A 143,004-nucleotide genomic window follows, 5' to 3' on the forward strand; every position below is an offset into this window, starting at 1 on the left:
AAGTTATCGTGGTAATGTAATAGTGGGGAGTTATCTATCCCAAGCACATTATTAGTAGTAGTATACACAGTTCTTTTTTCTCCTCAACAATAAAAGATTAAAAGTTGTAGTGGACACTTAATAAGCATATGTCTATTGCAAGGGAAAAACTTTAATTAAACTGGTTTTTTGCTTAAGAAAGTATATATTTTGTCACCCTAAAAAATCTTGATTTGATATTGATTGCTATTTGCAATAAAGTCTCTACTTTTCTCAATTGGTCGAAATCTGACCTGGAAATCACGCCATAACTTCGAATTTGAGGGCAGGTCATATGCACTAAAGCAAGACATTATATGTATACTTTAATTTTGTACCCTGACCACATATAAACGTGGTCAAATTAGCACTTTTAATGGCCAACCAAGCAAAATTACTTATCAATTATTGTACAACACTATTACTCCATAGTCCGTACTTACTTAGCTTGGCTGATTCTCTTCATAAACCAAAAGGTAGCATCATCACTTTCCAAAAACATACATCCTTTACACCTCATTCGCTAATACTGTAATCCATGGCCCTCCTCCCCTCTCATCGTTGATTACTCTCTCAATCTCAAAATAATCAGTAATAGTATATAAGATTCATAAATCGATCATATCCTATATATATTAAGTATAAAAAAGTATACATTTGTTGTTGTTCATAATTTTCTTATTTGTTAGTTATAAAATACGGTCAAAATTTATAAGATTTGACGTTAAAAATTCAAATGTAACTATTAATTTAAATTGGACAAAACATATGATTATGAACATTTTATAGCAAATTAAAATAGAGAGGCGTATGATTATGAACATTTTATACTAGTTTTTTTTTTTTAGTTTGGTTACACTTATAGAATTAGCTAGATTTAAGCTTTATGCAATAAACTTATTTTTGCAATTAACATGTTGTCTTAGATTCTTAAGCTAATAATTAGAAATTCATGAGGTCGTGGGTACGATTCTTGCAAACTACAAACGCGCTTCGAAACAACATTATTCATAAGTGTAACCAAAGTAAAGGTGGCCATATTATTATCATCAAACTTTACACCTAAAAAACCATACTAAAGCTTTCCATACAACAAACAAAACCCATTATAACTAGCTAACTAGCTTTTTCCACCACTTTACTTTATTCATTCTCTCCCAAAAACTTCACTAGTCAACACTCATACTCTTACACAATGGCATACTCATCTCCCCTCCTTTCAGAGGACCTCTTTGAAGGGCTAAACACACTCAATTCCTGCCTTCCATACTTGAGCCTTTGTGCCTCCTCCCTTGACAATTTGTACGAGTTCATGACTACCTCGACGGGCATGCCTCGAATGGCTGAGATCCGGCCTGCTAGTGGGCTGCTCATGGCGTTGTCGTTGGTCAAGAGTGCAACCCATTCTAGTCCGTCTCGTCCTGCTCTCTTTAGGACTACAAAGTTCTGTGGGACTACGACGAGTTGGCCTTCTTGAACCATGTCGTCGAAGACTAGCTCCCCTTCGTGGTTCGCGATTTGGACTCGGCCACTTCCCTTTGTGAAGTAGACTATGCTGTGTGCGTTTATCTTCCAGTTCGGTGTCATTATAGCATTCTGCATTAGGGTAAAAACACATACATCACTCAATTATATATACTTCCTAGGTTAAAAAAAATGTAACATGTAATATACAATATTAAGATAAATTTGGTGGACAAAATTATTGTAAATAAAAATTTCTATTTTACATTCGGGTGTAAACTGTAAAATTACACCCTCTCATATTCCCCTCTTCATATAGTGGAGCTATCGAGAGAAATGTGAGAGGGTGTATCAGATACAAGAATGTTATCAATGGAACGATCATAAACTAGTAACGTACCTTGTAGAGGTTAACTTTCTCAGCACTAAGGCGGAGGTAGTTAAGGATGGGGAGTTTGTTGCCGTTGATGTTGGTCAAGCGGCCGCCCTGAGGGTTAAACACGTCAGCCCTTTCGGGGTTGTCGATGTTGACACTAAGCCTAGCACTGCAAAGAGTTTGTTCAATGCCATTGTGAGGACGACTACGTTCGCTTTGTCGTCCTCCACGGTGGTGTCTCTCTGATCTTTGCTCTTCCTGGTCCCATTCAGGGATCAACATCTCGAGCTCACCGCCTTCGACACGGATGATTGCACCTCTGTCGTCGTTCTCACCTTGGATCTTGCTGATTGTGTCACTTTCTACTTCGAAGGCATCGGCTAGGAGCTGTTTGTCGAAGCCGCTTAGGATGTTCTGGCCAAATTCCTCCTGGCTTCCTCTTGTGTGATGGCGAGATGACTCGTGCTGGCGGCGAGACTCGTGGTGTCGTCCTGATTGGTCTCCTCCTCTTCCCTGTGGGTTCCCGGCTATGAAGAAGCTCTGCTCATCATTCAAATAATTAGTAATGTGTAAATAGTCATGCATGCAACTAGCTACAATTAAAAAATATATAAATATTCTCATATATTTTAAAAGAATTTATATACACTTGGATGCACGATAATTTTTTTTTTTTTAAAAAAGACCCTAGATAAATGTATTGTGCATTATGTTAGTACTAGACAATTAAAATAAATTAATAAATAATTAAAATTGTGTAAAGATTGGAGTAAAAAATTAAAAATCATATTGTTATTCTAGTGTAATTTTGTTATAAAGGGAACTCACCCTCAAATTGTCATCGAGTTGGTTTTGGAAGTTGTTAGTGTCAAACAATGTGACAATGGTGAGACGGTCCTCTCCATCGTTGTAGATCCATTTCGACACACCGGCTGGTAGACCGATGACGTGACCCTTGTGGAACCGTCTAACCTTCTGGTGTTGGTCTCTCATTTCCTCGGACCCTCGTTCGGACCTCCTAGACTCCTCCGAGAAAGATTCGGAGAAGCCTGATTCGTAGGTGTCAGCGCAACCTAGGCCGCTCACACCCAATAATCCTCTACCTGAATAATACGTTCATAACCATTAATGTCTTTAATTACATATCAGTAAAAAATACTACCTCCGTTAATTGTTATCTGTAATTTTAGAATATTTTATATCTACCAAATAATACCCCAAAGTTGCAGATAATAATTAACGAAGGTAGATCATTAATATATTTAATTACAGTATATATTAGTAAAAAATATATAGTCGTATAAGTCAAGTACCTCGAATAACGTAGGAGATGGAAGGTGCATTGGTGTAATGAGGCAAGAGAAGACCCTTAGGCTCAATCTCACGGCGAATCACGGTGACACCAGCACACTGGAACTCCTGGTTCTCCTTAGGGTCCCATACCTCAGTAATACCGGCCTCGGCTTGGATTCGGATAGACGGCTCATTAGCGCTAAGCTGGTTGATTTGGCAATCATTAAGAGCCTGCTGGCCGCGCTGCAACCGGGCGTGTTGGGGGGACGACTGGCCGGAAGGCAAGAAGGGGGACTGCCCTAGTTGGAACCCTAATTGAGCCAAGGAAGTAGGGGAGAGTATGAGTAGGGTTAGAGCAAGAGGAAGAAGGAATACTCTAGACATTGTGAAAAGAGTGAAGTGTATTAGCTTAGCTAGTTAAGTAGTGAATGAAAGTGTGAGTGTGTATGTTGTTGGTATTTATAGTTGAGGTTTGAATGAACATGGTTTGACACGTTGAACAAGTGTTGCATGAAAATGAGGATGTTTGATGTTTGAGTGTGAACACGTAATTGTTGTGGTTTAGGGTATGTGGCGAGTATGGTGCATGCAACAATGTTAACATTTGGCTTCAATTAATCCTAGGACTTGTATTACGTGCAAGTTTGAATGTTATTTATGGTATGCTTTTTGTTTTTTATGCTCGTTGTATCTATGTTTTGAGTTTGGTTATTAAGGTATATATTCATATTAATTGATTGTTAATCAGCTTGATCATTAGCCAATTCAATAAAGTGAGATGTTGGCCAAAAGAATTAAATATATTAATTGGTGTAGACTGTATCTATATCTCATAAAAAAAAAAAAAAAACTTGGATGATATATATTTTGCAATTTGTTGACCTTCTACTAATGATGTTTTTTTTTTTTTTTTGCATTCCACCCGATTCACCTTTTGGGCTAATTCAGATTCGGGGATTATGTGGTTCACCGGGTTGACCTCCTGAGGGATCGAAAACGGGTCTTCTGTACCAAGTGTATAGTAGTCTCAATCACCACTACACCAACAATCAATTGGTAGCTTCTACTAAGGTTATGAATTATAAATAAATGTAATAAAACTTATAGGAAGTTATCATTGCTAATTATGGATTTATGGTTCTCTAATTCACTAAACATAAAAATAATTAAGCAGAGATTATATGCTTTAGATGAACGGGACCATTTTTTTTCTTTTTTATTTTTTTTCTTTTTTTTATTTTTTTACAACAGGACGAGATCATGTTGTAAAAGCTAGTTGTATGTATGTATGATGAGTGATAATATATGCGAAAATTTGCCGCGGTGTAATTTGGAGTCTAGCAAACACTAGTGACAAATGATTACTATTTAAAAATGGTAGAAATATGGTGAATGTCGACACAATTTGGCGGATGAAACAAGGCCTCAGCTCTACAATGAAATATACTACTACTTGTTGCCACATTTGTATACTCTGTAGCCATGTCATGTACTCTATTTGATAATTTTTTGGCAAATGGCAATGCATATATCCTACGATACTACTTGTTCATTCTTAATTAATAATCAATAATCGATCAATTAGTCTAGACTCTAGAGATGGATAATTATAAATTAAACTAAGAGGGACTTTCGAATTGTCTTTTAGGTTGCCCTCTTAGCCTCATTGTAATAGCTTAATTAGTTGATGTTTATCATGAATGCATTGATGCAAGCTAAGATGACTACTAATCAACAAAATAGAGGTGAAACTCAAGATTGAGGATAAAAATGACACTAAGGGGCCTGTTTAGTTCAGTTCAGTTCAGTTCAGCTCAGCTCAGTTCAGTTCAGTTCAGCTCAGCTCAATTCAGTTCAGTTCAGTTCAGCTCAGCTGAGTTCAGTCAATGAGAACATGCCCTAAGTTTTAGCATTTAAAACACTAGGCCAACATTATTATCAGAGTGGTAAGTTTGTTTTAGTTGACTACTTTTTTAAAAAAAAATGTTGTAAATGACTACCACTTGCCGGAATCTCGCCGTTGACTCACTTTTCCGGCGTTGACTAGACCACTTGGCGGCTTTATCTCGTTTTTGACCACCCCCACCTCCTCCCTTTTCCAGTTTTCGACCACCCCCTACCCGTCACCTCCCAATTTGCCTAGTTTCCAGTATTCATATCCCAAACAAACCAGCCCATTACAATCTAATATATATATATAGGGGAAGGCTCTTATGAGAATTTAGGTCTTATATGAGAAACTCACTTATATGAGAATACATCTTAGCCGTAGATTAGATTCAATCTAACCGCCCAAAACATTCTACAGTAATGGCAAAATTGTAATTTTGTTTGCTGATATACCCCCTTCTCTTTTTTCACTTTCACTGATTTTTTTCTCTCTCTAAAATTTAGGTTTTTCTCTCTCTAAATTCCATCCACTCTCTAAATCCTAGTTCATGCATGCTACTTCGTGAATCAGAATATGGATTCGAATCAAATTCTACCAACATCTCCAATTGTTACTTATGAAAGAATGTAATAAGTTTATGTTTATGAATTTTGATTATATTTTTTCAAATTTTTCTCCTCTTTTTTTTTTTTGTTAATTTTCGTTAATTTTTTTGTAGATCAATCGATTCACAATGTATGGATAAATCTCCAATACAAGCCATTTGTCCATCAAATCAGTAAGTAGCGATTTTATTAGGGTTTAATTATTTGATTTTGGTTTATGTTTTAATTATCATGTTTGAACACAAAAATTAGGGCTCAGTTTTGCTCGATTTGGGAGGGTTTGGCTCGAATTTCTTAAGCATATACAGCATTAGTTAACTTCCATTGGTTTTGGTGTCAAATTTGTTGCGATTTTTGTCGAGCCTTCTCGTGAATTTTGTGAATTTTGATTGTTGCATGTGCTGTATTTTTAATTGCAATTTTTGTTGTGTTCTTTCATGATTTACTGTCCAGGTTATAAAATTCGATTTGAGTTACTAGGAATTCGATTGGAATTATTGTATCTCTTGTTAATTTATTTCTTATTTGCTTTAATCTATTGCACACTAAGCGTTCGATGAAATGTCTGACTAGTTTAATGGAATGAATGTTATGCTATGTTGCTAGCTTAGGTGTGATAATCAACATTACAATTAATTTTAATAATTGTGATTAGCTTAATTATTTGTTGCTAGTTTTGCAGGTGGCAGCAGCAGCTGCAGCCTTGCCAGGAGCAGCCTCGGCTGGCAGCAGCAGCTGCAGCCTTGCCATGAGCAGCCTCGGCTGGCAGCAGCAGCCACCTGCAGCAGCAGCTTCAATGTGAATTTAAAGTGCTATGTAATCTTCAAGCAAATCAGATAAAAACATTAAAAATGATATATTGAGAATATATGAGATAATTTATATGAAACTGGCCTGGAAGAGTAGTATTAGGAGGATACAGGAGTTGAAAAATAAATTCTAGCATGTTTTAAGCTTCTAACTTACTCTTTTTTTTTTTTTGTGAATAGTGATGGTGATGAAGCACTTGTCAAAAAGAAAAAAAGTGATGGTGATGAAGCTGTAAAAAATGATGTGCAGTGGCCTAGAAGTCCAATTGTGGAGTCATCCTTACTGGAAGCTATAAACAACGATCTCATTCAAAGGTTTGTAATCATCAATGGATATTGATTAATTTTTTATGCATGTTAGATATGTTCTAAAATTTTACTCATATGTTCTAAAACTTTACTTGTATGTTCTAAATTTAATTCTAATTTTAACTCTTATTTTACTCACAATTTTATGTTTTCCTCTTGAATTTTGTTCAGTATTGCAGTATGTATACATTACAGTTCAATTGTTAATTTTTGCTAAAAGTTTATGTCTATATTTTTTACTCATGTTCTAAATTTTTGTACAAATGTTCTAAATTATTACACATATGTTCTGTTCTAATTATTCCCTTGGGTTCTAACCTTTATATATGTTTTATGTCATGACTTGCAGTGATAATCTTGTTGGTGTTGATGGTGCTACAACCTCTAATCAGTTTTCTACAACATCTTTTGGAAATGCAAACAAGAGTACCAATGTAGATAATAAAGAAGGTGATCAAATTAAGGGGAAACTTAAAGTTAGAGCTAAAGATGTTCCAAAAAACAAAGCAATGAAGAAAGAACCAAAGAAGGAAGGCAGAGGGAAAAAAAGGAAAAGAAAGGTTGATGAGAGTGATTCTGATGATGATATTGAAGTTGTTCATGCAGATCAAATGGAATGTAGAGCATTAAGTCAACGAATTACTCCCAAGAATTTTATGAACACCGTGCTTAAAGATTTGCCAAAATCTCATAAGGCGGCTATTAGAAAAATTAGCTTTGGAGGTTTCTTAGATTTGGATTTAGATGCACATAAATCTGTATTTTGCTCTAAGCTTGTGTCGAGTTTTGACTGTGATAGGGTGTCTTTAGTTCTTGAGAGGAACCAAGAGATTGAAATTACACCTGTAGACATACATTTGGTTTATGGATTGCCGATGGGAGGAGAAATTATTAAAGAGCAGCAGCAAGAGGAGGATGAAGAATGGGTTGATTTTATTAGACAATGGAAATTTTATTTTGGGTTAAGTTGTGGAAGTCCATCAAACTCTGTGATTATTAATCGAATTGAAGAGTTAAAGAAGCAACCTGTGTGTGATGAATTCATTTGGCATTTTGTAGTTTCTGTTGTCAATTGTTGTATGAGATCCACTGCCAACCCATCATTAAATTACAGGTTCTTGTATAGTTGCATGGATACAAAGAAGATCGAATGTTTGGATTGGTGTGAATATGTTTATAGGAGTTTAAAGTCGTCTGTATCGGAATGGCAAGGTGGTTCAGCTTTCTTCACCGGTCCATTGCCTTTCTTGATGGTAATTTCTTTTTTTTTTTTAATATATGGTACATTTTTATATTAATTTGTCTTTTTCTAAATTTGTCCTTGTTTAACGCATTTTTTTTTGTATATTTGTATTAGATATGCTATTTTGATCGTTTGCAAAGATCTAAAATAAGCAATCCAAGGCAATTCCCACTCCTTTCTGTTTGGAAGAAATATTTGATTAAGGAACGGATGAAATTGGAAATGAAAAGAGGATTTGGAAAGGGACATGTACTTGATAGAATGGAAGTTGATAGGCATGATAACAATGTATCACAAGTGGCTGGAGATCCCGAACTTGGTGGAAGTGATGTTAGTGGTTCTAATGAAATGCTGGTATGCATATTTTTTGGAACATGTTTTAAACTAAAGTCTTATTATTGTTAGTTATATGTTCTAAATATATACCCACATGTTCTAAATATATACCCACATGTTCTAAATATTTAGTCATATGTTCTAAATATATAAAGTGGATGTTCTAAACTTAAATCAGATGTTTTACATGGTTATTCAATTGTTCTAAATTTATATAATTTTTGTTTGTTAGGAATTCCTTCAAAAATTCGGAACATTGGCTAAGAAGCTTGCTGAGAATTTAAGTGAGATGCATGCCATGTTGGATAAGGCGAATGAAATATTCGCTAAAGAAGAAGCATCTGATATGAACACTTTTATTCAGAATATTTGGAATAAGTATTCCATGAGAAGGGAAGAAAAACAAAAGGACAGCCCCTCCATTCTAAGTCAAGACAAGCATTTGTTTGACGAACCAGCTTTCATTAAGGAGTTAGATGATGTTATGAAAAGATCATGGGAAAAGTTCAAAGGGAAGAAAAAGACACCTTTAGAGATGACTCCTCCGAGTTTTGATTTGTTTTCTCATTCTCAAACACCTACTCCTCCTCCTCCTCAAACTCATGAGCCTTCTTCCCCTCTTCGTCCTCCTCCTCAAACTCATGAGCCTTCTTCCCCTCTTCCTCCTCGTCCTCCTCCTCCTCCTCCTCAATTTCAAGAACCTTCTCCTCCTCTTCCTCATCCTCAAACTCAAGGACCTTCTCCTCGTTTATCTCCTCCTCCTCCTTCTCAAACTCAAGGGATTCCTCCTCCTTCTCCTCCTCCTCAAACTCAAGGGTTTTCCACTTCAATTTTAGGAGGAGCATGCTCGGGTGCTAAAGTCCAACAATATGTTCATGGAGAGAAGAACAATATTCAAGCAAATGAAGAGAAGAACAAGAACAATGATGAGAAAGAAGATGATAAGATGGAGGGGTAATGTAGTTATGTTTATTAGGGACACTATTAATTATTGATGAATTAATATTTTATTTTTTAAGAACACTAATTATTAGTTTGTTTGTTTTGGGACACTAATTATATATATACATTTATAATTTTAGAATTTGTGGTATATTTTTTTGAAATATTTTGTTCATTAAATATTTGTATTCGTTCACCTATATATTTACAGGAAAGGAAATGTAGGAAAAAGGGAGAAAAGATGTCCCGAAAACCTTCCAAACTGTATTCGTTCGCCTTTTATGGTTCAGTATGACAACATATTCAAAAAGGTTGATGGACACAAGAAGAGAATGGCAGAGTATGCATTTGCCAATGGATTACCTAAGTAAGCTCTAAATTTACTTAGTAATTTTAAAATAATTAGTCATGTATTCTGATTTATTAATCATATGTTCTAAATTAGTATTCATATGTTCTAAATTAGTATTCATATGTTCTAACTTAGTATTCATATGTTCTAAATTAGTATTCATATGTTCTAAATAAGTATTCATATGTTCTAAATTAGTGTTCATATGTTCTAAATTAGTATTCATATGTTCTAAATTAGTATTCACATGATCTAAATTAGTGTTCACATGTTCTAAATTAGTATTCATATGTTCTAAATTAGTATTCATATGTTCTAACTTAGTGTTCATATGTTCTAAATTAGTATTCATATGTTCTAAATTAGTATTCATATGTTCTAACTTAGTATTTATATATTATAAGGTTTAATCTCATATTATAACATTTAATGCTATTTGTTTTTATGTTTGTAGTGAGATTTTATATGATGATGGTCAAACTACAATCTGTAGAGATGAGATGTCAAGCCTTGCAGCGAACAATCATGTGTTTAATAACATTGTTGATGCTTGGTCATTCATATTGAACATTGAAAACAGAAGACGAACCCCAGGGTCAACAAACAGATTGTTTTTTTCAACGCAAGCTTATGTATGATTCTTAATATTGAACTTGGCTTCTTTCATTTTATAAATTGAGATTTCATAACTTATGTTTACATGATTTCAGGAAATTTTGTGTACGAATTATCACTTTTCTCCAACTGTGAAAATTCAAGATAGATATCATACTTTATTTGAAAGGTTGGAAAAAGAGATGAAGCACTCTAAAGTACAAAACTTTGATAGAGTTCACTTGGTAAGACATTAAGAAATCCAAAAGAATTTGAATATAGATTTTTTTCTTTATAAGCTTTCTTCTTTTTTTCTTATTTCGATTTCATGATCTATTATTATATGCAGGTATTTTTTCTAGTTGTATCTTCATCACATTATTACCTGCTTTGTGTGAATTTTCTCAGCAAGACTCTCGACGTCATTGACAACAGATATTTGGAATATAAAAATTCTTTTTGGCACAAATACAAAAACAAACCAAAGAATTTGGTAATATCTATGTGTCTCATTTACTTGTGCTTAGAATTAGATTTTCTAAACATTTATTTCAATGTTCTAAAGTTTAGCTCAGATGTACTAAAATTATACTCATATGTTCTAAATCAGATGTTTTTAAAAAATTTCATGTTCCAAATAGTACTTATACATTCTTAATATTTTCTAATACTTATTTTAATGTTTAATTTTAGTTGAGGGCTTTTGCCATGTTCTTGTCAACCAAGAGATCAAAATGCGATCAAGAGGTTTCTAGTTTCAAAACTAGGACGTTAAAAATGAGTTGGAGGACAAATGATAAAAATGATGATTGCGGCGTGTTTTTGCTTAAACACATGGAAACCTATCATGGTGAGAAAGATACCAATTGGGAATGCGGAATAAAATTGAATGATGTAAGTTTGTTTTATAATATTACTCATGTTCATATGTTCTAAATTTTTATACATATGTTCTAAAATTTCATACATATGTTCCAAATTGTGTAAATCTTAATTTTTTTTTATTTTTTATAATGATGTAAAAAGTGAGATAGCGGATACCAAAGTCTAATGATTTTATCTTATTATATTGCAGATCAATCAAATGAAGAAATTGAGGGTGGATTTTTGTGCTAAGATATTATCACACAAGGAAAATGAGTTACATCATGAGATAACTTCAAGATCACGGAAATGGGCTAAAGAAAATAGTTTCTAATATAATTTTAGAAATAGCATGTAGAATTTTGTATAGTACTTTAAATTGTAAGCCTTCACTCGCAAACTATTTTTCTAAAAGGTTGTATTCGAATATATAAGCTTGACTTGTCTTTCTTGTGATCAAAATACTAATTATAACTCATATGTTCTAAATTTTTAATGATATGTTCTAAACATTTAGTCATATGCTCTAAATACTAATTATAATTCATATGTTCTAAATTTTTATTCATATGTTCTAAATTTTTAGTCATATGTTCTAAAGTTTTAATCATATGCTCTAAATACTATTGTCAAAATATTACTCATGTATTTAAGAACTAAGAATTTAAGTGATTAATTTTAATCGCATTGGAACCATACACCACACATGATTACTAATTATAACTCATATATTCTAAAATTTTAGTCATATGTTCTAAATTTTAATACATATGTTCTAAATTTTAATACATATGTTCTAAATTAAACTCATAAGTTCTAAACTGTAATCATTTCTATAATAGAAAAAAGTGTTATTCAATACACAAATTCAAAAAAAATGTTCCAAAATTATTAAGTATCATCTAACTTTTTTTGGACAATTTCGAATATCGTGGTGACTCAATTCCCCACAACCTTTGCATAACCTCTTTTAATTTCTGATTTTGTTCTACCGCCTTTTCTTTGTCCCCCTTTAGTCTTTTCCCACTTCCAGATCTTGTTTCAACATTTGAAGTCTCTATAGATCTTGTTTCATTATTTGAAGTCTCTACAGATCTCGTTTCAATATTTGACAAATGAACTCCTGTACCTTTGTTCTTAGAAATTTTTGGAGGTTTGATAGATATTTCACTTGGAACACTAGCTCCAATTAATAATTCTATGTCTTTTTCTTTGTTAGTAGCATTCCTTTCACCATTACTTCTTGCATTTCTTTTAGCTTCCAAATCCAACCTCAATCCTCGAAGATTAATCACAAGGTCTTTAATATCTTCATCGTCACCCTCTGCCAAACTAACACAATTATGTATCTCTTACCACAACTCATTCAACAACTTTTTCTTGTCGATTATATTGGCACATTGTTCCAACAGATTTCCTCCCAGGTCAAATATTGGTCTTTTCGTTGCCATAGTAGTCCATCTGTTTAGAATATATTGCTCAAGAATAATTTCAAACTGTTTTGCTTTCCAAACCCAAACCATGTGCCTGCATGGAATGCCTTGCCTATAAAACAACTTGCAAGAACATGTTGTCTCTTGGTTAGTCGGATTAAACACAACATCAAATGTTCTACTCCGACCCCCTTCACTTACTTTTGCAATTTCTAATCCATTTTCTCTCTTAAACTCTTCACACCCACAAGCAAAACAAGCCATTTCTACCTCATATTGGAAATCATAAAAAACAGAAATAGTGTATATGGTTGAGGCATACTTTTCTATCCCTAGTGGTGTCTTGCTTGCACTCTGGGTATTTGTGTTTTGAATCATTGTCGTTTTGACCTTGAGCGTGTCTCTGGGCATCAATTGCAGCTTCATATCTCATATAAAACTCAACAAGTGAAACGTGAGGATTGATAAAGGAGCAAAAAAAGTTATTTTCACTTTCTGATCTTGACGTGGTACGCATTATTCCTCCCAGGAACACATCTTTGAAATATGCCGGAATCCACTTATCCCTTATCTCGTACATATAACACAACCACTCATTACCTTCCAATTCAAACTCAACCATCACCTTATTCCACCTTTCTTCAAACTCAGCTGGCTCAATTTCAAGATGCCAAACACAGGCACATATTTTTTTCAGGAATCCTGTTTCCTCCTTTGTGATCGCTCGCCCTACTTTATCTGGCAACTTTTTCATTATATGCCACATACAGAACCGATGTTCAGATTTTTGAAACACTCTACTAACAGCAATTTTCATAGCTGGATCTTGATCTGTGATAAGACAATTAGGTTCATTATTGTCCATTGCCTTAAGAAATGTTTTGAAAAGCCACTCAAATGATTCAATATCTTCCTTTGCTATGAAACCAGCCGCAAAAGTGATACAACTCTTGTGATGATCAACCCCTGTAAATGGAGTAAATACCATGTTGTACCTGTTTATAACATGAAGATCAAATTTCATTACATACAAAATATAGCACTACCGTTTTAGAACATGTGAATAAAAATTTAGAACATATGAATAAAAATTTAGAACTTGTGATTAAATATTTAGAACACATGATTAAATCAGAACAAAAGAAATTATTTAGAGCATAGATTTAAGACTAAAGTTTATAACACATAAAGGTTATAATTTAGAGCATAAAGGTTATGAGTTTATAACACATAAGTTAGAGCATTAGACTTAAACTTTATAACATAAAAAGCAAATTTTAGAACATGTGAATAAAAATTTAGAACGTATGATTAAAATTTTAGAACACAAGATTATTATTTTACTTAATTGTAATTGGAACATAAGAATTACTATTAAAACATTTGAATGAAAAGTTAGTTGCTAAATCTTATGAGCATATAAAACATAATTTAGAACATTAGACTTAAAATTTAGAACAGTAGAAGCAATTTTTAGAACATTCAAAACATAATTCAGAAAATAAGACACATGAATTATATGAATCACCTGTTAGTTTGGTAAGTGGTGTCAAAAGATATCATATCGCCGAAGAGAGTATAATTTTTTTTTCAAATAGGGTCCGCCCAAAGAGCTCTAGAAAGACAAGAATCATCATCAACTTCAAAAAAAAAAAAAAAAAAAAGCACTCCACATCAACTTTTTCTTTGTGAAATTGTCTACAAACATTTGAGCATCGGAACCTTGAGTGAATGTTTTTAAATCTCTGTGAAAATTTTTAAAATCTTGCTTGGAAGCTCCAACATTATCATAACCTCCAAGTATTTCCTTCATCATTCGAAAAGTTTTTACAGGGCCAATATTCACCTATTATAGGCACAAAAAAGTTTTAGAACATATTAAGAAACTTTTGGAACATGTGAATAATATTTTAGAACATATGAGTAAAATTTTAGAACGCACTGTAAAAATTTATGAAAGAGTTACCTTAGAGTTATCAACAATCATTTTTTTGTGCAAAATGTTCATCTTTCTTCCTTCTTTTTGAAATAGATTACAACTTGGTGTGTAGAGGGGATGAGTATGTCCTTCGTGGAACTGTGTCACTATATACTTTTCATCTTCACAATGTTTTAGAACCATAAAAGCTTTGCACCCAACACGAGTGACTAATCTTTTTCTTGTTATTGAAATCTTGCCTTCCTTGCTTTGTCCTTCTTTATCATTTAGAATACTCTCAACAATAGGCCTTTTCTTCTCCTTGAAACCCTGTTTGTTGCATAAGACATATTGGAATGCCAATTTTTTCTTTGTATGCCTTTTACTGGTAGACTTCCTAGTGTTAAAACCAGCAGCAAGTGCATATGATTTATAAAATTCAACACCCTCATCAACACTATTAAATTTCATTCCTATTGCAGGTTTTAACTCATTGCGGCACATAGGAAACCATTCTTTTGTTCCTCCGGGAGTTAATATAGGTACTACTGTAGGAGTAGTTGGCACACTTGCATTGGCATTAGAAACATTATCAAGTTGTTCGTTGTTGTTTATTATTTCTGCACAAAAGTAATTTTAACAAGTTAAAAAAAATTTAGAACAAATGAATAAAATTTTAGAACATATGATTTAATATTTAGAACACATGATTAAATCAGAACATAAGACATTATTTAGAGCATAGATTTAAGACTAAAGTTTAATTAATTATTTACAGCATAATTTGGAACATTAGACTAAAACTTTAGAACACATGATCAAATATTTAGAACACATGATTTTAGACATCCCATTAGAAAAATCAAAACATGTTCCAAAATTTTACTCATTTGTTCTAAATTATTTATCAAATGATCCAAATTATTTATCAAATTTCACTCATCAACATTCTCATTTATTACTTTCCGTTGCTTTCCTACCAACATGTTCTAATTTTATACACACATGTTCTAAAAAAAAAAACCTGCTTCATTATTTGCTTGTTCATCCATAATTGTCAACCTAATATAATGAACCTGCAAAAATACTAAGAATTAAAATCGAAAATCGAACAAAATCGCAGCAAACATAATCGAAAATCGAACAAAATCGCAGCAAACAAAATCATAAGAATTAAAATTGCAGCAAACATAATCAAACAAAATCATATAGTAAATCGAACAAAATCGCTGCAAACATAATCAAACAAAATCGCAGCAAAAAATTGAAGCAAAAAATCGAAAAATCGCATAAGAACACTAAAATTTTCCAGAACACTAAAATCGAAAATTAGAACATCAAATTTTTAAATTTTAACGAAAATACTAAATTAAGATCACTCATTACTAAAATCATAACAAAAATCCAACATTCAAACCATGAAATTCGAAAATTACTTACAAAAATTAAGGAAAAAACTAACAGAACTTTTGTTGATTATTTACCCGAATAATCTATGAAGCTTGTTGATTCTTGCTATTGCTGAAATCTGACAAAAATCGAACGGAATTGTGTTCGAAATCCTTGAATCTCATTGAAATTGAAGCTCGTAGTTTCTTCACTCTGTTTTTCTGATTAACAAGTATATTGATGAAAAGTTTGGTTTTATTAGAGCCGTTGAGATCGTTTGATCCTAAGGCTTAGATTTGTTCTCATATATTAGGAATATTCTCACATAAGAACCTATTCTCACCGGATCCCTCCCCTATATATATATATATATATATATATATATATATATATATATATATATATATATATATATATATATATATATATATATATATATATATCATATAATAACTAATATATAAAGCTAAACTTTTAGCCAGGTTACGAGACAGCGACACTTGGCGTTCCAACTTTCCGCCAAGTGTCGCACCATGTTGGATAGATTAAAATAGACTTCATAAGATAAAAAAATTTAGTTTAGAATTCTATTTGGATAGAATTTTAGGATAAAATTGTTAGTTTATAGTTTTATTTTCGATAAAATACTAATATTAAATTGAATTATAATTTTATTCTAAAATTGTTAGTTTATAGTTTTATTTTCGATAAAATATCAATATTAAATTGAATTATAATTTTATTCAAAATATTATTATTAGTTTTTATTACGTACCTACTACATAATGTAAATAAAAATTATCTTAAATTCAATAAATACCCGGACATCGCACGGGGCACCAAACTAGTATATATAAAAACTTATCTTTTGATATTATGAATTTTATCTAAATATATAACAAAATTTTAGCACATACATAAAAATATATATTTTTTTAAAAATTCAAATAAACGTGCGTCGCACGGGCTTCATCTAGTCATTTTATATGTAAACGATTTTGCTCAACTCATGTCCACTTATTTTAATAGCTAGGAAAGATAAGCTCATGAAACCTATCTATTATTATATATACTAAAATAACAACCGCTAATGTCATCATTGATTACGTGTCACTTAGGATAATATTATACAAGTATTTTTTTTCTTTTTAAGTTACCCTATTTAACATAGCTTTGAAAATATATTCCATTTGAATTTTTAAATTTTAAATTTCGGGTTTTCTACCCATATTATGCTACTCCGTATTATGCTACCCATAATTTAATTGAAATTTCTTAATTAAATATGAAAATTATGCACTTTCGAGAATTGTATATTCATATTTGATTAGAAATTAGTTAGGAAAAATGAGGCAGTTATTTTCTTTCAATACGTGTTAAAAGTCTATAATTCAATTCTTATTTTATAAACGTGCATCGCAGTTAATATAATATGTCATTAATCCAGTGCCAAAAAATACTCTACAATACTAAATATTTTTTTTTTTAAAAAAAAAAAAACAAAACAAAAATTCTGAAAAAAAATCCAATTTATTATTAAATTATAATGCTCAAACAAACAACAATTTTTTTATGAAAGAAAACAAATTAAACAACACTTTTAAAACAAGTAGTAACTTAATGCTTGTGTTGTTTAGGACAGAAATCAAGTGAAGAGTATAACAAGAGGGCATAATAAAATATATATCAACAAATTGAAATCGACATTGAGCAGCAGCATATTAGGAAGACACAGATGATAATGATATATAAATATCCAATCCGCTTTGATTTTGAAATCAAAGGCAGGTTGCAAGCCGCGTTTTCATTGCTTAGTGATACGCTAAAATTTGAGGTAGCCATCACCAAAATAACCACCACATATACGAACTTCAATACTTCAAACTTCGTGGGGAGAAAAGCCTTGAGTCCCATGGTTTTCGAGTTTACACGGAATAATGATTTGAGATCGATCGAACATGAACAAATTTACGAGTAATTAATTTTATATAAACTTGCTTTAATTAGATGTCAAACATCAACCATGGCTTTAGGAGGGTTTATATTTATAATAATAATTATATAAGCTAGCTATCGATCTAACACATATCCTACATCAACAAGGTTTAGGTTTTAGAATAATTGCCTTATATACAATTCTAAACATCACTACTTCCTATAATATCGTATAATGTGAAACTAACACTCCGTAGATACAAAATCAAATTCTATCTTATAGGAAAATAATATATTATTATTGTATTTGTAAGGAGTTAAGCACACAATTAGGTACTCAATTGTTAAAAATTTCACCTTTTAGGTACTCAATTATTTTTACTTTGCTTTTGGGTACTGAGTTAAGATTTCAGGCCAAAAAAATTAAATCAGCCAAAGAATTCAGTACCTTGGGTTAAAGAATTTAGTACCCTTGGTTAAGTATGTGGGCCCCACCCGATTAAAAAATTAATATTTATATAAAAAAAAATTGTATTAAATTTGACTAAGAAACTAGCCATTGGTTTCTCTATTTAAAGAGGCATGAACCTGGCTGAAAATTCATCAAAAACAGCAAGAAAATTCATCAATAATAATTCATCAAAATTCATTCATCAAAAACAGCAAGAAAATTCATCAAAATTCATCAAAAACAGCAGCTTAACCAGCAACAAAACATGTTCATTGAGCATGTTATTAGGCATAAATTCTGCAAGGTTTTGCCAGATTTTGTAGAAAAAAAATAAAAATAAAAAAACCAGAAACAGAAGGGATGCTGCTGGTACTTCAATTCTGCCACAAAATCAGCCATTGTTGCTTCTTCTGTCCAGCCACAAAATCAGCCATTGTTGCTTAACAAATTCATCCAAAACCATTTGTCAAAAAAAAAAAAAAAAAAAAAAATCGAAAACCCAAATTTAACACAAAAACCACAACCAATTGACATCATCAATTTGTTCAAAAAAAACCCCAAAATTCGAAAAACCTAGGTCGCAACAAACATCAACAAATGGGCAAAAAATCCAAAATTTATATCAAATTAACAACATAAACGATGAGAAATTGAGCTTACCTCAAAAAAATGGCGGCTTTTGGTGTCGTTTTCCCCATATTCGAGCACAAAGGTTGCTCGTTGTTCTTCGACGTTCGCAGCAAAGTTTTCAAAAATGGGAAAGAATAAAGGAGCAAAAAGGGGAATAAAGAAAAAGAAAGGGGAAAAAAATGGGTTGACCCGCGAATTTTTTAATCAGGTGGGGCCCACATACTTAACCAGGGTACTAAATTCTTTCTCCCAAGGTACTGAATTCTTTGGCTGATTTAATTTTTTTGGCCTCATTTCTTAACTCAGTACCCAAAAACAAAGTAAAAATAATTGAGTACCTAAAAGGTGAAATTTTTAACAATTGAGTACCTAATTGTGTGCTTAACTCATTTGTAAGTGATATGTTTTCCATATATCCTATATATACAAGGATTAATACGTATTTGGGATTAAGCCCTTTATAAGAAGTACACTAATCATTGACCCCCTAAAAAGTGTCCACGTAAATTAGATGCCACATTAAGCCTAAACTTGTTTAATTAGCAAGGCAACTAACCCTATTTGTAAATTGAAGAAAGTTATTATCGAGTTATTTACTTATTTAGGTTCTGTTTGGCAAAAGTAACAGTAGCTTTTAGCAGTCGAGTGGCAGGTAGCAAGTAGTGGTCAATTAGAAGTGGGTAGATGTTAGCTGTCAAAATTACGGTTGATAGTATGATTGTTTGGCAAAAGCAGCGGGTGCAATACTAAAATATATAGTTAATAAAGTATATAAATATTGTTTAAAAAGTAATAAAAAGTTTGTCAAACGCTACCCACTACTTCTAAACGCTACTTTTTTAACGTTTGAGAAAAGCTACCTAAACGCTACCTCTATCGCTAACCACTACAAGAATCACTACCTTGTCAAACACTCTCAGATTTTTTCTAATAGTCTTTTGACTGATCATCAAAACGCTAACCGCTACCTCAAACACTACCAAGTACCACCTAACAGGCTAACAGGGCCTTAGGGATCGGAGCTATCCTTCTTTAGGTGTCGGCTCAAGTCTGAGTTATATATCTCGCAAGCGACTGACCGATAGCTTGGTTGCACATATGGTTGGGGCAAGGCCGCAAGTGAGCGAACAATAGCACAAATAATATTTTAGCACAAATAATATTTCATATAAAAAATTATTAGATTGTCTTTGATTTTTATATTTTATTACTTAGTAATTTATGATGAAAGATATGTTTTTATGATCTAATTTATAAGTATGCACGGGAAAATAAATAATAGATTCAATTTATTTCATTCTAATAATTTTTTAAATTTCGTGCATCGCACAGGTCGTCTAATCGAGTAACAGTTAATAAAAGTCATTAAAGTTTAATTTACAATCAAAATAAGTTTTTGTTTTTATTTTTTTATTTATATAGGTTATCCAATTACTTTTGCTGAATCAAAATAGGTAATCAATTTTTTTTTGAAGACAGTTTATCAAATTATTTTTGCTGAATTTAAATTACTTTTACTGAACATAAATTAATTTTACTGAACTAAAATTATTTTTTCTGAACTAAAATTATTATATTTTTTTACTGATTTTCTATTGTAATTCTTCTTTAAGAAAACTGAATTTTATTGAATTGAACTTATTTTTACTGAACTGAAATTATTTTTGATGAACTGAAATTAATTTTACTGAATTGAACTTATTTTTACTGAACTGAAATTATTTTTACTTAATATTACTTTTTTAGGGTGAAGTGAACAGGACCTAACTATATCTTTTTAGCTTCAAAATACAAATTCGAGGCATAATAAAGGCCAATTTAATCATATGCATGCATGTACACACACAAAAAAAAAAAAAAAAAAAAAAAAAACAAAAAAAAAAACAGAGCTATTTTAATTAATCTCATATAACAAACCAAAACAGAGATAAAAACATAGGTAAGTAAAGTTTCTTTCTCTTATTCAACTAATTACATTCTAAAAACAACTTCGAAACCCACTTAAATTATACACACAAAATTACAAAGTCATAACACAAACTTCCCTAGAATGACCTAGTCCTAGGACTAAACATACTTAACTCTTCCCTTCCATACTTGAGCCTCCTCACTTCCTCCCTGGACATATCATAAGAACTCATGAGCACCTCATCCGGCATGCCTCGGATGGCCGATAGCTTTCCGGCCAAAGGACTAATCATTGCGTTGTCATTGGTCTTAAACGACACCCATTCTAGCCCTTCTTGTTCTGCCTTCTTTACCACCACAAAGTTCTGTGGGACTACCAAGAGCTGCCCTTCTTGGACTCGGTCATCAAATACTAACCGCCCGTTTTCTCGGGCTACTTGGATCCGACCCGTACCCCTTGTTATGTAGATTATGCTGTGGGCGTTTATGTTCCAGTGGGGTGTCATCAGTGCATTCTACACACAATAATATGAAAAAGTTAAATTTCCTTTCAATAAATAATTGTTCATATAACTATACAAGCAGTATTATGATAATTTCAAAAAGTTGTTTAAATTACTTTTTTTTTTCCTACGTACACATTTAATCATAAATGGGTATCATTAATTTTGTACATATTTTAAATAATTTACAAGTTTTTGATATTATAAAAATACACATTAAAAACCATAAATACGTATGTATAAATATACACATTAAAAACCATAAAGAACTTACATGGTTTTTTTTTTTTCTTTTAATTTTTTATTTATTTTTAATATTAACTTAACACGTGTTAAATTCTATTTTTCAAATAAGATAAGAGCAACAAAAAGAAACAGAGCGAGTACAATTTATACAGACAGACGTTTTACCTTGTAGAGCACTCCCCTCTCAACACTGAGTTGTAGATATTGCAAGAGGGGAAGTTTACGGCCATTAATGGTGTGAACACGACCACCATGCTTGGTAAAAACATCAGCAAGCGAAGGTTGATCGATGTTTTGTTTAAAGCTTAAGGAGCATAAGGTTTGTTCCAACCCATTTAGTCTCCTTGTTCTCTCCATTTCTGTGTCATCCCATTCAGGGCTTAATATCTCGAGATCACGTTCGACTCGAATAATGCTGCCTCTCTCATCGTTCTCGGCCTTCATGCTTCTTATTGTCTCGGTGTCTACATTGTAAGCATCAGCCAACAGATCATCGTCGAAGCCATTGAAAATGTTCTTCCCTGTAACTTCTTTAGGGCCTCGCTCTTGACCTCCTTGGGGATTTCCAGCTAGGTAGAAACTCTGTATGTATGAAAGGGAGATGTAAATTTGAAATAATTCAAAGTTTTGTTCAATAATAATATACATTTTCACGTACTATGTTCACATTTTAATTATAGTAGATACTCACTCTGTCCGAAATTAATAGTCACATATACTATTTTAGGATGACAAAATAAGTCGTGACAGTTTAGAAAAAATAGTGGTAGCCTATGGTTTATGAAATTATGAGACTTATCTTAAGACGTACCCTAAAATTGAGATCAAGCTGATTATTAGGGTTGCTAAGGTCAAGTAAGGTGACACTAACAATAGGGGCATCCCCATCATTGTAAGTCCACTGAACAACACCGGCAGGTGATCCAATCACGTCACCTTCTTGAACTCGGAAAACCCTCTGGTGTTGATCTCGTTGTCCTTCTCGAGACGTAGCCAAACCACTGCCTAGTGGTGACTCGAAGGTCTCAGGGCACCCTGGGACTATCACTCCTTGTATACCCCTCCCTGCACCAAGATAAAGTATCAAAAAAAAAAATGTTATAATTATCACATAATGTATAATTGCTTAAAACATATAACTATGCTAATTTTGGTACAACCCTGTAGTGTATTATGATGCGTTAGGAATTTCCCTCGTGAAGAGAGTTCCTAACGTTTTCCTTATCTTTCTTGTCTTAAAAAAACATAAAAAAATTGTATAAGTACTTTATATAACAAGACCTTAAATGTGTACTCTATCTGTCCCACTTTACTTACAACATTTTGACTGGACACGCTTGCTTATGTACGACTGTTGATATTTTTTATTAAATATTTATATAAGTTAAAAAAATTTTATATTAAGAAACTATAATTAAAATAGACTAAACAACATTTTACATGATTACATTGACTTTTATATAAATAGTTAAAAAAATAGTCAAAGGAGGATGTGTGAATAGTGCAAAAAGTCAAACTGTTGCGAGTAATTTAGGACAGAAGGAGTATTAAATAGTACACTACCTTGTGTTACGTGGGTGACATAAGGAGCATTGGTGTAGGAAGGCAAAAGAAGGCCTTTAGGCTCAATAACATAACGGACAGCCGCAACCCCAGCACAACGGAACTGCTCACTGTTAGATTCCCAAACCTCGATCACCCCGGCCTCAGCCCTGAGACGGCGAGTTGGCTCAGCCGCTTGCAGCTGCTGGATGTCGCAATCATGTTGCCATTGCTGTCCCCTTGGTTGTTGCGGCCGCCTTTGCAGAAATGGTAGCTGAGCAAAGGAGGGAGTAATAAGGAAAACAAGAAGGCATAGAGGTACTAAAAAGAGAAGTGCATTGTTATTATTAGTGGTGGTAAAAGCCATTGTAGATTAAAGGCAATTAATGAATTAGAGAAAATATTAAGGGGATCGGAATATATATAAGGATAGTTTCAATGACACGTTAATGGTGAGCATGTTGGTAGTCTTCCATATTCTATGCATGTATGCCAAGCGCTTATGTCCAACACTTGGATGGTGTGATGCATGAGTTTTCGATCTTGTAGTTTCATGGCTCTGTATATGAGGTGTTTAAGTGGAGAAGCAATGTTTGATTTGCTCTTCCTATGTTATATGGAGTGGTTGTAGCAATGTGTAAGTTGAATCAAAAAATATTTAAATTATAATAAGGTGTAGATCATTATACAAAAAGGTTATTCAAACACTACAAAAATAAAAGCTTTTTAGCAACTAAGTTTGGCAACAGATTTTTAGAACGTTGCTAAATAGCAATAAATCTAAATTTTTTCATTGCCTAATTAAAAGCGACATTTTATGCTTTAGTTTTTTAATAAACAATGGCTACATGTTTTTTGATTTGTTGCTTTTTAAAACAAATTGTCTCACTAGTTGTTACTAGATGACATCATATTTTTCTCTTATTGCCAAATAGTAACAAACTATGACAACAAATATTTTATTTGTATTGATTTAGAAACAAACAAAGGCAATAGATTTTTGAATTGTTTCCATTAGAAACAAATATTCTAAATTATTGTTGCTAATTGATAACGTATTATTTTATTTGTTGCCATTGGAAACGAGTTGTGATACATATTGTTATTAATTTATATGTAGGCCACTTTTTGATATAATGTATAAAATTATTTGTTGCTATAATGACATCAAATAGAGACGGATTTCAATTTCGTCTCTAATTTAGAGACGGATTTTTGATTTTGTCCCTAATATTTCGTCTCTAATATTTCGTTAACTTATTATAAATTATATGCATAGAAGTAAACAAATAGTACTTGGTATAGTTGGTAAGAGATTCACCATGTGACTTTGAGGTCACAAGTTCAACTTCTACCAAATGCGATTCTTGAGACTGGGGATTCAAAGAGCCTTACATGCAAAGTCGAGCCGAGTTGACCTAACCTAAGTGAGATTTCAGATTGGTAAAGGCCGAGATCGGGTTGAACCGAATTGCTAATAGGGATTGAGTTTTTGTCTCGTAGTGTTGATAGCAACCAATATTTATGATTTGTTGCTATTTTTATGAACCAATTTTAATAATTTGTTGCTATTTTTAGGAACCAATATTAATAATTTGTTGTTATTTTTAGGAACCAATATTAATAATTTGTTGCTAATTTTAGCAACGACCAATGGTAATGTGTTGCCAAAGTTGGCAACGAATGCACCAAAAACAGCAACAATCATGGAAATTATATTTAAATTGATGAAATATTGCAACAAAATTGCTTTGCAACTTGTATCCAAAATCCCATGGCAACAAGCCTTTTAGCAACAACAAATTTTTGTTTCCAACTCGTTGCTAAATAGAGTTGGCAACGGATTTTTGGTGAATAGCAACAAATTTTGGTTGATGCTATATTATTTTTTTTTATTTTTTTTTTTTTTTGTAGTGAAACTAAACTTATGTAAATTTACTCTATCTTTTATATTAAAGAATTGTAATAAATCGTGGGGCTTGAACTTGTGTCCACAATGTCACGAGCTAAATGAGTTCCCCACATCGTTTTCTCCAAATATGCTAAGGTGGTAACAAGTCGTCTAATTTTATCTGGTCCATGATTTTTGAGTCCTAATTTTTGTGTTTTCATCTTTTAAAATGGGTTAATTTCAATTAAATTGAGAAATATTCCTAATTACAATAACACTATCAAATAAATACTTTTTTTTTTGGTAGGTAAAGAAAAAATAAAACACTAAACCAAAATCTCACTTAAGTCAACATAATTGTAAATAGGAAACTAGAATTAGTCCACAAATTGTGAGGAACAGTCCTTACTATTACCATGTCAACAATATTTAACAAATTGTTAGCTTAATTTACAGGTATCAAACAAAGTTTAAATTAGATACAATTTTAGTAATACTTGATTGAAAAATTATTCAATTTGATTTCAAGCTATTTTCGTATGGTTTTTTCCAAAAATAAAAATAAAAATAATAATAATCGAAATCCAAGGCTGTGACACAACTAATTTTAGGATTGATACAAGACAATATGCGCAAATCGTTAATTTGAAACCCCTCTAAAATCTCTAACTGAATTACCAAACCCTCTTAGGGTGTGTTCGGCAAAATGTAGCTGTGAAGGTAGCTGTTAGTTGTGGTACTATCTATTAGCTGTATAGGTAACTATTAATTAAGTGTCAATATGGTGAACGTCTAGTGGTGGTTTGAAATTAATTTGTGAAAGTCTAGTGGTGGTTTAAAATTTCTAGGCGTTTTTGCCTTAGGGCCTATTCACATTTATTGAATTGAGCTGAACTGAACTGAATTGATTGGAGCTGATCTGAACTGATTGAAGCTGAACTGAACTGAACCAGGCTGAATATAGCTGAAATGAATTGAATTGATTGGAGCTGAGCTGAACTGATTGAAGCTGAACTGAACTGAACCAGACTGAATAGAGCTGAAATGAATATTTTATGAGAGAAGGAAATTAGGAGCTGAACTGAACTGAATTTAACTGACTAAACTGAACTGAACTAAAATTAAGCTGAAGTAAACATACCCTTAGTTTTACAAAAAAAGGGCATTTCAACCCATAGCGAAAAATTGAAAAAAACCATGCCCCCAGTGACGCCATCAATGAGTATGACAACGACCTTCCCTTTATCCCTCCTCAGCATTTTCGCCCACAAATCAGGTAGATCTATGAGGTGGTGGTGGAAAATTTTTATGACCAAGGAACCTCCATGAGGGGTAATAATGGCTGCCCAAAGAAGATAGTAATAGTAATAAGCGATTGGATAATTATTTTATTTTTCTAATCTAGTTAGTGTGTCAATATATTCAAGAATGATCAACATGAATGATATAACTTCACTTTTGGTGGTGGTGGTTTAGAGAGAGTTAAATTATATATAAGGGTAAATTCGTAAAATAAATTTTTATTTTGTGGGCGTTAATTGGAGATTCGAGGGCGATATTCTATTTAATTAGGTAAGTAGTGATTTAACTCGTTGAAAGTCAAACCACTAAAACACGGCCTTAAGAGACACTAAAGACAAATCCTTAATTCCTCCTTACTTTGCCTTCATTGTATTAGCCTTTTTTTTTAAAAAAATGAAACAGTATAAAAGTGCCACATAGAGCTTGTCCGTCCAGAAACATCCAGATAACTTATGGCGTCGGTTACTCTAACCACCGCCACAACCACCACCATCTCCGCCGCTTTCGTCGGAAACAATGGCAATTCTAATCGCTTCAACTTCACGCGCCGCCCCTTTTTGCCGCATTTTAGTAGGCGGAGAAGCACAGCAGCGAATTTCGCCATTGAAGCTAAGCTCGGAGAAACCCAGAAAACCTCTTTGAAATTCAATAAACTTGGCGACTCTGATCTTCTCATTAGCGAAATTACCCTCGGCACTGTATATTCTTCTTCTCTCTCTTACTTTCAATTATATTTATGCAATTTTGTATTTTACTTATATACTTAACATTATCATTATTCATAATTTGATAGAATTTTTTCTAAGTTCTTTTTATGATTATGGAAATTAACTTACGGGAATGATTAGGTTTACGTGGTTCAACTAACGATGTGTTAGCTAGGGCCGCTAGGCAAATGAGAGGGAGAATTATTGTTGTTTAAGAGTCCAAATTATAGAATTAGGCTAATTTAAGAATTAAAGAGTTTTAGTGGTTGAATTACCCCTTTTATATTTGATTGAATTTCTTGGTTATTTTGAGTGGTAAAGGAAATTAACAAATGGGAACTATAGGTTTACGTGGTTCACTAACGATGTGTTGGCTAGAATCGCTAGGCAAATCAGAGGGAGAATTATTGTTGTTGAAGAGTCCAAATCATAGAATTAGGCTAATTTAAGAATTAAAGAGTTTTATGGTTGAATTACCCCTTTTATGTTTGATTGAATTTCTAGGTTATTTTGAATGGTAAAGGAAATTAACAAATGGGAACTCTTAGGTTTACGTGGCTCACTAATGATGTGTTGTCTAGGGTTGATAGGTAAAGAAGAGGGAGTTTTGTTGTTGTTGAAGAGTCTAAATCATAGAATTAGGCTAATTTAAGAATAAGATAGTGTTACTTGTTGAATTACCCCTTTACATAAATGCATTGTGATACATGTTGAATGAACTTATTTCGAAGTATTTGTGGAGACTTGAGAGTAACAATGTAATTTTTAGAAACTTCATCTGGGTCATTCTGTCATACAGTGACACCCACTAAAAGTAGCTAAAATAAATGCAAGAAATTAAGCTTAATTCTCTCCATTTTTTGCAAGATAACAATAAAACCCAGAATATACAATGAGATATTTGATTAAATTTCACAAGAAACAAAGCTATGAATCAAAACCCAGTAATATAGTGAACAATTATGTTGAAGATCACTAAAGTGTTTCATGTTCTTTTTACTTGTTGACCATTCTTGTGAATGGGCTGCATTCAATGCTTATTATTTGCATAAACATTCTTTTCCGTATTTTTTCTAAAAATTTAAAAGTTCATCTTACTACTGTTTCCAGATGACATTTGGACAACAAAATACAGAGAAAGAAGCTCACGATATTCTTAGTTATGCATTTGATCAGGGCATCAACATTTTAGACACTGCAGAAGCTGTAAGCATTCCATCCCTTGCTGTACCTACCTTATTTTCTGTATCTACCTTGATTCACAAGCAAGCAGTGCCTTTCACTAGCATTTGTAGTCTTGATATTTGACTTCGTCTATTGTATTTTAGCATGTAATGCCTTTTTTAATGCTCATCCTGCTTTTAGACGCTATTAAGGGCGATATGAAGGTTTTGAGATTTTTATCATGTTAAAGTCTCACAAACCTGTGACATTCCTCTTCTGTATATGTGCAACCTATGTTATTGTTTAGCCTTTTGAATTATTGGCAATTGTTGTGCAGTATCCAATCCCAATGAAGAAGGAAACACAGGGAAGAACTGATCTTTATATCGGTAGCTGGTTGAAGTCTCAGCCCCGTGATAAGGTATGCATACAGTTACATAACTGACTGGACTTTGGAGAGAGATGGTCTTAAATGTTCAAAAATCTGTCAAATTCCTCTTTAGGATTCAATCACTAAATAATCTTTAGCTACATTCTTCTTTTAAGTTGCCTTTGGGATTAAGGCTTTGATTGATTTATTGGTTTGACTTTTGGGTTGTTTATGTTGGACTGCTGAATCACCTAGCTTTGATTCATCTGTTTCTTCAGGTCATTATAGCAACAAAAGTATGTGGTTATTCAGAGCGCTCCGGTTATATCCGTGACAATGCAGAAGTATTGCGTGTTGATGCTGCTAATATAAAGGAAAGTGTGGAGAAAAGTCTTAAGCGGCTGAACACTGACTATATTGATTTATTACAAATTCATTGGTGAGAAAATACTCAGTGCACTTTTATTTTTCAAGAACAAGTAAAATCAATATTTCTGTTTTCCCCTGCCTTTTGCCTCTTGTTGCTTAGAAAGTGAAGCAGTTTTTTTTTTTCCTTTTTGTCAGGCCAGATCGCTATGTTGCTTTGTTTGGTGAATTTACTTACGATTACAACAAATGGAGGGAAGGTGTGCCATTTGAGGAGCAACTTAAGGCCTTGCAGGAAGTTATTGATGAAGGAAAGGTATAGACAGCTTATAGGAAGCATGTAAGGGTCATTGCATCTTGCAGAAATTATCATTTTCAATGAGGTCTGCCCTAACCGGGCCTAGAAATTTTAAAAAGAAAAGGGTAAACAAAAGGAATTGTTATAAATAAATTGCACATACGTATGCTATCAAGAGGTTTACATTCTTACAATACGTGTATCATGTTTCTTTCTTATAGAGCAAATAACAACCATTTTAATCCAATCAGTTACATGGGTTCTTTGGTTAGGTTCAAACGCGTAGAAACTACAAAATTCAGCTTTGAAGAAGTTTTATGTTGGCTACATAGTATATCCTCCTTTGACTAGGTTGAGTGTTGGATAACTGCTTGAATACATGAAATATTGGAGTGACAAGATGTTGTAGCTTGTAAAAACCGAGGACCATGTTTGCAGAACTGGCTAATGGTCACAAGTTATCCAACTATGCAATCCACCATTTCTTGAGTTCTAATTTTTAAAAGTAGTAATATTATGAGAGGATTTGTACTTTTAATTTTTTGTAACAAATTTTAAGAAAGAAGGTTTTCTATTTATTTGTTTATTGTTACGAGGAAGGCAGAATATCAATGTTAAGTTGAATTATTATATTTAAGAGAATAATACTCCCCTTCATGTCAAGAAAATTGTAATTGTTTGGAGTATGGGGAGAAAACTTGGCAGGGCCCATGTTCTACTCGCTCTCTTAGAAACCATATCAATTGAAGCACATAGTACTCTGTTCATAGCTCACCTATCTTCTCAACTGTTTCTTCTCCTGTCTTATTTTAGCTTACTTGCTCCCTTTTGCCTCCTTTTTATAACTTCTAAGATCACCCATTTTAATGTCTCAATTTTTGCTTTAGTTTTGTACAAAGTATTAACATGTTTGCTAAAATTTGTCGTGAAATTTCCTTGCTGGCTTGCATTTTTGTCTTGTATGTTAATTTTATTATTTTTTTTTATTGCTACTTCCTGCCCTTATTGTTGTTCTCTGCATTAACACACTATCATGTACACATGTAGGTAAGATACATTGGTGTCTCGAATGAAAGTTCTTATGGTGTAATGGAGTTTGTCCATGCAGCAAAAGTTGGGGGACTTCCAAAGATCGTGAGTATTCAGAACTGCTACAATCTACTCACTCGATGTCGGTTTGAAGGCAAGTTTACCATTTCCATTTTCGTTTTCTGTAACTTGTTCCTGCTCTTTGGGTTTTACTATATTCTTCATTCTTTTTCTACCCAGATACAGCTATGTTTGGGCATGTATCTAAATACTGACGTGTCAACATCATAAATTTGTACCAGAGAACTCTGTTTCAAACAATGATGTGCAAGACATTTCTGTATTGGCTATTATTTGTTTGCAATTTCATTTGCAAATGTTTCAGGTTAACTTGTTATTTACTTTGTATCTCTCTGTATCACCAGATAAAATACCCATGTTTGCTAACTGTTGTTTAAGAGATATCTGAAGACCATTTTGTGATCATCTCACAGGACCTACCCCCCCCCCCCCCCCCCTCCAAAAAAAAAATAAAATCTTCTCTCATATACCAAGTATGAAGTACTCACATTGTGTGGTTTGTGGCGAACCGAGTGTTGAAGTTTCAGATACGGATTTAGTGTCAGATTTGAATGCTTGCTATAAAATTAAGAGTTATGGGAACATAGTTAAATTCATCCTTAAGCTAACTGAATGCACTTAAAATGCTTGCAGTTGACCTTGTTGAAGTTTGTCATCCAAACAATTATAACATTGGTCTGCTTGCCTATTCTCCTTTGGGTGGCGGAAATCTCACTGGAAAATATTTGGATCCTGATTATGTGGCTTCTAAGAAAGGAAGGCTGAATCTTTTCCCTGGTTATATGGAACGATATATTAGCTCCTATGCAAAGGTATGCAAGCAGTTTTTGTAAAGGAATAAATCTACTCATGTTGTATATTCATCTTATCTTCTTCCTGGTTATACAGTCAGTCAGCTGCTGAAGCACCATTTATAAGATGCTTCCTTGATAATGTTGTGTTTTACTCGTCGTGGTCTATTCATTATGCCGCCATGAAATATTTTGATTTATGTCAAATTGTCAAAAGGCTCCTTGTTGAATGTTCCCAGTGATAATAAGATCACGTGTTGCTATTCCAATTTCAGGAGGTAACTGCCAAGTATGTTGAGCTGGCCAACAAACATGGTCTGTCTCCTGTGCAGCTAGCTCTTGCTTTTGTCAGGGATCGTCCATTTGTGACTAGTTCGATCATTGGTGCAACTTCAGTTGATCAGCTTAAAGAAGACATTGATGCTTTTTTGACGGTTGAGAGGCCATTGTCACAGGAAGTAATGCAAGATATTGAATACATTTTCAAGAGAAACAAGGACCCTGCTATTGACTGATGAACATCCCCATTCAAGGTATGGCGCTGCCCACTATAGAGGGCGGGGAACCCCATGAGCTTGGTGGGATTGTGTGGCAATGTCTTAATCCTCACTCGAATCCCATTCATTGATTGAGCATTTTTACATTCAATTGTATCATATGTTATTCTCTAACGTTGTCATTGGGAAAATAAGATCCAAATTTTGTTGTACAATGAGTATTAGATACCGGTATACCATAATATTTAAAAAGTATTAAAGAAAAAAGAAATTCGTACGTAGTACATCTCAATTTTACAAGTGTGTTGAAATCACGTATTTTCTTTTTGACAGGCTAATACTCCTATTTTTCTCTCCTTTTTCTTTCAAAAAAAAAAAAAAATTCTCTCTTTTTACATAGTCACAATTAGAATAAATAAAGAAGAAAGTATTGATAATTGAATTAAGCAATATAATTACATTAGTAACTTTTATCAAAAAATATTACATTAGTAACCGATAAACATTGACATCCAAGTGGAAAATTAGTGTAATATATGAAAAAAATAATAATAAAATAATTAACATGAAATTAAACCCAGCCTAAATGCAAATACTATCTCCGATTTAAATTATTTATATTTTATTTTTTATTTATTTTATTTTATTTTTTTTATACGAGACTCATAATTTGTGTTAATTCGTTGCAAATAAGGTAAAACCGAGGTAGTATTTACCATTGGATAAAAAAAAGGAAAAAAAATTGCTACATGGAGCTTGTCCAAGAAGACAGGAACGTCCATCCAGATAAGCTATGGCGTCTGGCATTCTGACCACAACAACCACCACCACTTTCCTCAGAAACAATGGCAATTCCACTCGCTTCAAATTCACGCGCCGCCCTTTTTCGCCGCATTTTAGTAGGATTAGTAACTACAATGCAAATTTCGCCATTGAAACTAAGCTTGGAGAAACCCAGAAAACCTCTTTGCAATTCAATCAACTTGGCAACTCTGATCTTCTCATTAGTGAAATCACCCTCGGCACTGTAAACTCTTCTCTCTCTTACTTTCATTTTGATCTATGCAGTGTCATAATAGTTGTCTATAATTAGCAATGTCTAATGCAGTTTGTTTACATAGGTTTACGTGGTTCACTAACAATGTCTTATGTTTGAGGAACCCACAAATGGGGACGGTTTACGTGGTTCACCAACAATGTGTTAGCTAGGGCCGGTTGGGGAAGGAGAGGGTGTTTTATTGTTGTTGAAGAGTCCAAAATACAGAATTAGGCTAATTTGAGATTAAGACTTAAGAGAGGGTGTTGAATGTACTTATTTAAACTAATTGTACAGAGAGTAACACAAATGTGAATTGGAACTTATTGTCTTTTGTTGAATGAAGGAAACGAGTATGACTAACATTCGAAGTATAAGATTGGTGAGTTACTCCACCTATTTCTAATTAGTTTTGAGGAATTTTAAAGGGAGGAATGTTAGGCATTTAGAAATGCATAACAAAGGGTATTCATGTAATTATGCATATGTACAAACGAATAAATATTCTGATATCATTGGATGATCAAATGATACCATTGAATATACAGTGATACTATATGTGCACATAATGGTATTATATATGCATTCAGTTGTACTAAATTTATGCGTAAATAGTACCACTGAGGATTCAATGGTACTATATAAACTTTCAGTGGAACAATCAGCATTTGGTCCCCCATCACGTGATACAATCCGACCAAAAAATAGGTGTGGTCCACCTACATGCCTCTCTCTTCCTATCTCTCTCCTCTTTTCTCTCTCTACCATGTGTTCTTATAATATTTTAATCAATGTTATGCATTAGTAAATGCGTAACTTTCCTCCATTTCTAGTTCCTCATTAGTTTTAGGATGAAACCTTGCCGAGCTTGTATGTTGTTAGACTCTATAATTTATTACTATCTTAACTCATTTGATATATTAAATAATAAGTGCTAATGGAAAATTTGGAAAGACTAAAAACAAAAGTAATTTTTAATGAAGGGGAGTTAGTACAAGACATGCCCAAATCTTAGTTTGGTTTTTGTACATGGCTGCTAACAATGGTATTAGAATTGGAATATAAAATTTGACAATGTTGGTCGTATTAAAATTAACATAAATTTGGTATGAGAGGGTATATCCTAATTCCTAAGTCCTGTACTCCTGTCTCGAAGTTGCTTACATAGTTATATGGTATTTCCTAAGTCCTGTCTGCTAAATACATGAGATGTCTTTAGTGGTATGAGAGGGCGCTGGAGGTGTGCGCAGTAGTCTCTGCAGGGTGAGTGAAGGGGTTTGTCAATCTGTGCTTGGTGAAGGTAGTGGGCTTGTAGGTCATTTGATGGTATAGAGTGGCAGTGGTTTAACTTGATGTCCCATGGTTTATGTGGTGGTTGTGCTGTGTGGGGGTAATTTAGGGGATGTGAGAGTGTCAAGGATTGCTGGTGGTCTGGTGTCAGTATTGATAGCTTAGCTTTGGAGGCAATTTATGCTTTTATAATTTATATATCCTGAAAGCTAGTCAACTCTTCAAACTTAGGTCCTAGCTTTTGTGTTTTTTCTGCTGAAAGCATTATAAAATGATCAAACTTGCCAAAATCTAATCTTAGTTGTTATGGATGGAATTTGGATTGGTTGAAACCCCTTTTATTGGTTTGTGTAAGCATAATGTTTGTACCTAGTTGCCCTTCTATAACTCAAAGGGTTGTCCATAAAAAGTTCTGAGGTATAACTGTTTGATACAATATTTAGTATATGAAGAGCATAATTACCATTGTCAATTATCAACACAAATGAACTTAAGCTGTATAGTGATTTAAAAACAATTCTGCTCCATATCATATCATCACATCATTTATCCATTTTTTTTATAATCTCCGTAATATAAACCTTCCCGTGAATGTTTGTTTTAGAGTCCATAATGTAGGATTTTAAGCATGAATCAGGTATTCAGGTTTAGGGGTTTATCCGTTCATGGGAGGATTTTCTTCATAAACCCCACTCGGGTGGCCTTTAGCCAGTAAAGTTTCTTAGGGGGTCCAGCTCTAATCATCAACTATAAATGTACAGAGTATATATTAGCCTTAAATTGATCCAAGATGAATTATTCTTTTGTATACTCCTTTTGTTTTTGATTTAACTTGGTTAAAGTGCATGTGAACAAATATATTGAATATCACTCAAGTGTTTCATTTTATGTTATCTTACTCTTGATTTGTTATCTATCATTTGGGATTGATGTATTTAGTGTTTCACTTGTTTATGAGCTGCATTCAATGCTTACTATTTTTTGTACACGTTCTTTTCTGTATTGTTTCAATTTTATTTTATTTTTTCTCTAAATGTTAACCATTGTAACTGTTTCTAGCTGACATTTGGAGAACAAAATACAGAGAAAGAAGCTCACGATATACTTAGTTATGCATTTGATCAGGGAATCAACATCTTGGACACTGCAGAAGCTGTAAGCATCCCATGCCTTTCTGTATCGTCCTTGTTTTGTGTCTACTTTAAAATAAATGTACCATACAAATCAAGATGAAAGTTTCATCAGCAAGCAATACCTTTCACTAGCATTTATAGTCTTGATTTATTTGACTTTTTTAATCAGAGGAAGGTCGTCTACTATTGTAATTTAATATAGCGTGTAATGGTTTTTTAAAGCTCAAATCTGCTTTGAGATGCTATTAAGGGTGATATCAAGGTTTTGAGATTATTATTATGTTACAGTCTCACAAACATGTGACAATTTTCTTCTGCATATGTGCAACTTATGTTATTGTTTAGCTTGTTGAATTTTGGCAATTGTTGTACAGTATCCGATCCCAATGAAGAAGGAAACACAAGGTAGAACTGATCTTTATATTGGTAGCTGGTTGAAGTCTCAGCCTCGTGATAAGGTATGCCTACAGTTACATGACTGACTAGAGAAAGATGGTCTTATATGTTCAAAGTTCTGTCAAGTTCATCTTTAGAATCCAATCTCCAAAAATAATCTTCTGTACTTAGTATAATTATTTGGGTTGTTTATTTTGGATTGCTGAATCTCATTCTTTGTTTCATTTGTATCTTCAGATTATTATAGCAACAAAAGTATGTGGTTATTCAGAGCATGTCGGTTATGTCCGTGACAATGCAGAGGTGCGTGTGGATGCTGCTAATATAAAAGAAAGTGTGGAGAAAAGCCTTAAGAGGCTTAACACTGACTATATTGATTTATTACAAATTCATTGGTGAGATAATACTCGGTGCACTTTTTTGTTTTTTTCTCAAGAGCCAAGTAGCATCAATTTTTCTGTTTTCCCTGCTTTGAATTTTAATTTTGCCTCTTGTTACTTAAAAAGTGAAGAAGAGATGCTTATTTGTCAGGCCAGATCGCTATGTTTCGTTGTTTGGTGATTTTTATTATGATTACAACAAATGGAGGGAAGGTGTGCCATTTGATGAGCAACTTAAGGCCTTGCAAGAAGTTATTGATGAAGGAAAGGTACAAACAGCTTATAGGAAGCATAAGAGCGTCATTGCATCTCGCAGACGTTCTAATTTTCATTGAGGTCCTGCCCTAACCCAGCCTATAAATTAAATAGAACATATGGGAAAACATAAGGAATTGTTTTCAAAAATGCATTTATTTATGCTCTCAGAGGTTTAAAATGCACGTATCATGTATTCATGTGAGCTGCTTTCCTCATCTGTAATTTGTAGCTTTAAACATTGAATTGCTTGCTTCTCTCTTATAAATCAATAAACAACCAACTAATTCCAATCTGGTGCAGGATTCTTTCGTCAGATTTAAACATTTAGACTCTAAAAGTTAGCTTTGAAGAAGTTTTATGTTGGCTACATAGTATATCAGGGTGAGTGTTGGATGTGGAATAATGGATAACTGCTTTAATACAATATTTTGGAGTGACTTGGTGTTTTGGCTTGTCTTAAATGAGGATCAAGTTTGTAAAATTGGCTATTGGTCACAACTCACTGGTTATTCAACTTCATTAGCCACCATTTCTTGAGTTCTAATTTCTAAAAGTAGTACTATATATCTCATGAGAAGATTTTACCTTTAAAGTTTTTTTATAATTCCTTATTTTTTATTATTATTATTATATAATAAAGGTTTCCCTTTATTATTTTTGCCTAAGAAGGAGAAATATCATCAATATTAAGTAGTGTATTATATATATGAGAATAATACTCCCTTCATTTCAAGATTAGTTTTTTTATTTTTTTTTTTTTAATTGCTTGTGGCAGAGAAACCATGGCAAGGCCCTGTGGCCTGTGCTACTCCCTCTCTTAGAAACCATATCAACTGAAGCACTTAATCACTTCACGCGGCTCACCTGTCCTTTCAACTGGATCTTCTCCTGTCTTATTTTTGCTTAATTGTTCCCTTTTGCCTCCATTTTATAACTTCCAAGGACCACCCACTTTATTGTCCCTGTTTTGTTGTTTTAGTAGTAGTTTATTAACTTGTGTGCCAAAATTCTGGCGTGAAATTTCCTTGTTGGCATGCATCTTAGTCATGTAAGTTATTATATTGTTTTTTTTTGTTGCTAATTTCTGCTTTATTGTTGTTGTTTTGCTGCATTAACACACTGTCACGTACACATGTAGGTGAGATACATTGGTATCTCAAATGAAAGTTGTTATGGTGTAATGGAGTTTGTCCATGCAGCAAAAGTTGGAGGACTTCCAAAGATCATTAGCATTCAAAACTGCTACAATCTACTCACTCGATGTCGGTTTGAAGGCAAGTTTACCATTTTTATCTTCATTTTCTGTAACTTTTGCCTGCTTTTTGGGTTTTACTTTCAAAGAAAGGCTCATCATTTGTGCATGTTATTTAAGTAAACTCTTGTTATCAAGTTAGAGTAGTGATGTCTAATATGACTTTGCTTTTGCTTCCTTCCAGTCCACACTTGGTAACATGGAATATATATGCCTGTCACATTTTTGAAGTTTTAGCCTTCATGCCTATCAGTAAGCAAGCAACATCATTATTGACCCTTGGGGCTCTTCACTCTTATTTGTTGCTTTGGCCTTTTTATGAAATTTGTGACTCTGAGCATCTACATCTAATACTGTGTTCTTTATGCCTGTTCAACCCTGCTGCAACCATATTTGAGTGCGTAATTGAGTGTCATTTGACATGTTAAACATCATAAATATTAGAGACACGAGACAGTGAGTCGAAAATCATGAAACTATTCCCAAAATATAAGACATTTCTCTGTGGCATTTCACATTAGTTGTCTGCAAATTATGTGAAAAATGTTTCAGGTTAACTTTGTTAAATGTTAACTACTACCTTAGCCTATAACTCTGAATCATCAGATTAAACACTCTTGTTTACTAATTGTTGTTCAAGATTAATCTCAAGACAAATTTTTGAGCATCTCACATAACCTTTTGCCACCCCCCCCCCCCCCCCCCTTTCCCCCGGGTCCCTCTTTAGTATTTGAATATTTTTGAAAATTTCCTCACTTTGTGCGGTTTGTGGCCAACTAAGTATCAAAGTTTCAGATACCAGGCTTCACATCTGAGTCAGAGTATCGAGTTCTGGCCAACTGAGTATTGAAGTACAGATACCGATTTCACATCTGAGTCAGAGTATCAAGAATCAGACTTGAATACTTAATACAAAATAGAGTTACGGTAACATACTTCAGTCCATCCTTAAGCTAACTGAATGCAACCAAAAATGCTTGCAGCTGACCTTGTTGAAGTTTGTCATCCAAACAATTATAACATGGGTCTACTTGCCTACTCTCCTTTGGCTGGTGGAAACCTCACTGGAAAATATTTGGATCCTGATAGTGTTGTTGCGAAGAAAGGAAGGCTGAATCTTTTCCCTGGTTATATGGAAAGATATATTAACCCCTATGCAAAGGTATGTAAGTAGTTTATCTAAACAAACAAATCTTTATATGATGTACATTCATCTTATTTCTTGTTCGTCATACAGTCAGGTAGTCACTGAAACACTCTTAATAAGATTCTTCCTTGATTATGTTTCTTTTATTTATGGTAGTCTATGATATTTGCTTCCATAATATATGGTCAAAAGGATCCTTGCTTGTCCCAGCGATAATAATATTGTATGTTGCATCTCTAATTTCAGGTGGTAACTGCCAAGTATGTTGAGCTGGCCAAAAAACACGGTCTGTCTCCTGTGCAGCTAGCTCTTGGCTTTGTCAGAGATCATCCATTAGTGACAAGTTCGATCATTGGTGCAACTTCAGTGGATCAGCTTAGAGAAGACATTGATGCCTTTCTGACAGTTGAGCGGCCATTGTCTTGGGAAGTAATGCAGGATATTGAATACATTTTAAAGAGAAATAAGGACCCTATTGACTGACTGAGGTACGGCGCTGCCCATTATAGAGGGTGGGGGAACCTCATGAGCCTGGTTAATCACTTAATATCGAACCCACAACATTTTTTTGGGTGCACATATCGAACCCACAACATTGGTGTGGCGATGTGTGTTCTTCCTCACCCGAGTCCAATTGATTGTGCATTTTTACATTCGATTGTAACGTATTCCATTCTCAAAAGTATAGGAGAATTAAAAATTCCAAATGTTGTTGTGCATTCTATTTTTTTTTTTTTTTTTTGAAGAAATTTTGTTGTGCATTCTTTTTGGCAGGCATTCTTCCTCCATTTTTAATAAGTATTTTTTAATCAATAAATATTTTCTAAAAATAAAGGTCATTTATAGTTTTTCTTCTTTTTTCTTTTTATAAAAAAAAAAATATGAGCTTTTTTTGAAAAAAAATAAAAAATTAGTAGCTTCATATTGAGTAAATCTCTTTTTCATAATAAAATTTACATTTATATTTTTAATTTTTTGGCAAAAGTAAGAGAAGTGGATTTTTTTTTTTTTTTTTTTTGTACTCTTCTCATTTGACGAATTAAAAAATATAAATTCATAAAAGCACATAAGATAAACACCCAAAAAAAAATATTGATAAAGAAAAAAAAAGAGAGAATTTTCATTTTAAGAAAAGATTTGTTGAGGTTGTGTGGAAGTAAAAAAAATAGCCATGCAAGTGCGCCAAAATCGCTGAAGCTACAAAAATGGGTTCTAAATTCATGTCTTTCATACAATTTCTCTCTCTTCTTTCTCTAATTAATTCATTTTCTTCTTTTCAATTAAAAAAAAATAAAAAATTGTTTCTTTATGAATTTTCTCTAATCCAGATTTCCAAATATCATCATTAATTCTCCATAAAAATTATTGAACTTTGCCCAATTTAATCCTACAATAATCTATTGCATATTTACTTGAATATTGTTAATAATAATTTTAATGAGAGGCCGTTAAAAGGAAAGAAATTAACATCTATCTATGAAGATAAAGAGGGAGAAGGAAGAACAGATGCAGTTAGAGAAGCAAAAGCAGAGTTGCTGTGTTTCCAAAAATTATTTCAGATGGAATGGCAGATCTAGTTAATTATGGCCATTCTGACCGTGATATTGACCAAGTATTTCTCTTTTCTTTTTCTTAACATTTTATTTGTGTTAATGGGCTGACTCGAATTCTGGATATCGAGGTTAAAAGTCGAACAACTAGATGAAAATTCTTAAATACACTCGGGTGCACTTTTTATTTATTTATTTTGTTAAGTTAACCTTCATTACCAATTCTTCAAATGGGATTATATGAAAAAATGTATATATTTAGACTTGCGTCTAAACGCACGCACTTAGATGCATAATAAAGATTGTGTCACCAAACTAAGCCATGTTTATAATGCATGAGTTGTTATATGCATAGTATGATGAATCGATGATTGTATAATGCATGAGTTGTTATATGCATAGTAATCTTTTTAGTTTGTGCATTTTCAATTATGTTGCTTATATATGTATAGGACATTATTATACTTGTATGCCATAAACTATTTGCATAAATGATTAATCTATGTAAAAAAAAAAAAATACGTAGCACAAATTTTGCATCAAGATTAATTTATCGTATTGTAGAATCAAAAGAAGATTAAGTTAGTTGGATGTTAGAGTGAACTAGGTTAATAGTGATAAAAATCGAGCTTTATATAATCTAGCAATTAGAGGAATTATACATAAAGTCAGGATGCATGACAAGAGGAAGGGAAAGGGAATGTGAATTGAAAATTAATCATAATTATAAAATGGCTTGAAACACTTAACGTAATTGAAGTTTAACATATTTCTCGTCTTCAAACTGTGGTTGATAATTTTGCTTAGAACTCGTATAAATCCAGTTATTTGAACATTCAAGACTTTATTCATAATCTAGTTGTAAGTTTTCTATAAGAATTGAGGTGATTAATTCTCATTTAACATATGATCTATTTGTTTCAAACTGTGTAGGCACTAATTACTTTGAAAAAAGGTACTCATTTCATCAAGTACAGCAGGAAGGGAAAGCCCAAGTTTTGCCCATTTAGACTTTCCGCGGTGCCTATTCTTCTTTTTCCCCTAGTTTTTTAGGCTATTTTGATTAGTGACTCGAGTTTGCATTGCGTTTTATTATGTGATTATCTTTCCATTTAATATATTACATTGCATCTAAATTGTCATGTTACAAACTTACTAACTTAGTAAGATTTTCTATGTACAAGAAATAACTCTTAACTCGCAAGAAGAAATGAGTCTAATTTGATTATCATGTGGAGAAGAAATGAGTATGAAGTTATTTGTAGTCTTAAGAACCATCAGAATTATTGTTCTGTGAGTTATGAGTGTTTTTTTTTTTGGTAATGTAGGAGCTAATTATTGATGCAAAATTTGCAGGATGAAACAACTCTGATTTGGTTATCACATGGAGAAGAAAGGAATTTAAAGTTATCTGTAGTCTCAAAAATCATCCAAGGACAAAGAACTGTAAGATAAACCTATCGAATTTATATACATACCAATCATGATTAAACCTACTACGAAATTGAAAGGGCTACTTAACCTTTTTTCTACATTCATTTTTGTACATTATCATTCATCTTATGAAGGTTTAGTTTGAGATATGATCAAATTCCTAAATTTAGTTTCCAAAATCTTTCTTGTAGGCTGTGTTTCGTAGATTCTTGCGCCCTGAAAAGGATTACTTATCATTTTCTCTTATATACAATCACGGTGACAGATCTCTTGACGTGGTTAGTTGCACTTGGATTTGTACTATTTTCTTTATTACTTATACAAATTTTATTTTGACGTTGTTGAGCTATTCTGGTTGTTTTTTCTCATGTTGATCACTACTATTCTATGATAGATTTGTAAAGATAAAGCTGAGGCAGAAGTTTGGCTCGCGGGTCTAAAGGCTTTAATTGGTCAGCAGCGAAATAGACGCACAAGAAGTGAGATATCTGATGTGAGTTTGGCCATTTTTTCATGAAATTTAAGTTTTTAAGTAGATGTAAACATTTTGTAACTATCTTCTTTTCTTTGTTTTCAAATAATGGCATGGAATATTAGTGTAAGATTCTGTGACTTCTCTTATTCCTTGAAATGTCAACTAATTTAAAGCAATATGATTGATTAGCTTGCTCTATTGTTTTCAGTTAAATGAGGGTGAATATTCTCAACATGGTCGTCCTGTTTTAGAAGCTGCTTCAAGTGTACGTAGTAGGCCATCTCTTGATTTGGGTCCTTTGAGTTCAGATGTTGGGTCTGAGCAAGCAAATATGCAACTAAGAGGAGGCACGGGAGAAGGTTTTCGACTTAGTGCAGATGGTTTTCGACTTAGTATCTCTAGCACACCAACTTGTTCAAGTCAAAGTTCAGGGCCAGATGACATTGAGTCATTAGGAGATGTTTATGTATGGGGTGAACTATGGTCAGATGGAGGTTTAACAGATGGATCCGGAAACCCAAATTCGACAAAGGTTGATGTCTTAACTCCAAAACCCTTGGAATCCAATGTAGTTCTTGATGTTCAACAAATTGCTTGTGGAGTTTCACATGTTGCTCTAGTGACTAAACAAGGTGAGGTATTCACCTGGGGTGAAGAATCCGGAGGAAGACTTGGTCATGGAATCGAAAGAGATTTCACTCGACCTCATCTTGTTGAATTTCTCGCAGTCACTACTGTAGACTTTGTTGCCTGTGGGGAGTACCACTCATGTGCAGTGTCAACATCAGGTGATGTATTTACTTGGGGTGACGGTATTCATCATGCTGGACTTCTAGGCCATGGCACTGATGCTTGCCATTGGATTCCGAAAAGAATTTCTGGTCCTTTAGAAGGTCTTCAGGTCATTTCCATTGCTTGTGGCACTTGGCATTCAGCATTGACTACTTCTAATGGGAAGCTCTTCACGTTTGGCGATGGATCTTTTGGAGTTTTAGGCCATGGAGATCGAGAAAGTGTTTCTTACCCAAAAGAGGTTCAGCTATTAAGCGGGTTAAAAACAGTTAAGGTTGCATGCGGAGTTTGGCATACTGCAGCTATTGTGGAGGTTATGAGTCCTTCAACTTCTGGTAGTAGCATTTCTTCTAGAAAATTGTTCACTTGGGGAGATGGTGACAAATTTCGCTTGGGTCAAGGGAATAAAGATGCATATTTGCTTCCTACGTGTGTGTCCGCACTCATTGATTACAGCTTTAACCAGATAGCATGTGGACATAATTTTACAGTCGCTCTTACAACATCAGGTCATGTCTTCACCATGGGCAGTCCATCACACGGTCAACTTGGAAATCCACAAGCCGATGGGAAATCACCTAGTTTAGTCCAAGACAAATTAATAGGCGAGTATGTAGAAGAAATTTCGTGTGGGGCACATCATGTTGCAGTCCTGACTTCAAGAAGTGAGGTATACACTTGGGGCAAAGGTGCAAACGGAAGACTTGGGCATGGAGATGTAGAAGACCGGAAGTCCCCAACAATGGTGGAGGCACTGAGAGAGAGGCTTGTGAAAAGTGTAGCATGCGGCTCAAATTTGACTGCTGTAATATGCATCCATAAGTGGGTTTCTGGAGCTGATCAATCTGTTTGCTCAGGGTGTCGGCAAGCATTTGGTTTTACTAGAAAAAGGCACAACTGCTATAATTGTGGTCTTGTACATTGTCATGCATGTAGTTCTAAAAAGGCCGTTAGAGCAGCGCTTGCTCCTACACCGAGCAAGCCACATCGTGTTTGTGATGCTTGCTATAGTAAACTTAGGGCTACTGCCTCTGGAAATGCCTCAGTTTTCAACAAAAGGCCTACTTCTGCTCCTCGACGTTCAATGGATGGCACCAAGGAAAGGTCCGAGAGACCTGAATCAAGGTCTTCAAAACTTTTGTTGACCCCCACTACTGAACCGGTGAAATACCTTGAGGTCAAGAGTCAAAGGTATGGAGGAAAATTAGATTCTTTCTCTATGGTTCGAGCCTCACAAGTGCCAACATTTCAGCAGCTTAAAGATGTTGCTTTTCCTAGTTCTTTAAGTGCTCTTCAAAGTGCTTTGAGGCCTTCTACACCAACACCACCTCCAGCACCTTCGGTTCCCAGTAGTCTACCTGCACGACCATCTTCACCATATACAAGGAGACCTAGTCCTCCTCGATCTGGAACTCCTGTAATCTCTAGAGGCATCCTTGATAGTCTTAAGAAGTCAAATGAACTTTTGAGCCAAGAAGTCTCAAAGCTTCAGAACCATGTATTGTTTACTCTACTTATTTTGAGACCTACTAATCTTACATTTTGGTCATGGTTAAGTTACTTAGATATTGTATTGCTTTCATTTGATATCAGATTAAAACTCTTAAGCAAAAGTGTGACTACCAAGACGATGAGATTCAAAAACTACAGAACAATGCTAAAGAAGCTTCCTTGCTCGCTGCTGACCAATCTTCCAAATGCAAATCTGCAAGGAAAGCTGTTGAATCCTTGTCTGTTCAGGTATGTGTTCAAGATCTTCATGTCTTTCATTATATAGGAAAATATATCGACTTGCCTCCTATGCTTTTATCTATTCAGTCTTGGTCCCCTCTGGTCTATTACAAATCTAATATTCAATGAATGATTCTTGGCAATTTCTATGTTCATCTAGTTGAAGGATATTGTTGAGAAGATGCCTAGTGGAGCCAACCAAAGTGTAAACCTCCAGGCAATGCGAACCCAAATATTAGCCTTTCTAAAAACAAATGAAACTGAAGCATCTAATTCTCAAACTACCACACCAGTAGATCTACAAGCGCTGCAGAAAAACCAACAGAGTGAAAATAAAGAATCCACTCCTCAAACTTCCTTGTCGGTAGACCTACAGACACAACAACAGAACCAACAGGTTCAAAATGAAGCATCCACTAACTTGCCAGCTGAAGCACAACGTGAGCAGCAGAGCCAACAAAGTGAAGGCAATCAGGTCGATGATAAAAGTGCAAGTGCAATCCAGAATTCTGATCAAATGTCTTCGTCACTCAAGAATTTGTCTTTAAATCCCAAAATACTAGATGACCTATGTGAAAGTGCAATCCAAGATTCTGATCAAACACCTTCGTCACTCAAGAATTTATCTTTAAACCCCACTATACTGGGAGATCTACCAACATCTGGTGAAAATGCAATGCAGGATTCAAATTTAACACCTTTGTCTACTGATACAACTGAAACTCCTAGGCATACTTTAGAAGATCGCGGTCAATATTCTACTATAATCCAGGATTCCGATCAAGCACCTACATCACTTGATACAACCAAAACCACTAGCCATGAATCTGAAAATGGGGTCCAAGATTCTAGTGTAAACCAAGATTCTGATCAAACATCTCCATCATCTGATACAACTGAAGCAGATACTAGACATGATTCAAAAGATGAGGTCCGAGATCCTATTCAAACACCTTCGTCATCTGATACAACTACTAAGCATGATTCAGAAGATGGGGCTCAAGAGGCTAGTGAACATCCTTTATCTAACGAAGTAGAATCTTCAGCTAATGAAAGGTCTGAAGAAAATGGAGGAGTTCAGGAGCCTAATCAATCACCTTCACCTACTACGGAGTTTACACCTAATCAAGGGAACAAAAGTGCAGCTTCAAAACTATCTAGTACATCAAGGAATGAGGGATCAGGATCAGATGAACGTACAGAGCAAATAGAACGCGGGGTTTATATAACTTATTTAGAACTTTCTAATGGTACTAAAATCTTCAAGCGAGTCAGATTCAGGTAATACCTTTCAAAAGATCAATTCATTAGCTTGTTATACATTTGTATGTACTTATTACACAGTACTGCAGTAGAGCTTGATTCCTTTTATAATTTTCTCATTCACTCTCCTTTAACTTGTCATTTTTTATAGCAAAAAATTGTTTGTAGCAACACAAGCTGAGGATTGGTGGCGAGAAAACAGGGAGAGGGTGTATAAAGAGTTTATTCCTGCACCACCAAATAGTGTAAAACCATCTCGTACTTCATTGCCAACAGCTGCCACTTCAGGGCTACCGCCACCCAATGAAGAAGTTTGCAATGCCAACAATGCAGCCCCTTGAGAAACATAACATGTTCATAAATCTCTTGTTTGATGTCACATAGAAGTCGCGCTCCATACTGGTAGCGTTGTAGAAAATTATGTCATACCTGCATAATTATCTTAGGTAGATGAGAATTGTTTGTGTTTGAAGAAATTTTGGTCGAGAAAAAGTTTACTAGTAGCCAAGCATTCTTTTATTCAATATATGTACCTTAGTTTACAAGTATATTTCCTGTATTCTTCTTATATACTTCGTATATTGGTTAATTTTACAGTTGTACAAATGGTGAGAATATACATGAAGTACATAAAATCATTAAGTAGCAATTTTCATCTTTTGATGAACCACTAGCCCATTCACTTATGAATTTCTTATGAATTACATTTCCCTAAATTTGAATAATTTCTTTATATTTTACAGATTTAGAAATATTGAAAAAGGCTAAAGTTGAATAACTTTGATTATTAATTTTTATTTTTATTTTTTTACGACGAGTAAAATCTTCGGTGTGACGAGATTGTGTATTTTAATATTTCACCATGTTAAGTAAATATTGATGTGATCACATCGACATAGGACCCATTGTGGCTCGAGAAGCACATATATTATTGTGTCGGGATGTCATGTCTTTCAAAGTTTAAATTTACAGGTGAGCACACACGAAATTAGTGGGCCCTCTAACAAACCTCGTCCCATGGTTAACTTTGGCAAATGGTACAATAGAGTAGTGTGTTTCACTATTTTGGGTGTTGGTACAATTTAGAGAGCTGAAAGACCATTTCTAAGCACTCCATAAGCATATACCAGTAAATAAATACCACTATAAGTCTGCAACAAAGAAACCATGATCCCATTCTCATCTCTGTTTCTGTTTCTCTTTCTCTTTATCTACACAAATTTCATTTGCTGAATTCATTGCAAATTTTAGGGTTGTGATTTTAGAAAGAGGCAAAAAAATTTGTGGGGTTTTTTAATACAATGCGGCAACTATGGAGGTTGAAGCTCTGTTGGGATTATCTGGGTCAAAAATGCGATTTTGCTGCCTTGATCACTATGCAGGTCTCTCTTTTCATTTCGAATTCTGAAATTTTTCACATTTTCTGGGTTTGCATAATGTTTTTTCTGGGTATTTTGTATTGGTGTTACACTGTTACATACATAGATTATATACTTTCTGGGTAATTCCCCGATTTTAGATTTCATACTTTTATTGGGTTAATTCCCAGCATTTTTGGCCCTTATTAACTGTTTGATTATAATTTTTTTCAAGTTTTTTTTTTTTGAGCATTAAAGCGTTTTTAGTAATATTGCATTCATAAATTAATGAAGGGTTTCTGATTTTTGATAATTTATTAATCTTCAATTTGGCCCATAAGAATTGGATATAGATAATTGATTACACTTGTTGTTCAGCTTGATAATGGTGGATTGTAAAAATTATGAACATCCCCAAATGCCCAGTTTAGCACCTCATGTCTACAGAAATGTTCAACCCTTGTTTATATGCTCGAACGGTTGAAATGAATTGTTTACAAGAGAAGGAAATTAGGAACTGAATTGAATTGAACTAAATTGAACTGAAATTAAGTTGAACAGAACAGGTCCTTAATATGAATGGTGCAGATTTTATCACATTAATTACCCTGCCACAAACTTTTTGTTGATTGATTACGGATACTTTCATAAGTATACCCCCATTAAAGGGTAAATTAATGATAAGATAAGGCTATAGATGAACACTTATGCTTGTGAATTTTTGATTTAACTGAATGGTTGAATTTTGTACTGCCGAATTTGGTAAATTATATCCCTTTGGTTGGATTACATGTAAATTGACTAAATTCCATGTTTGGCATCCCAGTAAATGTCACTTAATAAACCAATTGAGATTTTCACAGTTTTATTTTTTGATTGAAATAGTGGTTCCTCTTATGTCTTCTGCATCATGATGCAGAAACGTAATGCAGGTCAACTTTTGCGTGGAGATGTCTTAAACACTTATTTAAAGAATGCAGTCGCTGAGAAGATGACTTTTTTCTGTCAGAGCAAGGGTTCAGAGATGGAGCCCACTATTTCTGCTAACGAGACTCTCTTTGTTCGGAAACTCCCTTATCTGAATGCAAGGTAATAGTCTTTGATTGTCTTCAGTGAAATTTCCTTTTCTATTGTTTGATCCTTATGCCATTCTTGGGTGAGAACATTGTTATAGTTTACAGTTTTTTGTGTTTTAGCAAGAGATGTCTTCTGTTATTCAACTTTAGTTTCAGATTACTGTGGCATTCTCAAATTCGACTTGTATAGGTGTCCTGTATAAATTTTATTGTTCCCTATTTTTTTCAAGGTGTTTAAAAGATCTCTTTATTTACTCTTATAGAGTTTCTAAGTACAAATTGCTGTTGAAGCAATTGAATGCAGTCTAAATTGAAATTCCATTTCCAGGGTACGGGGAAATCCACAGAATATACATGTGGGTGATGTAGTTGTTTTAAAGGATCCTTTGAACTCAAATAACTATGTGGTGAGAAGACTGGCTGCTGTCAGCGGATATGAAATGGTCTCCAATAACAAGGACGATGAGCCTTTTGTTTTAAAAGATGGGCAGTGCTGGGTCCTTTCTGACAACAAAAATCTGAAGCCAGAGGTAAACACTAACCTGTGGAAGCATATTTTATCCCTTTGTATTTTGTCACTCCAGTCCTTTACTTTGTGCAAGTACTCTCTTTTTGGTGAGACATAAAACGCCGCTATAGGCAACTGCAAGCACGATGCTAATGATGCATAATTGCATATCCTTTGACATGACCGCATTGTATACATGTTGGAACTATTACTTGTGCTAGCTACTCGCTTGGACTGTGCGCTTTGACCTAAATTCACTAAATCATTGTTTCTGTGGGAAGGAATTATAGGTGAGAGTCCCTGACCACACTGCACCCCACCCCCCCGTGCATATGTGTGTAATGTTTGCTTCTTTATTTGGGTGGGGAGTAGAGAAGATAACACTGGCTTTTGAATAACAAAGTTAGAAGTTCCATTGGGAAGAACAATAGCCATTAACAACGTTTCTCCCATAGTAGTACTTCCTTCATTGGCTCCTATATTCGCTTTCATTTTGCCTTCTTTTTTTTTTTTTTTTTTTTTTTTTTTGCAGGGGTGGGGGGTTGGGGAGATGACATTGGGTATTGAACAACAACATGAGACATCTCCTTTAAGAAATGTAGCGGGCTACTGGATAGCCATTAACAAACTATGTTACTTCCATAGTCTTATTGTAGCATCCACTTCATTGGGTTTTATTCTGTTAATTTTTGTGAGCAGACATGTTTGTCTACTTAGTCCACCAAGTTCAATGCATTGGTTGAACTCTTTGTCCTCCCTCACTCAGATTTGTTTTCTCAATTTAGTAGATTGCTTAAAACGACTTGCAAGTATTCTATGAATAGCGACACATATTTATTTTCCTTTATCAAAAATAACAAAATAAAAATTGAATAGGATTGCGCTGTGCTCGTCAAGGTTTTACTGAAAACCGACAGTTAGATTTTGATCATTCACATCGTTGCCAAACATGCGGTACAGACTTCTCCTTTGATCTGCAAAATTTGAGTTTCATCTTAAAGACTTGAAAATTTGAAATCTATCCAAAAACTAATCCCCTTTTTCGGTTTCTACAAAATTTGCCCTTGAACAGTTTTGATTTATGCTTCATCAAGTCTACATACTGCCCATCTGCATTATTAATTAATAAAGTCTTTGTTTTTGTATAGTACTCCCTCCGTCCCCGAAAGAACGACCCATTTGGGTTGATTTCGCGGGTATTAAGAAAGTTAAATAAAAAGAATTAAAAGTATATTGGAAAGATAAATTTACATGGAGTTTGTAAAAAAGTAGAGAGAAAAAGTAATAAAAGTACATCGAGAAACAAAATTTTATATGGGGAAGCTAATTTTGCACAAATATTATTGCAAATTGGTGGGGATTTTAATGCAAATGGGTCATTCTTTTTGGGACTAAAATTAGGCCAAATGGGTCGTTCTTTCGGGAACAGAGGTCGTATAAGAGTACAAATGAAAGAGAACGATTGAAACTCTGAAGCTCACCTTGTAATCCCTCCTAATTTTTCAATGTCCTTAAGAGGATATTGAGAAATGAGTCCATAATAATATCCTTTCATGATTAAAAAAAAATAAATAAAATAAAAAAATAAAAAATTATAGCATGAGTGTGCCACCGCTGTAATATTAAGCAGCGAACATTGAACATCCATTTCATTACAATTTTTACAAATACCACCAATAAATGCATGAGAAAGCTTACCAGTTTGTCAATACTAATGAAAGTCACCTCAAAATCTTTTTGGCCTTAAAAAATATCTATAATAATCTTCCTTTTGTCAAGAGCCTCCCATTTTTCTCTGAGTCTTGGCTTCAAACTGTCTGTAATTTGGCTTGCAGTCCTGCTAGCTTGAACACACTGATGATGCCATTAGCTGTTATTACAAACTTCAGTATTGACCAATCCTTGCTGTGTTTGTCACTCTTTGTCAACTTTAGTGCTTCTTGGGTTTCTGAGGTCATATCCAAGTTAGCAGTATAGCCGATCTATAACGGAATTACTTTGTGCTGTATTTAGCTCTGCAGCTCTGCTCAGAGAGTTAGTCATATTTTGAAAGCAACTGTTAGTGTCCTGCATGCAAAATGTGTGTCCAGTCTGATTCAACTTTTAACTTACACAAGGGATTATTGGCTTATTTTCGTATCAAATTTTGGGTTGAGGATTTGTTTGGAACATTGTGTCTTTGCAGGAAAGTAATGATAGTCGTACATACGGACCAATCTCCATAAATAACATTGTGGGTAGAGTCATCTACAGGTTTCAAACTGCCAAAGTTCACAATGTTGTGGTGAACAGGTAAGCCTCTCAACTGGCTTAGTTGCTTCCACCCTTCAAAGACAAGCACCAGAAGCTGACTATTTGCTTTCTTTCTCTCTCTCTCCTAAATCTTGCAGTGCGTACAGTTTGCAGAATGACCGTTCAGTCCTCTTCGTAGAACTAGATCCTGCTGAAGTGCAACTCAATAATGATAAAAATAGTAAGGACTCTCAAACATGAGAGTACTAGATACAGAACTACAGGTATTTGCTATTATATGCCCGTCATAATTTCCTTTCACCATTCCCCAACTCTCTTATGCCCTTTTGTTTCTTTAGGTTTGCAGCATAAGGAGTTCATCTGACTTTGACGAGATAGGGATGATACAAAGGCAGCTAGAGTAAACGACTCCGATTTAACTGAATGTTTTAGCAGCGAGATTCAGTTTAGTATTAGTTTTAGCATCTTTAAGCATTGGCTGCTGATCTGGTTGTTTAAATTTCAGCTTTAGCAAAGACACATTGGCTACAATGACATCATAACCAAATGTGCATAGTGGTAGATGCGAAAATTTCATGGCCCGTTATTCAGGTGATTATAGGCTATCTCGAGTGGTTTAATACAGAGTATATGTAATTAGATTTATTAAATAAAGCAATGAGGTGGTTTATCAAAAGTTAGAGATTTCATTTTATTTATATCTAGTTTGATTCAATTGGCAAGTTTGACATTTGATAATGGACTCTCTATACTTGTCTCATTCACCCTCCTTTAACTTGTTCATATTTTGTAGCAAAAAATTGTACTTTATATAGCAACATAGGCTGAGGATTGGTGGCGAGAAAACAGGGAGAGTATTTATCGAGAGTTTATTCCTGCACCACCAAATAGTGTAAAACCATCATCTCGTACTTCATTGCCAACGGCTGCCACTTTAGGTCTACCGTCACCCAATGAAGAAGTTTGCAATGCCAACAATGCAGCCCCTTCAGGAATGTAACATGTTCGTAAATCTCTTGTTTGATGTCATAGAAGTCGGGTAGCGTTGTAGAAAATTATCTTAGGTAGATGAGAATTGGAGTATGTATTTGAAGAAATTTTGGTCCAGAAACACTTTACTACTCCGTAGACCGTAGTAGCCAAGCATTCTTTTATTCTATTTGAACCTTAAGAGTTTACAAGTAGATATCTTGTATTCCTCTCATGTATTTCGTATGTTGGTTATATTTATAGTTGTACAAACGGTGAGAATATTTCAGAAGTAATAAAATCATTAGGTTACAATTTTCATCTTTTATTGATGAACCACTTGCCCGTTCACTTGTGAATTTTTGTTTGAAATTTGTTTCTGTCTTCGTCTACTCATATTTTGTTTTTGTAAGTTTTGGATGAATAAATTATTGAAAGAAAACTGGATGGGCCGAAAGTAAGTGTGCGATAATAAAGTTGTGGTCCACTTGGTATAGAGCAATTTTGCTTTAAGGGACACCCTTTTGTGAAAAGTAGAGCAAATAAATAGGGACAAAGAGAGTATACGTTTGGACAACCTTTACCGCCAATATAAACTTCATAGTATTGCTAATTTTATCGATCAATAGATACTATAGCTATCTATGTACTAGCTAGTTGAGCTACAATTCCCTAATTTTGAAAATTCTACTTCATTTTGTAGAATTAGAAATATTGAAAAAGGTTAAACTAAAAAAGCCTTGATGATCTTTAATTTTTAAAATAGTACAAAATTTGGGTGTGGCAAGTTTGTGCGTCTTAATATCATGAGTACTCGGTATACATTGGTGTCACATGATTCACCTCGACGTAGGACCTATTGTGGTTGTAGAGGTATACACATTACTGGATCGAGATGTCATATTCCATGGCCGGTTATTGAGATGTGCAAACAGTCAAAATAGCACAGCTAAGTTGAACATTTGTACACTCATGAATGAAAACTTTTAATTTTGCCAAAAAATACAATTTTTTTAGACAAATTTACAACATTAACCCAACTTATTAATTAAAAATGTCGAATTCGCCCATTTGCAAAATATGAGGTGTTTCTCAATTTGGGTGTTGGTGTACATTATAGAGCGGAAAGAGCATTTTGTTATGCACTGCTTATAGCTGAAAGAGTACATACCACTTATACCAGTACCGGTGCAAGGTCTGCAACAACAAAACCATGATCTCATTCTCATTTCTCTTTCTCTTTCTCTTTATATACTCTACACAAATTTCATTTCTCAACTGCATATTTAGGGCTATTCATGGAGTGATTTAGAAAGAAAAATAGGCCAAATTTGTGGGTTTTTGGAATAGAATGTGGCCAATAGTATATAGGTTTTGGAGCCTCAAGTTTGGTTTGGAGTATCTGGGTCAAAAATGCCGTTTTGCTGCCTTAATTACAATGCAGGTCTCTCTTCTTTTTTTATTATGAAATTTTGAATTTTTGAACAATTTTGTATTTTCTGGGTTTGCATAATTTTATATTACATGTTTTTTTTTTTTTTTTTTTTTGTTTTTTTTTCTGGGTAGTTTGTCTTGGAGTTACATGTTATATTATTTACTTTTCTGGATTGATTTCCATATTTTATATTGCATACTTTTATTGGGTTAATTCCCAGAATTTGTGGCCTTTTTTTTAACTGTATGATTATAATTTTTGAAATTTTTTTAACATGAACTTATGATTGACAGCATTTTTAGTAATATTGCTACCAGATTAATTAAGGGTTTCTGATTTTAGATAATATAAACTTCAATTTGTCCCGTAAATATTTAGAATATAGATGAGGTTAAAGATAAAAATAGTCATTTTGATGGATTGATTAACTTCTTGTTCAGCTGGATTATGGTGGATGGTAAAACTTATGAACATCCCCAAATACCCAGTTTAGCACCTCATTTCTACAGAAATGTTAATTTTCTAAATAACCCTTGAATTATTATATGCTTGAACAGTTGAAAGGTATTATCAGTGCACGGCGATGCATAATTTGTTTCTTAATACGGTTGGTACAGATTTTATCGTGTTGATTACCCTCCCACGAATTTTCGTTGATTGATTAGAGATACATAAGTATTCACCCATAAATTAATGATGACATATGGCCATAGATGAACACTTTTTTAAAGATGCTTGTGATTTAACTGAATGGTTGAATGTTGTACTGCTGAATTTGGATAATCATATCTCTTTGGTTGGACTACATGTAAATTCCATGTTTGGCATCCCCAGTAAATGTCACTTAATAAACCAATTGAGATTTTCACACTTAATTTGATTGAAGTAGTGATTCTTCTTATGTCTTCTGCATCATGATGCAGAAACGTAATGCAGGTCAACTTTTGCGTGGAGATGTCTTAAACACTTTATTGAAGCATGCAGTCGCTGAGAAGATGAGTTTTTTATGTCAGAGCAAGGGTTCAGAGATGGAGCCTACTTTTTCTGCTAATGAGACTCTCTTTGTTCGGAAACTCCTGTATCCGAATGCAAGGTAATAGCCTTTGATTTTCTTTTCTATTGTTTGATTGTTGTGCCTTTCTTGCTTAGATGAGAACATTGTTATAGTTTACAGTCATACGTGTTTTAGCAAGACCTTTTCTATAAGGCATAGAGACGTCTTTTGATACTGTGACGTTCTCAATTTGGACTTGTATAGGTGTCCTCTATAAATTTTACTATTCCCTCTTTTCTTAAGGTGTTAAAAAGACATCTCTTTCCTTACTCTTATGGAGTTTCTAATTGCAAATTGATGTTGAAGCGGTTGCATGCAGTCTAAATTGAAATTTCATTTTCAGGTTTTGGGGCAATCAAATTTACGTGGGTGATGTTGTTGTTATAAAGGATCCTTTGAATACAAATGATTATGTGGTTAGTAGACTGGCTGCTGTCAGCGGAAATGAAATGATCTCCACTAACAAGGATGATGAGTCTTTTGTTTTAAAAGATGGGCAGTGCTGGGTCCTTTCTGACAACTAAAATCTGAAGCCAGAGGTAAACACTAACCTGTGGAAGCATATTTTATCCCTTTGTAAATTTTTTCACTCCAGTCCTTTACTTTATGCTAGTATTCTCTTATTGGTGAGACATAAAATGCCGCTAGAGGCAAATGCAAGCACGATGCTAATGATGCATAATTGCATATCCTTTGACATGACCACATTGTATGCATGTTGGAACTATTGCTTGTGCTAGCTACTCGTTCGGACTGTGCACTTTGACCTTTTTTCACAAAATCATTGTTTCTGTGGGAAGGAATTATAAGTGAGAGTCCCTGACCGCAATGCCACACCCCCCCCCCCCCCCCAAAAAAAAAGATATATATATATATATATATACATATACATATATATATATATATATATATATACATATATATATATATATATATACATATATATATATATATATATACATATATATATATATATATATATATATATTAACAAGAAGGTTTCTCCCATAGTAGTACTTCCTTCATTGGCTCCTATATTTGCTTTTATTTTTGCCCATTTTTTTGCAGGGGTGGGTGGTTGGGGAGATGACATTGGGTTTTGAACAACAAGATTAGACATCTCTTTTAAAAACAGTAGCGAGCTACTGGATAGCCATTAACAAACTATGTTTACTTCCATAGTTTTATTGTACCATCCACTTCATTGGCTTTTATTCTATGACTTTTTGTGAGCAGACATGTTTGCCTATTTAGTCCATAAAGTTCAATTCATTTGTTGGACTTTTTGTCCTCCCTCACTCAGATTTGTTTTTTCAATTTAGTAGATTTCTTAAAACGACTTCCAATTTTACTTCCAAATAAAAACAACTTGCAAGTATTTTGTCATGAATAGCAACACAAATTTGTTTTCCTTTATAAAAAATAACAATATAAAAATAGAATAAGGATTGCACTGTGCTCATCAAGGCTTCACTGAAGACTGACTGTAGAGATTTTGATCATGCACATAGCTCCCAAACATGCGTTACAGTCCTTACAGACTTCTCCTTCGAGGTCATTCCAAGTTGTAGCAGTTTAGCTGATCTATAACTGAATTACTTTGTGCTGTATATAGCTATGCACAGAAAGTTGGTCATATTTTGACAGCAACTGTTAGTGTCCTACATGCAAAGTGTGTGTCCAGTCTGATTCAACTTTTATACTCACACCAGGGATTATTGGATTATATTCTTATCAAACTTTGGGATGAGGATCGACATTTTTGTTTCGAACATTGTGTCTTTGCAGGAAAGTAATGATAGTCGTACATACGGACCAATCTCCATAACAAACATTGTGGGTAGAGTCATCTACAGGTTTCGAACAGCTGAAAATCACAATGTTGTGGTGAACAGGTAAGCCTCTCAAGTCTGAACTGGCTTAGTTGCTTCCACTTTTCAAAGACAAGCACCAGAATCTGACTATTTACTCCCTCCATGAATCTTGCAGTACAGACAGTTTGCAGGATGATGCTTCAGTCCTCTTCGTAGAGCTAGATCCTGCTGAAGTGCAACTCAATGATGATAAAAATAGTAAGGGCTCTCAAACATGAGAGTGCTAGATACAGAACTACAGGTATTTGCTATTATATTCCCGTCATAATTTCCTTTCACCATTCCCCAACTCTCTTATGCCCTTTTGTTTCTTTAGGTTTGCAGCATAAGGAGTTCATCTGACTTTATCAAGATTGGGATGATACATAGGCAGCTAGAGTAAACGACTCCGATTTAACTGAATGTTTTAGCAGCAAGATTCAGTTTAGTACGAGTATTAGTTATGTGTGGTTTTTGTTTTAGGTGCTGAATTGGCTGTTTAAGTATGAACTCTTTGACAAAGTCACATTTGCTACAATGAAATAATAGCCAAATGTGTATTCTGGTAGATACGAAAATTTTATGGCCCGTTATTCAGGTGATTTGTAGGCTATCTTGCCATTCATTAGGAGAGTGGTTTAATACGGAGTATATGTAATTAGATTCATTAAATTAAAATACGAATCGGAATGGGAAGAAGGGGAAGGAGGCGGTTTATTAAAAGTTTGAGTTTCAATTTGTTTACTATATCTAGTTTGGTATAATTGGCAAGTTTGACATTTGATAATGGACACCCAAGCTCAAGCTTAAACAGCAAATGCTAAAGATTAGGTTCCACTTCACCTTTAAAAAAAAAAAATACTATATGAAGTACGAGTGTATTTCAATCTTTCATGTCCAAAATGAGTTTCTATCAAGTCCAATTGGTTTTGATTATGTCTAATGGAGTCCAACAAATTTCATTAAGTTATACAAAGTAATTAATTAGGTTATAAGTTCCAAACAAGTCTAATACGTTACAAAAAATAATATGGACTATAAACTATAATGATTACTAGTACCACTATAATTATAAGGAGTATTATTATCTTTTACGGCTATTTCACCAAATGTCATTGAGTATTTTAAAAATTCACCAAATGCCATCGGACTTTTCAGAATTCACCAAATGCCACCGAGTTTTTAAAAAATTCACCGAGTGCCATTAATGACTAACGGTAGTAAACTCCGTTAGTCATTAAGGCTAATTATGCCACGTGGCATATTCTAATTGGTTCATTTTATTATTATTTTATTTATCAAAAAAATTATAATTAAAAAAAAAAAAACTGAACCCCAACCACTCTTCCCACCGCACCACCGCCCCTACGCCAGCCCAACCCCTTGCCTCCACCCCCACCGGCGACCAACATCGTCGGCGGCCACCCCTCCCCCAGACCCTATGCCCCCTACCATCTGCATCCACTCCCCTCTAAACACCCATCCTCGACACCCTAATAAAACCCCAAAAATGAAATCTCCAAAATCGAAAACCAAATTTGGTTTTCGATTTTAAGCAAGGTGGTTCAGGGGGTGGAGATGGGAGGGAAAGAGGATGGTTTGGGTTTGTCGGAGCATAAGGGATGGAGTGGAGGGGGTTACGAATTTATGGAAATTGATATTGGGGTTTAAGGTGTCGAAACCCTAGATTTCGATTTTAGGGGATTTTAATTTAGGGTTCCGGCGTGGTGGTTGAAAAGGTGGAGCTCGGAGGGGATGAACTGATTTGGGTTCTCCGGCGTGGGGAGGGGGGCTTTGGATGTCGGAGGTGGTGAGGGGAGGGATTTTCGAGGGAGAAGGAGAGTTTGCGAATCGGCTGGGTGCGTTATCGACGCGGGCTGGCTACGCTGGGTCGCCAGCGGCGCGGTTGTTCAAGGCTGGGTCGCCGACTCGGTTGTTCAGGGCTGGGTCGCCGCCGCGGTGGGGACTGGTTGGAGGTGGGGATATGGTGGTGGCAGTGGTAGACGGTGGTCGGGCTGGTTCATGGTGGGTGGGTGTTTTTTTTTTTTTTTTTATAAGTTTTTTATTAAGTAATTAATTTACTAAATTAATAAGCAACCAATCATAAGTCACCACGTGGCATAATTAGCCTTAATGACTAACGTAGTTGGCTGTCGTTAGTCATTAATGGCACTCGGTGAATTTTTTAAAAACTCGGTGGCATTTGGTGAATTCTGAAAAGTCCGATGGCATTTGGTGAATTTTTAAACTGCTCAGTGGCATTTGGTGAAATAGCCGTATCTTTTAATATATTATTGTACTATTTAATTTTTTTATTATATTAAAAAAAATCAAAATGTTACAGTATAAGTTTGTAATAGTTAATTACTTAATTCTTAGTACTACAAGCCTACAATATTACATACTCCGTACTACGCATAGAGTAGCTAATAGCTATCCGTATTATATTGTTTACGAGCATATAGGGGCCGTTTGGTTGGGGTTAATAATCAAAGGGAAAGGGAATGAACATGTCTCATTCCCTTTGTTGTTGTTTGTTTGTCAATTTTTTCATTCCCATTACCCTTTTTTATTGTTAAGTTAACCCAAAATCAGTCCACATTGATTCCCCACGCCCCCTAGACTTTTCCATTAAGCCACCACTACACCACCATACATACACCAGCAATTAGTTACCCCCACCACCCAACAACCTTGCCGGAACTCCCTATCCTTCGCCGGAATTCACGCAGCTTCCTCACTTTTCGTCGGAATTCGCCGCGGCTTCCCAAATCATCACTGGAATTCGCCGCAGCTACCCCACTCCTCGCCAAGACTCGCAGCAACTCCTCATCCCTCGCCGGAATTCGCCTAGACCCTGAAATCGAACCTCAAGACACTCGCATCTTTGACTTCGCCGGAATTCGTAGCAGCTCCCCTCAACTGAACACACTCGCATCTTCGACTAGACCCAGAAATCGAAGCTCAAGACAAAGCAAGATTGAGTTTTCTCGGCACTTGGTGGCTAGGGGAAGGGACGACCGACGATTTTAGAGGGAGGAGATCGTTTTCTAGGGTTTCGCGTGGGCGGGGGAAAGTTTTGCGTTGAGGCGAGGGGTGGGGGAGGTTCGACGACGGGCGGAAAAGGGTGGGGGAGGATCGACGACGAGCGGAAAAGGGTGGGAGAGGATCGACGACGGGCGGCAAGGGGTGGGGGAGGTCGTGGCTGGCCGGTGGAGTGGCTAAAGAAGTAAGAACTAGGAAGATGGGTTGTTGGGTGGCGGTGGTGATTTTTGTAAACCAAACAACATACCATATGGAAAGGGTTTCATTCCATTCTCCTTCATTCCCTTTGTTTATTCTATTCCGAGTACCCCATGCGAACCAAACGACCCCTAAGTATTCAGTATTAACTCGTAAATAATACGTACCGACACACAATCTATTAACCTAACAACTCCGACCGGTCTACCAAATAAGCAGATATCCATTTGGAAGCCCTCCCTTCCCCAGTCCCTCACCAACGACGGTTTTGTGCCTTGGCTCACCGTGAGAGTGAACTATATAACCAAAAACATTTAGTTAGACCAACATACTCATAAACTCCAACATTTTACTCCAAGATTGTCCAATCATTTCCACATTCTAATTCAAGAAACTCAGAAAATCAAATTGCATTCTTCTTTCTTCTTGGAATTTTGCATCAAAGGTAGGAAAGTTCAAAAGTAAATAAAAAAGAGATGAATTGGAACAAATTCTGGATCCCCTCAACATATCTTTATGGTCGAACCAAGCTTGTTTACACTGCTGCTCTCTCCACTAAGGTTTCTCTCTCTTCCTCTCTCATTTGTTTTGAATGTCAATTTCACAATATTTGTCTTTTATTACTGATTTAATCTTCTGGGTATTTGTTATTTTTTGAGATTAATGCATTCTTAATTCCATTTTTAGTTCTGCAATCACTATATTGTTTCTGGGTTTGGCCCCATTTGCTTGTTTGTGCAATGGATTGACATTTTCATTTCAACAGTTGTATTTTGTTACAGTATTCTCTAAAGAAATGAAGGTTTATGTTATTTAGGGTTTTGCAAGAAATTACGGTGTTTTTGGGTTGAATGTTACTTTTGCAATGTATTGCTTTCCAAGATTGATTAGGGGAAGTTTCTTGTTCACAAGATTAATTATTTGGGTTATTAGGGTGTGTAAATTGGAGTGTATTTGGTCCATTTTATAAGAAATTTGCTTGTTTTTGGTCCAAAATGGGTGTCAAGTCTCCAATGTGTACACCCAGTTTAACAGAGTATCCGAAACTTGAAGTAAAACGAAGAATCGATGTAAAATACGAAGCTGGAAAAAAAGGGTTTTCGCAGTGGTGCATTGATTAGTTTGTAGTTTGTGTAGGGTGGTCATCTACAAATAAAGAATTGGTTGAACATTGCAAACCTCCTGAACTTAGTTTATTACTCAAATTAATTTAAAAGTTACTTCACTTTTGGAAGCTTGGGCATACAAAGTTATTGTCTAAATACTATTTGCTTATTTGAGTTCTCTCTAGCAACTGTCGTAGCAAAAGAGGGCATCTCGTGTATGTATAAAGGGTCAAGAATATGGAATGAAGGTTTGGTATAGTGCTTACCCTTGTTGGCTCGAAGAACATGATGAGTCGAACGCAAGATATTAAATCTCCGGTATACTTAGGAAGAAACCAAAATTGCTGCTAATAGAACATAGCACATTGAATTAAAAATGAAGTTATTCAATGTTCAGCCAGAATGATCTTCCTGGCTGGAGTAGGAGCTCTATTTCTTGACTTTGGCTGACACTGAACTTTTATGTTCATTGCAGTAGAACTTTGCATTTTCTTACTTTTTTGCAGTTTGGTTCTTTGAGTTTGAAATGGTGATAGGATATCAGAAGTTCAGAACCAATTGGTTATTAATAAGGCAGCTTGGTATGAGCAGATAGTTTGTTCAGATGAAATTCGATACCTATAATTAACTGATGTGTGATCATAACCATACTCATAAGGCGTTTATTCTTGGAAATTTTTATCATATGGTGAAGATGAATCCAGTTCGTTGTTGTTTTGTTGTTCCTCTGCTAGTTGTTGAAAATCTAAATTTGTTGGGTGGTAGCTGTTTGGAGAAACCTAGATAAGTCTCTCTCATGGTAATAACCTAGGTTTAGGAGCTTCTATTTCTATAAGAAGTCAACTTGTTTACTTCAGAGAGCATTGTAAAGTAAAGCATGACTCAGTGCTTGTTGTTTATTGTCTTTTAAATGCAAGGTGTTCTGATATTTTCCATTATAATGTAGAAACGCCTTGCTGATGGAATCTCAGATGATGATACCTTGGCTAACTGGTGTAAGGATTTTATCAAGAGGAAAATGACTTATCTGTATAGGAGTGAGGGTCAAGAGATGGCACCAACAATTCCTGGAAGACATGAAACTCTTCTTATACGCAACTTGCCCTGTCCAAATCTTAAGTAATTCTTCTTCAACACTCTTATGTTAATTGCTGCAAGTTCATCTCTGTTTCTTCTGTGATGTGTTTTGTGTTTAGTGTCAATTTTTCAAGCTTACTTTGTATTTGTAGTCGTGAATGAATAGCAAGCCATAGGATAAACCTACATGTATTCAGAGACTGTCTATTCCAACTCCATACACTTCCCTCCCAATTGATTCTAGGCTCAAAACCACAAAGATGACTGTGCATATTCTAAAAGTTTAATATTTAGCATCCAGCCACTGCCGGCTGTGAAGGCTACCATATATCTCCTCCTCTTCCTTACAACTATACTTTCATGTCTAGCTAGAACCCTTAGGAGCTTCATACCCCTTCAAGTCTCAAGCCTCAAGCCTCTTCCTTATTATGTACACAGCGTGTACCATAAGACCTACATGCTATCCTTTTTGTAAGCATCTGGCCCTCCGACCCAATTAAGCAGCCTTATACAAATGGCAGTGTTTCTAACACCCAAGGTCCCGCCAATCTTGGAAACATACCTTAACCAAGCTGTATATACTATTTAGGCTTAATTTTAACAGATCTTTTTAGTTGGACTTGTTTCTACAATTCAATTTGGGTTTGAAGTTTATTGTTTGAAAACTAATTGCTTTGAGATAAGCTTTAATGGCTAATTAACCCTGTCAACTGAATATCAGGTTCAGACTGGAATATAGACAAGTTTCTGTTGGTGATGTGGTCCTCCTGAAGAACCCGTTGGATTCAAATAAGGCTTTAGTAAGAAGGTTGGCTGCTTTAGGAGGACATCAAATGGTGTCCACTGATGAGAAAGACGAGCCTTTTGTCATTAACATTGATCACTGTTGGGTTCTTTCAGACAACAAAGAGTTGAAGGCAAGGGTATGTCTTTCAATTTTAAGACAATTTTTTATTGCTTGGCTAACGTTGGAGCCACCTTAGTATTTGCGCAGTTGGGTGTTTGGTTATATTATACTCAGTAACAGCTTATGTGAGCATGTCTTAAAATTTTGGAAAGAAAAATGCTGTAAAATTCTGTGCTTGCCAATAATCGGCAGTTGCGTGTTGCTTAATTTTCTCTCATTGACAATTTTTTGTGCCAAATTGAAATTGTTTCTAGTTTATGATGCTATTTTCCCTGGTTTTAAGCTGTGTGTTCTCTGAAGGCATATTATTGCCCAAGAAGAAATACATTGTGCTTTTTTCTACCATATTTGATGAATGGTACTATCACTAACCCGCTACTACTATGTCCTGAGTGTATTTTAAGTATGAATTCTTACCTTTGTACATAATTTTATCATATCAAGAACGGATTGGATTAACTATTATTTTCATGCTAGTATCAATGTGCTTCACCCCCCCCCCCCCCCCCCCCTCTTCCCTCTATCTCACACACACTGGTCCAACCATCGAAGCCATAGGCTCAAAAGACTTATAATTGAGATCAGAACACTTTACAAGTTAGGCTTAAATCAAGATAAACACTTGAAAAATCCTACAAATCGTAAAAGCCAAAAGAGATGACTAGTATGAATAGAAACACTGTAAACGTGCCTATAAAATAAAACTAATCATACTGTTGCACCCTAGCAGAGTAGCAGGCAAGCATTATAAATTTTACCTGTAGATGAACTAACTCATGAGCCTCAGGTTTTAATTCACCTTTATCCACTAGTTACTACGGAGTATAAATTTCTCTCACATCTATTCTTTCCCACCCCCTTGCTAGCGTTCAATTCTCATTGATTTTGATGCTTTTGCATAATGAAGTAATATTCTGTTATGAATCAGCATATTTTATAAAATGGAAATGGTGGCTTTGATTGATAAAGTTGATTTTACAGAAAATTAAAGATCGATGTCATCATAATGTATTTGGGAGGGACTTGAGTTATAACTACAAAAGGCTACATTTAAGTCCTCAAATCTTCTCATAATTCCTTTTCTTCCTTCCCTCCTGTATGTATAGATTTCCTGATTCCGCTTTCCAGCTTTACTTATGTTCTGCCTTTTTCCTCAAGCATCATAAGTGATTCATTGTACAATTCCTAATGTACTACCTCTCCCATGTCTTGCTCATTACATGGTTCTACTTTCTATTAATGTGCAATTTGTCTTTGCAGGAAGCCAATGATAGCCGTACCTTTGGTCCCGTTCCAACCATGGACATAGTGGGTAGAGTTATCTACAGGTTCCAGTCAATGGAGGATCATGGACGTGTTGAAAACAGGTGAACTAATTATTATGATAACTTTGTGTTTCCTGTAGTTATAGCATAATTTTATTATTGACAGTAATTTACTTGGTGTTTTATCTTATTTTAGTAACTTGCATTCGGAGGAGGATGCAGCAGTTGTTAAATTTGAACTCGAACTTGATGAGATGCAAAAGTTTTCTGAAGCCTGAATGTTGTGAAGATTTCTGAAGCCCGATTGTATAGAAGATTACAGTCCACTCATTCTTTGCCCAGCTCTGACTATTCTTTAATCTTCCATTCATGGATTGAGTGCTTGTAGAGTCGTGCTCAGTTGAACCTTTGGATTTTTGTTAAACTATAGTTTTTGTACATTCTATAGATCGTAGAGAAGGTATAAATATGTACTACCTTAACATACAGTTACCTCAAAGTTTGTCACAAACTTGCAACCAGTAATCACTATTATGTTAACATACAGGTCTACGGCTAAAGTATCATACTTCGTATAAATTAACAACCTCAATGAAGATCAATATAACCTGCATTGACATTGTTATTGTTAGGGATTGATTTGTAAAAAAATCCAAAGTACGGAGTATTATTTAGATTAACAAATTTGATCTACTTGTTTCATAAGTATTAAAGAGATTTTTACTCCATGTAACATATGTAATAGTTTAAAATTTCATGATGATATTACAAGACAATATTATTAATGTTTAATGTACGGTTTTTTATAACGTGTCACTCAACCTTTCCAGTAAGTTAGGAACTTACTCTAACACCTCATCATGTGATCATGTCCAATTACGAGTACATACTCCATAAGATTGTAACTCTTTTCTAATGAAGTCGTCACGAGGCTAATACTTCATAGTTATCGGCTTAAAAGTTAAGACTACCTTAATATCTATTCCGCATTAGTTTATTACGGAGTAGCACTTATTTTTCTAAGACTAAAATTTGTGGAGTATTGAGCATACATTATTGTACAATAGGAAACTTCCTTTGTAAACATTTTTCTTAACCACCAAGAAATGAAAACACGGTATTTAATGTCATTATTATCAATTCATTATTAAAATATACTGGAAAATCTACTACGAACTACCCAATTTCCATCATTTTCTTCATTTAATATCTCATTTTCATTTATGAACATTTCCTACACGCAAGCGACAAACACATATTCTTGAAATTTCTGAAATTTGGGATAATTATATCACTAAATCCCTAAAAAAATTCTCTTGAATATTGTTGATAAGGGTATTGTTTTTATCCTTCTCTTTTCCACCCAGAAAATTAGATTGTTGGGTTTATCATTATTTAAAAAAAAATTCACTTTCAAAATTGAAAATTGTTTATAATTATAATTTTAAAAAAATGGGGCAGCAACAATCAAAGGATGAATTGTTGTACCAGCAAGTCTCTTATGGCAACATCGATGGCATTAAATCTCTACGCAGTGAAGGTGCTGGACTTGAGGTAATTTCCTAATAATTTAGTTTATAAAGAAAATAATTTGATTTTTTGTATTTCATTTTGTTAATTTTGGGGTGAAATTATGGAAAATTAGGGTTTTAAATTCTGGGTTTGGATTTTGTGTGATTTGGGTTATAGAGTACTTTAAGAAACTAAAGATAAATGATGGGTCTTGAATTTTAAGTTTTGTCAATTGATTTTAGGTTACTAAAAATGTGAATTTATGCAATTCTGTATTTTAAGGAAAGGGGTGTTAGTTTATTTTACTAATGTTAATAATGTTGGTGGTTTATAGAATTAACTTGTTCATTTTGTGTATTGGTTATGAAAGTTATTGGGTATTTCATTATTTCTGAACCATTGTTTAATGTAATGTTGTGGATTGATATTGCCAATACAGCTAAATTGGGGATTATTGGAAATTAATTTGTTTGAACTGATGATTGTGTTGCAGTATTTAGATAGAGAAGGGAAGACTCCATTAGCCCTTGCTTGTTTGAATCCAGCACTCTATAATGTTGCTAAAACTTTAATAGAGTTGGGTGCCAATGTCAATGCATATCGCCCAGGTACCGAAAACTGGCTTTATTGTTGCCATTTTTGTATGCTATGGTTATTCTAAATCCCTGAGCTTGTTTGGAATGATTTTGACCTGTCTCGATAGCATTTGGTTGCTTGTTTTGGTGATTTGTTCGTGTCAAAATTGATTTAAGTTGATCATATTGCTTGTTATTAGCTAAAGTTGTAGTTGATTGCTAAGAGGCTGCCCTTTTTACCTGTGAATGCTTATTTAAACTTTAAGAATGAGATATTTTGCACATTTTGTGTAGATCTTTTGTTAAAAATCATAAATCTAATGTCATCTATGTTTCTACTTCGTTAATCTTGTGTAGGCAGATGATATGTACATTAATGTTATGGTATGGAGTCATGAATGGCTTATTCTTACGTTTCATTCTGTTTTATATAATTATGTATAAGCTAATTGGCCATTGGCTGCCTTTCGATTCTCTGTAATGGTTGAGTATTCTAGATTGTGTATCATTGCCTATGAAGTTGCTTGCTTATTCTAGTTTAACAAACTGCCTGCATATTTAACTGATTTGCTTTTTATTGTGAATGATGCATCCAGGCCGTAATGGAGGAACACCTTTACATCATGCTGCAAAACGGGGCCTGGAAAATACTGTGAAATTGCTTCTTTTGCATGGAGGTATGTTTATTTTTCTATGTGGTATATCATTTCCATGATTTAAGATTGAATGTGAGGGTTGATTTTTTACGGGCACTAATTTAGAAGACTATACTTGAGCTTTTCGTTTGTACCTGTTGAATTTATTCTCTAATGTCTGATCAGAACTAAATGTAGTTTCAAAAAAAAAACTGAACTGAAGTTTCTTACATTTGCACTAGCACAACCTGTTCTTTCCTGTTGAAAGTTGGATTTTTTTTTTTTTCCTGATAGTTTTATGATTTTACTATATTTTTAATTTATTTGCTCTCCCTCTGTTTTTAGCAAATGCTCTTATGGTCAATGATGATTGTCAAACCCCACTAGAAGTTGCTAGGGCAAAAGGCTACAGCAATGTAGTTCGTGCAATTGAGGTATCATTTTTGTAATTCTCTGCTCTGAAGACCTTAGTTTTTGTTAACTATTCATGAAAATAGTGAGAATTACACGGAACTAACTCTTATCTTTCTGTTTTGATACTTGTAGAATCACATCTGCTTATACTCTGGCTGGTTGCGAGAGCTTTATGGACCAGGATTTCTGGAACTACTTGCCCCACAGCTCATTTCTAGAAAAGTGTAAGTGTAAACACCATATAACTAATCATCTTGTTGGGCCGTTATGCCTACTGGAGTTTGTGTATGATTGGGTTGTTGATTAATTGCTGCTTACTTCTTGATGTGTCTTTGGATAGGATGGTTCTGATCTTGCTTTAGTTTTTATGTGATCATGTTAGCAGCTCTTTCTTCTGAATGTTCTGATGATCAATGAATATACGAAATCCTAATCCCTCTTTTAAATTATCTGATTCAGGTGGGTAGTTGTTCTTCCATGTGGTTCCCGTAATCTCAGAAAACCTTTCAAGTTGGAGCTTGCCATTTATACAAATATACAGGTTTCATGCAAACATTTTTTGTTGAGGATCTCCCAAGCTATCTATATTTTCCTATGCCGAGAAAGTTTTGCTTCAACATCTAATTTAACTAGTACTCTTTATTTTTTGGTTAACTAGGATGCTCAACCTCGTACTTCTATTGCTTTATGGAGGGCCAATATGGAGGAACCGGATTTTAACCAGCCTGATCCTGCAGTAACAATATCCGAAGCATCTTCCAGTAATAATTCCATCCCACTTCTCCAGTTGCTCAAAGAAATTAATGTCATTTGCAGTCCTTGATTGGTTTTTGTCTTTGTTGTTAGTTCCAAGGCGTCGAAGAAGGAGAAGTTGTAGGCCTCGACATGTTAGTCGTAAGTCATCTAAGGACCACTTTGAAATTTGAATTGAGCCATAGAATGTCATCTTTAGGCGCGTGCCATATGTTAGCTATTTACTGATAGGTATGACCCTCATATATTTTGGCCTTAAATTGGTAAATTGTGCTAGACTCATCCACAAATCATAAACTTGGTTATGATATCATAAAAAGGTTAAGAAGGATATCCTGTACTAGTGAAAATGAACCTTGGTTTAGGTGAATGAGAACTTATTCGTACATGATGGACAAATAACTTTCACAAAGTTTTATCATTTCTGCTCATTATACGTATAACAAGCATAGCTTCTTGGAGAACTTGGCATATATGCTAGAGTTGCTTGCCATGGACTATAACTTTCTAGTGTTCATCAATATGTCACTTGCTTATCTTTTAGGTTCGTGTTCAATGCTCCTCAACAAGCATGCTATTGCTACACTTCAAAGTCCAATCATTAACTTTAGAGTTCAGACTTATTTCTGTTTTCTGAATGAACTATTTTTAAAATTGTTTGAAATGTGCTCTGAACTTAATTTTTACCTTTACAGAGGAACGCATTAAACTCGCACCACTTAATGAAAGTGACAAGCAACAACTTCAGCAGTTCTGTAGTGCATGCAAGGGGATACCACAGGTATAACCTTTTACAAAGCTGCTATCCTTTCATCTCACGATACAGCTTCTTGTGACATCTGTAGTGCTATTTTATGACTAGTGTATCTGTTTCAAGTGTGTTGTCTCAATCTTTTAACAATGAATAATACTGTTGTGTTCAATGTAATCACTTTTCCAGTCTTCTCCGTTTCCCTTGTGTAAAGTTGTGGACTTTACTGCTTCATATGCTTGAACTCTATTAAAGGAGAACATACCTTGGACCTGATTTCTGGCTCTTGCTCTTGCTCTCAGTTCCTATTCTTAATTAGTAATGCAAGTTGACTTGCTTGTAAACTATTTAAACACCTGGAGAAAGAGCATAGATGTGATGTTGTAGACCTTCTCTCCCGGCCCCCTGTTAAAAGGGGAAAAAGAGAGCTCTTGGTCCAGCATGCTCTCTAGCAACCAAAAGAAAATAAATGTCTTGACTTAGATTCCCAGCCTGTGGTTGATTATTCGTATAAAAAAAATTGTAGAAGTTAAATGCTAACTTTAATATTACTAATGTTATTAGATAATTTATTTGCATCAATAATATTTATATAATACATATGTCAGTAATATTTTTGGGTTTGAATTCTATGGTAATAACATTTTTTACGTAGGAGTCACATGATTGTTTCTGCCAAATATGCACCTATTAAAATTACGACGGAGTAACGTTATTAGAAAATTTATTTGCATCAATAATATTTATTTAATACATCTGTCAATATTATTCTTGGGTTTGAAATTATTTGGTAATGACTTTACATTTTTTACATAGGAGTCACATGATTGTTTCTGCCAAATATGCACCTATTTCATTCACTTTTTGTTGACATGCCATTGAGAAAGAACAGCATTCAGCTTGCCTTAACCTGTTTTTGCTTTTATTAGGTGATGCATGCCAATTTCCCCTTTAATACTCCTACACCAGTTGCTCCAATAACTGCCCCGCCAGCTGCTGCCGAAGCCTCACCAATTGCTGCGGATACCTCACCTGATCCTAAGGAAGATTTGGAATTAGCCATGGCAATAAATGCATCTCTTCAGTCGGCTATGGAAGAGGGTATCCCCCTCGACCATGCCCATGCTTCCAGTGAAGCAAGTTCATCTACCGCTATTCATTCTGTTCCCCTCAATGGTCAAGTTGACCCTACTTCAAACAAAGGAAGTTGCTCGGAACAATTTGTCGAGGAAGGAGGGCCTAGCGGCACTTCTGCTATATCAAGTAGTAACACTCCGACACCAATGCCAATTCCATCAGCCCCAACTCTAACCGATGAGGTTCTGCCTGATGGTCCAATCCATTATCCAACAATTGATCCCAACATGTTTGAAAAGGACTATACTACAGAAGATGGAAGCAAGAGAGCTGGATCTTCTTCATGTGTAATATGCTTCGATGCCCCAGTTGAGGGAGCATGCGTGCCCTGTGGCCACATGGCTGGATGCATGTCGTGTTTGAATGAAATAAAAGCCAAGAAATGGGGTTGTCCTGTATGCCGCACCAATATTGACCAAGTGATTAAGGTGTATGCTGTTTGAGCCATTTCATAATCGCCTTAAAATGATATGTTTTCTGTGGGTGAAATGCTACATGCTGCAGTGATATACATCTGATACTTTTTGGCTTGCAATTTTGTATTATATGATTAAAACCATAACACAGAAGAAAATGTATGCTTTATGTACTATATGTATGAAGGTCAATTCATCAGATGCCGCCATCGCGCCCGCCTTAAAGACAGGGAAAATGTTATTACTATAGAACTATATATGCTTGTAATTTCTTAATCATAAATGTTTGTAAATATGTCCGAGTTCGTATGCAGTACCTGCTTTTTGTACGTGTGATATATCTAAATGCAAATACGGGTATCTCTTTTTGCTTTCTGTTTTTATCTGATTTTGATGTTGAGTTGGAAAAATGGTCCCAAAACTAAGAAGTACAAGTATAACTGAAGTTGGCAAGCTGAAACATTCCTATCAGCTGAGGTTTACATTCTCAACCCTAATTTAACTTCAACTTATACTTTATTGGTTCAAATTCGGACTTGTAGTCAATACGTGTTTGTAGTAGAACTTATTTTCCACATGGCATAATTAATATGATGGGTGTGTTTGAACTTATTTTATCCTCGGTGCCCTTAACATTACAATAATTTGAATATATGTACATTATTTATATACTAACTTCGATCTCATATTTATTTAAAACATCTAATGTCAAGTAATATATGCTAATTTAGTCTCGATCGATATTTTCATAATATCAACCAGTCAAACGTATACATTGTTAAAATGTTTTGATACAAGTTCAAGAATTTACAATTAACCATGTACGGAGTATAGAGAATCCATTTGTTTAAACTTTAAAATATCTTGGCACATTAATGCAAGGGCAACTACATATAGAAAATTAGAAGTCTCCTACAGTAAAAAAAAAAATAAATAAAAAAAAAATTACTAGTATAAAAATAAAAAATATATGTATAAAAAAAATTTTAAAAATCGGGCCCCAATTTAGTCAAAACTTATCAATGAGAATCTGTGGACCAATCTGCATCTTGATGTGGGCTATTACTCAGATTTTGTCTCATCACACGAGATGTGGACTGTGAAGGTTTCTTGCTTCACTCTACGGAGTACCCCTTTAGTCCTTGTACCAAATTCATGCTATCAAATACTTCTCTAACCTTACCTATTTTCTTCCAAATATACTCCCTCGGTTTCTAAATACTTCGTTTTTGTAATCTTTAATTCACTTTACGTTATAGTAGCATTACTTTGACAATGAGTCTTACAAAACTCTATATTGTATTACATTGATAAAAGTAATTTGTTATGTAGTATTTGGCTTTCCTAACTTAAATTTTTGTGGTCTATTTTGAGAATTTGTAGGTAAAGTTGAGTGTGTAGAAAAGCTAAAATGTTAGCATAAGAACACTAACACAGTACAAAGAAAAAGGATGTGGTCATCTAAACACCAAGTGACTGATTTTATGGCTTAAGGGCATCTAAACCCTACATTCTCATTGATTTTCCTCATGTAGTGATGTTTATCTCTTCCATTATTCAAAAAGATAGTGTAGGTTGGTCCTTTTCGGAAGACAAACCTAGTATGTCTGCTTTATATCCGTCCTTTCTCTTTTTTTGAGATGAAATAAAATACTCTCATTTTAAAATGATGGTTACACTTTCTTATTACACTTGATAAAACATGTTACATTTAAAGTTTAAACATATATCACTACATTTTTTTTTCCTTTGAAAATATGCATCACATGATATATGCTATTTACGAAGTATTTTCTATCATTGTTGTATCTCATGATTTTATTCGTTAAACTTTGTAATTCTAACTTTCTCATCATTTTATTTTATTTTTTTGTGTGTGTTTAGAAACCACAAGGGCAGGTGATGACAATCGATACCAAGCAAGATCTCTTGGAATCGAGAGGGAAGCTCTACCCATTTGAACTACTCTCACACATCTAATCACTTTCTTGACTTTGTATAAAACATATTTCTGGGCCTCAACCATCAGTTTAAGCTTTTGGTTGAGTTGGTCCACTAACATGGTATCAGAGCCAGCGTGACATAAAGGTCACGGGTTCGAATCTCATTCACCCCCCACTTTCAGGTGGAATATTAAGCGCTGGGTATGAGGAGGGCCCATGCTGCATCCACACTTCTAGCCCAAACGGGCTCTCGTGTGAGGGGGCGTGATAGAGTATAAAACATATTCCTGGGCCGGAGTTGTATTAGATTTAGAAAAGATAAAAACATCATAGGGGTTCTAGCATACAACGATAACTTCATAGATTGGTCAATAATGTGGCATAAATGACTGTACTGCTCATTCAATTAACTAACGATTTATTCATTATGTTAGAATTTCGTTATTAAAAGAATTCAATTCAATTGAGGAATACTGTGCCTAAACCCTAAAAACAAAATCATGTTAGAGATCAGACTAAAACATATACATCATTCAATATTTATTTTTTTAAAAAAAACCCTAAGAAATATGAATACATAGATCTTCATTATACGAGGGGCTCAAATTAAATTCTTTTATTTTTTTAAATGCACCATTTTTTATTAATGAAAGTTTCAATTTATGGATTAACCCTTAGCGCATAGCTGCTATTGTTTAACAAACATACAGGATGGAAAAATGTACCACTACATGCATTATAGGTGAGAGGTGATAAGTATTTTGAGAGAAAATATTCAACTTATAGGATGGTAAAAAGTATCACTATATGCATAATAGTATACAAAAAGTACTATTAAGACAATTTATACTTTAATGGTACATTATATATGCATAATGGTACATATAATATACCACTATAAAGTCGGCTTTTCTCCAAAAGCTTGTCAAATTTACATTTTTACCCTCCTATATACTTTGTAAATGTATAACAGTTACGCGCTGAGATGCACTCTATTTTATGAATTTTCTTTAAATTTTTCTATCTGTCCCTCTCTACTTCAAAAATTGTGTAGGAGTCTGTAAATCGAAAAGGGCAATCTATAAAAATAAAAAATAAAAAAAAAACTCCATATAGCTAAACTTGGCAGTGGTTCATTGCACTTGGGAGTAGATCTTTCCAAAATTAGTGGGAGTGAGCTAATCGCTCCTTCCCAAACTAAACAGAAACTGATGAATGAAGAATCTCTTGTACGGTTACTGCAGTGAAAAATCTTTGTTGTTAGTTGTAATTAATTCATCAAATTTTATTGGGTTGGAAATTGTAATTAATTTAAGTAGTAGGATCACTACTGTACCAAAAGATGAGGGCAAAACGTGTCCGTACATACGTACCAAAATTATTCTTGGTATTATTATTAATATTCAAATTAAATGAGTGACAACTATTGATAGATCCTCCCAACTAATAATAACAATTAATTAATTAACAAGGTTGGGTTCAATATTAACTCCATAATTGAATGGTGTTAAGCTAAAGTGAAACCGATAATACTATTTGAAAAGACATTTACTAGAATTATGATAGTAATCCTAATACTTTTGTTTTGTTAAAGTCCTAAGATGAAGATACGATATTAAATTAAATTAATTAAAGTACAAGAAAACTTGTTAGATGACTAACACCCAACAAAAAAAAAATTAAATTTGAAAAAAGTATATTATTAAAGTATGTTATTGATTTGGATCAAACAGGTGATGAGTATTAAAATAAAATTATATTTCGTAGTACATTATGTCCTTTCGATTTCATTAGTAGACATAACAATGCACGTTAATTTTAATATCAGTTGTCTACTTAGTATAAAATTATATTGTGTATCAAAAATAAAATTCGGAAACATCTTCATAAATAAAAATTACTTAAGCAATATTTGTTGTTGTTCGTGATTGATTTTTGGATCACGCTCTGGATGTATTGGAAATTTTGAATAACATATCACTATAAGTACATCTTATTATTTATACATGTATTAAGTGTTTCTCAAATAAAAAATATGGATCAAGTGGCGAACAACTTGTTCATCATTATATATTTTGTACGAAGTAGGTTTTTCCAATAATCTCCAAAAATTCTTATTTTTCCTTGAATAGTTCTTTTTTTTTTTTTTTTGAAACATTCCTTGAATAGTTCTTAAAACAAACAAATAAATAAACAGTCTAGTTTAATAATTTTATGCATGAATGATAATCTCTTCTTCCAACTCTTTGTCTCGTATTACTTGTAACAATATGCTTTACAATCACCTGGTCAACGAACGTTTAATCTCTTTCAAACAACACATATGTGATTCACTATTTTACAGTCTTATCGAGTTCAATTCACCTTACCGAATAAGAGAACCTCATATAGTAACGTGTACACGTAATTTATAATTAATGCATACTTTAACTGATAGAGGGTAGCGATTCGTTTACTCGTAAATAACCTACTTCATTCTATGGTTTGTCCACAGTTTTATATAGTTACGTACATATAAACCAAGAAAAGAAAATACAGAGTAAATCACACAGATGTTTCCGTACAAAGTAGAATGTGGAAAAAGAAAGATGCGTGTATTATTGGTGGATTGGAGTGTAATCAACCATAAATATTCTATTAACCTTTTCTTGGTTTAATTTATTACTCAAAGTTTATATTCTAATTCTACTTCTAGTAGCTAACTAGGTTTTAGCTTGCATTTTTAATTATATTTTATTATCTTATGGCAGACATTATCTAGATTAACAAAAAAAAATTATAATTATTGAAATAGTTAATATATTGATTCTTAATTATTATCCATATAAGTTACATTTTATATACCGTTATAGTTGGTTATAATATTGCTACAATCTGATTTCATTTTATTAAATATTATAAAATTTTTATGTTGACTAGATGTGTCACGTGACTAAAAAGTATATAAATGTATGTACAAAATATATTTAAAAATATCTCAACCCAAGATTTAATGTCTCACATACCTACAATTTTTGGATACAATTTTTGGATACATATTTGAAATTATGTGAATATGATATTGAGTAACCTATTCCGAAAAAAATGAGTATTCTCTCCATCCCCGGCTATATATTGTATGAAAGGGTAAAGTTGTGATCTACTGGTCTTACGTTCTTAGTTAAAAATAGAGATTGAGTGATATTACTTTTAAAACGACGTTAAATGTTAAATAAAACGAAGAGAATAGATGATAAGAGTATATAAGAAGCATGTTGGTACATTAGCTTAGCTTGTTTAACGGACGTGTTAATAGGGGCTAGACATGCTTAATTATATTAGGTGTTTGATATTATTCCAAGTTGTCTGATTTGGCTGTCGGGATGATGATGTTGATTTAAGAGCCTTGATTAAGTAAAATGTACAAGTAGTTAATTTAATTTTAGCAATTTGATTGGACCTACATTTTTGGGATTCTAATTTAATTCACGGGAAGATGAAATAGGTGATAAATATTAAATAATGTCTACAACCGTAGTAAAGTAATACAAATATAATATCCAATAATTTAGCCCCAAATCTATCTCAAATGGTCGTACGATTAGTGTATAAATGTGAACTATTTCAACGACCTCGAATTTCAGTTAGGATTATTGATGATGATGTACTGATGTTTACACAAGCATCATGTGGGTTTTAATTTGATTTTTAAATTTTTAAGTTTCAAGATATTATTTTCATAATGTGTTTTCCTTGAAAAATTAAGTTTAATAATAATAAAAATATATATATATATATATATATATATATATATATATATATATATATATATATATATATATATATATACAAGCAATTAATTATTACAATGGCACTTTTATAAAATCTTCCCTAAAATCTACTTGTATACAATTTTTATTTAACATTAAGTTTGATCCTTTATTTTCATAATACTAATGAAACATTCCTATAGAGTTTAGAATTTTCATTTTGAGGAGAAAAAAAATATATGAATCATGTAAATTCTTGTAAAATTATTAAATACATCTCGATGTATAACTTTAAAATATTACTCGCAAGTTTCTATATTGCATAATTGAATACATTGATGCTTATTAAATACAGATTACAGAGTAGTTTAATAGTGTGTATAGTATTTCCCTGGAATAAAGGAGCGCATATATTGTAATTGAATCAACAGTGAGGAATATTAAGTTACAAACAAACCCTACAACTCACACACTACATCACAAAGACCCAACTCACATTTGCACCACAACTCACATTAATAATAATGGCATAGCCTGCACATTATCAATGACCCATGTATAGGCCCCAAGTAATAGACTAATAGCACAATTGGATTAAGAATAATATAATAAGCGATCGGACATTTTTTTGAGGAAATAATTGACATTTTATGAATGTTAACAAGTTAATTTTAAAGGGTACAAAAAGAATCCAAAAGTCTTACAATAACCGGTAATAGAGGGATACTTTACAAAAGAAGATGGGTACGGTGTCAATGAAGAGTAAACAAGGCACTTACCATGAATTAGTACACCACTTATCAACATCATGGTCAAATTCACATTTTTGGCCCTCCAATAAAAAAATTCAAACAAATTACTCAATAATAATAATAATCTAATATATAATTTAAGAGTTTTTTTCTCCAACTTTCATTCACAGCACTCCAAATTCCCATCCCCGCAATTCTAGCCCTCCTATTTTTTTTATTTTTTTTTTTTTATTTTTTGAAAAAAATAACCAATAACCACCATTGTTAGTTTGTTACTCATAACTACCCGTATCACTCAATTAAAATCTAGCCCTCTATTAAAAAAAAAAAAACAACAACATAATAAAGAGTGTTTTTTTCTCCAACTTTCATTCACAGCACTCCAAATTCCCATCCCTGCAATTCTAGCCCTCCTATTTTTTAATTTTTTTTTTTTTTTGAAAAAAATAACCAATAACCACCATTGTTAGTTTGTTACTCATAACTACCCGTATCACTCAATTAAAATCTAGCCCTCTATTAAAAAAAAAATAACAACATAATAAAGAGTGTTTTTTTCTCCAACTTTCATTCACAGCACTCCAAATTCCCATCCCTGCAATTCTAGCCCTCCTATTTTTTAATTTTTTTTTTTAAAAAAAAAAATAACCAATAACCACCATTGTTAGTTTGTTACTCATAACTACCCGTATCACTCAATTAAAATCTAGCCCTCTATTAAAAACAAAAAAAAAAAAAAAAAAAAAAAAAAAAAAAAAAAAAAAAAAAACATAATAACCACCCTTTAATAACTATCACTTCTACTATTTTTTTTTTCTCATAATATATACTATACAACATATACCCCGTGCATGAGCACGGGTAATTAATCTGTCAAAATATAATAGTAATAATAATAAGAAGAAAAGGCAAAAAGATTTACTGGATTAAATTACTCTCATTCATGTTTTTTTTTTTAAAAAAAAATAAATCATTTATGCGTGTAATCAAGGAGAACGAGGATAGCCTTAAGGCTAAGGTGCTTATCAATCCTTGTATTTTTAACAAATGCATCGTTGTCATGGTTAATAAATTTTAATATTGATCATGTGACACGCTCTTGTCTATTTACGAAAAGGGGCAAATCAGGTGAGGGGATAAATATGATGGTTAAAAACTTTTGACTTTGTGAGCCTATACCTAAACAAACTAAGTGACCATCGAGTTAGAGCTAGACTAGAGAGTGGACAATCTAGCCTATTGGCAAAAATAATTGAGCCGAGAGTGAATAGGGGCTAATTATGGTCAAGCAAATTGAGTCGGGCAGCAAGCCAGGTCCAATGTTGAAATTTATATATATGTTTTGGAACTCTTACTTGTCATTACTAATTTGTTTTGGATTTAAGGGTGATTTAAAATAATCGACAATATACGATATCTCATATCTCTATAAGCATAACACAAGTATTAAACTAACCAATGTCATTTTGGGTGTAATTAAAGGAGCAGTGATCATTTAGAATTTAATATTCTTATATATATACGTGTCCATTATAAACATTTCAAAGTACCTCAATCGCTCATCTCTATTCAATTCTTTACACACACACACACATATATGATCATGTTTGGTGATTTTATACTCCCTTTGTTCTCGAAAGTTTGTATGAATTTTCGATCCACAGTTAGACTATTTCATTTTTGTTGATTACATTTTACTAACTTATGCATTTTGTTGTACATTCTCTATACATGTTTTTATTTTAAAACTTGTCAAAACCAAAATTCTCTAGTAAATGAGTGAATTAAAGAAAGAGAACCGTTTTACTCTGTAATATATAATTAAATTTTATAAAAATTATGCATTGAAACAAACTTAATAAAATGAATATAATTGCATAACATAGTGGCAAAAAATGGTTAAAGTTTATAAAGTTTTTCCATGATAATTAAAGTATGCCGTCTAAAAATATAACAAGTCGTGAGAGTAATAATAATAATTTTTTTATAAAGAGTCATAATAATAATAATAAATTTATTGGGAAAATATTGTATGACTAGGATTATGTTTTTATAAGAACCTACTGTACAGTACTTTGTACTGCTTTTAAGGTTTACCTCCAAAAAAATTTACCACCCTTTTTACCAAAAAAAAAGCTACAGTTCTTCTAAGACTCAACCCAAAAATTGCAAAATTATAGAATTATAAATTTTCCAAATTGGGGGTACTTTTGTAAATTTATCATATGAAACGTCAATCAACAAAAAGAACTCATCATGTCTCAACTTTTTTTTTTCTTAAAAAATAAATAAAAATTAAAAAAATCAAAAATAAAAAAGATTTATATACAGCTTTTCTCCATTATCATATCCCAATCACCCAATCCTCAATTTTTTTCTACACTTTCTCTCTCCATTATTTTTTTTTTGCCCTAAATTTCATCTTCTTCTTCCTATTATTTTCACAATATTTTTCCCAAAAGAAAAAAAAACCTATGTAGTTATTAGTAGTATCTGATAGATATTATAGTTTACGATAATATTTGTCGCAGAGCTAGGATATTTTGTATATATTTTTGATATATTTTGTATACTTATCTTACTAGATTCCTAACGAGATTAGGACTAGGATTGTAACCCTATATATTATGATCAATGGTACACACTCGATTGAGGAGTTTTCCCGAAATCTAACATGGTATCACAGCCTACGTTATCGATCTAGCTTCCGCAATTTTTTCTTTTTCATTATTCTTAATTTTTTCTTTGTTTTCATTGCTCTCTGCCTACTACTTTCTCACGCATCCCATAGTTTCTTCTTCCCCTGTTTACTTAATTAACTCACGCCATGAGTAAGGATGGTGATGGTGCCCAGCCCCCACAGCCTCCTACCTCCGAGTTTCATCCTGCACTAGGTGTAAACAACATCAAGAATGCGATCCCGCTAATTCTTGATCGAGAAAAGGTCCAATACTCTAATTGGGTAGAACTCTTTGAGTGTCATGCTCATGCCTTCAATGTTCTAGACCACATTGATCCCAAAACTCCCAAACCAACGGACATCTCTGAAGCTATGTGGAACCGACTTGATTCGGTAGTGAAAAATTGGATTTATGGCACAATTTCTGCAGATTTACTTGATACAATCCTAACCAAGGGAGCAACGGCTCAACAAATTTGGGATAAACTCAAAGCGATTTTTCAGGATAACAAGAACACTAGAGCCGTATATCTTGAAAATCAATTTAACGCTTTGCACCTTTCCAATTTCCCTGACATCTCTTCTTATTGTCGTCAGTTAAAGACTCTCAAAGATCAATTAGCTAACGTCGATCAACCCGTGTCGGAACAAAAATTGGTTATTCGGCTTGTCTCGGGCCTTGTTAACACGGACTTTGACACCGTGGCTACAATGATTCAGCAGACTGAACCCCTTCCTTCGTTCGAGACAGCTAGGTCTCGATTGCTTCTCGAAGAATCCCGGCGATCCAATGAATCCGCTCCAGCTGCACAATCTTTCCTTGCACACCAAGGAGAGTGTTCTTCGGCTCCAAGCCAAGCCACCCAGTCAGGCCAACCACGTGGTGGCGGCGGCGGTGATGGTCGGCAGTCTGGCCGCGGCACGAGCTCCGGCAGAGGAGGTAAGGGCGGCAAGGGTCGTGGTAGGGGGCGTGGCCAAGCTCCAAGCAAATCCAACGCTGCTCAACAACAGCAACCACAATCTCAAGGCCCCCCTTCACAAAATCAGTGGGCCGGCCCACCTGCCCAATTACCTTATGGTTATACTTGGGCTCCTATGTGGTCTCCACAACCTAACTGGGTCAGGCCTCCTTACCCATATCCTCAAGCCCAGATCAGAGGACATCAATATTCACAAGCACCGGCCCAACAGCAAAGTTTCATGGCAACCCAACAGCCCCACGGACAACTCATGACTCCCACAGAGCTCGGGAATGCTTTTTCAACTATGACTTTGGCAAATCCAAATGACGGTTGGTATATGGACTCCGGTGCATCGTCTCACATGACAAACAACTCTGGTATTCTCTTACCCTTGTTTAATTTAAGCACGAATAATCATATTTTAGTTGGTAATGGTCATCGTATTCCAATTTTTGGTTATGGTCACACAACCTTTCCCGATAACAAATTAGCCCTTCGTGATGTTCTCTTTGCCCCACAAATTATTAAGAACCTTATTTCAGTTAGAAAATTTACCTCTGACAATTCGGTTTCTATAGAATTTGACCCTTATGGTTTTTCTGTGAAGGACCTTCGCACGGGGAAAATAATCACGAGATGCAATAGCCACGACGACCTCTATCCAGTCACTACCACTACACCAACATCTTGCCTTGCCACCTCCCTCACAGCCGTTTCTTCATCCACATGGCATGATCGACTAGGACACCTTGGAGCCCCTTCTTTAAATTTTCTTAGGAATAGTAATTTTATTGATTGTAATAAGGAGCAAGTCTCCACCTTTTGCAATTCTTGTCAACTTGGAAAACATACTAGACTTCCTTTTTATTCCTCTAATAGCAAAACTACTTGTGCTTTTGATATTATTCATGCTGATTTGTGGACATCTCCAATTCGTAGTACTTGTGGTCACAAATATTACTTAGTTCTCCTAGATGATTTCACTCATTATGTGTGGACCATTCCTCTTGTTTATAAATCTCAAGCTTTTAAAAAATTCTTAGCCTTTAAACAATATGTGCACACACAGTTTGAAAGACCCGTAAAATCCTTTCAAAGTGACCATGGTCGCGAATTTGACAACGACCCCTTTAAACAATTTTGTATTGATCATGGTATTGTCTTCCGCTTCTCTTGTCCTCACACTTCATCCCAAAACGGGAAAGCCGAGAGAATGATCCGCACTCTAAATAATATCAAGCGCACTATGCTATTTCATGCCTCCTTACCACCTTCATACTGGAATTATGCTCTTGAGACGGCTACTTATATTCTTAATATATTACCCACTAAGGTTCTCAAAAACATAACTCCGGCTCAAGCCTTGTTTGGAGTCATACCTTCCTACACTCACATTCGTGTTTTTGGTTGTCTTTGTTTTCCGAACCTTTCCTCCACTATTCCTAATAAATTAGCTCCTAGGTCCGCTCCTTGCATTTTCTTGGGTTATCCACCAAATCACCGTGGTTATAGGTGTTTAGACCTTCACACTCATAAAATCATTTTTTCTAGACATGTTACTTTTGATGAGTCAACCTTTCCATATCAAAACTTGGAAAAATTTAGTCTAAAATCTTATGATTTTTTGGGTGAAAGTGAGTCGTCTCCTTTACTCACTCATGCCATTTTTCGCCATCTTACACCTACTGCCACCCCAACCCACAATGCAGTCAGCCCAACCCCACAAACTAAAGGCCCATCTAGCTCCACTACAAGCCCAAATAACCCCCTTAGACATACGGCCCAGCAATTAACCCATACCCCTCCCAACTCACCTTTGCAGCGTACTCCTCAACCAAACAGTGGACACACTGACTCACCTACGGCCCCACCCTCACCACCTACTTACACACCGCCGCCTATGCGTGGCATCCCACCCATACAGCCTACACGACCACCACCCCCATCGCCTCCTATAACCCGTAGTCAACGGGGAATATTTAAGCCTAACCCGAAATATTGTAACCTTACCGTTCCTCTTTCGGGCCCACATCCTCACAAATCACCCCTTCCAAAGTCTTATAAGCAAGCTTTAAATGACCAAAATTGGAATGCGGCGATGAATGATGAGTATAGTGCTTTAATTAAAACAGGGACATGGGAGTTGGTGCCTAGGCCTGCGGGGGTGAATGTTGTTAATTGTATGTGGCTATTTAAACATAAATATAAGTCTAATGGTGACCTTGAAAGGCACAAAGCTCGTCTTGTATGTGATGGCAGGTCGCAGGAGATAGGTGTGGATTGTGATGAGACTTTCAGTCCGGTAGTTAAACCGGCCACTATTCGTACTGTTCTCAGTTTAGCTTTGGCTAAAAAGTGGTCGATACATCAACTAGATGTCAAAAATGCCTTTTTACATGGTGATTTGCAGGAAACTGTTTATATGCATCAACCTCCGGGCTTTGTTGATCAGAGGGCTCCTACTCATGTTTGTCGGCTCCGCAGGGCTCTCTATGGTTTGAAACAAGCTCCCAGAGCTTGGTACCAACGCTTTGCAAATTTTCTAGTCAAATTGGGTTTTGTCATTTCCAAGAGTGACAACTCTCTTTTTACTTTCCGGCAGGGTGATGATATGGCATATTTGCTCTTATATGTTGATGATATTATTTTAGCTACCTCATCTGACAGGTTGCGTACTGGAATTATTTCTCAGTTGCAAACTGAGTTCCCTATGACTGACTTGGGTCCTTTGAGTTATTTTTTGGGGATTGCGGTGACCCGCAAACCCTCTTATATGCTACTTTCACAGGCAAAGTATGCACAGGAGATTTTAGAGCGTGCAGGTATGGCCTCTTGTAAGCCTGCAGCTACTCCAGTTGACACTAAGTCCAAACTTAGTGCAGATGCAGGACCGCCTTTTCGGGATCCTACTTTGTATCGCAGTTTAGCAGGTGCTCTTCAGTATCTCACATTTACCAGGCCAGATATTTCTTATGCGGTACAACAGGTGTGTCTATTTATGCATGATCCCCGGGAACCTCATTATGAGGCATTGAAACGCATTCTGCGTTATGTTCAGGGTACCATTGATCACGGCTTACATTTATATCCTACTGTTTCTCATCGATTGATTACTTACACTGACGCTGACTGGGGAGGTTGTCCCGATACCCGGCGTTCTACTTCGGGCTATTGTTGTTTCCTTGGGGACAACCTCGTGTCCTGGTCATCAAAGCGTCAACATACTTTGTCTAAATCGAGTGCAGAAGCAGAATATCGAGGCGTCGCAAATGTTGTCTCTGAGGCGTGTTGGCTCCGTAATTTATTACTTGAGTTACATTGTCCTCTACGGCAGGCTACTATAGTTTATTGTGATAATGTCAGTGCTATCTACCTTTCTGGCAACCCGGTACAACACCAACGCACAAAACATGTGGAGATGGATATTCATTTTGTTCGAGAAAAGGTTGCATTGGGGGAAGTACGGGTTCTACATGTTCCTACTAGATATCAGTTTGCGGACATTTTCACTAAAGGCCTACCACGAGAATTATTTCTGGAATTTAGGTCCAGTCTTAGCGTACGACCTCCTCCCGCTATGACTGCGGGGGTGTGATAGATATTATAGTTTACGATAATATTTGTCGCAGAGCTAGGATATTTTGTATATATTTTTGATATATTTTGTATACTTATCTTACTAGATTCCTAACGAGATTAGGACTAGGATTGTAACCCTATATATTATGATCAATGGTACACACTCGATTGAGGAGTTTTCCCGAAATCTAACAGTATCCATTTATTTACTAAATTAGTTATTTACATAATATTCCCCAAAAAGCTAGAAAAAAAAAGAAAGAAAGAAAAACACAATCATCATATCATTCATATTTGATATTCCTTCTTCCTTTAATTTCAACAAAGGTGTTATTATATCTTGTTTTGTTCAAACAAACATAACAACCAAAAAGAAAAGAAACCTTAAACATATATACTCGAGTCATTGTTTGTGAGCAAGTAAGTAATTGATAAACTACAAATATCAAATAGATAAGTAAACTCAATGGATCTTATCCCACCACCATCGTCGTCGTCGTCGTCATCGTCTTCGGCTACTACAACGGCCAACAACAACAACAGCGGGCAGTTAAGTAGGTACGAGAATCAGAAGAGAAGAGATTGGAACACTTTCGGGCAGTATTTGAGAAACCACCGTCCTCCGTTAACGTTGTCCCGTTGTAGTGGGGCCCACGTTTTGGAGTTTTTAAGGTACTTGGATCAATTTGGAAAGACTAAGGTTCATAATCCGGGCTGCCCGTTTTTCGGACACCCTAATCCACCTGCTCCCTGCCCTTGCCCGCTCCGTCAAGCGTGGGGCTCACTCGATGCTCTCATAGGCCGTCTTAGGGCGGCCTATGAGGAGAACGGTGGCCCGCCTGAGAGTAACCCGTTCGGGGCTCGAGCTGTTAGGCTTTACCTTCGCGAGGTCAGGGACTCCCAGGCTAAGGCTAGGGGCATCAGCTACGAGAAGAAGAAGCGCAAGCGGCCTCCGCCTGCGACCACGTCCTCCCGGCCAATGCCCCAGCCCCCGCTGCCGCCTCTTCAGCACCACCACCTCCATGGTGAGTCCAGTGGCGGCAGCAGCATCGGATTACTAACTGGACTCACCATGGATGCACATCATGGAAATGGGGGTGGTGGTGGTGCTGGGGAAAGAAGTTTCCCATAAAAATAAGTTATCAATCATCATATATCATGGTAAGTTCAATTATTCTAAATTATGTGTACCCTAGTTAATTAATTTTTCTCTTAGTAGTCATTATTATTCCAACTATGGAACTACTCTAGTAGTCTCTACTACAACAAATTTAGGTATAAATGAAAATGGAAGATTTTTAGTACTAATATAGTATGATCTTGTTATATTGTACTATACCTAGTATCTTCTACTACATACTTCATGTCAACAATATGTGATGACAAGTGAAAAAAAAAAAAACATTTATTTTTACAATTTTGAAGTTAAATTGAAATATGATGATTATTTTTTACTATTTAATGATTTAAATTCAATTTTAATTTTGTGGATGTGGTAAGTGAGATCATAGAAAAGGGTATTAATCAAATAAATTTAAAAATGGAGGTGGAGAAGGTAATTGGGTAGTCAAATCAAAACACTATGTGTTAGGAAAAGGGGGAGAAAATGGAAGAGACCCTTTTGTGAAGATTTTCTGTCAGATTTGTCGAGCATTTAAGGGAAGTTTTAAAGGGTTTTGGTTTTTGTTTATTTTTGGTTGCATGCTACAAATTATTTTTATGACATTTTTATAATTTTTATTTTGCCTAATTTGGGAATTAGATCACTTGTGTTGCTCACTATATATGTACAGTCTAATTGTATCCAATAAATGAAACATAACTAGGAATTCGACATGCAATAGTAATTAAGAATATATTGTTAAAAAAAAAAAATCTTGTATAGTTGTACATTTGCACTTTTCTACTTGAAGATAAATGTGAAACTATTTAAGGTTGTTAAATGTGTAGTTTAGTTCCTAGCTAGGAATTAGGGATCCTAGGTAATTATACCGTATTTTTATTGTTTCATGTAATTAATTACATGTATCAATTATATCTATTTAGGGGAACAATTTCGTCCATTCATTAAGTTTACTGTTGGCTACAAATTAAATCAATAGTAACCATTGAAATAGTAATTAAGATCTATAGTTCAATACCTTTGATTGTAATGTACAAGTATAAGTCATCACATTCATATTATATTATAGCCATTATAAAAGGCAATTAAAAAATAGTTGAGTGGAGGATGGTAGTGATTGTGAACTAAAGCCTAATTAGAGGTCATATATACACTACTCTCATGTTTTCATGAAGAATATATGGTCGTATGAAATATTTTTATTGACAAAGTATTTAGAAGAATTTTACTGAAAATTCTTGTTTTGTTTAATTGGAGAATTGAAACACTTAGATGTTAAGAATTTGTTGATAACCTAAATTTTTCTATTTCAGACATCCGGTGTCTTCCTTAGTTACTCGGACTCTTCATTTACTTCTGATACCTCTTAGTTTGTGTAGACACTTGACAACTTATCAATTAGACAATAAACCTTGAATTTATAGCAATGTATGACATCGGTCGATACTGTTTAGCTAAAATTAGTGTCCTTTAATTATGATGCCAATAATTAATTACAATTCCTTAATAAGGATTATAAAGTCTTTGATAATGTACAATCCAAGTTCTTTAGCTTCAAAACTAGCCTTATCAAGTGCATTTTTTTCTTTTTTATAAACAATGACAGGGGAAGTTCATTAGAATTTAGAAATGGAAAATGGAAGAAGGGAGTTAAGCTAAGCTTTTCATTACTTGGACATTCATAATTACAATTTTAAGCAAGGTAATTAAGAGGTGATTAGAATATTGTTGTTAAGTGAGCCGGAAGATTATAACTAGTGATCAATCTTATGTCAAGTATGTTTGTACTATGCTTAGAGTGAATTGCAAAAGATCCTTTGTTTATTGCTGCAAGGCACTCCAACAGGCAGGCAACAACAACCCTTAAATTCCTTTCAAATCAAATCATTCTTTTTCAATTTCTTTGTGCTTGTTTAGTAAATTAGATCTACTTAATTGGTGTTTAATCGTGCTAATTTAGGTGATAATACTCGATCAGGATCCATTTCAGGGAGATGGAGTCTAGCCTATCTTACAAGCTTACATGACATTCATTACAAGGAACTGTTTGAGTCTTTATAACTTTTATGAAGACAACGGAGGAAGTAATTTTGAAGAGATGGTAATATATATAGATATAGATATGTTGTTACTTGTTAGAGATGATGTTTATGGTTCAATTGAAACTTCTATGGTAACACCACAATACAACTATTATTTAGATGCACGCACGCAGGGTTTTTTTGATTAAGATACGAGAATAAAACCAACAACATTATATCTAGGCGAAAATATATAATGTATGTATGGTTGAATTCATGAATTGTCATTACCTATACCCCATAATATAGGAATTCATGTAACAAGTTTAAGTGGACTACACACTTGAGTTTTAATTTGAAATTAACATGAACCACCCTAAGTTTACTTGAAGTATAAAAATTGACATTACTCTATATAGCAAATTAGATTGGCAGACAAAATATTTTGGACATAAAAAGTGATGCTTCGTTTTGTTGTTTGGTTGAGTTATTGTTGGAAACATCTTCTAATTTGATGACTAGACTTCCATATTTTTAAGCCACCTCACATAAATATACATTAGCTTTCGTCAACAAAATCAGATATTGTTGCTAAATTTCTTTTCCTTTTTTGGCAACTGTTTGGTTGAGTCTTATTGCCTATTTCTAGAATGTTATGTTGATCATATATTATATCTTAATTAAAACAATATTTATGGCTGAAAGTGGAAATACGTATTCTATGCGCAAGATGCCAAGCCTAAGATCTATATGCCCTAATAAATTATATTATTAATGTTGTAGATTATATATAATTATAATATTTATATATATAGGTTTATGTAGATGAATAATTATGTGTCTATATGTTTGATGATTGAATGGAGGGCCAACAGATAAGTAGGTCAAATAATTGTATTAATTACTTTGGTTCACAATTTTGTCCTTAGCTCATGTTTTTGGGCTAGCATGTTTACCTAATATATAGTATATTTTTTTTAATTAATTAGGTGTATATAAATATCAAATTTTGTCACATACTTTCAAATGAGGAGATTTTTATCATATATGTATTGTTTTTATATATGTGCATTGGTAAGAGTCCAAGACATTGTTAACATGCATGAAGCATGAATTCAAACAAGTTACTTACGTAGTGATGTACCACCAATCTAAGATTGTGCACCATACATTGTCTAGTGACTTTAATAGCTTGTCACCAATTGAACCTCCTGTTTGGTACCCATGGTCTTGGTACGACCCTCGTTCCTACAAGCTTCCGGTAGGATTTTGTCACAATGTCAAGTTCGTGGTTTTTTTTTAATACGTTGATAAGTGCATCTCTAAGGGTTGTAGGCTTGTAGCAAAATGAGAGTAGACTTGCATCATAGTAAATATATATAAAAAGTACTAAATGTTGAGCTAAATGACCGGATAATGTAGTTTATATGATAATTAAGTGAAAAGTTACCTGTTTAGTTTGAGGGTCTCACCATTGAAAATTAGCCAAAATGAAGGAATTATTAAAGGCTTTAATTTGAAACTCGATCACTAATGATAATGAATTACTTACCTCCGATATAAGAAAAGTTTGTTTTTTCATGATGAGATTTATTTTAGTGATCAAAAGGATCGATTTTGATAATAGCTAAACTATTCTCGATCACCATTTTTAATTCTTTGATCGATGGAAATTCCATTTTGAATCGGGATAAAGGCGGAAACATGAAATTTATGCATTAATAATACATAAATTTGAACCAAATTCATACTAAAAGAAAGTTCTTCCTTCGTTTTGATCCAATAAGTGTATAATGTGTTGTTTTTATGTTGGTCACATATAATTATTAAGTTATTAACAATTTAACCCTAGCTAGGGTACGCTGGATGTAGGCCAAGTGCTCAGCAACAGATTTGGAATTTGGATTAATGAATAATTTAGAGATAGATTATAGTATTAGTTTGGAATTCTGACAAGATAAGTATGGTTTAAATTATTAAGTACTCACATGCTTATTTTGATAACCCAAAAATAGATGATTAAATGATTAACTAAAAGTGAGCAATGAACCTTGACTTTAAATGAAATTAAGTTGCTCCTCAAACTTGCAAACTTGTAAGATTGTTAATATCTCCTCTTCTCCAACATAAGTTGATTCAACACTCAAAGATCATAGGTCATCTTATAAACTAATTACTCTTTTCAAAGTAAATTAAGATTATAACTAGCTTATCATTTGTTTTGAGCTACTTTATTTTGTCCTTTCTTGATAGTTCACTGCACACAATTAATGATGCCAATGGAAGAACTAATAGAGGCTCGTTTAACTTCAACTCTTAATGAGGTCTTGACATAGTGATTAAGATTAATGGTGGCTTGTGTATGCATTTATAATAATGCAATTTGAAGTACGTTACAGATAAAGATATCTATAAATTTCCCTTTAGATTAAAGTATCTATCACATTCAATTCAAATCTACACTATTTTAATAATAATAGGGTTTTAATTGCATTTAATTTAACAACTAGCGAAATTGTCCGAATACATACATGAAAGTACATTCATCATTAGTGACATACTAATTTGTATACTCGTGTATTGAATGAATATCTTGGTCTGAATCATAACACGTCGTTAATATAGTGCAATATTTCTAGAACGGACGGAGTATTTAGCAATATGTTGTGATTATGTGAACTTCAAAGGGCAAACAAATTAATGGCATAAAAGCATGGAGAAAACAAGGGCAACATGCATATTGACAAAGAATAATTTAGGTGGTAGTTGAACTTATGCTACAAGTCATCATGCATGGCACATCACAGGTTCTTATTATTCACAACGTACAGTAGCTATCATAATTCTACTGCTAATAAATGATACAAAACTTTATCATTAAAAAGATAATTTTATGTTCGTGTCTACTGTGTCTATACTGCTCATCATTGTTGCAACTATCAATATTACGTAATTCTTGTAGATTGAGATTCTTATTCGTTCTTTTTTTTTTTTTCTTTTTCGCAATTTTTAATATAGATTGAGTACATAATTTGAACATAAATATCTTTCAAGTTTCAATACTTAATTCCTATTATAATTACTTAATTAGTACTGCTTCTGTCCCTATATTTTTTTGCCTTATTTGACTTTTTACGGTTTATAATACTACGCATCTTATAACGTTTATGATTTCATTTTCTATGCACGTAAAAATTATAAAAATTTAATAAAATATATAATGAGATAAATCCAATAAAATCTCACTTGACTATATATTATCTCTCGTAGATTATTAAAGGAGATTTATGGTCAGTGTTTTCAGAGTTTAACTCAATTATTTGCAATGGGGCAAAAAAGCAGTGACTAAGCGAGGCTGCGAGGGAGTGTTTTAAGGAAAATATTTTTCTATATACAATTCTTAGGAAATGGCCATAAGCTGTTTGTTTTTTTTTTTTTTTTTTTTTGAAATATGTTTGGTTCTCTTCTCTTAAAGGAATATGTAATTTAAAAGAAATTTGGGTGACCAAAGCGGAGGTGGGTTCCCATGCCTTGAATTTAATTCCTCCCCTTTTACTTTTTTTAACATTCTTAGGATTGGGGTGTCAATTCGGATAATCAGATCAAGTCTGATATGGTCGGGTCGGATCAGGTAAATTTTTAAAGTTAAATCATACTAAATTGTTATGTTCACGCGAGTCTAAATCTGAATCGAATATTTTTCGGATCGGGTCGGATCAGGTGTGCTTTTGACACCTCGTTAGGAGTACATATTTCATCCCATTTATGAGCTTAAAAAGTCAGGGGAAATGGTAACTTAAAAATTCACACACCTAAATATTATGGTTGGAAGGATTTAATCTTAAACTTGTGATTTTAAGGTCATAAAGATGAATTTCTCACCAATTATATGGATCTAATATACTACCTCCGGTCCAAATTACTCGCAACTTTGGGGTATTATTTGTGAGATATAAAATATTCCAAAGTTGCAAGTAATTTGGACCGGAGGTAGTACATAAGTTTTTCTTTTTATGCATCAACAAGAATTCACAAATCAAAGTCAATGAACCTTAATATAAAAAAATGGGTATAGGGCAAACAAAGTGGAATTACATTACAATTAGCATCATTTAAAGTTTTTAATCAATCTATAAAAAAAAAAAAAAAAGGTATTATAATTAGAGTTGTTCATCGGTCCCAGACCGGATCGACCCGGATAAGACAGAAGACTGAAAATTAGAATTTTAAGAACCGAAGACCGGACCGATTAAGTTAGGACCGAACCCGGACCGAACCGAAAGAATCGGTCCAAAACCCGAACCGGACCGTTTTGGACCGATTTAAGAATTTTTTTAAAAAGAATATTAATTTTTAATATAGTCAAGGAAAACACAAAAAAAATATTGGAAAAACTATTTTGTAACGGCATTTTTGCGTCTTTTTTTGTATGTTTAGTGCAAAAAAACTTATAAAGTTAAAGTTTTCTAAGCTTATTAAGGATAATTTTAAACGTTATTTAAGGTTTCACACATATTTTTTATAAAAAAATCGGTCCGGTCCAAAACCGGTTTTTATAGGGTTTTGGACCGGACCGGACCGAAGCCCGGAAAAATGAATTTCAAGACCCGAAGACCGGACCGATTAATTCGGTCTGGTTCGGTCCGGGGTGGTCCGGCCCATTTTTCCGGTCCGAACCGATTTATGAACACCCGTAATTATAATTCAAAGTTGGGATTATTCTACTACCTCCGTTAACATTTACTTGCAACTTTGAGGTATTATTTGAGAGTCATAAAATACTCCAAAGTTGCAAGTAAATGTTAACAGAGGTAGTACAAAAATTAATGGAAGTTGGGATTATTTTTCTAATTTATATTTTATATATTAGTGAATTAATCAGTTAAAACTATTATGTGAATAGTGGAAAAAGTCAAACTGTAACACTTATTAAAACAAGGAGGGAGTATATGATGAGGAGAAAAAAAAAAAGCATGTGCAAATAGTATAATGTTGCAACTCTTAGAATTTTGTTAATTTTTTAAAATGATAATTATTGCAATATTTATAAGGAGTATACCACATCAAATAATTTTGTTTGATTTTTACCTTTTATTATTAAGAGTTGGACTCTTTTCACCTAAGCTAGTTGGACTTAGGGGTCGGATTTGGATCGGATTATGCAAAATCCGACTCCGACCCTACAAGATGTCGGATTTTTTATCCGCCTCCGACATCCGACTCCAATCGGACTTAAATTTCCATCCTCCGACTCCTCCCCGATCCGACTTTGACTCCAACTTTAAAAGTAATTTTGACCCAATTATCCATAGCAACCAATATATAATCAACTTTAAAGACCAATAAATTCATAAATTGAATGATAAAAAAAATTTCCTCCATTCTATTAATATTGCAACAATGAACTTTTTGCACTATTCATCACTCTTGTTTGACCATATAATATGAGTTATACGTTAGCAAAATATAGTCAAGTGAGATATTGTTGGATTCGTCTTATTAAATACTTTCACAATATCAAGTTTTTATGATTTTTACTCTTACACAGTAATAGATATTTAGCATATAAAATATGTTTTGGGTTGTGTAATTTCCTCCCTGTTGCGATATTAACAGAACGGAGGAAGTATATAAGTACATGAAAAAGTCGAAGTCGGATCGAATAAATCGGATTCTAAGTAGACTCCAACTCTGACCCTCTTTTGACTCGGAGTCGAATTCGGATAATTATTTCTTGGATTCGATTTGGATTTTATTTTTCGGATCGGATCGAATCGGACTAGGGCGGATTCAAGATAATCCCTGGTTGGACTCTTTTCACCTTATTAAAATAAAAAATTAAAAAGCATGCAAAATTTCAGAGAACAGTCTCAAAGGTCATCTCAATAAACTTGAAGTGAACTAAAGGAGTCGTCATTTTCAGAAACCTTTTACTTGTACAGAAGATTAAGAATTTTATTTATAATCATTCCCAATTAAAATTAATAAACAATTACCATTTTACCATTTTACCCTTGAAGTTTCTCGGCTATAAAGCATAAAAAAGGTGAGGGTACGAGATTTTCCCCCAAAAAAATTCCACCATTGGATTCTGATTTGACATAAAGGACTTTATTGGGCCCACTCACTCACGTGGTCCTTTGTCCTTAATGTCGGCCCAGTGGGCTCCTCTTAGCCTTAGCCTTTGGGCCCACATTCTGTCTTACCAATTTTCCTGCTAATTTTCAACAATTGCCACGTGGCATTACTGTCAATGTATCTATGTCACTTCAAAGTTGAGACTCTTGAGGAGTTGAAAGTGTGTGTGGTGTTTAGATCTCATGATTTTGTATAGTCTTAATCAATGTTTGTCACACTCAATATCTAATTTGCACTAATTATAAAGATCTTTATTAGATTATGCTTATTTAATCAATGAATTAGGCCATCATTTCGCTACCTTTATGATTTTGTTAAACAAAAATATAATTTCTGATATTTAAATCTCAGATATCTATACTAATATATTAAAAGACGTTTATAACAAAGTATATACGTCATGTAAACTTTTTCACTTACACCACGTCAGCTATTCAATCTCTCATTATGTCACATCACCATTCAATCAACCTTAATCAATATGTCACATCACAACTACTCCATATAAAACCATAAGAATAAGGAGATTTGAACATCCAACGTCTTGTAGAAAATGTGGTTATTTAACTATCTAAGTCAATTGATTAAATACGAAAAGCATACAATTTTTACTTATCATTAATTAAAGATGCTAGTGATTAAAATAATACATCGGCAACAATGAATATGATACGAGAAGTGTATATTGATGATGATTTTAAAAAAAATTATGAATTGAGAGTTAGGGTTTAGAAAGATTTAATTTAGAAAAAATAACATATCATTTACACTCAGTATACCATATAAAATAAGATGGCATACCATTTAAGACAAAAAATACTATGTTGACGTGAGAATGGAGGATTGGAAATCGAGACAAAATATAGTCTCGTGGGATGTTGTTCATTTTAAATTTTCAGGGTTAATAAGTTCAGATAAGTTTCTATAAGGGCTAATAAGTTCAGATAAGATATGTTCAGGAAAAATAAGTTTAGATAAGTTGTGATAAGGGTTAATAGAGTTACTCAAGTTTAATTTATAAATTAAAATAAGTTATAATAAGGGTTAGTAAATTCAGATAAGATCAGATAAGTAAATTCAGGTTAATAAAACGCACTGTAAAAATTCAAATGGATAAGAACCAACTTTTACAATGGGCCCAATATTGCCAAATAGTTATTCCTCCAATCTGTAAGGCACGGCACTCACATAAGTTATGTATTGTCATCTCGATTAACATTGGTCCAGTTTCATATTTCAATATTGGGTCACCTGGGTCATTGTGGTGTGTTTGGCCCAACAAAATGCTTTGATCTTACTCTGACATTACTTATTAACTTATTGTATATGCACTTCTGTGTTCTGTGTCGTTGTTTTGGTCCGTTATCATAATTGCTTCGATATTTTCATGTATAACCCACCCATGTTAACGCACAAGACTATGGAGAGTTGTGGTTAAACGTTAAAAAAAAAAATGCAATTAATAGATAGGTCAATTTTATGTAATACTTATCGTATGTTTGGTAGGCGAGAATAAAGATTTGGTTGTTAAGAAGTGAAATTGAGGTTTTGGGATTGAACAATAATGGCCGGAACATAGGGGGACTAACGGGAGCCTTAACACTCCCAAATTGAAGAGTGTGTTTTTGTTCTACTTCATATGAAAACAGAGAGAACAAAAGCTAATTGAATAGTTATATAACTAAATATGTAACATTTTTGTTTTTTTACTCTAATATCTTGTTGAAGAACCAACACTACAAGATGTTAAATTGATGTTTGAGGCCTAAAAACTTTATTGATAGACGGGTCTGGGTCACACCCGCCACGAGTGTCCACTTTATACGATTAAGGAGGTTCTATCTCAAAACCGTATGGCAATTAGGGGAGTAACCCTTTAGCCTAATAAAGTGGACATGACTATCTTCTTTCTTTAATGTGGGATACACATCCCAATACAAACTCTCACTTATACACTCAGTTAATGTGGGACAACACACAACTCATATGTGGGTTTTCTCATGGGCTCAACATTTATAAATATCATATACCTAGTATAATCTTATATTCTTCCTTAATGAACTGTTTAGTGATATTATTTCTCTTAAACAAGTATTGAGATCATATTATTTTAATGGTAAAGAGGACATTTAAAAATGAGGAGGAAGGGTAAGAGATCACACCCAAATATTACAATCGAAAAGTTTTGACTTTCTATTCTTAAGGATATAAGGTGAATTTCCAACCTATTATACCCAGGACCTGTTCTTTCTAACGTAATTTCAGTTTATTTTAAGGAACATTTGCAAATTGCAGCTATTTAAAGTTCGTATTTTGCAAATTGCAGCCATTTAAATTTTATTTTTTTTTTGCAAATTGCAGCCCAAAAGTTCGTATAAATTGTAAATTGCAGCCCAATTCAACTTTTTCATCGTTTTACAAGTTGAAAAATCTTCGATTAAGGTTTTAGGGGCCATTTTAGCCCTTAGGGGCCCGAATTGAGCTCGGAATTAGCAAAAAAAATAACGCAAGTATCTCGTTTTGCGTAACAAAAGTGTATCGATTATTGGGAAACTGTAAATATGAGACACTTACGTTATTTTTTTGCTAATTCCGAGCTCAATTCGGGTCCCTAAGGCCTAAAATGACCCCTAAAACCTTAACCGAAGATTTTTCAACATGTAAACCGATGAAAAAATTGAAGCGGACTGCAATTTACAATTTATACGAACTTTTGGGCTACAATTTGCAAAAAAAAATTTAAATGGGTGCAATTTGAAAAATACAAACTTTAAATGGCTGCAATTTGCAAATTTTCCTTATTTTAATTCCTAATTTCTTTCACTCATAAACAATTTAATTTATTTCAGCTCAATTCAGTAAATTAGAACAGGCCATAAGTTTTATTTGACATTAAGCAATTGATAAGAATATAAATAAATATATATATATATATATATATATATCTAGTAAGCTTTGTTTGGTACACCCTTCGTCCCTAAGTTTTTACCATATTGTGTAGATATGGACCAGATTTTAAAATCAGATTTTAAAATCTTTTCCCTTAAAATAATCAAAATCTATTTAAAAATAATATAGTTATATGAGATATTGTTAGATTCGTCTCATTGTATATTTTTTTTTAATATTTATTATTATAACTTCTGCACGTGTTAAAAATCGCAAAAAAAAAATCAAATGAGACAAAATTTTCGAAATAAAGGAAGTAATACAAATTTTTGTATGTGGCTGGCGTGTGGCCAGCCACAATTTTTATTTTTTATTATTTTTTTAAAAATACCACAACTCTTCTTTCTCCTTTTTTCTTAGCTTCTTCTCCAAGCCAAATCACACATCACTAACAACCATATCTCTACTCCACACTTTTCACCATATCTCTACTCTACCCATTTTCTCTCTCCTCTTTGCTAAATTGCTCTAATTAAAGCCCGAAATTGTAGAAATTGGGTGTCAAATTGTTGTGAAAAATTGTAATTAATTATCCTTAAGATCATGAACAACATTTGAAGTAGTGAAATTGATGAGAACCAAAGAAATTTGAGCTCCTTTTCTTCGTGGAATCTCAAATCGAACATTCTACGTCAAAAATTGTAGGGTGTTACTAGTTTGGTCAGGGGTTACTTGTAGGGTGTTACTGGTTTGGTCAGGGGTTACATGTAGGGTTGGTCAGGGGTTACTTGTTGGGTGTTACTGGTTTTGGTCAGGGGTTAGGTTACTTGTAGGGTGTTACTGATTTGGTCAGGGGTTACTTGTAGGGTGTTACTGGTTTTGGTTGGGGGTTACTTGTAGGGTGTTACTGGTTTTGGTCGGGGGTTACTTGTAGGGTGTTACTGGTTTTGGTCGGGGGTTACTTGTAGGGTGTTACTGGTTTGGTATGGGGCCTACAAGCAACCCCTTTTTTTTTTTTTTTTGAAACCAACCTACAAGCAACCCTTGAATAAGTAACAAGTAACCATTGAATAAATAATTCATACAAGTAACCTTTGAAGTAACTCATATAAGTAACCCTTGAATTAACCCATACAAGTAACCCCTAAAAAAAAAAGTACCCTTCAAAAAAAATATAAGTAACTCCCGAAAAAAAAAAATACAAGTAACCCCTGAAAATACAAGTAACCCTTGAATAAATAATCCATACAATTAACCCCTAAAAAAAATACAAGTAACTCCTGAAAAAAAAAAAAAAAAATACAAGTAACCCCTGAAAATAAAAAATACAAGTAACTCCTGAAAAAAAAAATACAAGTAACTTCTGAAAAAAAAAAATACAAGTAACCCCTGAAAAAAAAATTACAAGTAACTCTTGAAAAAAAATACAAGTAACCCCTGAAAAATACAAGTAACACTAACAAAACCAGTAACCCCGTTATGCGCGCGTCAGAATTCGTTATTTTTACTGACTTGGCAGCAGGCCACATCGTGTGGCCTGCTGCACCAAAAAAGCTCTGTTTGTAAGCAATTGAAACAAATACAACGGAAATATATCCACTTCTCTTACTTTTTCTACAGTTATTTTGATAAAGAATACTCCGTATACAATTGGACATATTTTAATTTTTAAGAATAAAAATAATATAGGGGTCATTTGGTTCATTATAGGGAAATGTTAATTACTTAATTCTCATAAAATTTCGATTTTGTAGGAAATAAATTTCATTGTCAAAATTATGAAAATTCAACAAAATTTGTTTGGTTAAAAATGTAAGTAAATTCCAATGAGAATTTTAACTTACTAAAAAGAGTAAGATAAGTAAATACGAATAATTCATTTTTTTTTTTATGTCAACCAAACAAGAGGTTGATAATAAAACTCGTGAGAATTTTGAATACCCACAAATATTTATGTATTTAGAATCTATTCTCTTCAGCTTAATTTCACTTCAGTTCAGTTCAACTCCTAATGGCATCAGTCCGGTAACCGTGAGCTAATTTTTCGATTCCTCTAGTTACAACTAGTTGGATATTTTGTTCTCTCATAAATAATCCATTTAAACTCTATTTAGTTTAGTTCAGTTTAATTTAGCTCCAATCATTTCAGTTTAGTTTGGTTCACTTCAGCTCAATTCAGTAAATCAGAATAAGCCTTAGGGCATGTTCACATTTACTAAACTGAGCTGAGCTGAAATGAACTGATTGGAGTTGAGAGCCTGTTCTTATTGACTGAACTCAGCTGAACTGAACTGAACTGAGCTGAGCTGAGCTGAACTGAACTGAACTGAAATGAATATTTTATAAGAGAAGGAAATCAGGAGCTGAACTGAACTGAACTGAGCTGAATTGAACTGAATTTCAACGTATGAGAACATGCCCTGAATTTAATTGATTGGAGCTGAAATTAAGATGAAGTGAACATGCCCTTCTGATTTACTGAACTGAGTTGAACTGAACTTATTAAAGCTGAACTGAACTTATTGAAACTAAACAAAGTGAAATTAATTGAAAAATTTATAAGAGTAAGAAATTAAGAACTGAATCGAGCTGAATTAAACTAAAATTATTAAAACTAAATTCAACTAAAAATAAGACTAAGATAATAGACTCTTAGCCAAACAACAATACCAAATCATCACCTCCAAAAAATTGTCGGTTATAGTTAAAAATGAAAAAAGTGTCGGTATTAAATGTCAGCATCAAAAAAGGGAGAGGAGAAAAAGCAACAAGTAGTGCTCGTATTAACCAAGGAAATTCGACCATGACGCGTTATTAATAATGGATCTATACCCAAATTTATAATCTTCGTACAATATTCTAATTTTTTATTACGAGTATAATAATTTAAAGTGGGAAATTAACGGAATTTGGCGACTGAAATCTGACATTAAATATTGCATTATATACCAACAAAAAAATAAAATAAAAAAGTGACATAATAAATAAATAAATACATAATGGTGTTATCTTTAAAAGAGTAGACTCTTAACTCACTATAGAGTGAGATCCACTTGCCCCTTTCGATTTTGACAACTTGTCATGGCCCGCGTCGGCAACCTTTTATACACTCTGTTTCCATAGTTTACTGTATTAATCATCCATTTGACAGGATTATAACAAATACTCGCAAGATTATATTTTTGAAGGTTGAAGAAAAAAATTAAAGTATATTATCTTCTTCTCCTTTGCTTTTTTTACATTGTTTTCCTGATTTACTAATCTTTCATTTCAAACGAGTCTACGTAATTATTATTTTTTTTAATGTATAATTGTAGGTTAATTTAGGTTATGTAAACCGTGTAAAAAATTTCAAAAAAACACTTTAAAAAAAAGTATTTGTATTTTTTTTGTAAAATTCTCAATTGGAAATTACGGTAAGATAGCTTATTTATACAAGAATACAACTCTAAGCCAAGCTAATTGAATTTTCTAGCTCCAATGGTCAAGCTAGTAGCTAGAGAATTATTGAAATTACAAGCAACTCCCTAATTGCAAGCAACTCCCTAATTACAACCATTGGAGTTGCTCTAATCCTCACGTCGCGTATTCAACATTTTTAGTACTTTTTTTTTTTTGCTAAAATGGCATGATAAATACCAATTCAGTTCAGTTCAGTTCAGTTCAATTCAGTTCAGTTCAGTTCGGCTCCTAATTTCCTTCTCTTATAAAATATTCATTTCACTTCAGTTCAGTTCAGCTCAATTCAGTTCAGTTCAGTCAATGAGAACAGACCCTAAATTTGTAATGCTTGTAGTCTATCCATTGCTATTCAATTCATTTATTATATTTTTAGTTTAATATTGACTATTTCGTATAAATATATCAATACACGCAATATTTGAAGAATTAATCTTGCTTGAATTATAATTAAGGGTTGTTCTCTTCAACTTATTTTAGTTCAATTCAGCTCCAATTAGTTCAGTTCAATTTTTAATTTCCTTCTCTCATAAAATATTCAGCTCAGTTTAGCTCCAATCAGATCCATTTAGTAAATTAGAACAAACCCTTATATTTGTAAAACGTATATTCTATATTCACTCACTAGTCGACACACATAACACATCTACGCACATTCATTTATTAATCCATAAATCAAGACAATTATTTTTAACTCACATATAAAGTACTTCGTATAAGCTATTGGAATAGGCGAATTGGCAATATAAACTCCTTGTCGTAAAGTACCATCAAAATATCACACTCCTATACAAGTAATACAACAATCTCAAATTCTCAAAATTTGTAGTTATTCACTTATTCACCAACTTGACGTGCAACAATTAAATGGTTGACACTAAGTAAACAGCAAGTCAGAAATATGATACGATTGATACCCTTTGACGCTGATAAGCTATATAATAAATGAACAAAATTATTTACTCCGCATTTAAGTTTATATAATTATTAATGGAATTTATTTTACTCATATTTAGTTTTTCTGTTTTTAAATACTTGTCACATTTTTTTTTCGCTTGTCGATGCATGATTTTAATCGTTAATACTCCGTATCTTTTACTCAAATATGTAAAAATTATAAACATTTGATATTAAAATAGTACATACTTCCTCTGTTCTGTTAGTATTGCAACAAGGAGGAAATTACGCATCCCAAAACACATTTTATATGCTAAATATCTATAATTGTGTAAGAGTAAAAATTATAAAAAGTTGATATTGTGAAAGTATTATATGAGACGAATCCAACAAGATCCCACTTGACTATATTTTGCTTAACGTATAACTCATATTATATGGTCAAACAAGAGTGATGAATAGTGCAAAAAGTCCATTGTTGCAATGTTAGTAGAACGGAGGAAGTACAAAGCAAGACGAATCTAACAAGATATATTTTTACTTAGGTATAAATCATCAAATCTAGTCAAATTGAGCCATATAAATAATGAAAAAGTCAAACTATTACAACTACGGAATATAAAAAAACTGAGGAAGTAATTATTTAACGACCTTGACCTAATATCCGGTTAACACTCCCCTATCTGAATTGAGATCTAAATTCCATACTTTTCATTTTTTAATTAAATAAAATATTAATAAAAACAAATTAAAATAAATATTAAAATTTCCATTTTTAGATCCTTATTCTCTCACTCTCACACTCTCTGTCACACACACTTCCATACACATTTCCTTCTTCTTTCTCTCTCCTCTTTTCTTTTTGTTTGCCTATTTCTTCAATCAAATCTAGGGTTCTAATCCCCAATTTTTCATCCCTCAATCTCCATTCTTCGATCGATTTTTCAATTCCAGATCCACCGGTAATTCATTTCTCTTTAATATTTTCGTTGCTTTACGATTGATTTTGTTTGTCATTGCTGAAGATCTTAAGATCTGATTTTGATTGATTTATTGCCGGCTTTACGATTTTTGAATGTCGGTTTGATTTGAAAGTGTTGTTTATTTGTGCTAGATCTGGAATTACGAGGTTGATTGATTAGTTTATTGATTAATTTATGTGATTAATTAATTAATTGATATTGAGATGTTGTTATTGAATGATTGGATCTCATGATAATATAAATGTTTTTAATAATGTGTTATTTTAATGCTATTTATTCGATTTTGAGGTGAAATAATGGTGAGGAAATGCATAACAATGCTAAGGAATGTAAGATTCTGTCAATAGGGAAGGTTACTATAATAGGAAAGTCATGCTCTTTCTGTGAATAGTGATGGTATTCTTAATTTTGGTATGTTGGGTGTTTTTATCTTTTTGTGGGATCATGTGAAATATAGATATGTTAGCTAGGCCCACACCTGGATTTTACTCTCAAATTTAGGAGAGCTTAATTACACATGTTTATGGTATTACTAGCTGTGATTTACGAAACAAACCGTAAAAGATTTCAACTTGTATAGGATCCTAATGGTGTGGTTTTGGTGACCTGATGCAGCTCATTTTTGTAGCCAATTTGTTTTGTTAGGAATCATAAGTACTTTTGGAGTATGTGTGGATCAAGCAATTTGTATCCGTCAATTACCTCAAGTGTGTTAGGAAGTATGATCGGTATTGTGTAAATGATGAATTGGAAGCGTTTCTTTGTGAGTGTCGTTATTGGATTATGTTGCATCGTCTGATTAGATTTTAGTACTTCGGTGATTTTATGTGTATGGAGGAAGGTAAACTGATTGCAAAACAGTAGAGAAACTTCATCAGTTTTGCTGATCCATCACGTTAACCCCTAGAAACATTAGATGCATACTCTAAAATGGCAGAGAGGCTATAGTTGATGCAAGCACATATTTAAATGATGAGAATAATGCCACTTTTATCTTCAGTTTCTCTTGTCACACCTTAACTTGTTTCTACTCTTCTACTTTTCTTGTATATGTGAAGGCTGATCATGCTTGTGTTTTGCGTACAGGAAAAATAATAATAGAGGATTCGGTCATGATCGTCTGATTTAAACAGTTAAAGTGGAATAATCTTACCTGAAAAATACTTGGTGGTAAGATGAGAGGGAGATCTGATGAAGTACAAAAGAAGCGCTTGGTCACTGCTTTAGTGGGTGCAGCAGTTGTCCTTTGTTTTCTGTATGTATACCAGGGATCTATTTTTGGTTCACAAAGTAGTGGTGCAACAGCGTTAGAGTATGGAAGCAAATCTTTGAGAAAATTGGGTTGGGGCGGGGATGAAGATGCAGATGATATCTCCTCCAAGTTTTCCCTGGACGATGCAGATGATGGTATTATGGTTAAAAGCTTCCCTGTAAGTGTCTTTACCCCTATCATGTGCTGTCAATATCTAAAAGATAGTTTACATAATTAAATGCTAAATCTATGTTACTCAGACTCTTCATTTCACTCCAATTGACCAATTCCTTTTGCTAGATAGCCTCACTCTGCATAGGATGTTATAACACTTAACCTTTGGATTCTTTAAAGGGCATGTTTTCATAAAATTGTAGTTGTGTACATGTGATGTCTACCACAGTCAAGTCTGAGTAACACAGGTTGAAAAAGAAACCTTTAGAGTTTGTACACTACTTGACTTTGTTTGCTTCTAATCTTTAAGGTCTGTGATGATCGGCATTCGGAATTGATTCCATGTCTAGACAGACATCTGATATACCAATTGAGATTGAAGTTGGACTTATCTTTGATGGAACACTATGAAAGGCATTGCCCTCCTCCAGAAAGGCGCTTCAATTGTTTGATTCCTCCGCCTCATGGGTACAAAGTGAGGATTGCGCTATTATCTTTATTTTGAGATAGTATATTTGTAGCTCTTTCTGGAAACTGTATTTATATAGCTACTCTAACTATGTAGGTCCCGATCAAGTGGCCTAAAAGTAGAGATGAAGTGTGGAAAGCTAATATACCTCACACTCACCTTGCTCATGAGAAGTCTGATCAAAATTGGATGGTTGTTAAAGGTGAAAAAATTGTATTTCCTGGTGGAGGTACTCACTTTCATTATGGTGCTGGAAAGTACATTGCTGCAATGGCCAATGTAAGCCCCTTCATTTGTGAATAGCATTTCTTATTTTTCTTTGGTCTTGTGCATTTATATATGGAGTTGAGGGTGTTCTAAGTTCATCTTAATATTGGAGCATAATCAGTCTTGGTTACTGTTTGTGGATGTATGTGTAATCTTTCATTTTCTTCAATAGCTCTGTAAGGCTTATGTTAGACGAAGTTTGTGAGTTTTTTCAATTATATATGTATGGAGAAAGCTGCTTAATTCATGGATGAATTATAATATTTAAGCCATGGTTTTGGCAACAGCTAAGTTCACCTTATCTGTTAACTTCATGGTTGAATCAGAATATTGGGTTTAATACCCGTGTTCACACATCTAGAATAGGCCTACAGTGTTTACCGAATGACTGAATGGAATTTTTGAGTTTTAAATGTGAATGTGTTCTGTATTGGCAGATGCTCAACTTTTCAAACAATGTCATTAACGATGAAGGCAGGCTGAGGACTGTTCTTGATGTGGGGTGTGGTGTTGCAAGTTTTGGAGGTTATCTTCTCTCATCTGATGTCATAACTATGTCCTTGGCACCAAATGATGTTCACCAGAACCAAATCCAGTTTGCTTTAGAGAGAGGAATTCCTGCCTATCTTGGCGTTTTAGGCACAAAGAGATTACCATATCCTAGCCGGTCGTTTGAACTTGCTCACTGCTCTCGATGTAGAATTGATTGGCTTCAAAGGGACGGTATACTTCTTCTTGAATTAGATAGGGTGCTGAGACCAGGAGGCTATTTTGCTTACTCTTCTCCTGAAGCATATGCTCAGGACGAAGAGGATCTAAGGATATGGAGAGAGATGAGTGCTCTTGTGAAGCGGATGTGTTGGAAAATAGCTGCAAAAAAAAACCAAACTGTCATTTGGGTCAAGCCTTTGAACAATGACTGCTACTTGCAGAGACGTGCTGGTACTCAACCTCCCCTTTGCCGATCAGATGCTGACCCAGATGCTGTTTTAGGTGTGAATATGGAAGCATGTATCACACCATACTCCGATCGTAAGTATTTCTCATGCTCATCTTTCATACCTTGAGTCCTTGACCTTTGAGTAGTGAATGTCCGTGCTTGCTTTCTTTCTGGTGCTGCATTTTTTATTCTTCTGAAGCTACCTCGTGGAAGATGTCTTCATCACTTCAATAATTTTTCTTCCTTAATCTCGGAAGTGAATTTATTCTCCAAAGTACTATTTCTCATTGATAGTGATCGTACTGTCGTATACCCCCTTGTTTGCTAGAATATACAGTATTAAAGCTCACAAAACATCCTACTACATTGTCCTTTATATATGGTGAAGTGACGAATGAAAATGAATATAATTTTAATTTCTTCTCCACTCCTCAAAATTGTCTCTCCATAGCTTTGTCTATCCCATAAGTGTCTCGTTGGTCATTTGTTCAGTCAAGTTGTGTTCTTTTTTACTCTGCCTTATAATACCCTTTTGAATTCCTTGATTATAATTGCTCTTAGCTTGGAATGTCAAAGGCTCAAAGCCACTGCAAAGTGTTTCTTCATTTTATCTTAAGCACTCTGTGTTGGGTCCAGGGTGCAACCACTCTGTATTCCAAATAGCCAAACTAATTGCTCACTAAATTTTAGAGTGTAGCAATCCTTTCAATTTTCATAACATCTTTCAGACTATAGAAGGAACAAGAAAAGACAAAGCATTAGGCATCATTATTTTGTGCAGTAATTTCTTCAATTGCTTTCTCCTACTTTCATCTTGACCCCTGTTTATTTTTACTGCCTCACCCATTTCTATAAGAATGCTGAAACAGTAAAGAAAGAAGAAGACCTGAATGCTGCATAACTATCATTCTTTACTTCAGTTTGTGTATTGACTAGTTTTGAACCTCTTATCTGCTAGAATTTGCTTGAGCTTGGATTGGTTCATTCCCCTCTTACTTTTGGAATATTATTCTGGATATCTGTTTTTATGTTTCAATGGGGGATCTTATTATACTGTCCTGGGGTTTTTTTATGTGAAATAAATTTTCTGAATTTGCTTTGCTGCTTTACTAAGTTGAGTTTTTTTATTGATCTTTTGTAGATGATCACAAGGCTGGTGGAGGTGAGTTGGCACCCTGGCCTGCTAGATTGACTTCTCCTCCTCCCCGGCTTGCAGATTTTGGCTATTCAAATGACATGTTTGAAAAAGATACGGTATGTCAAACATCCTTGTCTCGCCATGCATCATAATTTTGAATCAAGATTCGAAGACAGTAATTGGAACAGATTAAATAACAGTTGTTCATCAACGGGATGTTTCTTTTCTGATACAGGATATGTGGGGTCGTAGAGTTGAGAATTACTGGAACCTTTTAAGTCCCAAGATCCAGTCTGATACTATAAGGAATGTGATGGATATGAAGGCACATTTAGGATCATTTGCTGCTGCTTTGAAGGATAAGGATGTCTGGGTAATGAATGTTGTTCCAGAAGATGGACGAAACACTCTTAAGGTTGTATATGATCGTGGTCTTATTGGGGCAGCTCACAACTGGTAAGCAAGCTTGCTAATTTGCTGTTATCCTTGCTTTTGTATATGATCTACTATCTTATTGGCCTAGCTTTTATCTTGAAACTCTGCTGATATGAGCTGATTATATGATAGAAATTAGCAAATCACTTAGTAAGCTGGAATTAGACCACTTACTTCATTGCAATAGAGTACTCGTAGTACTTTAATTTTGTGAACTCAAGAGTCCTGACACAAAGAATGCTTGTGTGGCCTCTAGTTCCAGTCTTCTAGAGGTTATTTTTGTCGAGTACTGCTAGGTTGTTGGGGGGAGAGAGAGTTGTTAAACACTACCCATATGTTGTGAATTTGTGATCTCTTTTGCGTTAGATTGCTTGAATTGAGTTTGGATTCGGAATATGCTTCTGCTGTTTGACCTCTAGGTATCCTATATTCTTGCACTTTTGCAAAAACTTTACCAGTTTCTTCTGGCTACCCTGGCTGCAAGACAATTTTTGACCATTTTACCTTGCTCCTCTGACCAATTTGACCATTTATATTTCCTTGAGAGGTTATGTAACCAGTGGCACATCCTCTAAAGTAAATTTTTCATTGCTCCAAATTTTGATTTTTTATCTGTACAGAGCGCTAGCTTGTGGAGGAGTGGTCACTTATTTTTCTTTGCCTTTATGTTAGGTGTGAGGCCTTCTCAACATATCCTAGGACTTATGATCTACTCCATGCCTGGAACATCATCTCTGACATCGAGAGGAAAAGCTGTAGCCCTGAGGATCTTCTACTTGAGATGGATCGAATTCTCAGGCCTACTGGTTTTATTATTTTCCGAGACAAACAGTCCGTAGTGGACTATGTAAAGAAATACATGTCAGCTTTGCATTGGGAGGCAGTTGCAACAAGCGATGCAAGTTCAGATTCAGATCAGGATGGGGATGAAGTTGTATTTATTGTTCAAAAGAAGCTTTGGCTCTCAAGTCGAAACTCCAGAGATGAAGAATAAGCAACTCCAAACACAAAGGTTCTGTTCTATGCGCTCCTAAATGTTTCATCCGCCCAGAATTGGAGGCCAATACTTAGCCATCAGTTCAGTTACATCCTGTAGAATTAACTTAAAATTATTTTATTGTATCCTGTAATCGGCCTTTTTGGTTAAGTTTTTTGGTTTACAATTTTTTTTCCCCTCTATTTTAGTTTTGAATGTATTACCACTTAGGTTTTAGTTGATTAGCCCATAGACAAGAAAGCATCTATAGGCTACGAGTATTTCTTATTGGTTTATTCCTCGATATATGTTTTGAGCTTACTTACATATACTTCGGCCATTCATTAGTAATTGTAACAAGACACTATACTGCTGAAGTACACAAGGGGATATAAATTTCATATACTACGTATTTGCTTAATAAGAATTTGTCATTATTGTATTTTTCTTTGTTGCAATGACCCACTTCCCATCATCTATCTCATTTCTTTGATTTCTGTTGCTACGAGGGAGCGAAAATTCTGGTTCTCATTGCATCGACGGCTCTTGCTTCTTTCTGTCGCTACGAGCCTACAAGGGAGCGAAAATCCTGGTTCTCATTGCATTGACGGCTCTTGATTTGTGGAGATGACGAATGAATCTTAACAAACTAAATCTTAACAGAAAAAAACGTTACTATAAATCCAAATTTTGGACCACTTCACAGCCTCTAGGCCAGGGCACATCACAAATTCAGTATGATGAATTGATGATTTAATGAAAATGGCACACAAAGTTTACATGCTCAACCTAACTTTAACGGAATTTGACTAAAGTTTAAGTTTCTTAATCTTGTTTTTCTATGGCACACAATATATGCATGCATAACCTAATTGTAATTGAAGTTGAGGCCAATTGAATTCATTACAAAAGGGTTATGAAATGTAGAGGATATTTGTAAATATAGCTTTGGGTAATTGTGGAGGACATTAAATAAAAAATTTTGTATAGAACATTCTTTTTAAGTTAATGAAGAAAGAGAGTAGACAAACATTTAAAGAAAAAAGATGCAAGATATAGTGATAATTTGAAACTATAGTCATCAAAGATTCGAAAATCCTCTATCTCACTTTTTGTGTACCATATGTATGCTACTTTTATACGAGAATTGATTACAACTATTCCATAACTTATACTCCGTAGTGTTAAGGTATATTTTAACTAGTTATGGATTTTTTTTCAAAATTTGTGCAAACATTAAAATTGCAAACTAAAAATTCTCTTGTACATTCAAAATGTATGTTCATGTGTGGTTGAGATGATGTGTGACGCGTTCATACATGACTTTCATTACAAACTGCTTTGTCATATTTGTCGCATGATATATTTATTTTTTACTTTATGATTATATCAAGAATATTGCATAGTCAAAGTAGACACATGTATACTTGTAGTCTCTCCGTCCTAGGAGTAGTAGTTTATTCAAAATCCTTCATCATCCTATAACTTACTTTCCTAATCTATATCTTCTAATCTTTTCTATGTGGATATGGAGAGGCCTACAAGTTTTGAAAATATACACCAACAATATTACAAACCACATATATGTATTTTTATTATTGTCATATACACAAATCACATAAATGTATATTTATATATTATATATATCACATACACATATACCTTTATTTTAAGGGAATACCTTAAAAATAATTAGTTGGAAGTGGTTACTTGATCATGAATGATTGCAACACATATGTTATCTAGTCTATAAATGTATCCTTAATTCTTAATTAATGTTAAATAAGTCCATGATTGATTGTAACGATAACAATAATTATTGCTAATCATGAATTAAACTAGTTAATAGTGTCAAATCCAACCTAATTAAAAAAAAGGATCTTGCTAACGAGCGCCTCGGGGCGTTAGATAAGGATAAATTATATTGGTTGAAATGACATTAAGTTAGGAATTCATGACAAAATCACGCGTCGTTCGGTGTAATTAATATTAATTTTACTCTAATATTTGCAATTTAATTCTCTTATCTAACGCCCCGGAGGCGTTCATTAGCTTTTGCTTTATGTAATAGCCTTCATATAACCATAGGTTTAAATTCTTTATAATATATAGGAAAATGGGGTCAGCCAAAGCAGTCTCTCATTATGGCTATAATTATTCTCACTTCTCACTATCAATTTGACAGGTAAGCACATGCAATGTCAATAAATCATTAATCACAATCTTAAATGCAAGAGTAAAGTAGACTTTTTTGTTTCTTGTTCTCATTAAAAACCTAAAGTATATAGATTAGCAATATAAAAACAATAGGTTATAAATAAATTAGGTTATTAGGGTCCATTTGATTAATTTGTTGGGCCATGTTTTTATCCTTAATTTAGTTTCTTCAATATATATGGCCATTGGTCGCTGTATCAAACTATCAATCAATTAGTTTTAACGAGAAGTTGTTGATTTTTTCCCATTCATGAAGACATATGGGACCTTAGTGTATATATGTACTGTAATATAATTGTCTTCAACCATGCATATTTTATGACATTTGTTTATTTTATTGATACAATTTGTTTATTTGAAAAGTGTTGATTGCATATGATTTAATTTATACGGATTATTATATTTTGAGATTAGTGAAAAATTCATTTGACTGTTTATTTATTGTTTGTATTTTATTACTCCGTATTCAAAATTAAAAAGTGAGGTAAATTTGCAATAACAATTGTTCTGATTTACTGAACTGAGCTGAGCTGAACTAAACTGAATTGAATTGTTTATGAGAGAAGAAAATTAGAAATTAAACTGAAATTAAGATAAAGAGAACAAGTCCACCCAAATGTCACAAGAAATTATTGGCAGTACACTCATCGGGCAATTTTTTTTGCTAAACCAAGCCCTAATTATTGGTTAAATTAATTTGTGTATTTTAGTAGGAATTCAACTTATTTGACAATTGATACTCATGTTTGCCTTGATTACAGGAAAGGGGACTACTTTCCCACTCTAGGTTACATGCATCAAAGACTAAATATCCACTTTAAAAAGTACATAACCCGTAGTTGACAATTTAGACATGACAAAATAAATCCTTTTATTGATAATCGAATTATTTGACCAAGTTGTTCAACAATTTACAAACTATGGAGTTTTAAATTTCAAATGTAGTTATAATCGGGTACATAATTTATCGGGATCAACCTTTAATGTATTTGAAATATAAATTTAAAATGTTGCCATAAGTGATAGATAGATGTATTCAGCGTGGCATATATACTATGAAACTAATCTAAAAGTGTATAAATGACTTAATATTTGGTTGATTATCCGATTGTATTGTAGCCTAATTGATCTCTAGACTTATATTCAAGTTAATTACTCCGTATATATTTAGGCATTCCACTTGAAAGAAAGACGTCCTAATACAATAATACTTGTATTTTTTTTTTTTCGAGGATGATATACAGTATGTATCTTACTACGTATAAGGCATACATATATACGGAAGTACGGAGTATAAATAAAGAGAGGAAAGTAGTAGGGAGGTGGTGGTGCATTGGTGGATTTGGTGCCTTTTGTAGTGGATGACATCCCCGCCAAATTTCTGCCGAATATTAAGGCGTTAAATGTGCAAAAGTGAATATTTTACCACAAAATTCTTATATATGTTAAATGAGCCATTTTTATTTAACGTAACCTTTAAAGTTTTATTATACACACAACACACTACAGTTTTAAGTGATTGTGTCCTACATCAATTCTTTACACCAGAAGATCAGTAAGGAGTTTGGCCTTTTAGGCTAGCATGCACTTAGGCTTTTGTACGAAACATTTATCTATCAACAATATTTTTAATTTGGTTCTCATCGAAAAAATAAATAAAAATTGTTATGATTATACTCCGTAATAAAGCTTAAATTTGCTATGTTGAGATTTGTTTAATGTGAATATATACTTTATTTTTTGATAAAAAATAATAATTAATGTGCGTTTTTGTGACTGTGTAGTGTGAACAAATAGACAATAATAATAATTATCTTAATTATATTTCGTAAAGTAAAACCGATTGCATTGTGAATCCCTTATAGTCATCATTGGTAAGGACAAATTAAGAAATTGGGTTTTCTACACACACGTAACACGTTGACCCTATGAATCGAGGTTAACACCTAATGGCCTAATAGTCCAAGGCATTCACGTGAAGCATTTTAGTTTAGTATGGTAGTACACCTAATTACATTCCTTGATTCTACCAATTGATATTAATAATTACTAATGACATTCTTTAGACCTGGTCATTATTCTATTTATGTACTCTAAATATAACAGAAGCTCGATTATTGTTATCATTAGATTTTATGCTATTATGTCTTTTATGCATAACTAGGTTAAGTCCCGTGCCATGCACAGTTATAATTAAACTTTACAACAAAAATTATAAAGAATGGTTTTTATTTATTTATTATTTTTATTTTTGAGGGGAATAAAGAATGGTTGTTAATTTAACAATTTATCCAAAAAAAAATATTTGTGACAAAATAACTTGAATTTTAATTTATACCAAATGCGTAAAGGTTATTGTTTTGAATTTTAAAAAAAATAATTTATTAATAGAAATTTAGAAGCTATTAGGTTTTATATAAGAAAACGAAAATCTAAGCTTAGGTTAGTACCGTATATGTCTTCAAAAAAATAGGGGAAAAAAAAAAGTTAGTACCCGTATACGAACTAATATACAGTTGTCCTTATATTTTTGTTGACACACTTTGACCGACATTAAATGAAAATTTAGTTGATTTATATTACTTTAGGATAATTAGTATTCCATAATCAACTTTTTTAAAATGTATTTATAGTGAGTAGTTGCGGTTTTTATTTTAATTTTAATAATCACATTGCATTACGATTAATGTCAAATGATTAATGTTGGAGCTTGGAGGAAAAAATTGATACTCCTTAATATTATAATAATCTTGGACAATGATATATTTAATACCTTATTTTTAATCTATGTTTGTATACTTGTAACTAAAAGATTAATAGTATATAGAATATATGTTAAAAAAAATATTAATTGAGTACGATTGGATTAGATATGTTGTCAAAATAGAAATAAGTATTATTGTAGCTTATAAAATGGAAGTCATTAAAATTTGGTAAAAAAAAAAAGAAAAGTGCAAAAAGGAGGGAAAATTATTAATGACATCGTGACAAATGTCATCTTAGGTTCGCTTTTAGTATAGGTTAATTGATAGGCATATATATATGCATGCATCATACCTATGTAATTTAAATGATAAGTGCATTTAACATATAAACTTCTTTGTCTGGTTATTTTTTTAACCCAATAACCTAAATTAACTTCATCATACAAGCTAGAATAGGTGCTTTAATTTTTTAAATATAGATACATGCTTTAGTTGTTTATTAACTGTTTAATTTATACAAAGGTATACAAGTATAAAGCAAACATATGCTAATTAAATCAAGCTTTACTCATTCTAATGAATTCTGAAAGTTAAATGATACTAATAACTTCTTGTATGAGTAAGGGCCTGTTCATATTTACTGAGCTGAACTGAACTGAACTGAACTGAACTGATTGGAGCTGAACTGAACTGAACTGAACTGAACTAAACTGAAATGAATATTTTATGAGAGAGGGAAATTAAGAGCTGAACTGAACTGAACTGATTGGAGCCGAACTGAACTGATTGGAGTTGAACTGAACTGAACTGAAAATAAGTAAATATGAACATGCCCTAAAAGGAAACATTACGATAAACTTCATTGAATACTTAAAAGTGAAATATTATTGACACACATTTATTCATGACATCAATATATACATTGAAATTATTCAAAGTATGTTTTTTCTTAAATTTGTTGTTATTGTAATTGGTTGCTTCACTTGCTTATGTGATCAATCTTTGTTGATTATGAGGGATGTTGCATCATCCATTATATATTATATATATACATAATTCAATAATTAATTAATAAACAATGTGAAGAAGTTGGGGAAAAGAGTGTTTTCAAAGAAGGGGTGGTGCCTAGGTGGGATATGCTCATTGGATAACTTTCATTCAAAGTCAATACATAGATAATTGTTTTTACTTTTTACAAGAAACTTAATTGGTTAAATAAAAATGTGAGTAGTAGCCATTACTTGCTGCTTTCTTCCTTATGAAGCTCTCCTTTCACTCCAAAAAAAACTGGTCCAAAAGTGAATTATGACATCCTCTTATTATATGCTACCATTATAATAGACTTTTGCTTTCCAATCTCATCAACTTTTCATACTTTCATCTTTTTTTTTTTCCCAAAACGCTCAATTTCTAGTACAGTAAGTAAGAAATGAGTAGTGTATACGATGTTTTATTACTCCGTAATTGAATTATTTCATAGGAGTAATTAAGGACCTATCATTTTCAGCTTAATTTTACTTCAGTTTAGTTTAATGCATTTCAGTTCAGTTTGTAATTTCCTTCTCCCATAAACAATTCATTTCAACTCTATTCAGTTCAGTTTAGTTCAGCTTCAATCAGTTCAGTTCAGTTCAGTTAGGCCCTTACTTGAGCTTATATGAATGTGTATGAAATTATTAGAGAATTGTTATAGACTTGTAGTTGTAAATTGTACTTGCATACCAAACTAAACTAGTTTAATTTTTCTAAAATTATTTTATGATCTAAACTATTTTTATGAAATTTGTGGAAACAAGGTGAGTAAATAAAACGAAACTTATTAACTCTTGCCTCATGTATCTGATGTTTATGTTAGGGTCCGTTATGTTCACCTTATTTCAAGTTTAATAAGTTCAGTTAAATTAATTAAGATACATATAGATAAATTCAATTTAGGAAAAATAAGTTATGATAAGGGTTGCTCAAGTTAAATTACAACTAAAATAAGTTATAATAAGGTCTAATAAGTTCATAGATAAATTCAAGTAAATTAAGATAAGTTCAAATTGGTTAAAAACAGGTGAATGAATAAAATACACCCATTTAGTTCTTTACTATTTTAATTATCTATTACATATTGTGTTAACAATTTTTACTCCAACAAAAAGTCACCACCCAATGACCCAATTTGCTCAAATCAAATCCACTAAGAAAATTCTAAACTTGACACTAATCCACTTAAAAATTCTGAACACGACATCATATGCAATTATTTTACAGTTTAATTTTAATTAATAATTTTTGAACAACCTAAAATCAAACAAAACAAATTAATCAATAATACAAACACAAGCTATTTTCCTAAATTACCCCTTGTTCAAAGTGATTGTCTCAATCATTATGATGTCAGAAACCTACTTAAGATTGAGTCTTTGTCAATTGTCATATTGATTAAACAGAAGTCAACAAAGGTATTAGTGCACCTATTCATCATAAAATTATTTTGCCTATTTACAGTTATTACACTTACTTCTTAGCTGGAAACTTACAAATCCTATAATTATTAAGAGTTTGAAATATTTGATTACTATTAATGGAAACTCAAACCTACTCTTGATTAAGACATAATGCAATTATTAATTAGTTTACCCTCTTTCTTTTCACTCTTAATTACCATGTTATAATTATTAACATTTTTAAGATTATTATTAGAGTAAAACCTACATAACTATTAATAATGTAATTATTTGAAAGACAAGTTTACCTAAATAGTAAATCACATGTACAAATATATAAAACAAAGGTCTTTTCACTAAAGATGGTGTACCACCTTTGTTGCGGCATGTTTGATGCTACTACTTTCTTTCACTTCGACGCCAAGCATAACGGCATAAAGAGGGTATGTACATACATTTGTCATGTGTGTTGCTCTTAATTATAAGCCCTATATACGGGTATTGCCCATCCTATATGCACGTAGCCAAGTATATATATGCATAAATTAGTGTAAGAAATGTGACATTTTTAACAAGGTGGATAAGCTAATTTGAACCTCTGATGCACATGAAATAAGATGTTGCTTACAGAATAATGTAACAAAAAGTTTTTTTTTTTTTAAAAAAGTGGTTTATGTAACATAAGAATTTGTTTTTGCGGTTTTCTTTTTGCTAAGTTTAGCTTATACTAGATGTAAGCCCGTGCGATGCACGGTTCTAGTATATCATTCTATTTAATTAAAATTTTTGTATATTTATGAAGATCATTCATTAGATATATGGATAAAATTCCTAATATCATAAGATAATTTTAATTTTAACACTAAAGTTATCTTTTGTTGTTTTATTTATTTTACGTGACGCTTGAATTTAATATTCCAAACCTTATTCACTAATTTGCTTATGTGACAATATAAATTTTTAATTCAAAAAAAGAAATGACAAAGCTCGTTTTTTATTGATCAAAATAAGCCTTTTGCTTATGCATTTATTTAATATACTCGTTCTATTAAAATGTTAGTCTCATTTATAATCGGTTAACTATTAAAAATTATGGGAAATCAGTCATATAAGATTTAGTTTTATTCGTCTTGATGAGTACATTATTAAAATCGAACTTTTATAATATTTGTTAGGGAGGGATTAAAGATACGTAGAATTTTCCATCAAAAATTTGCATCCATATGTATAAAAAGATATTACTTAGTTTTTTTTTTTAATTTAAATTTTAATTATTCTCTATTCGTAAAATTAAAGTTTTACAATATTTTCTAGAGAGAGATTAAAGATATTTGCGATTAAAAATTTGCATGTAAAAAAAGATAATTATTACTTAGTTTTTTTTTTTTTTATTTTTTTTATTTTTAGAAACGATAATTATTGGTTTTTAAAAGTAATTTAAATTTTAATTATTCAATACCTATGTGTCAAAATTCTTAAATCCTATTCGTCACTTTTTTTTAGGTGGCGAGTAAATTTTTTAATTCTAAAATAAATTATTAATCTAATTTTTCATTGGTCGAAATAATACCTTTTCTCATGTGGCGCCACAAATGCTCCCGAAAAATGCCTACTTTATTTATATATATTAGATTAGATTTATTGGAAAAAAAACTTATCCATTTTGCTAAATATAATTTTTTTTTACTCTACTTTGTTTCTAAATAAATTAGGATAGAGAGGATAATAGAGGAAATGAACTTTACTATACTAAAATGCCATTAATTAGTTTCATTAATCACTTGTAATACAATTATACAAATCATACAATCGGTACAATTTAATAAAGACACCATGAATACACCCATCTTTTTTTTTTTTTTTTTTTTTTTTTTGAAACAACCATGAATTCACCCATCTAATATCATAATGAAATTAGATGACAGATTTATGACGAGGAAGCTGATAAAGATATATTTACTTTACCAGGCTTAGTTTTCCATTTACTATTTTGGGATATTTGGCATAAATAATGTCATATTTTCTAAAATCACCGGAGTTTGTGAAATTGTCTATCGTTCAGTTGAGTGATAAGGAGAGAGTAAGTTTAGCCTCACTACATGTGATCCATAAATGGAATAAATGATCTTAATTAGTTACGCCATAACTAAGAGGGACTAATAATTTAGTAGTTGACTTTACCAAAACCTAAAAGATCACCATTATAATTGTCAATACAACGTCTAATACTCAAGATTAAAACTATAACTCATTTTATTTAAATCCAAGAAATTAATTGCCTAAAATGCATTAAAAACTCAACTCAAATCAAGCTCTCGACCGCAATACTTTAACCAACTCACAAACCAATAAATTCCATCTCTCGTGATTATCAATTCATCGATCCATCCCTCATCGACTAAAAAACTCAACAGACATTCAAAAGGTTGACCAATACAGAATTCCCCGGTTGTAATCACTCCGTATAATCTACATCGACACATCGTAGGGCCTGTTCTCATACGTTGAATTTTCAGTTCATTTCAGTTCAGTTCAGTTCAACTCCTAATTTCCTTCTCTTATAAAATATTCAGTTCACTTCAACTCAGTTCAGTTCAGTTCTGCTGAGTTCAGTCAATGAGAACATACCCGTATTCGGTACTATACTCAATACCAAAACAAGATGTATATTTGTACCAAAAAAAACAGTGGATCTCTGAGCTAAAGATCTTCCAAATTCTCTCTCCAAATTCCAGGAATGTTGAAGTAGCAGTAGTACTAGAAGTAGTAGTAAATCCCATTATTTTTCTTTTTACATAAAAAGCAGAGCTTTTTCTGCCTTTTTTTCTTCAGCAACAAATTATTTTTTCCACCCACATTCACAACCAATCCTCTTTATTTTTATTTATTTTTTTACCTGTTTTTTTCATTTTTATTTTTTAAAATTTATATTAGTTATAATTAATAAATTAAAAGTACACCAAATAAAAAAAAATAAAAAAAAATTAGAGGAGAGAGAAAATGAGGGATCATGCAAACCCACACCCAAACTGGTCGTCGATGTATCTTCTTCTTCACATCTTCACTTGTTCTTCTTCAATTTCTAATTCTGTAAAATTTTCCCCAATTTTTCTGGGTTTTTAGGGTTTCAATTCTTCACTTTTTGTGGCCGCTTTCTTTCTTTATAGGTATTTCATTTAATCTGTGTTATTGTTTATGTATCACTTTTTTTTTGCTTTATTGCACAATTCAATTTCTATCGCCTTAATTTTAGGGTTTTTCCCCTTTTTTGCTTTTGTTGCTGCTGATCTCGATGTAATTCTATGTCTTTTAATTTTTTGATTGTTAGTTATTTTTTAAAAATTATTTTTAGCTGCAACTGTTTGGTAATTCCTCTCTTTTTTAAAAAAAGAATTCCAATTGAATTTTGGTGTATTTTTTGCTGTTTGAGATGATTAAATGTGTAACTTCTGTATGAATTTTAGTGATGAAATGATTTATCAACATTTGTCATCTTTATTTTATTAATTTTGATGCAATAGGGCTTTTGTTGAATTTCCATATTTAGAACTAGTTGAATCTTAAATTGGTAGCAGAAAATAAATAGGATGCTAGATTAAAAAAATTCATGATTTTTAAATTTTTTTTTTCTTTTAATTTTCTGAAATTTGATGGACTAGTTTACTAATGTTCAAATTGCTTTGTTTAGGTTAGTTCAGCAAGTGCTCAGTTGACAAGTGACCTGGAAGGAAGAAGATAGTTATTGGTGATTCTTTGTTATTAGGGAGTTTTAGTTTGCTGTTCTACTTTTGTGGGATTTGAGTGTTTAGGTTTAATTTTAGGTGGTAGATTAGAGAATTAGAAAGAGGGGATGGAAGCGGCGAGGAGGTGTTTTACTGGGTTCAAAGTGAAAGATAAAGGAAGAGGGGTGAAGAAGGAGGCTGCTGTTACAGTTGTCAAAGGGAAAGAAGGGATGAAGGCTCCGGTTAGTGAGGACGCACCCTCCACCGCTACCAAGCAGAAAGTTGCAGCTGCTAAACAATATATCGAGAAGCATTATCAGGATCAGATGAAGAATTTGCAGCAAAGGAAGGAGCGGTAAGCGTTTTGTTGTTTTAGTTTTTTCCCTTAAAAGTAAATTGCTTTGCTGTTTATGGATCATGCTGCTGCTGTACAGGTTCTAATTGAAAACAGAAGAATCTACAATCTTAATTGCTTTGAGGATTGTTAGAATAACAAAACTTAGAATCAATGAACTTATTGGTGATCATTTTTGGTAAAAAAAGGTACAAGATTGCTTAGAAGGAAATGTAGTATGCATAGTTGGACTGATTATTCAGGTATTACAAGGCTGTTTTACTGATTTATAGTGCTGGATAACTGCTTTTGGTTAGTGCATTGATCTAGAGTGAGTACTACAGTTATTGTAGCTGTAATTTACCAACATTTAGTGGTTGTTTAACAAAACTTGCTGCTGTAGTCATGGGTTAATTACTAGCTGTTAGCAATTATAGGCTAGAGTTGTTAGAGGTTAGCCGTCAACGGATCTGTTAAAGCAAGTGTTGGTACAAAGTAGCTATTGGGGGTATAAGTATCTTTTGGGTGAAATTATATGTAACTCGGCTTTTGCGAAAATCTGCTTCACTCTCTCACTGTTACCCTAACAGGCTACCTACCTGAACACTACTCCAAAATCAGTATTGCTTTGACTGAGTCAAAAAGCTAAACTCCACTTGAAAAACTCTTGCTGAACATGCTCCTATATGACGTCTAATTTATGGCCTTATGTAGTGATTAGACTTATAAGGTAAGGATTAATCTTACATGCATGCTAAAGTCATTATGTATGAGATAAATGGGTTGGCTTAGTTTAGAATGACATTTGCTTGTGCAAAGAGAACTGACTATGATTTAATGCGACACAATAGTTGATTAAATGTGGGTATTTTCAATTTTCGTATCAGGGTAATCATGGTAATACTCCCTTGTCCCTAAAAGAATGCACCATTTTCCTTTTTGGGATGTCCCTAAATAAAGGCTCCACTCCATTTATGATTAAGTGATCCATTACTTTAATTTCTCATCATTTCATTGACATGTGGTCCCACTTTTTTTTTTTTCTTAATCTCCACAACCAAATATCGTAAGCATGCAAATTGTACTTGCTGCATACTGTTTAGGGATGGAGGGAGTAACAACCTATGTTGAGCTTGAATTGAATTTGCTTGACTTGACTTGAAGTAGCTTAGACCAGAGCTTAACTCATCCATAATTGTCCAGAGTTCGAAAGCCCAAGCTTGACACAAATTTAAGGTGTACAATCAAAAACCGGGCTTGACTCAAGCTCAAGATGTGCATGTATACGGGCTTACTTCTTTTGACACAATGCAAAGTTTGGGTCTTGTATTTGGATTTTAGCAATTGATGTAGCTTTCTGGGTCCTAAATAGTGGACCAGGTATGCCGTCTATCATTAAGATCCTCTTTGGTACAAGTGTGACTGTATGAGACTCAGGTATTGACCCAGGTGGCCAAGTGTTTAGCAAGGATCATTGATTCATTGTTAATTTATTGAGTAAGGACAGTGATTCAAAGTTATGATGTACACTGGGCATCTGCGCATAGCTATTATCCTTGTACTAGGTTAGCTGATAGGCCAACCATCATCCGTAACGGGTGTGCTCTCTTATTGTAGTCTCATTCATGACTAGGTGTTTTATTAAATCTCTCTGCTTGTGCATTCTTGCATTTAAAGCCCTAAATTCTTGACCTTGTTTTGGCCGATGTTTATGGTTCGATATCTCGAATTAGATTATTTACTTATCTGGAAAGTTATGTTTCACATGCAATAGCAAGGTTTGTATGATAAATTGACCCTAAGATTATATAAAGTGTGTTTGGACGAGGGTGAAGGGAAAGAAAAGTGAGGGATCATCCTTCTTTATTTGGATATTGAATTGGAAAAGGGAAGGGAATGGAGGAATCTTTTCTTCTCTAAATAACTAAATGCTCCCAATGTCAGAGAAATTTGGAAGGAAATTGTCAATGTATTTCTTTCCTCTTCTTCTCTCCACTCCCTTTCCCTCCGCCATTTTTGTCCTAGCAGAATTATAAAAGAATGCTCTCTTCTGAGAGCATATTTGATGGATGCATTCTCTGAGTGTAAGTCATCTAGACGAAAGTGATTTTTTTTTTCCAAGATGGATTAACATAATCCATGTTACAGCAACTCCTCATTCTTTGTATAAGACTAGAGTTACCCTTTGATGTCATGTTTCAATGGTTCTGTATGATTACTGATGTCATATGGTTTTTTCTTATGTAATTAGATTGTGCATCATTGAATAGTTGATGAAATATAGAGGGATGAATCCTTGTTCAATTCCTTTTATCTTTTTTGCTTCAAATCATGCTTTATTCTTGTTGCTGCTGCAACCCCAGCAGTAACTTCTACAAAGGGAGAGGCAAATGAACCTACTGGATGCCTTGGTTTCAGAGAAGTTGATTAAAAGATATTTTTCGTTTTGATATTGCTCCCCACCATAGTTTAAGCTTGAATAATGAAGTTAAACAGTTATATACATATATTTTCTGTAGCTTTGCTATCTGGGAGAGCTATGTTCTATGCTGCTAGGCTGACCTTTTTGTTTCTTAGTTGTTATCTTTTATTTGTCACCTTTTTTTGGATATCATTATAATGGAGCTGCATGTCTTTTCTTCATGCAGGCGTGATATATTGGAGAAGAAGTTGGCTGATGCTGACGTTCCAAAGGATGAGAAGAGTAATATACTTCATTTTCTAGAGAAAAAGGAAAGAGAGTTTATGCGACTGCAGAGGCATAAAATGGGAGCAGATGACTTTGAACCATTGACAATGATAGGAAAGGGTGCATTTGGTGAGGTAAATTTGGTTTTCGTTTTTAGGTCCATGTTTCCAGCTTTTCCTACAAGCTATTAATGCCTTACATGAAGTGTTTCGGTCTTATTGATTATCTAGACATTTGCTGAATTGTGCCTGTGCCAGAAAGCTGTATGGGTTATAATTTTAGATTATAGAGTATGTTGAGGTTTCTTTTTTCTTTCTTTCTTTTTTTTTTCCCCCCTTAATCTGTTTCCATTTTGGGGGGAGTGCAATATGCATATTTCCCTTGCATTTGTTGATTTGCCTGACTAGGGCTTGGTGGTTTCTTCAGTTTAGTTTTGGCTCTCCTAGAATATCATGTTTCTCTAACAGATGTATTGTTGTTGTTATCATCTCATGTATATAATTTGAAATTCTCTTTCAAATAATGTGATCTCCTATATTAGTCTGTTCTTTGTTATTGACTTTTCTTCATTTACTAAAATGAAATACTCTTTTTGTGGATGACCACAAGGAATAATCAAATTTGGTTCATGTAGCCGACCCACGTATGGGATAAAAGCTTTGATTGATTGACTAAAATGAAATACTCAAGGTAACCACTTTTCATTAAGGAGGTGTTTCAAAATGTAGATAAATAGCAATGTTCATCAAATTGTGAAACAGTTGGAGTACTCACATATTACGCCCTAGCCTACCTTTTTGATTTCTTCTTCTCTGTAACTATTATACATGATTAATGAAAATATTTAAATAATATTCATGATGAGTTCAAGGCAGTTCATAAAATTTGATTTCAAAAAGACCACAAAATAGTTTGGTATAGAAATTAAGTTGAAGAAAACAGGCCCTGTATCAGAGACCCTGACACGGTCATCATAATGGTGAAGAATGATTTTCTCAATTTTATGCTATTTTGGTGTGCATATAGGATGGAGTTAGAGCCTCAGACATTGTTTATGTTTCACTGTTTGTCAAGTCTATGTATCAGTATCTTTATATAACACTTCTTAAACTTTTGTATGGCTTATACTTTGTGCTCCATAGTCTCACTTATAATGATGTTACTGATGTAGCCATTGAGTATTCATCACATATTTTCTCGTCATTCCAGGTGAGAATTTGCCGAGAAAAATCGACTGGCCATGTTTACGCTATGAAGAAATTGAAGAAATCTGAGATGCTCAGGAGAGGACAGGTATGTATTTTGTTTGAATTGTCTTTTATATTACCAGATTTGATGGCTAGTCATGATGCTAAGCTCTTGTTCCAATTGGTACAGGTGGAACATGTAAAAGCCGAAAGAAACTTACTTGCAGAAGTTGACAGTAATTGCATTGTAAAGCTTTATTGCTCCTTTCAAGATGATGAGTATCTTTACCTCATCATGGAATATCTTCCTGGTGGGGATATGATGACTTTACTCATGCGTAAGGATACACTAACTGAAGATGAGGCTAGGTTTTATGTTGCTGAAACTGTCCTTGCCATTGAATCCATTCATAAGCATAATTACATACATAGGTATGCATGTTTGTTTGTGGGACTGCATTCTTTAGCTTGTCAGATATATTAATGTAGTGAAGAGGAATAATTCTTTAAATGTCTTGTTGCAGAGACATCAAACCTGATAATTTACTACTTGATAAATACGGTCACATGAAACTTTCGGACTTTGGATTATGTAAACCACTTGATTGCCGAGGTCTTCAAGAGAAGGATTTTTCTGTGGGAAGTAACTTAAGTGGAGCTCTTCAGAGTGATGGACGGCCTGTAGCTCCAAAACGATCACAGCAGGAGCAGTTACTACACTGGCAGAAGAACAGGAGAATGCTTGTAAATATTATTGTCCTTTCTCTTTATAGTTTACTAGATATAAGAATGCTTAATAACTGTGAGGTTTGTTTGCGATTGAAGTGTGATCCTTGTAGGAGGCTGTTAAATGGTTCAGTTTAGGGGCACATAAGAATTTTCTTTACGATCATGACTTATTATGAGCTTAGTTTTTTTCCCTTTTATGAGCAAGCATTTTGGGAAGTTTAGTGTGATGACTGTGATCTTTCTTGATGCGATATGTTAGTACATATTGGATATCTACTGCAACATGAGTAATTGAATTTTAACTATTAAAATTTGCATGTTGTAGGCTTATTCAACAGTTGGCACACCAGATTACATTGCCCCGGAAGTGCTGTTGAAGAAAGGATATGGCATGGAATGTGATTGGTTAGCATTAAAACATCTTGCACATTTTGCTTTCTTTTTGCATAATGTATGTTCAATAGCTTATTCTGTACATGGGCAGGTGGTCTTTGGGTGCTATCATGTACGAAATGCTTGTTGGATATCCACCTTTTTATTCAGATGATCCTATGTCGACTTGTAGGAAGGTAAGCTTCAACCTTTTAGTTTCTATCTTGTTTGTACACCATTACTCAGTAACAGAAGTCATTGGACTGTTACTGTCTTATGTTTGCTTTAATTTTCGTTTGTATCAAGTTAAGATATTGTTACTTCTAATTTTTTCTTAAAGTTTGCTCTTACAATGGATTTCATTAAGCATTTTTTACTGTAGCATAAACTGTTAGAAGTTTAGAACACCCCATGTGAACTTGATTTTCTTAGTTTTCCCCAAGTTTTTGTATCTTCACCTTTCTGCCACCTTCAGGAGAGGGTTTCCCATTGTGTATAAAGACTATTTTTTCTATTTTTGGTTACTTAGAAGATGAGAGTTAAAAAATCCACCCCATCCTTCCTGTCTGTCAAGTATGTCAATTCTTTAATGGAAAGGCAGGCAACAGTGCTGCAGCTTATCAGCAAGATGATGCTTTTCTATAAGGCTTAATCTTACATACAATGAGACAGAACATTGTGATCGTACAAAAGTTCATCGTAGACAGGATAGAATTCGAAAAGCTGAGCTTTATACGATTGTCTTTTTCTCTATATTCAGATTGTTAATTGGAGACATCATCTAAAATTTCCGGAAGAAGCTAGGCTGTCTCGGGAAGCAAAAGATCTTATATGTAAACTCCTTTGCAATGTTGAGCAACGGCTTGGAACCAAAGGTGCAGATGAAATAAAGGTGACTACTGGTTCCTAGCTAAACACTGCATTATAGCAGATGGTGAATTCAAAATTGTTGACTTGCCTGTTTTTCAATGGTTATCAGGCACATCCATGGTTTAAGGGTGTCGATTGGGACAAATTATATCAAATAGAAGCTGCATTTCTTCCTGAAGTAAATGATGAACTGGATACACAAAACTTTGAAAAATTTGAAGAGGTTTGTTTATTCAAACTCTAGCTATCTTTCACACCAAAATTTTGAACAGTGAAATGTCTGATTCTTCCCAATCCTTCATTCTTTACTCATCATTTGTGTATGGAATTTCAGACGGACAAGCAAGCTCATCCTGCTAACTCGAAGTCTGGTCCATGGAGAAAGGTCAGTGTGAAGTTGCACAATTTATAGTTTTGGAATTCTTGGTACAGCTGCTTCCCTTTAACAAATGAGCCCTTTGGTTCTTGTGCTTTGGATGATAAAAGGGTTGCTGACTGTTGTCAGTGTGTTAATTTCTGGCTGTTATATGTTCATATTGAGATTTGTTTTAGATTCATACTAAGCCCCCTTCTGAGGCAATGGCATAATCTGTTGTGGTTCTGGCAAGAGTTTCCTTGTACCCTTATATAAATATTCAAAAAGTGCTTTCATGTATAGTTGTAGAGCAAGACTGCAGGAGCCATTAAAATCTGGGCAGAATCAATTAATATTGTTTGTATGTGAAGTATAGTACTAACAATTAAGGTATTATTGATGTTCTGTCTTTCATGAGCACAATGATTGGATTAGCTATAGGCATGCCTGTGTTGGTTGTATGGTAGTCTACATGTCCCCGTCTTCCTGATTCTTAAATGTGCTTTATGTGTGGGTTTGTTGGCCATACCCGAACTTTTGTTGCAATATAAAATGCGAGGCTGATTGTCAAGCATTAATTTTTCTGATCTATGGCGGAGTATCTATGTCATGTGCTGAATTTGTATTATTATGGTAATTTCTCTTTAGTTTTTTCCTTACCCTGCATGCATGTTTATGTAGAATTTCTAGTGCTCTTGTTGTCTTACATTTTGGTGTTATTGGCACTGCAGATGCTCTCATCAAAGGATGTCAACTTTGTTGGATATACATACAAAAATTTTGAAATCGTCAATGATCATGAAGTACCTGGAATATGTAAGCTCTCTCGTCTCAATTGTATTTCTTTCACTGTATATAATTTGCTACCATAGGAATTTGCCTCTTGCTACTCTTTTGCCTCTTTTTTTGCAGCATGCATGTACATTAGCTTGACAGACCTGTCTGGTAGAGAGTGTGCTCCGTATTATTTACCCTAAAATTTATTTATTGATAGAGTTACCTTATTTTATCTGTCCTCCTTGCAGCTGAAATAAAGAAAAAGAGTACTAAACCCAAGAGGCCAACGATCAAATCTCTTTTTGGTATGTGTTCGTTACCCCTCTACCCTCTTTTTTCTTCATTTCTTTGCTTTTACGTTTTTATATATTCAAGGTATGCTTTTGTTATGCACGCAAAACCCATCTTTCTCTCTTATTCATAAAAATATGGTTTGGTGTATTACTTGCTAAAATTCAGCATTAAACACTTAGTTTTTTGTGTTATTTGATTAAATATAATTTGCATCATTTAATGGGGTTTGTTCCATTGTTATTGACTGTCAGTCTGTCTCTGTCTGTTTCCCTCACAGATGATGATTCACAGACCTCGTCAAAGCAGCCTGCTCAAGGGAGTTTCCTCAATCTTTTGCCGCCTCACCCTGAAGTTCCTGAGAAACAGGGCGATTCCTTGTAAATCTTGCTAACTTCTCTTGATATCAGATATGATCAAATAGGTTTTCTTAGTGTTGATTTTGAAGCGGACAGTTTTGGTTCATTGACTGCTGCACATTGGCTCTGTGGATGCATAGAAAAGAGACGCTTTGGGAAGGGTTCAGGGCAAAGGCCCGAATATAGAGTGATTATTTGGACCTTGAATTTGATGTCAATCTCTTGTAAATTAATAGCCCAAAGTGTATATGTTTATATTCAGTCGATTGTTTTTGCTGTGTTCTGGAAAAATGATAGTTACAGCATAGTAGCCATCTCCTCTAAAAAGAACAAATTGTAATTATTTTTTAATTTGATTGACCACATTAACATTATGTCGTTGTGCAAAAGTCTACGTTTGTAAAGCCTGTTTCCCCTCCTTGTGCTTGAACTTGGTTTATTATTTATGCACATTGCACAAATGTTATAAACACAATTAGTTTGGATGATGATTTACAAGGTCCATTTTGTAGGAAGTGCTTTCTTGCGTAAATCATTCAGAAAGTCAAATATTAGCAAGGTCTTGTTAACAGAGCAAGTACTGTAGTTCAAGATAATTCATCTTGGCTAGCTGAAAAGTGAAGTATATCATAAGAAGTTGGCTTGTTATTTTATTCATAGTAAAAAAAAAAAAAGTGTAAAAAGTGAAAAGCTTACCAATTACTTTGAATATATGTAGTGCATTGTTGAACAATTTATACTAAAATACCAACATTTTTTAAAAGTAAATAAAGAAGACCTTGGTTTAGATCTCAACTCTCACATTTCTTTTGAGACTTGTACTAGCAGGTTAAATACTTGGGAGTAGAGGGGAAGGTAAGAAAAACCTTGCTCCAAACACTCTTAATTGATAGGATTCAAACCTTAAATCTGTAGGATATAAGGTAAGAAACTTACCAAGTTAGTCAACACTTTTTTAGTGTATAATACAAGGAACATGATTTGAAAAATGTTCCTACATACTGTACCACTTATAATATACCATGATTTTCAAAAAGGCTCTTTTTGGTTGAAGGGATTTGGATGGAAAAGAAAAAAAAGGAAATTGTTTTAATCATATTCCCATGTTTGGTTGAATAAATGACATAAAAATCTAAAGGAAAGGAAGGGAAGTGAGAGGAAAGTCTCTTAACAAAATTTTGGCTTTCCTTTCCTCCCAAAATTGGAGGAATTTGACTGGAAAGAGAAAAATAAAAGTAATTTCCTTTCTCTTCCCTTCATTTCCTTTCATCAACCAAATATTGGAAAATAAAATCACCTTTCTTTTCCTTTCTTTTCCCTTCCCTTCCCATCCTTTCTCTTCTTTTCCTTTACTAATATTGAACCAAATAAAGCCTAAAAAAACCTGAAATTTCCTAATTTCCTAAAATATTCAATTCAGTTTATTTTATCTCCAATCAGTTTATCTCCAATTAGTTCAATTCAGTAAATCACAACAGACGCTTTACTACTTCATAATAGGAAAAAAAAAAAAAAGCCTTGAAATAGAGAAATAGCACATACAAATGTCGGTTTCTTGAGTCGACAACTATCGCATTCGCGTATAAATAAGTAGAAAGATTAATTTGAGTGGTTTGGTCATCTTCCAAATTCTCAACAACAAATTCGTGAATATGCAGGTACCTTTTTTTTTACTTTACACTCTTTATTTCTTGCAGATACTAACCCTAAATTCCCAATAACATTAATATTTCTCCACTTTTGTTAATTTATATCTCTGTTATTTAATTAAGAATTGTACTCGAACTTCCCCAAATTTTAATTTTGTTGTAGGGTTTTTTAGGGTTTACTCTGTTCAATCAAACAAAGTATTCTATTGAGAAATTGGGTGGCAGAATTTGGGATTTGAAAGAACTACTTCTATGAAACATTTTGTTTCTTGTTAATTACAAGTAATATAAGCTTTAATTCTATGATTTCATATAGTCAGAGCATCTATTTTGATTTCTCAAGTACTGTATTTAGAACCCTAATCATATTAATCAATTCCAGGCTTTTACATATTGACCCTAATTGTTCAGAATCGAAAAGGATGAACACCCTTTTGTTTAATGCTAGAATTAGGTGCTATCTTAAGATTGCAAGCCATATAGTCAGAGCCTGTTGGAAGTTCTTGTAGTAAAAACAACCAAAGTTGCAATTATTTATTCTTTCGACTGTTGGGAATTTGGGATTATATGGCTATTGGGATCCCTTGATTTTAGCTTCCTCTTATTGCTACTTTGATGGGTGTTATAGCTGATTAAAGTTGCTGTTTAAAGACTAGCCACTACACCCTTTAATGGTTGGCCGTGTTGCTTCTTCAATGGCCTGTTGACAAAGGAGAACCCCTAAGCAGCGGTGCGAGCTTCTATCACCTCATAGTTGCCCATCACCTTACTTATTAGGCCATTTATAATTTACTAGCATTTAAATTTTTGCCCTTCATTCCCTCGACCACCTTTAAGAGACGAAGAAGACAACTACCATGGCGTTAGATGCAATAATGTCATCTATAGTTCCCTTAAATGTAATATCCAAATCTGCGTTAAAGTTGCAAAGCGTAGGGATTCTATTGCCTTTCTCTTTTCCTAAATATAACCATGAGCAATATAGTCTGGTTATTTTGATTTTTGTAAATGCCAGAAAATCAAACAAGCACCGTGAGTGTTTTAGAATTGCAAGTTCCAGCTCATTCAAAATCTACCCCATAATAGTCTTGTCATAAGGGCCTGCGGCCTCCCATGTAAGATGTAAAACTACCATCCCTAACAATAGATTCACATCAAAGCTCCCCTTCATACTCACAATAGTAAGCATCTCCAAATAGCAAGGAAGGATATATTGACCACATTTGCAGAATGTGCTCATGCTACTGAGTTCTGTTCCGTTAGCATTGTTACTTGCATCACCTAATTTAATTTTATTTTGGATTCCTTCTTTTTCTTTTTCAATGAGTGCAAGCCCTCGGCTTCATAGCTAATATAGGTGTAATGTAGACTTCTTTGTATTGGATTTTAGGTCTATGTGTATCTGTGTCCTCTGCTTTCTTTGGTTCTGTTTCCTCTGCTTTCTTTGTTTCAACCTGCTGATTTCTTTTTTGCTGTGTATGTAGGCCAGTGATAGATTTAACATCAATTCCCAGCTTGAGCACCTTCAAGCTAAATATGTTGGGACTGGGCATGCAGATTTGAACAGATTGTAAATTTTCTTCCATATAAACTTTGGATGTCTTTATAACTTATTGATTTATTGGTTAATTTGTTCTTATTTAAATGAACAGTGAATGGGCTGTTAACATCCAACGTGATAGCTATGCTTCCTATGTTGGGCATTACCCAATGCTTGCATACTTTGCTGTTGCAGAAAATGAGTCTATTGGAAGAGAACGTTACAACTTCATGCAGGTTTGTTCATGCTATCCTTCATGTTTGTTGTCTTGTTATTGTCCATGTAAATTTTGTTAGTGCCGGATTGGTCTTAAGAGGAAACCGATGTTTGATGCAAGTTAAGAGTTGTAATTTGTAATTTAAACACAGAACAGGAATATTATCAAACTGAATCTATATATGTACATTTAAATGTTGCATTTGGAGGGATAAATGGATAACGTTGGTGTGCGTATTTTAGGTTGCAAACACAACTGAACAGTTGGTTCAGTTGGTCCCTGAGCTATTGAGTTTGATTTGGATTTGTCAGTGGCTTTTTATTTTAACATGCCAAGTTTTGGCATGCATTACAACTTATTTGAACTAATATCTTTGCGAGTTACTTCTATAGTACTGAATTACTCATTCTTGCCATTCTCACTTATGGAACTGTTATATTTCTTGGAGAAAATGATTACTCATTCTTGTGATTCTCACTTATGACTGTTATATGTCTTGCAGAAAATGCTGCTACCTTGTGGCCTTCCTCCTGAAAGAGAAGATGATTGAGGGATGATGGTATACTGTGCTACCATAAGTTCTGATGTTGGTTCAACAAGCATTGTGTGTTTCCATTGAGAGTTTTGGAGGATAAAAATGTTAAAGGAATTCCTTCTCTCATCGGAATCCTGTATTAAAAAATTATGATGTAATAGCAACTTGGTGGATGTGTTTGTTTATTTGTCTGTCTCTATAAACAGTAATGATTGTTTAGATTAATGAAAATTGACTTTGAAGCAAAGAAGTTTGAATGTGTGTAATACCCCTCTCCTTTTTATTAGACCACAAAATGTGGTGGTGTTATTTTTTCAGGACCACAAAGGATAGTGTTGTGAAAGAGTTGGATTTTAGTCTTTTGCTTTTGGTTATACTTTATAGAGTTCAAACAAAGTTGAAGTTATCAGTTCAACTAAATTTAAGCCTCGCAAAATCAAAAGTTCCATCCTCGTACCAGTACAATTCATGGCGGTAGCTTGTAACTTGTGAGGATGTAAGGCCTAAGGTTTATCTTACAAAATGGATCATGAGCAATTCATGGCGGTAGCTTGTAACTTGTGAGGAGATAAAGCCTAAGGTTTATCTTGAGCCCCATTGTAATCATACACTTAAGCATGGTGGCGTCCAAAGGGAAGGAAGTTATAGTAAAAGAGTCGCCAACAAGTTTTAAGAACTTGTAAACCGTTATCCAAGAGGTCTGGAACCATGACTGGAAGTTCGGGGATGAAGGTATAAATCCAACCTAAAAGAGATTGAACCTGCCCTAAAATTAGGTCTCTACTTTATTCTTCTCGTATTCATGTGCGCTTTCTGACTAACATATAATCTATAGGTTTACCCTAAACCTGTTTATATATGTTGGTTGAATATTAATACACAAACAAAACTATTATTGGCAATCACTTGAATTATAATCATATTGGCCTAAACAAGATTATTAATTATCTTATTAAGCGTGATTACAAGTACAAATTCCCTTTAAAATGCATAAAAGGTATGATCAAGCAAAACAAATAACAACCATCAAGCAACATAATAACAATAACAATAATCATGATCATGTTAACAATAAAGCATAATATTAATAGCAAGATCTTAGGCATGATACTAACAAGATTAATAACAAACCCTAACATGTCACTAAACATCAAAGATTAAAGCTTTAGCTCTAACATGATACTAACATAATATTAAGATTGAAATAGGAAGCATCACAATAAACATAATTGATATTAGAAATTTTAGTTATTATCCTAAACATGATACTACGAAGCAATAAAACATCATAACATGATACTAGGAACCAAAATAAAACAATCTAAGCATGATTTCTATATTAAAATATCAATAAAACAATTAAATTATTTATTTCGATGCCTCGTAGCTCTTTCTAATAACAAAATACACACGTTAGTAACTTCAAGAAAAATATTAAAACAAACAATTAAAATAAATAATTGAAATAGAAATTTAGGACCAAACCCTAAGAAATTATCAACCCTTTCACGTCTAGGGCGAATGCAACTTCGAACATGGCTAGGTGTGTCTAGAACCAATGAGTGAGGAATTTTGAGAGAGGGAGAAAGCTTCTAGCTTTTATAGAGAGAGAATTAGAGAATTTTGGGTGTTGATGATCTGAAAACAGGGAGATACGACCCCTATTTATAGGAAAAATAGCACGGGATCGAAGAAAATCATATTCGAAATAAAATACCTCATGTCGCAAAAGACAGGAGTTCGTCGCCAGACAACGAAGGTCAGCGCCAGGCGACGAAGGCCAGCGCCTAGCGACGACTCTTTCGTCTCGCGCTGGTTCAAAAGTCAACGCGCTTTTACACGCGTAATTACCTTTAAAACCGGTTACAAGTAATTATGCGTCCAAGCAGTTTTAAAATCATATTTAATATATTTTATTCTAAATAAAACATCTTTTATAAAAAAAGAATATAATTAATAATCCTAATCTTATTACAATTAAAAAGAACCTTCTAGATATTCCTAGAATATTAAAATCAATCCTAATCACTTTAGATATAATAATTAGTAAGCCCTACTCTAGATCATTGGGCCACCTTTAAAAATCATTGGGCCTAATTTAATTTAATCCATAACTTCCTCATAATTCATCGGAATTGGGCTTATAATATATCATTGGAAAACTTATTTCGAGCCCAATCCAATTACACTATTATTGGACCCTTATCATGGACCAAACCAAATTGGACTGACTATTTTTCATAAAATAGAATAAGAAAAGAAATATTTTGAAAACAGAAAGAGAAATATTTTAATAAAAACATCCTCATCATTAGACTTTCCACACTTTCACTTTGTTCGATAATCAAATGACAGGAAATATATTCATCACTGGGTTTGGTTTTGGGAAGACACATTTGGGTGTCTACATCGCCAAACCGAGACCCATCCTCGCCCCCATTGGAGCAAAAATGGGGCGGGTCTCCTACTTGACCCGTTCTACTGACATCTAAAGCTGTCAAAAGTTGACCCCATCCGAAATACCGAATCAAACCCGATTTTTAACTGACCCATCTGAACCCGAAAAAATGGTGACCCAAAATCGACCTGACCCAACCTCAAACCAACCCTAGAGCCGAGTTGACTCGAGTATGTGAGACCCGAACTCGAACATGAACTGACCTGGAAATGACCTAACCCGAATGTAACCCGTAAATTATAGACATGAACCGAACCCGATTTGAACCGAAATTGACCCAAGCCCGTTTTAACCCGTCAAGACCCGAACTTAACCCGACTTGTTACTAACCTGACCCAAATTCAACCCGACCCGTTCCTAACCCGACTCGAATTTAACCCAACCTGTTACAAACCCGACCCGAAATCAACCCGACTTATTATTGACATGACCCAAATTCAACCCGACTTGTTATTGACCCGACCCGAATTTTTCTAGACCTAAAACTAACCCGACCCAAAAATTCAACCCGATCTGTTACTAACCCGACTCGAAATCAACACGACTTGTTATTGACCAACCTAAATTCAACCCAAATTGTTCCTCACCCGATTTCAAATCACCTTAAATGCAATTTAGACCACCTTATTATTGTTGATCAAAGAATTTTTTCTAGGAGACCTAGTCGGTCCAGGCGAGCAAAAGAAAGGAGCATCATCCTCAAATTTAAGAGTTAAATATAGTATATATTTGTTTCATGGTCAAAGAAGGTAATTATCTTCCTAAATTACAAACTATATTTCCCTAGTATATTACAATATGTATTATAGTCAAAGAAAATAATTACCAAGATAAAAATGATAATTATCTATTTATATTTAGTTGAACCCGAATATGACCCAACCTGATAGTAACCTGCAAATTATTGACTTGAACATAACCCGACTTGAATCCGAGAATGACCCGACTTGGAAATGACCTAACCTGATTATAACCCGCAAATTATTGCCTTGATCCGAACTCGACTTGGACAAGAGAATAACCCGACTTTAAAATGACGCGACCTGATTATAACCCGCAAGTAATTGACTTGAACAGAACCCGACTCAAACCCGAGAATGACCTGACATAATTTTAACCCGTAAATTATTGACTTGAACCGAACCCGACTCGAACCCGAGAAATACCCTAACCCGTGAAAAACCGAATTAAACTCGACCTATTGTTCACCTGACCCGAATGTATGTAACCCGGCCTGTTATTAACCCAACCTAAACCCGACCCAAACCCGATAAGAATTATGACCCGACATGACCCGACTCAAGCATGACCAAACCACAACCCGACTCGCATAGGATATGGAATTAATCCGAATTAACCCAACCCGAGTTGATTCGACCCACTCTTACCGACCCAAACCCGACCCATTTACCCGAATTGACAACTCTACCTGAAACCTCCAAAATTTCTCAAAAGGGTGGATATTAGCCTTTAATTTTGGAATTTTTTGACTTTTTTCCCCCGAAAATAAAAATTGCCGAAAAGTTTACCATAGTCCCTAATACCCTCCGGGATTCCAATTGGCTTGGTGGAACCATCCTATTTGCCTTTAAACGACCTATTTACCGGTTTACAACTTGCACCGATTTCATTAACTCAAGCATACCACGAACATTTATGACAACAAAAAATGATCATATATGGTTCGAAACGACATTATATAACTCCAAGATGTATCCCCTAGAATTTAAAGAATTTTCGATACCGACCCCTAAACCTCCAAAATTTCTCAAAAACCGTGGATATTAGTCTCTTTTTTTTTGTGAGAAGGGAGCAATATATTAAACCATCACAGACGTGAGGCTAGAAAGTAAATAGTTACAGCACATAGTATGCATCAAGAGCAAGCTAGCTAGAGTTTATGTCCAACAGAGGACCAAAAGTGGGTCTATTGTTCACTCCTACACAACTAGATGGATCAGGAGGAGCATATATTACATGAAAACGATCCATCAGCAAAATGTTACTGCTAAATACATCAGCAAAAGGATATTAGTCTTTAATTTTGGAATTTTTTAACCTTTTTTTGCCCGGAAATAAATTTTTTTGAAATGTTTACTATGGTCCCTAATAACCTCAGGGAGTCCAATTGGGTTGGTGGAACCATCCAATTTGCCTTTAAACGGCCAATTAACCGATTTACAATTTGCACGGATTTCATTAACTCAGGCATACTACAAACATTTATGACAACATATAATGATCATATATGGTTCCAAATGGCATTATATGACCCTAAGATGTATCCCTTCAAATTTCAAGACTTTTCAACACTGGGCTCCGAAACCTCAAAATTTTTTCAAAAAACGTGGATATTAGACTTCAATTTTTGAATTTTTTGACTTTTTTTCGTCCGGAAATAAAAATTTCCGAAATGTTTACCATGGTCCCTAATACCCTGCGGAAGTCCGATTGGGTGGGTAGAACCATCCAATTTGCCTATAAACGACCAATTTACCGGTTTACAACTTGCACCGATTTCATTAATTCAAGCCTACCACAAACATTTATGACAACAAATAATGATCATATATGGTTCCAAACGCCATTATATGACCGCGAGATGTATCCCATAGAATTTCAAAACTTTTCGACACCGGGCCCCAAAACATCCAAAATTTCTCAAAAAGCATGGATATTAGTCTTCAATTTTGGAATTTTTTGACTTTTTTTCACCCAGAAAAAAAAATGCCGAAATTTTTATCATAATCCCTAATACCCTCCGAGAGTCCAATTGGGTGGGTGGACGGGTGGTACCTTCCAATTTGCCTTTAAACGACCAATTTACCGGTTTACAACTTGCACCGATTTCATTAATTCAAGCCTACCACGAACATTTATGACAACAAATAATGATCAAATATGGTTCCAAACGGCATTATATGACCCCGAGATTTATCCCCTAGAATTTCAAGACTTTTCGACACCGAGCCTCGAATCCTCCAAAATTTCTCAAAAAGCGTGAATATTAGCCTTCAATTTTGATACTTCCTCCGTTTTTATTTTATTGCACCATTAGGACTTTTACACTATTCACTTAATCTTCTTTGACCATCATTTGTAATCTATACATAAGGAAAAATATAGTCATGTGGGATCTAATTAGATTCGTATCGAACTCTACTTTTCAAATATCAAATTTTTATAATTTTTACAAAAGTATAATTGAAGATATTGATAGTTAAAGCAATGCATTGGCAAGCGTGAAATCCCTTATGGTGCAATAAAAAAAGAACGGAGGAAGTATTTTTGACTTTTTTCGCCCGAAAATAAAAATTGCCGAAATGTTTACCATGATCCCTAATACTGTCCGGGAGTCTTATTGGGCGGGTAGAACCCTCCAATTTGCCTTTAAACGACCAATTTACCGGTTTACAACTTGCAACGATTACATTAACTATAGCCTACCATGAACATTGATGGCAACAAGTAATGATCATATATGGTTCCAAACGGCATTGTATGACCCAGAGATGCATCCACTAGAATTTAAGGACTTTTCGATATCGACCCCGAAACCTCCAAAACTTCTCAAAAAGCGTGGACATTAGTCTTCAATTTTAGAATTTGTGACTTTTTTTCACCTCGAAATAAAAATTGCCGAAATTTTTACTGTGGTCCCTAATACCCTCCGGGAGACCAATTGGGTTGGTGGAGCCATCCAATTTGCCTTTAAATAGGCAATTTACCGGTTTACAACTTGCATGGATTTCATTAACTCAGATACTACGAACATTTATGACAACATATAATGATCATATATGGTTCCAAACAGCATTATATGACCCTGAGATGTATCCCCTAAAATATCAAGACTTTTCAACACTGGGCTTCGAAACCTCCAAAAATTTTCAAAAAACATGGATATTGGCCTTCAATTTTGGAATTTTTGACTTTTTTCGTCCCGAAATAAAAATTGTCGAAATGTTTACCATGGTCCCTAATACCCTGCGGAAGTCCAATTGGGTAGGTGGAATTAGGGGTGTAAATGAACCAAGCCGATCAATAAACTACTCGGGTACGAGCTCGGTTGAATTGAAGCTCGTTCATGTTCGTTTATTTAATAAATGAGACAAGTTTGAACAAAGTTTAAATATCGTTTAATAAATGAGCTTGGACACGAACATAGATAATCTCTTTCAAATATGTTCATGAACAACTCGTTTATTTATTTTCACGAACTACTGGTTTATTTATGTTCATGAATTATTGATTTATTCACATTTGTTAATTTAACTCTTAAGTTTATACGGTGCGATTAAGATTTAATTATTATGATACTTTTGAGATTTTCAAATGTCAACGCACGAAACTCGTTTATTATTAAAGCTCCTTTATTATTATGCTCGTTCATGATTCACTCATTTATCAACTCGTTTAATAAACGAGTTGTTCATGAACCGTTCGTGAACCTACATTGTACTAAATGAGCCGAGCTTGAACAAATTTTAGAGCTTGCTTGAAAGCTCGAGATCGTGCTCAGACTCGCCTAAGTTAAATGAACTGATTATGAACAAGGTAGTATGACAGGGTAAAGTCGTATCCCCAAATCAAAAGTAATTCCTAAATCCTCTAACTAATGTAGATAGGGAAGTAGGGTCGAATCCACAGAAAAACGAGTCTTTCTATTCCTAATTAACTAATATAATCTAGATTATGAGGTAACCAATATTTATATTTGAATAATAAACTAAACTATGGAGATCAAGAATAAGGAGAAAATAATATATAAAAGGATCTAGGGCATAGGTTTACCAATAAATAATATTCCAGGGTTGAATATAATAAACATTCATCAATGCACAATTAATCAGATCATAAAGGGCTTTCGCTACGTATGACAATCACACAATTAATTTACCGGTATTAAATCTCATCTTTCGAATCTCGACTTAACCATTTATAAATTAACCTGCCTATTGACACTAGACCTAAACATTAATTCTCAGATGTCGAATCTCGAATCAATATTGTCAAACTCATGCATAAAAGATCAAGCCTAATCTAGTCACAGAGCATTAAATCAATCAATATGAAATTAATCTAGCATTGACAATCAACAACAATAAATTACCCCTTCATATTATTTATGGATCCCCACAAACCCTAGAAATAGAACTACTCACACATAATAAAAACTAAACTAATCAAAACAATAAAGCAAGACATGATCAAAGGAATAAAATAAGCAACTAAGATTAAGAGAAGAGAAATCGTTACCAAAATAAATCTGGAATTAAGAATAAAGTAGAGAACAAAGTATAAGAGAGAGAAAATCTATGAAAACAATTAAGAGAGTAAAGAAAGAGTAGAGAGAAATACTCCGTACAAATCCTAAACTAAAACAAACTAAAACGACGCTAATCGTCTCCTAACAATAACACGCGCCCGATCGGGTCACCGGGCGCCAGCCTCTTTGGCCGGGCGGCTCTCTTGGGCCACTAATTGGACTACGATTGGGCTCCAATTCTTCGGGCCAATCTGGGTTTCCTCTTTGGGTCTTGAATACTCGGTCCAAATGCCCCGGTATCACCTATACCGAGCCCTTAATCACCGGTTCGATGGCTCAAACCGGCCCTGGGCTACAAAAACTAGTCGTGCTTTTTCGGTGATCGTATTTGCTCTATAATATCTCGGGAAAATGCTCCAAAAGTGCAAATCCCTGCAAAAAGTAGTCAACCAAATCTACGAAAACACTAGAAAACACAAATTAGTAATAAAAGTGGCTCTAAAGAGCCAAAAACACTACTAATTATGACCAAGTGATAGGGGTAAAATGCTATATAAAATAGACACATCATAGTACTCGGATCATTTACACCCTTAGGTGGAACCATCCAATCAATTTGCCTTTAAACGACCAATTTAATTACCGGTTTACAACGTGCACCGATTTCATTAATTACCGATTTCATTCTTCAATTTTGGAATTTTTGGACATTTTTCGCCCAGAATTAATAATTGTCGAAATGTTTACCATGGTCCCTAATACCCTTCGGGAGTCCAATTGGGTGGGTGAAACCATCCAATTTGCCTTTAAACGACCTATTTACCAGTTTATAACTTGCATCGATTTCATTAAATCAAGCCTACCACGAACATTTATGACAACAAATAATGATCAAATATGGTTCCAAACGGCATTATATGACCCCGATATGTATCCCCTAGAATTTCAAGACTTTTCGACACCGAGCCTCAATCCTTCAAAATTTCTCAAAAAGCGTGGATATTAGCCTTCAATTTTGATATTTTTGACTTTTTTTGCCCGGAAATAAAAATTGCCGAAATTTTTACCATGATCTCTAATAAAGTCCGGGAGTCTTATTGGGTGGGTGGAACCCTCCAATTTGCCTTTAAACGTCCAATTTACTGGTTTACAACTTGCAACGATTTCATTAACTCGAGCCTACCATGAACATTGATGGCAACAAATAATGATCATATAAGGTTCCAAACGGCATTATATGACCCAGAGATGTATCCCCTAGAATTTAAAGACTTTTCGACACCGACCCCGAAACCTCCAAAAGCGTGGATATTAGTCTTCAATTTTGAAATTTTTTTGACTTTTTTCGCCCGGAAATAAAAATTGTCGAAATTTTAACTATGCTCCCTACTACCCTCCAGGAGTCCAATTAGGTTGGCGGAACCATCCAATTTGCCTTTAAACGGGCAATTTACCGGTTTACAACTTGTATAAATTTCATAAACTGAGGCATACTACGAACATTTATAATAACAACATATAATGATCATATATGTTTCCAAACGACATTATCTGACCCTGAGATGTATCCCCTAAAATATCAAGACTTTTCAACACTGGGCTCCGAAACTGCCAAAATTTTTCAAAAAACATGGATATTAGCCTTCCATTTTGGAATTTTTTGACTTTTTTCGTCCGAAAATAAAAATTGCCAAAATGTTTACCATGGTCCCTAATATCCTTCGGAAGTCCAATTTGGTGGGTGAAACCATCCAATTTGCCTTTAAACGACCCATTTACCGGTTTACAACTTGCACCGATTTCATTAATTCAAGCCTACCACGAACATTTATGACAACAAATAATGATCAAATATGGTTCCAAACGGCATTATATGACCCCGATATGTATCCCCTACAATTTCAAAACTTTTCGACACTGAGCCTCAATCCTTCAAAATTTCTCAAAAAGCGTTGATATTAACCTTCAATTTTGATATTTTTGACATTTTTTTGCCCGGAAATAAAAATTGCCGAAATGTTTACCATGATCCCTAATAAAGTCCGGTAGTCTTATTGGGTGGGTGGAACCCTCCAATTTGCCTTTAAATGTCCAATTTACCGGTTTACAACTTGCGACGATTTCATTAACTCGAGCCTACCATGAACATTGATGGCAACAAATAATGATCATATAAGGTTCCTAACGGCATTATATGACCCAGAGATGTATCCCCTAGAATTTAAAGACTTTTCGACACCAACCCCGAAACCTCCAAAATTTCTCAAAAAACGTGGATATTAGTCTTCAATTTTGGAATTTTTTGACTTTTTTAACTCGGAAATAAAAATTGCCAAAATTTTTACTATGGTCCCTACTACCCTCCAGGAGTCCAATCTGGTTGGCGGAAGCATCCAATTTGCCTTTAAACAAGCAATTTACCGGTTTACAGCTTGTACGGATTTCATTAACTCAGGCATACTACGAACATTTATAACAACATATAATGATCATATATATTTTCAAACGGCATTATCTGACCCTGAGATGTATCCCCTAAAATATCAAGACTTTTCAACACTGGGCTCCGAAACTGCCAAAATTTTTCAAAAAACGTGGATTTTAGCCTTCCATTTTGGAATTTTTTTGACTTTTTTCGTCCAAAAAAAAAATTTGCCGAAATGTTTACCATGGTCCCTAATACATTGCGGAAGTCCAATTTGGTGGGTGGAACCATCCAATTTGCCTTTAAACGACCAATTTACCGGTTTACAACTTGCACCGATTTCATTAATTCAAGCCTAACACGAACATTTATGACAACAAATAATGATCAAATATGGTTCCAAACGACATTATATGACCCCGATATGTATCCCCTAGAATTTCAAGACTTTTCCACACCAAGCCTCAATCCTTGAAAATTTCTCAAAAAGCGTGCATATTAGCCTTCAATTTTGATATTTTTGACTTTTTTTCGCCTAGAAATAAAAATTGGCGAATTGTTTACCATGATCCCTAATAATGTCCGAGAGTCTTATTGGGTGGGTGGAACCCTCCAATTTGCCTTTAAACGTCCAGTTTACCGGTTTACAACTTGCAAGATTTCATTAACTCGAGCCTACCATGAACATTGATGGCAACAAATAATGATCATATAAGGTTCCAAACGGCATTATATGACCCAGAGATGTATCCCCTACAATTTAAAGACTTTTCGACACCGACCCCGAAACCTCCAAAATTTCTTAAAAAGCGTGGATATTAGTCTTCAATTTTGGAATTTTTTTTGACTTTTTTCACCCGGAAATAAAAATTGCCGAAATTTTTACTATGGTCCCTACTACCCTCCAGGAGTCCAATTGGGTTGGCGGAACCATCCAATTTGCCTTTAAACGGGCAATTTATCGGTTTACAACTTGTACGGATTTCATTAACTCAGGCATACTACGAACATTTATAACAACATATAATGATCATACATGTTTCCAAACGGCATTATCTGACCCTGTGATGTATCCCTAAAATATCAAAACTTTTCAACACTGGGCTCCGAAATTGCCAAAAATTTTCAAAAAACGTGGATATTAGCCTTCAATTTTGGAATTTTCTGAATTTTTTCTTCCGAAAATAAAAATTGCCAAAATGTTTACCATGGTCCCTAAATACACTGCGGAAGTCCAATTTGGTGGGTGGAACCATCCAATTTGCCTATAAACGACCAATTTACCGATTTACAATTTGCACCGATTTCATTAATTCAAGCCTACCACGAACATTTATGACAACAAATAATTATCTTATATGGTTTCAAACGCCATTATATGACCCCAAGATGTACCCCATAGAATTTTAAGAATTTTTGACACCGGGCCCCGAAAAATCCAAAATTTCTCAAAAACCGTCGATATTAGTCTTCAATTTTGGAATTTTTTGACTTTTTTTCGCCCCGAAATACAATTTTCCGTAATATTTATCAGGGTCCCTAATACCCTTTGGGAGTCCAATTGGGTGGGTTAACGGGTGGTACCATCCAATTTGCCTTTAAACGACCAATTTTCCGATTTACAACTTACACTGATTTCATTAATTCAAGCCTACCACGAACATTTATGACAACAAATAATTATCATATATGGTTCAAAACGGCATTATATGACCCCCAGATGTATCCCATAGAATTTGAAGACTTTTCGACACCGGGCCCCAAAACCTCCAAAATTTTTCAAAAAGCGTGGATATATGCCTTCAATTTTGGAATTTTTTGACTTATTTTCGCCCGACAATTTTAATTGCCGAAATTTTTACAATGGTCCCTCATACACTACGGGAGTCCAATTGGATGGGTGGAGCCATCCAATTTGCCTTTAAACGGCCAATCTACCGGTTTACAACTTGCACCGATTCATTAACTCAAGCCTACCTTGAATATTTATGACAACAAATAATGACCATATATGAATCCAAACGAAATTATATGACCCCGAGATGTATTCTATAGAATCTCAAGGCTTTTCGATGCCGGGCCCAGAAACTTCTAAAATTTCTCAAAAATCGAAGATATTAGCCTTTATTTTTGGAATTTTGGACTTATTTCGCCCGTAATGAATAATTGCCGAAATATTTACCATGGTCTTTAATACCCTTCGGGAATCTAATTGGGTGGGTGGAACCATCCAATTTGCCTTTAAACGGCCTATTTACCAGTTTATAACTTGCACCGATTTTATTAAATCAAACCTACTACGAACATTTATGACAACAAATAATGATCAAATATGGTATCAAACTGCATTATATGACCCCGAGATGTATCCCCTATAATTACAAGACTTGTCCACACCGAGCCTCGAATCGTCCAAAATTTCTTAAAAAGCGTGGATATTAGCCTTCAATTTTGATATTTTTGACTTTTTTTCGTCCGAAAATTAAAAATTGTTAAAATGTTTACCAGGCCATGATCCCTAATACTGTCCGAGAGTCTTATTGGGTGGGTGGAACCCTCCAATTTGCCTTTAAACGACCAATTTACCGGTTTAAAACTTGCAACGATTTCATTAACTCAAGCCTACCACGAACTTTGATAGCAACAAATAATTATCATATATGGCTCCAAACGGCATTATATATATGACCCAGAGATGTATCCCCTAGAATTTGAAGACTTTTCGACACCGACCCCGAAACCTCCAAAATTTCTCAAAAAGCTTGGATAGTCTTCAATTTTGGAAATTTTTGAATTTTTTTCGCCCGGAAATAAAAATTGCCGAATGTTTACTATGATCCTTAATACCTTCTGAGAGTCCAATTGGGTTGGTGGAACCATCCAATTTGCCTTTAAACGGCCAATTTACCGGTTTACAACTTTCTTGGATTTCATTATCTTAGGCATACTACGAACATTTATGGCATCATATGATCATATATGGTTCCAAATGGCATTAAATGACCATGAGATGTATCCCCTAAAATATCAAGACTTTTCCACACTAGGCTTCGAAACCTCTA

General features: G+C 33.9%; 13 protein-coding genes and 1 pseudogene across 17 annotated transcripts; 11 read left to right on the forward strand and 3 right to left on the reverse strand.

Annotated features, from left to right (window-relative positions):
- Nucleotides 1-1,033: 1,033 nt before the first annotated feature.
- LOC145630289 (11S globulin seed storage protein 1-like) lies at nt 1,034-3,545 on the reverse strand. Its single transcript, XM_081682535.1, has 4 exons — nt 3,172-3,545; nt 2,687-2,961; nt 1,883-2,398; nt 1,034-1,614 (listed from the first exon to the last, which is right to left on the reverse strand). Exons 1-4 carry the CDS (start codon nt 3,533-3,535, stop codon nt 1,207-1,209), a joined length of 1,563 nt encoding a protein of 520 aa, XP_081538661.1. The 5' UTR covers nt 3,536-3,545; the 3' UTR covers nt 1,034-1,206.
- An 8,449-nt stretch (nt 3,546-11,994) lies between these two features.
- On the reverse strand, nt 11,995-14,659 carry LOC145632520 (protein FAR1-RELATED SEQUENCE 5-like; annotated as a pseudogene).
- Nucleotides 14,660-20,207: 5,548 nt separating this feature from the next.
- LOC145630291 (13S globulin seed storage protein-like) lies at nt 20,208-23,564 on the reverse strand. The gene is made up of 4 exons (XM_081682537.1): nt 23,073-23,564; nt 22,321-22,574; nt 21,675-22,091; nt 20,208-21,275 (listed from the first exon to the last, which is right to left on the reverse strand). Exons 1-4 carry the CDS (start codon nt 23,416-23,418, stop codon nt 20,898-20,900), a joined length of 1,395 nt encoding a protein of 464 aa, XP_081538663.1. The 5' UTR covers nt 23,419-23,564; the 3' UTR covers nt 20,208-20,897.
- A 3,059-nt stretch (nt 23,565-26,623) lies between these two features.
- Nucleotides 26,624-31,839, forward strand: LOC145630292 (uncharacterized). Its single transcript, XM_081682538.1, has 8 exons — nt 26,624-26,942; nt 28,062-28,157; nt 28,453-28,536; nt 28,764-28,924; nt 29,050-29,167; nt 30,197-30,332; nt 30,893-31,071; nt 31,326-31,839. Exons 1-8 carry the CDS (start codon nt 26,697-26,699, stop codon nt 31,563-31,565), a joined length of 1,260 nt encoding a protein of 419 aa, XP_081538664.1. The 5' UTR covers nt 26,624-26,696; the 3' UTR covers nt 31,566-31,839.
- A 427-nt stretch (nt 31,840-32,266) lies between these two features.
- LOC145630293 (uncharacterized) lies at nt 32,267-39,921 on the forward strand. Its single transcript, XM_081682539.1, has 8 exons — nt 32,267-32,574; nt 34,933-35,028; nt 35,381-35,464; nt 35,640-35,797; nt 35,934-36,051; nt 37,179-37,314; nt 38,276-38,454; nt 38,686-39,921. The coding sequence occupies exons 1-8, from the start codon at nt 32,341-32,343 to the stop codon at nt 38,920-38,922; spliced, it is 1,242 nt and encodes a 413-aa protein (XP_081538665.1). The 5' UTR covers nt 32,267-32,340; the 3' UTR covers nt 38,923-39,921.
- An 82-nt stretch (nt 39,922-40,003) lies between these two features.
- On the forward strand, nt 40,004-46,025 carry LOC145632521 (PH, RCC1 and FYVE domains-containing protein 1-like). The gene is made up of 12 exons (XM_081684890.1): nt 40,004-40,051; nt 40,923-41,009; nt 41,346-41,435; nt 41,615-41,701; nt 41,818-41,916; nt 42,107-44,188; nt 44,284-44,430; nt 44,582-44,713; nt 44,798-44,861; nt 45,012-45,086; nt 45,411-45,702; nt 45,836-46,025. The coding sequence occupies exons 1-12, from the start codon at nt 40,004-40,006 to the stop codon at nt 46,023-46,025; spliced, it is 3,393 nt and encodes a 1,130-aa protein (XP_081541016.1).
- A 722-nt stretch (nt 46,026-46,747) lies between these two features.
- LOC145630294 (mitochondrial ATP-independent inner membrane protease subunit 2-like) lies at nt 46,748-52,176 on the forward strand. 3 transcript variants are annotated; one of them, XR_014112030.1, is made up of 7 exons: nt 46,750-47,066; nt 47,962-48,131; nt 48,447-48,648; nt 50,812-50,918; nt 51,017-51,142; nt 51,218-51,470; nt 51,673-52,176. XR_014112030.1 is itself a non-coding variant. In XM_081682542.1 (6 exons), exons 1-5 carry the CDS (start codon nt 46,997-46,999, stop codon nt 51,117-51,119), a joined length of 639 nt encoding a protein of 212 aa, XP_081538668.1. In that variant the 5' UTR covers nt 46,748-46,996; the 3' UTR covers nt 51,120-51,142; nt 51,218-51,637. The 3 variants fall into 3 exon arrangements, 2 of the variants coding, with proteins under 2 accessions (XP_081538668.1, XP_081538667.1); XM_081682542.1 differs by lacking the exon at nt 51,673-52,176 and having other exon boundaries at nt 46,748-47,066; nt 47,975-48,131; nt 51,218-51,637; XM_081682541.1 differs by lacking the exon at nt 51,673-52,176 and having other exon boundaries at nt 51,218-51,636.
- Nucleotides 52,177-52,766: 590 nt separating this feature from the next.
- On the forward strand, nt 52,767-56,896 carry LOC145630295 (mitochondrial ATP-independent inner membrane protease subunit 2-like). 2 transcript variants are annotated; one of them, XM_081682543.1, is made up of 6 exons: nt 52,767-53,292; nt 54,207-54,376; nt 54,681-54,876; nt 56,126-56,232; nt 56,327-56,452; nt 56,528-56,896. In XM_081682543.1, the coding sequence occupies exons 1-3, from the start codon at nt 53,200-53,202 to the stop codon at nt 54,859-54,861; spliced, it is 444 nt and encodes a 147-aa protein (XP_081538669.1). In that variant the 5' UTR covers nt 52,767-53,199; the 3' UTR covers nt 54,862-54,876; nt 56,126-56,232; nt 56,327-56,452; nt 56,528-56,896. The 2 variants fall into 2 exon arrangements, with proteins under 2 accessions (XP_081538669.1, XP_081538670.1); XM_081682544.1 differs by having other exon boundaries at nt 54,220-54,376.
- A 2,500-nt stretch (nt 56,897-59,396) lies between these two features.
- LOC145630296 (mitochondrial ATP-independent inner membrane protease subunit 2-like) lies at nt 59,397-64,338 on the forward strand. Its single transcript, XM_081682545.1, has 5 exons — nt 59,397-59,993; nt 61,486-61,658; nt 62,338-62,539; nt 63,784-63,890; nt 63,985-64,338. Exons 1-5 carry the CDS (start codon nt 59,910-59,912, stop codon nt 64,064-64,066), a joined length of 648 nt encoding a protein of 215 aa, XP_081538671.1. The 5' UTR covers nt 59,397-59,909; the 3' UTR covers nt 64,067-64,338.
- Nucleotides 64,339-64,933: 595 nt separating this feature from the next.
- Nucleotides 64,934-70,327, forward strand: LOC145631760 (putative E3 ubiquitin-protein ligase XBAT35). Of its 2 annotated transcripts, XM_081683932.1 has the most exons (10): nt 64,935-65,342; nt 65,794-65,908; nt 66,472-66,552; nt 66,856-66,944; nt 67,057-67,148; nt 67,384-67,465; nt 67,583-67,685; nt 67,771-67,818; nt 68,373-68,458; nt 69,358-70,327. In XM_081683932.1, exons 1-10 carry the CDS (start codon nt 65,241-65,243, stop codon nt 70,006-70,008), a joined length of 1,449 nt encoding a protein of 482 aa, XP_081540058.1. In that variant the 5' UTR covers nt 64,935-65,240; the 3' UTR covers nt 70,009-70,327. The 2 variants fall into 2 exon arrangements, with proteins under 2 accessions (XP_081540059.1, XP_081540058.1); XM_081683933.1 differs by lacking the exon at nt 67,771-67,818 and having other exon boundaries at nt 64,934-65,342.
- A 13,566-nt stretch (nt 70,328-83,893) lies between these two features.
- On the forward strand, nt 83,894-85,036 carry LOC145630297 (protein LIGHT-DEPENDENT SHORT HYPOCOTYLS 4-like). The gene has a single exon (XM_081682546.1). The coding sequence runs from the start codon at nt 84,113-84,115 to the stop codon at nt 84,776-84,778; it is 666 nt and encodes a 221-aa protein (XP_081538672.1). The 5' UTR covers nt 83,894-84,112; the 3' UTR covers nt 84,779-85,036.
- Nucleotides 85,037-100,960: 15,924 nt separating this feature from the next.
- On the forward strand, nt 100,961-107,249 carry LOC145631759 (putative methyltransferase PMT3). Its single transcript, XM_081683931.1, has 8 exons — nt 100,961-101,135; nt 102,243-102,586; nt 102,893-103,057; nt 103,148-103,330; nt 103,756-104,350; nt 105,400-105,512; nt 105,632-105,852; nt 106,504-107,249. Exons 2-8 carry the CDS (start codon nt 102,332-102,334, stop codon nt 106,823-106,825), a joined length of 1,854 nt encoding a protein of 617 aa, XP_081540057.1. The 5' UTR covers nt 100,961-101,135; nt 102,243-102,331; the 3' UTR covers nt 106,826-107,249.
- A 9,649-nt stretch (nt 107,250-116,898) lies between these two features.
- LOC145631761 (uncharacterized) lies at nt 116,899-126,293 on the forward strand. The gene is made up of 14 exons (XM_081683934.1): nt 116,899-117,331; nt 117,853-118,241; nt 120,869-121,043; nt 122,119-122,202; nt 122,287-122,528; nt 122,621-122,840; nt 123,151-123,230; nt 123,310-123,394; nt 123,958-124,089; nt 124,177-124,290; nt 124,402-124,452; nt 125,154-125,238; nt 125,448-125,504; nt 125,771-126,293. Exons 2-14 carry the CDS (start codon nt 118,015-118,017, stop codon nt 125,872-125,874), a joined length of 1,656 nt encoding a protein of 551 aa, XP_081540060.1. The 5' UTR covers nt 116,899-117,331; nt 117,853-118,014; the 3' UTR covers nt 125,875-126,293.
- Nucleotides 126,294-127,360: 1,067 nt separating this feature from the next.
- Nucleotides 127,361-130,040, forward strand: LOC145630298 (uncharacterized protein At4g14342). The gene is made up of 4 exons (XM_081682547.1): nt 127,361-127,507; nt 128,983-129,068; nt 129,151-129,274; nt 129,758-130,040. Exons 1-4 carry the CDS (start codon nt 127,502-127,504, stop codon nt 129,803-129,805), a joined length of 264 nt encoding a protein of 87 aa, XP_081538673.1. The 5' UTR covers nt 127,361-127,501; the 3' UTR covers nt 129,806-130,040.
- Nucleotides 130,041-143,004: the final 12,964 nt, after the last annotated feature.

Source organism: Chenopodium album, chromosome 5 (assembly GCF_948465745.1).
Source record: "Chenopodium album chromosome 5, dcCheAlbu1.1, whole genome shotgun sequence".
Lineage (NCBI taxonomy): Eukaryota > Viridiplantae > Streptophyta > Magnoliopsida > Caryophyllales > Amaranthaceae > Chenopodium > Chenopodium album.

Coding starts and splice junctions, on each gene's coding strand:
- LOC145632521 (XM_081684890.1), top strand. CDS start 40,004: ATGGCAGATCTAGTTAATTATGGCCATTCTGACCGTGATATTGACCAA. Junction 40,052..40,922: donor CTGACCGTGATATTGACCAA/GTATTTCTCTTT, acceptor CAAACTGTGTAG/GCACTAATTACTTTGAAAAA. Junction 41,010..41,345: donor GCCCATTTAGACTTTCCGCG/GTGCCTATTCTT, acceptor CAAAATTTGCAG/GATGAAACAACTCTGATTTG.
- LOC145630297 (XM_081682546.1), top strand. CDS start 84,113: ATGGATCTTATCCCACCACCATCGTCGTCGTCGTCGTCATCGTCTTCG.
- LOC145630295 (XM_081682543.1), top strand. CDS start 53,200: ATGTGGCCAATAGTATATAGGTTTTGGAGCCTCAAGTTTGGTTTGGAG. Junction 53,293..54,206: donor CTGCCTTAATTACAATGCAG/GTCTCTCTTCTT, acceptor ATCATGATGCAG/AAACGTAATGCAGGTCAACT. Junction 54,377..54,680: donor CTCCTGTATCCGAATGCAAG/GTAATAGCCTTT, acceptor TTTCATTTTCAG/GTTTTGGGGCAATCAAATTT.
- LOC145630294 (XM_081682541.1), top strand. CDS start 46,986: ATGCGGCAACTATGGAGGTTGAAGCTCTGTTGGGATTATCTGGGTCAA. Junction 47,067..47,961: donor CTGCCTTGATCACTATGCAG/GTCTCTCTTTTC, acceptor ATCATGATGCAG/AAACGTAATGCAGGTCAACT. Junction 48,649..50,811: donor ACAAAAATCTGAAGCCAGAG/GTAAACACTAAC, acceptor GTGTCTTTGCAG/GAAAGTAATGATAGTCGTAC.
- LOC145630291 (XM_081682537.1), bottom strand. CDS start 23,418: ATGGCTTTTACCACCACTAATAATAACAATGCACTTCTCTTTTTAGTA. Junction 22,575..23,072: donor TGTCACCCACGTAACACAAG/GTAGTGTACTAT, acceptor ATCTTGGTGCAG/GGAGGGGTATACAAGGAGTG. Junction 22,092..22,320: donor AGCTTGATCTCAATTTTAGG/GTACGTCTTAAG, acceptor TCATACATACAG/AGTTTCTACCTAGCTGGAAA.
- LOC145631761 (XM_081683934.1), top strand. CDS start 118,015: ATGGAAGCGGCGAGGAGGTGTTTTACTGGGTTCAAAGTGAAAGATAAA. Junction 124,090..124,176: donor AAGGTGCAGATGAAATAAAG/GTGACTACTGGT, acceptor AATGGTTATCAG/GCACATCCATGGTTTAAGGG. Junction 125,239..125,447: donor TCATGAAGTACCTGGAATAT/GTAAGCTCTCTC, acceptor TCCTCCTTGCAG/CTGAAATAAAGAAAAAGAGT.
- LOC145630298 (XM_081682547.1), top strand. Junction 129,069..129,150: donor CATGCAGATTTGAACAGATT/GTAAATTTTCTT, acceptor TTAAATGAACAG/TGAATGGGCTGTTAACATCC. Junction 129,275..129,757: donor AACGTTACAACTTCATGCAG/GTTTGTTCATGC, acceptor TATGTCTTGCAG/AAAATGCTGCTACCTTGTGG.
- LOC145631759 (XM_081683931.1), top strand. CDS start 102,332: ATGAGAGGGAGATCTGATGAAGTACAAAAGAAGCGCTTGGTCACTGCT. Junction 102,587..102,892: donor TTATGGTTAAAAGCTTCCCT/GTAAGTGTCTTT, acceptor CTAATCTTTAAG/GTCTGTGATGATCGGCATTC. Junction 105,853..106,503: donor ATTGGGGCAGCTCACAACTG/GTAAGCAAGCTT, acceptor CCTTTATGTTAG/GTGTGAGGCCTTCTCAACAT.
- LOC145630293 (XM_081682539.1), top strand. CDS start 32,341: ATGGCGTCTGGCATTCTGACCACAACAACCACCACCACTTTCCTCAGA. Junction 35,798..35,933: donor GATTTATTACAAATTCATTG/GTGAGATAATAC, acceptor CTTATTTGTCAG/GCCAGATCGCTATGTTTCGT. Junction 36,052..37,178: donor AAGTTATTGATGAAGGAAAG/GTACAAACAGCT, acceptor GTACACATGTAG/GTGAGATACATTGGTATCTC.
- LOC145631760 (XM_081683932.1), top strand. CDS start 65,241: ATGGGGCAGCAACAATCAAAGGATGAATTGTTGTACCAGCAAGTCTCT. Junction 66,553..66,855: donor ATTGCTTCTTTTGCATGGAG/GTATGTTTATTT, acceptor CTCTGTTTTTAG/CAAATGCTCTTATGGTCAAT. Junction 67,819..68,372: donor TAGGCCTCGACATGTTAGTC/GTAAGTCATCTA, acceptor TTACCTTTACAG/AGGAACGCATTAAACTCGCA.
- LOC145630296 (XM_081682545.1), top strand. CDS start 59,910: ATGAATTGGAACAAATTCTGGATCCCCTCAACATATCTTTATGGTCGA. Junction 61,659..62,337: donor TTGCCCTGTCCAAATCTTAA/GTAATTCTTCTT, acceptor ACTGAATATCAG/GTTCAGACTGGAATATAGAC. Junction 63,891..63,984: donor CATGGACGTGTTGAAAACAG/GTGAACTAATTA, acceptor ATCTTATTTTAG/TAACTTGCATTCGGAGGAGG.
- LOC145630292 (XM_081682538.1), top strand. CDS start 26,697: ATGGCGTCGGTTACTCTAACCACCGCCACAACCACCACCATCTCCGCC. Junction 28,158..28,452: donor TTTTAGACACTGCAGAAGCT/GTAAGCATTCCA, acceptor ATTGTTGTGCAG/TATCCAATCCCAATGAAGAA. Junction 28,537..28,763: donor AGTCTCAGCCCCGTGATAAG/GTATGCATACAG, acceptor CTGTTTCTTCAG/GTCATTATAGCAACAAAAGT.
- LOC145630289 (XM_081682535.1), bottom strand. CDS start 3,535: ATGTCTAGAGTATTCCTTCTTCCTCTTGCTCTAACCCTACTCATACTC. Junction 2,962..3,171: donor CATCTCCTACGTTATTCGAG/GTACTTGACTTA, acceptor CGTATTATTCAG/GTAGAGGATTATTGGGTGTG. Junction 1,615..1,882: donor AGAAAGTTAACCTCTACAAG/GTACGTTACTAG, acceptor ACCCTAATGCAG/AATGCTATAATGACACCGAA.